We start from the raw sequence: 144,179 nt of genomic DNA, 5'->3' as shown, positions 1-144,179 counted from the left end.
AGGTGCCGCTGCTCGGCTTTGAGTAAATTTGACATAATTAGATGCAGAGCTGGGGTTACTGTAGGGAATTCCTTATAATTTCTTGTTTGCAAAGAACTGTTTTCTTTCCTGTGTCTTCCTTAATTATATAGACCTTATATTTGTTTACAAATTACGACATTTGACAATTCTAATTCTCTCACATATCTCATCATGGAATAAAATTTCAAAATTTAAAAAGTGTCAATCTCGCGAAGTCTCATATAATGACTCGCACGGCTTTCACGAAATTTGTCCGAATTTATCAGAATTTTGAGAGTAATTTTGCCGTGACATAATCGCGCTGAGAGAAAAGTCTGAAACGAGCAAAACCTTCTATGCACGCTTAAATTAAAAAAAGTCAAACTTTATACAGCATCTGTCTAATTTGACATTCCAATACTAAAAGTATAAATAGTATCCCTCGTATGTAATGTACCTACTTGAGAATGCAATGACCTGCGGTCAGAACGAAGCGTTCACTGATAAGCGTTCCGCCACATATCCAATCAGTTACATTAGACGTTGAATTAAAAATACCTATCAAAGCTGCGGATGGAAATTCACCAATTTCAGCCAATTCGCCACCGGCTATAAAGGGCTGTGGACATTTTGCTGGCGCATGCTTTGTGAATTCGTGACAGGCTGAGGGAATTTCCATGATTGTATCAATATTCGCTTTCTAAAACTTATTTATTTACTTACCAACTTCAGCTGGTGATGTTAGGTGACAGTTTTCAGGACAGTTTTCAGGATAGTTTTCAGGGCAGCATACAATACCTTTTTCTCGATTACAAAATGTTATATTTGCATCTGGCAAGTTTTGTAAGATATCACATTTGGACCATACTTGGCAACTGCAGTCTTCCGCCTGACAGGGACCACAAACATCACCTTTATATAATTGAACAAAGCATCACTAAGCATTATTATCCCGTTAACGAATTTATTAAAATCAAACCGGTATTCAATTTTATCCTTTGTGCAGTTATAGTTGATGTAAATATTAGTAAGAACGCAAGCATATTCGAATATTTTACCATCGACGCTTCCATTGCGAAGTCTATTTGCGAAAAGTCTCAAGCTTTGTCTCATTTATAGCTCTCTGTGCTGGCTTTTAATCAAAGCCAGAGTTTAAGAAGGTCATATCGCACATTTGTGATAGCCTCACATGACGTGCACGGTCGTGCTTTAGTTAATACAGGGTGCTTCAAAGCAGGTATATGCTGGTCGAAAAATGTCTAAAAATTATATCTATGGCCTCATTCGGCTATATTCAAAACATATTGGTTATTGGCTATGTACAAAAAAAAAAGAATCTAACAAAATTGGACCACTAGGTTGCACTCCGATCGAAATTGGTTGGAAATGCTAAACTCAGCACTGATATAAAGCTTTGCCTTAAATAAGTGTACACATTGCATAGTGGCTCTATAGCAGAAAATCCTTTCTCTCAAAAAGGCTTGTCAGTACTCTTAAAAGATCAGTGTGTGCCCTCCTTAGTATAAGCGGAACTTTCTCCACCTATATTCCATCAAGAGAGGAGTGGAGTGCTGAGGGAATTTCCATGATTGTATCAATATTCGCTTTCTAAAACTTATTTATTTACTTACCAACTTCAGCTGGTGATGTTAGGTGACAGTTTTCAGGACAGCATACAATAGGGGAGACCGGGGATGGTTGACTAACTTTTGACTTAAGCTCGTATATCTCTGATGTTTAATTTAATATAACAGAAACAACAATTGCTACCGATAAAAGAACTATTCAGGTACCTAAAATACTATAATATGACCTATATATTAACTATTATAATACTTATTTTGCTGATTTTATAAACCGTTGACGCTTAGTCAACCTACCCCATGTCCGGGGCACGTTGACTATATGCATGGGGTAGGTTGACTTAGGCAGTAATTAGTATAAATTAAGAGGATTCGAATAAAATAAAACACAAAAATTTACTAAATGATAGAAACTTTTTAATTAAAATAACAATTTTTAACAATTCCGGAATATCATATATTGTGATCGTTTTTCCGGAGTGACTGGCTAGCCAGTTGTCGCTGGCTTTATTGAAATATTTCTTGAGAGGGCCGTAAACGCTTCTGTCAAGTGGTTGTAGCTTATGGCTACAGTGAGGGGGGAATGACAAAACAGTAACCCCATTGTCTTTGAAAAAATCAAGCACCTCTATAGATAAATGCGAGTCGTGGTTATCCAAGAGAAGAAGAATAGGCTTTTCTTTACTAGGTTTGACGTGTTTCACAAAATGCTTTGCGTATTTTATAAAATTTTCTTCTTTCATCCAGCCAGATGGGTTAGCGTCACCTTCTGAACCTACAGGACTCGCAGTAAGAAAATGGTTCTTGAAGTGAACCCTTGGAAAAACAAAAAAAGGAGGGACCATGTTGCCGAGGGCTGATATAGCTAATGCAATCATTACTAAAGTGCCTCTTTCAGCCGATGTCATTTTCCCCAAGTTTTTAATACCTCGGCGAGCTATGACTCTATTAGGCACGTGAACTGTTGTAAGTCCCGTCTCATCAACATTCCAGATATCACCAGGGGTCAGATTTAATCGTTCGTAAACTTTTTTCAAATTACCAAAAAAATCATTTACGTTTTTCTGGTTGAACGACGTAGCTCTAGACAGGCTCGTAGCTTGAGGTGATCTTATTGATAATGAGGGATGACGTTTTAAAAAATGACCAAGCCAATCTTCGCCAGCCATTAATATTGTTTTCCAAGATTCAGGCATAGTTTTATTATTCTTTTTTGCGTATTCAAATGCAAACTTGCGTGTCTCATACGGTGTCAATCCATAATAAATATCAGCAGTCAAATAAGCTGCCAGTTTGTTTTCTTCGTTATCGCTAAATATCTGCCTATTTCTTATGTACCCGGCCGAGTCCAGGGTCAAATCAGCTCTCGTGAGGTTAGGATTACTTTCTAACTTTTTTTTAGTTTAGTTACATAACAATGCAACGTTTTGTACGGAATTTGGTATTGCTTTGACGTGGCGTTTATGCTTTCATTATCGCAGATAATCGCGGGGCAAGCTCTTTGTATGATATCTTTTGGACAATTACCCCTTTCAGATTTTCTTTTGTAAGTCCTCATTGTGTGTAAAAATACAACAGTAAATTAGAATATGACAGAAGACTATAGAGCAATTCCATGAGAGATGATCATGAAAGTAGGAGCGACTGGGGTTGGTTGACTAATTAGTCAACCTGCCCCGAATAAAATTTGTCAACCAGCCCCTGACGCCATTTTGCATTTTAATTGCACATAATATGCAAACTCTGGCACTAACATAGGAGCAATACTGCGTTATATATAGTAGAACTATTATGTTTTTATTTGGCATAAAAACAAAATTGTTTCTAACAGATACATAGGCACAATAACAAAAAAAGTACGAGCTAAAAAAATTACGGGTCATGGGGAGGCATCGATATTCATGATTGGTTGATGAAAATCACGTCATGATGACGAGTTATTGTTACTTAGTCTATCTGTCCCTATAGCCAACCATCCCCGGTCTCCCCTACCTTTTTCTCGATTACAAAATGTTATATTTGCCTCTGGCAAGTTTTGTAAAATATCACATTTGGACCATACTTGGCAACTGCAGTCTTCCGCCTGACAGGGACCACAAACATCACCTTTATATAATTGAACAAAGCATCAATAAGCATTTTTATCCCGTTAAACGAATTTATTAAAATCAAACCGGCATTCAATTTTATCCTTTGTGCAGTTATAGTTGATGTAAATATTAGTAAGAACGCAAGCATATTCGAATATTTTACCATCGACTCTTCCATTGCGAAGTCTATTTGCGAAAAGTCTCAAGCTTTGTCTCTGTGCTGGCTTTTAATCAAAGCCAGAGTTTAAGAAGGTCATATCGCACATTTGTGATAGCCTCACATGACGTGCACGGTCGTGCTTTAGTTAATACAGGGTGCTTCAAAGCAGGTATATGCTGGTCGAAAAATGTCTAAAAATTATATCTATGGTCTCATTCGGCTATATTCAAAACATATTGGTTATTGGCTATGTACAAAAAAAAAAAAGAATCTAACAAAATTGGACCACTAGGTTGCACTCCGATCGAAATTGGTTGGAAATGCTAAACTCAGCACTGATATAAAGCTTTGCCTTAAATAAGTGTACACATTGCATAGTGGCTCTATAGCAGAAAATCCTTTCTCTCAAAAAGGCTTGTCAGTACTTGTTTAAGCAAAAGACAAAGACTTGATCACTTCGAAGCTGTACAAGTAATGAATTTATTGAGCGTCTCATTTTCTAATAACTGTTTAAAGCTAACTGTGAATTCGAAGAAATAATACCAATAATGCTATAAATTAAGGTGGTGCCAGACTGGATGAATTCTGAACATCTTAAGGTGGTGCCAGATTAGACAAATTCTGAACATCCTGCCCGATTGAGGCGTTGGCCTCAAAATGCTCTGCGTCCAGAAGCCGGCACAATTTCTGTACCGCACGCGTCATCATACCGTTCGCCGTCTGAAGCGTGACATTACGTATTAGACCATTGCTGCCCGGATGAACCGCAGTTACGCGCCCTAAGTGCCAATATGTTGGTGGTAAGTTCTCATGTCGTACGATGACTATGTCTCCGATCTTTACGTCCCTTGATTTCGTCTGCCACTTGTTTCGAGTTTGAAGAGTAGATAAATATTCCTCGCTCCATCGTTGCCAAAATTGTTGATGTATCTGACGCAGCCAGAGCCAGTGCTTAATACGGTTGGACGGAATTGTTCTGATGTCAGCTTCAGGGACTGCAACCAGTGGAGCGCCAACCAGAAAGTCGGCAGGGGTCAACGCTAACTTATCATTGGGATCATCGTATATATGTAGGTGTTAGCGGACGAGAATTTAGACATGCTTCAATGCGTGTCGCCAAAGTCTGAAGTTGGCTATACCATAATGACTGCGCTCCAACGAGGCGCACCAAATGATATTTGGCAGATTTTACCGCGGCCTCCCAGAGACCACCTTGATGAGGAGCGCTGGGAGCGATAAAGTGCCAATGAGTACCGAGATTCGCCAAACTTTGTTGGTTGTTGTCGTCCTGCCAAGCAGCCAAGTCTTCTTTAAGCAAACGGTTAGCACCTGTGAACGTAGTACCGTTGTCACTATAGAGATCTCGACATGGACCTCGTCTACTTGTAAATCGCGTAAATGCATCTAAGAATGCAGGTGATGAAAGATCATCAACAACTTCAATATGCACGGCCTTGGTCGCCATGCAAACGAAAACAGCTAGATATGTTTTGATCGTTGTACGCGACCTTTTTGTGCCGATGCGCACTGTAAAAGGCCCGCAATAGTCGACGCCTGAAGATATAAATGGCCGTGCTGCAGTAATGCGATGCCTGGGTAAGGATGCCATCTGCTGAGATAACGTTACGCCTCGATGTCGTCGGCAAATAACACAAGTCTGAACAAAGCTTCGGACTGCTTGCCTTCCGTTCAATATCCAGTACCGTGCGCGAAGAGTTTGAAGAGTGATTTGCGCCCCACCATGAAGCGTGCTTTCATGTGCGTGTCGAATGAGTAAGTGTACCAAACTCCAATGCTTCGGTAAAATTATCGGAAAACGTCGATCTTCTGGAAGGTCAGCGTGACCAATACGACCTCTGACTCGCAATATGTCGTTACAATCTATGTAAGGGTTCAATGACCTTAGTTTGCTGGAGCTGGATATTTCCGATCCCTTACGAATCAGAGACATATCAGTCGCAAAGGTATATTGCTCGTTTCGGATTAGCACGTTAAGAGCATCGTCCATTTCTGTAGGATTGACGATCAGTCTTCGCAAATGTCGGCGAACTGGTAGCCACCGAAGTACGATTGCCACGGTACGAAGAAGCTTTTGCAATGAACTAAAGCGTTCGCTTAATAGAATTATTTGACCGTCTAGACGTCGAGTTGTAAGAATGCTCGCGTGGGCCGTCGTTGCTACAAATGATGACACTCTCTGTTCACCACGTACAATGTCAAGCTCGTCATCTTTTAATTCGATCCCACAGGAAATTGGTAGCTGTTTGTCCATAAGCCATTTTGGACCTTGCCACCACAGCGGATGTTCAACCAGTTCTGATGCTCGGATACCTCTACTGGCGCAGCCTGCGGGATTTTGTGCAGACCGTACATAATGCCAACGATCTGGTGATGTCAGCTCTTGAATGTGACGAACACGATTGGAAATGTACGGCTTGAGAGTAGTTGGAGCTTTACGTAACCAACATAACACGATTCGCGAGTCGGACCATAAATGATAAGAAGTGTCCGTTAGACGTAAAGCAGTCCGCACACTGTCAAGTGTGGATGCGAGTAAATGTGCCGCACAAAGTTCTAGGCGAGGAATCGTTGCACCCTTGAGTGGCGCCACTTTGGTGCGAGCTGTTAGCAATGATACAGTTGACCGACCTTCACCGTCCGTTGTCCTAGTGTAGAGGACAGCCGCATAGGCAAGTGGACTTGCATCACAAAACCCAAGTAGCATAGTGGTCTTACCCTCAGCCAAACCTAACCATTGTGGTACACGGATACGGTTTATCACGTCAAGTTCTCTGTAAAATAAGACCCACGTATTTTGAAGTGCATCTGGGAGTGGTGCATCCCATTCTAAGCCAGCAGACCACAACTTCTGAATAAATATCTTCCCGGCAATAACAATTGGAGCAAGCATGCCAGTAGGATCAAATAGTTTGGCGACCTCACTTAAAACCAGACGCTTTGTGAGACATCCGATGTTCTGGTTTAGATTCGCTTTGAAAAAAATCTCATCTGTTATTGGGTCCCAACTTAAACCAAGCACAGTTGCCGTCGATGGTTCACTTGCTAACTCTACAATTGAGGAATTGTTACTAATTAAACGCTTTACAACCTCACCACTATTAGAATTCCATTTTCGTAAACGGAACTGTCCGGCCGACAAAATCGCACTCACATTGACAGCGAGTTCGAAGGCTTTATCCTCAGTGTCACAACTGATGAGAAAATCATCTACATAAAATGATGACAGAATCGCATCGCGCGCAACAATCGACTGATGGCCATCTGCGACTACGTTGTAGTTATCATAACTGCATTGATTGAGTGCGCGAACTGCGTTGTACGGGCTACAAGCCATCCCATACGCCACTGTAGTTAAACGGTATACTGCTAGGTCAGTGTCTGGTGCTTCTCTCCAAATAATGCGTTGGAAATCCCTATGTTCGGGAGTTATCAGAATTTGACGGAACATTTTCTCGATGTCTGCTGTTAATGCTACGCGAAAACACCGAAAACGAAAGATGATATTCACAAGTGGTTCTTGAATCGTGGCTCCCACCAACTGGACGTCGTTCAGTGAGAGGCCGCTCGTGGTCCGCGCTGAAGCATTGAACACAACGCGGAACTTTTCCAGAACCGCGTGGTGAGGGATGTAGTAGTTGACCCCCCCATCTCCAATGTGACTAACGGGTTCCATATGGCCGAGGTCCGCGTATTCGCGCATGAAGGCAATGTATTTTTTCTTGAGCTGACAATTCGCTGCTAGTCGTCGTTCAAGAAGGTGAAATTGTCGTAAAGCATGGGCGTATGAGTTGCCCAAAGCCGGTGCGTCAGGATGAAATGGTATATGAACCATGTAGCGCCCTTCCCTTGTGCGGGAGTGTGTGGTCAAAAAGATTTTCTCACATTCATCTTCGCCGTTACAATCTTGTGAAGGCACTTCCTCTAACTTCCAAAAGCTTCTTACGAGCTCCTCCAAGCGTGCGTCCTCTTCGCCTTGCTGGGTGCTGAAGGAAAGAGTTGGTGGCGTTGCTGGCTGCGCTGCTGGCACTGGACCGAAGACAACCCAGCCGAAGCGGGTTCGCTGGGCGTGTGGCTCATTGAGGCCACCGAGTCTTATGTCCCCTTCGACTGCTTTTCCCCATACATCCGCACCAATAAGAATGTCGATATTGCTAGGAATGCCGAACTGCGTATCGGCCAATTCTAGACCATTCAAATGCTGCCACCGTGTCATGTCAATATGCACTGTTGGGATGACCTTAGTAATTGCCTGCATGACAAGTGCAACGATTTCCAAACTGAAACTGGAATAGAGCGATTTTAACGTGAGTGTGACACGTCCACGTGTACTTGCGTAGGAGTAAGCTCCGATTCCTTCCACCGAAACTTCGCATTTGCTCCTATGAAGAGACAAAGAGTTAGTTAATTTATCTGTTATAAAACTGACCTGCGATCCGGGATCACAGAGCACCCGCGCCAGACGTCCATTGGTAGAGTTGCCGCATGCGTATACACGCGCAGTTGCCAATAACACTGTTGAACTCGCGTTGGCAAGGCAACCTACCACAGCAGGGTCTAGTCAGAGATTCGAATTTCTGGATGCAATAGCAGTGACGGCTCCTTCCGGACACGTTGACACTGACTCTGATGGATTCTTAGATAATGATTCGCGGCAAAGTAATGAGTTGTGCTTACGACCACAGTGACGGCAGTTCCCCGATGGGCATTGTTTTGCTGAATGACCTTGTTTTAGGCAGTTAAAACAAAGCTTTGTAGCCTTTGCAGCAGTAATTCTGTCTTCGTATTTCATCCCAAGAAAGCGTGCGCATTTCATAATACGATGTGCACCTTGGCAGTATGTGCATTTACCCTCCTCTGCAGATACGACGTGTGATCTGACAGCTCTTGACGGACCACCAGCGCGTTGATGACTCTTGGACGTAAATTCAACCCCATTGCTCCATGTGACAACTGTTGTGCTGAGGCTATGAGCCCGCTGACCCAAAAACGTAAGCAGCTCATCGAGGCTCGGAATTTCGGTGGGTGAACAGCTCATGTTCCACTCGCGCTGTGTAGTTATCGGAAGTTTCGAAACTATTATCGGTACGACCACAGCATCCCATTCGGCCACTGGTAGACCCATGACATGTAAAGCTCGTAGTGATTCATGTACCGTGTCGACGATGAACAATAACGCAGTTGGTGTGTCCTCAGTTGTCGGCTTGATATTGAGTAAGCGTGACACATGAGTCTCAGCCAGTTGCCTTCTATTGTCAAAACGTTCTTTAAGCGCCTTCCATAAATCAGCGTATCCCCCAGAATATACACTCCCGACGAGCGGTACAGCACTTGCGCTTACTGCCTGCCGCAACTTGCCTAACTTGTAGGCCTCAGAATAGTCTGTATTGTGGACAAGCAATTCAAAAACGTCCTTAAACGCCAGCCAATTCTGCATAGTTCCATCGAACGTTGGAATTGCAAGCGGTTCTAACTTAACCTCACATTCTCGCACAGGCATCACAGCAGACTGACTCGGTTTTGCACCCATGATTGCACGGTTCAAGTGGGTACATGCATTGTTGTAAATACCTTCAACCTCTTCCCATAACTTCTCGTGGGCCTCCAACTCGGCGTTTGCTGCATTGCCCACCAACAGGTCATGGTTGGTCACGAAACGTGCATAATGTGCTGACAATGATTTCAACTCTTGCTGAAGATGAAATTCATCAAATGCACCCTGCTGGAATCCACTCACCCGATCGTGTATGCGTTTAATGGCCTTTATTGCCGAAGCGCGCAAATTTAATTCTGCCATTAGCTGAACAATAATTTAATTAAACGGTTCTATTTCACAATTTAATTATTTGTCCTCACAGGAGGCACCAAAATGTTTAAGCAAAAGACAAAGACTTGGTCACTTCGAAGCTGTACAAGTAATGAATTTATTGAGCGTCTCATTTTCTAATAACTGTTTAAAGCTAACTGTGAATTCGAAGAAATAATACCAATAATGCTATAAATTAAGGTGGTGCCAGACTGGATGAATTCTGAACATCTTAAGGTGGTGCCAGATTAGACAAATTCTGAACAGTACTCTTAAAAGATCAGTGTGTGCCCTCCTTAGTATAAGCGGAACTTTCTCCACCTATATTCCATCAAGAGAGGAGTGGAGTAGGGGCAACACTTGGGGACAGGGCCTGGTTGTACCTTTCCTTGTAAGCTCATCTGCTTTGCAATTACCTTCTATATTTCTATGGCCTCGCACCCAGATCGGGTTTATTTTAAACTATTGCGATACTTCGCATATATAATAATTTGTGGCATTCAACTATAGTTTTTGATGAGTGTTTTCTGACTCTAACGATTTCAGAGCTGCTTCACTATCCGAGTAGACATATACTTCCCTCGTAGTTAGAGGTCACTTTAAGACCAGCAAGCCGTCTCTTATGGCGATGAATTTCGCCTGAAAGACACCACAGGGATTAGGCAAGCGAAAGGATGATGCTGATGTTTAGCCTCTCAGAGTAAACTCCTCTACCTGCCTGTATACTAAGCTTAGATTTGTCAGTAAATACACTGACTCTATTTTATTAACTACCGTACCACTTCTCCGGCCCAGTCTTCTCTTGAAGGGAATATTGTGATAAAGAGATAAAGATGGAATAATATTTGAATGAATTTTTATTTTCGATCAAAGTGCAGTCTTATTATTTAGATCAAATTTGAATGCTTTAATAAGCCCGACACTGGGAGCAATTCATATTGCCCGAGCTAATCTATAAGTACAGTTCATCGGTTATATTCGATCTGCTTACAAAATTTATATATTATTCCACTACGTATGGTGCCATGTTTTTGAAAATATGATCGCATCTCTTGCTAGAGACCGTGTCTACTGCGTTGTAAAATAAAAAAAGAGGTTGTCTTCAGACGCAAGAAACGAGACAGGAGAAGCGTGAGCGTGAGCTGCTAGAGGAGTACAGGGGCAGGAATGATGCTCGAAAATTCTATCAACAAGTCAAGCGTCTGACACAAGGTTTCAAGACCGGAGCATCAGCCTGCAAAGATAAAAACGGAAAGCTGGTTATGGATACACAGTCCACACTGGGCATATGGAGGGAACACTTCTGCAATTTACTTGCTGGCGATGACGCACACAATTCCGACCCAGTAGAAGATGACCCGATACCGCCAATCGACGATAATTTGGACGTTCCACCACCTAGTCATGCCGAAGTCAGAGTTGCCATTCAGCGGCTCAAGAATAACAAAGTGGCTGGCGCTGACGGCTTGCCCGCTGAATTGTTCAAGACTGGCGGCGATGTGCTGATAGGGAGCATGTATCAGCTCATCTGCAAAATATGGCTAGCAGAAAGCATGCCCGACGAATGGAATCTCAGTGTCCTTTGTCCTGTACTGAAGAAGGGTGACCCGACGATCTGCACCAACTACCGGGGCATCAGTCTTCTAACCATCGCCTACAAGTCCTGTCTAGCGTCCTATGTGGAAGACTTAAGCCGTTTTCCAACACACTGATCGGGCCTTATCAGTGCGGCTTCAGAAGTGGTAAGTCCACCCTCGACCAGATTTTCACATTACGCCAAATCCTGGAAAAGACCCATGAAAAGCAAGTCGACACCCATCATCTCTTTGTCGACTATAAAGCTGCGTTCGATAGCCCGATAAGGGATTGCCTGTACGCCACCATGTCTGAGTTCGGTATACCAGCGAAGCTCATACGGCTTTGCAGAATGACGTTGAGCAACACAACCAGCTCCGTCAAGGTAGGAAATAACCTCTCCGAGCCATTCAGTACCGTTCGAGGTTTCAGACAAGGCGATCCACTGTCATGCAACCTCTTCAACTTCATGATGGAAGGGGTGCTCCGAAAAGCAGGTGTTCATCGTAATGGCACTATTTTCTGCAAATGTGTCCAGCTCCTTGCGTACGCCGACGACATTGACATTATCGGCCGCTGTAAGCGAGATGTCACGGCTGCGTTTTCTGCTATCGAGAAGGAATCATCACGAGTGGGTCTGGCGGTGAACGAGGGTAAAACGAAGTATATGTTGTCTACAACGCGGAACACACGGCGTGTAGGAACGCACGTCATTGCGGACAACTATACTTTCGAAGTTGTGCCAGAGTTTGTTTATCTTGGCACCGCCGTTAACAGCAACAACGATATCAGCCTGGGGGTCAAACGGAGAATCACTCTTGCTAATAGGTGTTACTATGGGCTAAGTAAGCAATTGAGTAGTCGAGCCCTCTCTCGCATGACCAAACTGACACTTTACAAGACGCTCATCATACCCGTGTTGCTTTATGGCGCAGAGGCATGGGTAGTGTCACAAAGCGATGCAGCCGCTCTTGGGGTGTTCGAGAGAAAAGTTCTTCGTAAGATCTTCGGTCCTGTGCGCGTTGGCGAAGACTACCGTTCAAGAAAGAACCACGAGCTGTATGAGCTCTACGCCGACATTGACGTAGTTCAACGCATCGCGATCCAACACCTGCGTTGGCTAGGCCATGTCGTGCGTATGGATGAAGAAGCTCCAGCAAAGAAGGTGTTCGAGGGCGAAGTCCAAGGGAGCTGACGAAGAGGAAGACCATTGATCCGGTGGAAAGACCAAGTGGAGGAAACCCTATGCTCGCTTGGTATACAGAATTGGAGAAGGCGCGCGCGGAGCAGAGGCGCCTGGAGAGAGCTAGTGAGGTCGGCCGTAACTCGGTAACGGGTTGTTATGGCCACCTAAGTAAGTAAGTAAGGTTATCTGTAAAGTCGGTTTACTGACGATAGTTTAACGTGACAACGTCATAAGAAAAGACTGATGTAATGGTTGCTTTTTTTTAAATTCTTCAAATAAATCAAATTAATAATCCTCATAGTTCATTACCATGCACACAGGGAGAAGGAATATGCAAATATTTACAAATATGTGAATTTCTATACAAATGCGCATATACATGCATATATAAGTTTTTAATTCGAAAGTCGAATTTTGTTTTTTAAAAAGGGTCGGAGCTAATGCACCGCTTTATTGGACTCCAGATTAAGACTAAAAGTTTATTTTCACAATTCTATTAATTATAATAAGTTTTACAATCTTAATGCAAGTATTGCATTTTTATTCTTTGGATAAATTTACAATCTTAATGCAAGTATTGCATTTTTTATTCTTTGGAAAAATTTACAATCTTAATGCAAGTATTGCATTTTTTATTCTTTGGAAAGAATTGCCCAATTAGTGCCTGCAGGTCATTGTTCTGTTATTTGCATTTCCGGCACGCTTTAGAAATAAATTGCTTACCTAATGTCTACGACTTGTTTGTGTTATTAAATTAACAATTAAGTAAAAGTAGCAAAAGCAAAGGAAAAAGAGAAAATAAATGTAGCGCGTGTTAACTCCTCCGCATTTAAAAACGAACGTCCTCGTGCATCTGAGTAGGATAATCTTCAGGATGTGGTTCGGGTTGTTGGAAATTTTTAACTGTTACCTCTTGTAATGGGGCCCTTTTGAAAAATTCGGAGACGTATTTGGCCCCTCGCTTTGGGCCTTTCGTTGAAGTTAGTTTTAGTACCCCGATTGCCATTAGAGTTAAAGTTATACCAGATATCCCAAAATTAACTATTGATGTTGTTAATCCTTTATTTTTTAAAGTCTCGATATAGTTTATGTTTTTTAGGTGAAGTTCTTTCATCATTTCCAGGCTTAGCAATTCTTCTTCGGCTGTAAGTGTTGCATTTGGTTGTAGAACTGCAGGAAGGGGTTTTCCGCTAGAGATTTCTTTAGACAGAAATGTTTGGTTGTTTATTATAATGGTGGAGTTATGGTACTGGATTGCGAATGATCCAGTTAAGTTAATCTTCTCTTTGTCGATGTGAACGGTGTCGTTAAATCGATTTAAAAGTATTATTCCTGGGAGGACTTCTAGGACAGTGGGAATGTGTTGGTTGTTAATCGTAATGCAGTTAGGCGATCGGCTTTTGAGTAGATGAGGAATGCATGTGGAGTTACTGATGTCTACAATATTTTCCTTTGTACAAATTTTAATTTGATTATGTTCTTTACATTTGCTTTTCTTTCCAAATATTTTATTTTGACATCTTATAATTTTTTCAAATGGTATTTTATATAATCTATTACCTTTCTTTATTGCTTTTATTAATAGGGATTCGCATAAATTGTTGTCAGTTATTGGGATTTCAATTAAGTACACAATCTTAGAATTACTAGAGGCTATCTTAACGTTACTGAATTCAAATGCCTCTTCTATATTAGTGAAGGGAATATTATTTTTCTCAATAATTTCTTTTATTAGTTTCATTTCAACGTTAGAAAATATATATGAATTTACAATGCCAACTTTGGCCCAATGTATTGCATAATTGATATTTATGATTTCATCTTTTATTAACTGTAGCTTAAATTTAATGTTTACAGCCATGTCATGCTGAACATCTTCCTTATCTTTTAATATTTTTATTTGACACTTCCGTTATATTATTTATTCTTCCGCTCATTGCTCTATTTATTATTAATTGGTTATTGTTATTTTCAAGTAAGTTGTTTATATGATTTTCTAACATAACGAGATCTTCGTGATCCGGGTTCCCTGTGAGCCATTTCCAGACGGTACCAATTGCGTTTATGGATCTCTTGTTTACCTTTGGACATTTCATGGTGCAAGAAGGGGAGTAAGGAATTGTCGGAAGTTATTTTGTGTCTTATCGTGGAGTTGAGTTCGTTCAAAGTCCTTTGGTATTCGTCTGTGTCTATTGTATGTATAATTTTGTAGGTCCCATTTTGGATTTTGGTCCATCCTGTATTAAAGGTTGCTAGTTGTGAATTTGTGTAATCTAGGATACGGAACTCGCCTGTGACGAGTGGTATTATTAATCTGAAAGCAATAGATGAGTTAAGTTCTAATATTACTCTTGTGTACGGTTCGGTCTTTTTCTGTTATAACTACACTAGATTTGTCTTCCTTTACTATTTCCTTTTTGTATCTGTTAGTAAGTTTTGAGCCTAGTCTTTTATTTATTCGCACGTAAATAATGTCACCTGGCAAATATGTTTTCATTGGGGTCCTCTTCCGATTGTGCACTTCTAAGTCCTTTGCTTGGACTGTGCAATTGTACTCGTATACCGATCTGTCCAAAATTTCTAGGAATGTTCTATGGATTCGTTCCGCCTTTAAGCAGCGCGCAATTTCTGAGAGGGTTGAGTGGAACCGTTCCACCTGCCCGTTTACTGTACTTGCGTAAGGAGGTGTCTTGTAGATTTCTATCCCAAGTTGATCCTCCAACATAAAACATAAGGAGGCTGAGTTTAATGCTTTTTCGTTGTCTACTACTATCATTTTTGGTACGCCGAATGCAAAAACTATCTGCCTCAGAGGTTCCCTAATATCTTCCGAAGCTCTGCTTTTTATTACTCTAGCTTGGGCATATTTGGAAAATTTGTCGACTGCAGTAAGAACTAGATTTTTCTCTGTGTTATAAATGTCAATATGCACTATTTCACCGGGATATTTCGGAATGGGAGTTTCAAGCAGCTGTGGCTTATTTGGATGCCGGTCATATTTATTCTCCTTGCAAATTTTGCATTGTCTGACTAGAATTTCTATTTTAGCACTCATTTTTGGAAAGTAAAATTTTTGTAATAGTTGGATTTTATTTTCCTGTGCATTCCTATGGGCGCGTCTGTGTTCTTCTAGCATTTCTATTTCCTGTCGGGCTTCGTCTGTAAGGTCCTCGACTTTGGTTTGGGTAAAACGTATTCTGAATTTAGAAAAATGAAGGGGATATAATCGTTGGATTCTTCCCATGATTGGCTCTGAGGTAAAAAGTCCGTTTATTACTGAGGGATTTAAATAACGTTTAAGAATTGAAATTAGATTTTGTTCATCGTAATCTTGTTGATTAAAATTGTGTCTATGGTATGTGGGGAGGGGTATTTTAAATTGATAACTATTTTCGTCGCCATTTAGGAGCCAAATTTGGTTCTTGAAAGCATTTATAGGTCCTTCTACTGCTAGGATAAGATTGTGCGCCGAACTTTCGTCACTATGTTGCGTTCCTGTCAATGAATTGATTTGTGATACTTGTGGCGGTCTTGAGAGTGCGTCGGCTACAATATTGGTTTTCCCTGGTTTATAGATTAGCTCGTAGTCATACTCTTCTATTCTAGCCTTCCACCTTTTCATCTTACTGTTGTGGTTTCTGTTGCTTAGGGCGAAAGTGAGGTGCTGATGGTCCGTAACGATTTTAACCTTCGCGGAACCATAAAGGTAGTTTCTCAAGGAATTCAGCGCCCATACTATCGCTAGCATTTCTCTTTCGTTCGCTGCGTAATGCTCTTCGGCTTTAGAAAGAGTTCTCGAAATGAAAGTTATTGGCTTGTCGTTTTGCGATAGTACGGCTCCAATTGCGTAATTGGAGGCATCTGTTGTTAGCACAAATTCTTTAGAGTAGTCGGGGTATGCAAGCATTATATCTTTACCAATGAGTGATCGTTTAAGTTTCTCGAAGGAATCTAAGGCGTCTTTGTTCAAGGTTACCATGACTTTCTTTGATTGATTCTTGGACACTCGTCCGCCTTCCCCCCTTAAGAGGACTGTAAGGGGTTTCGCGAGCTTCGCGTAGCCTTTGATGAAGCGGCGATAATACCCTGAAAGTCCTAAAAATGATCGGAGTTCTTTTAGAGTTTTAGGTATTGAAAACTTTGCTATTGCGTCAGTTTTTTGTGGATTTGTTTTGAGGCCTTTTTCGGATATTATAAAACCTAAAAATTCCACTTCTGTTTTTAGGAATTGACATTTGTCACGTTGTACTTTTAGATTTGCTTTTTCTAACGTATCGAAGATTTATGGATGTCATAAAAGTGGGTTTCCTGATCTTTACTAAATATTATGATATCGTCGATGTACACGTAGCATCTCTTTCCTATATGGTTCCTTAAGATGTCGTCAAGAGCTCTTTGAAAAATTGAAGGAGCGTTCTTGAGACCGAAAGGTAGCCGGGTAAATTCGTATTTACCGTGATTTACCGAAAAAGCTGTCTTCTCTATATCCGATTCCCTTAGAGGAATCTGGTGGAAGCCGCTCTTTAAATCGAGTACTGAGAAGTATTTATTTCTTCCTAGGTGTGCTAGTACTCCATTTATTTCGGGTATAGGATATCTGTCCGATACAGTTACTAGGTTCAATTTTCGATAGTCAATTACCATGCGAAATTTCTTCTCTCCTGATGTGTCTGGTTTTTTGGTACTATCCATACAGGTGAATTGTATGGAGACCTTGAAGGTCTTATTATACCATTTTGTAGCAAATCTTTGATTTGTTTCTCTACTTCCACTTTCAGTGACATAGGGTACGGATAAAATTTGGTGTATATTGGTGTGTCCGTGGACGTCCTTATGCTTCCTTGTACTTTCGTAGTGTATGTCAGTCTTTCTTCGGGTTCGGTAAAAAGTTTGGGAAAATTCTTCGCAATTGCGTTAAGTGTGGTCTTCTGTCTGTCATTTAGGTGATCAGTCTGTATGTCTATTGTGTTAATCGATTGTATGGTTTGCTGTTTTATTTTAATCCTGACTCTATCTTGTATTGTCATTTAATTGTATTTTGTGTGGATTACTGCCGAAAGTTGCTTGAGGCTGTCATTGCCTAAGATGCCGTGGAATGACTTTAAGGAGGGTAACAAAAAAAATTTAATTTTTAGATCGGGTATTCCGAATAAACTAACGTTGGTGTGGTGCGTAATTTTTATTTTTCCAGCTATAGTGTTAGCAAAAAAGGGTTGGTCATTTGGGAGAGAATTGGGTACAATAGAGGGTTGCATATAATTGTTGTTTGAGCCCGTATCGATCAATATTTTTAAAATTCCTCCTTCCTTCGTTTTACATTCAAAATATGGAAGTGCGGAGTTTGCTAATCTAAAAAATGGATGTCCGAAAAATCCTCTGCAGCATTGTCGTCTGTACCGTACTGTTCGAGAGTTTATCGCACGTTGTAATTGTCTTGTCCAACTTCGTCGTGTTGTTTGCATATTCCAAATCTTGTTGGTAAGCAACACTGTTGCATTGTTCCGCTTCTATGTTAAAGTTTCGTTGTCTTTTTCCCATATCTTGCTGGGGCGGTGGTGGTCTTTTCCCGTGAAATGCCAGGTTTTGTGGTGGCCTATTAATGTAATTGACCCTTCTCGTCTGCATGCTCTGGTCGATGTCCATTGGTTCAGGTCTTGGCATAGGCTTTGGTGCAAAAGGTCTAGGTGGTGGCGGGTGTCGAGGTTGAGAATTGAAGTTTTGTTGTTGTGGGAAAAAATTCTGGGGTCTTTGCCAGTGCCCTTGTTGTTGAGGTGGGATATAGGAGGGTAGGAGTGTTTGTCTCTGCATTGGTTGATTCCAATGAGCAAGGTGTGGGTAAAACGGTTTCGGTACGGCGTGGAGCTGTGGGGGGAAATTCCTTCGTAGATTTACAGGTGGTTTCCTACTGACGATATTTGCTCGGTAGGTTTGATTCTCCAATTTGAGGCATAATTGCAGAGCCTCTGGAAGGTCTGTTGGTTCTGTTATCCCTAGGAGTCTCGGAAGGTCACCATTGAGACCTCTAACGAAGGTATCCAACGCTTTGTTTCTATACGTGTCTACAAGAAGTTTCCGGGGTTCTGATCCGGCTTCTAAACAAGAAATTTTGTTCAGGATCAGAGAAAGGTTTGAATAAACCTTCTGATAATATTCGTGTATGGTTAGATTTCCCTGAGTCAGTGAGGCCATTTGGTACTCTAAAGTACCTAGATCTCGTTTGTCGCCGTAATGCGTTGTGAGACAACGTGAGATCGCGGTCCAATTTAAGGGTGTGCTGTAGGTTTCCAGCACAATGTCTGCTTGGCCTGTAATTTTGTTTCGTATGGTGTTTAAGATACCAAAGTATTTATGTGAGCCTCGCATTGGCTCGTACAGTTGTAGAACTCTATCTACACTTTTCTTCCAGGATCCGAATTCACCTGGGTCCCCTGCAAATTCTCGCAAAGAACGCACAACATCAGGAATTTTGTCGAGTTCACTGATTCCTTGGGGTCCTATGTTAACAGGTTCGTCTACCTCGATAACGTTCCTAACTGCTAACCTGTCGTCTAATATTCTATTGACCACTTCTATTATTTGCCTAACTATGCTCCTATTTTCTTCATTTTGGAGATTTGCATTCGGAGGGATCTGACCTAGAACCGGTGGTCTTATTAGATTACTTGGATTACTCATCTTCTCAATTGGACGCGATTATTTACGCCTTATAATAACGGAAATGTCAAAATTATTTTTCTCAAATTTGTTCAAATTTATTTTTCCTCAAATTATTTCCGATTATTTTCGGTTTAAGATTTGGATTTAAATTTTGTCTTGATCCAGAATTGAATTTCTTTATCTTATTCCTAATTTTAAAATTATTTTTAGTACACTTTATTTTTGCTGATTAAATATTTTCTATTGTTCTTGGTTTGAACCTTATCTAATTTACAAATTACAACACGCTTTTCGTACCTATGCGAAATTCCGTGTTTCAAAAATTAGTTAAAATATATTGGAATACACAATGGATCACTTCTTATTTAATATCTCTAGTTATTAATTTTATTATTTTAATTGAACTTAATGTACTTAGTTAATACGCTGACTTACAGTAAAAGTAGCATTGAACTACTCTTCCCTCGCTGGCTGCACGGATGAATTCCTTTTTGGTCGGCTAAACCTCCTGCGGCTCCTGCTGCAACACTTCAATGCGAGGTGGTCTCCGGACGGACACTAGAGAGCCTGAGTCTTCTGGGAATCCTGTATGACCAGTCGGAAAATAGGATTGGTGCCGTTGGGAAGTCAATTTTAATTTCTTCCTTTCACAGACACTGTTTTATGATAGCGCGAAACACTGACACTATATTGGGGAATTTTTATATTTTTCCCTTTACACTTTTTCACGACTGGTCCCTGCTCGGGCGCCAGTTTTTAATTCGAAAGTCGAATTTTGTTTTTTAAAAAGGGTCGGAGCTAATGCACCGCTTTATTGGACTCCAGATTAAGACTAAAAGTTTATTTTCACAATTCTATTAATTATAATAAGTTTTACAATCTTAATGCAAGTATTGCATTTTTATTCTTTGGATAAATTTACAATCTTAATGCAAGTATTGCATTTTTTATTCTTTGGAAAAATTTACAATCTTAATGCAAGTATTGCATTTTTTATTCTTTGGAAAGAATTGCCCAATTAGTGCCTGCAGGTCATTGTTCTGTTATTTGCATTTCCGGCACGCTTTAGAAATAAATTGCTTACCTAATGTCTACGACTTGTTTGTGTTATTAAATTAACAATTAAGTAAAAGTAGCAAAAGCAAAGGAAAAAGAGAAAATAAATGTAGCGCGTGTTAACTTATATGCTCACTCAAGTAGGACAGAGCCAGATGTCGAACGTTGCCGAACGCGGTGGCCGATTGTGCTCTTTGTCGTTCGTTCCGCACTCTCGCTTGCAGTTCAAGCACATTAGCTTACATTTGTTGCGTACGGAATAGATTCGTATATTTGATATGTCCATATGATTTGTATGCATCTTTACATATAGATTTGTTCGTTTTGAAAATTGCGCGAAATTGTATATGTATATGCATGTTTATATACAAATTAGTATACAACATATCTTATAAGGTATATGGTAAATATTACCATACATTTTTTCCTTCATATATAATAAAAAAATTAGTAATAATAACATAAAAACAACAGGTATTATTAACAAACTTGGTTTTATTTTAAATTCTTCAAGTGAATCAAATTAATAATAATCAATAAGAAGGCATATGCAAATACAAATACGTGAATTTATATATGTATGTACATATGCGCATATACATACATATATACGCTCACTTAAGTAGGAGAGAGCAAGATGTCGAACGTTGCCGTTCGTTTGCTTTGTTTGCTTTGTCGTTCGTTCCGCGCTTTCGCTTGCAGTTCATTCAATGCAATGAGCAAGGTAACGGCAATGAGCAAGGTAACTACATATGAGCAAGGTAACACTAATGAGCAAGGTAACGGCATATGAGCAAGGTAACACTAATGAGCAAGGTAACGACACATTTTTTCGTGCATGCAGCCTGTTAAATCGAATTATAAGACGTTATCACGTCAAAAAATAATTATTTGGAATGAAAAAATAACAACATACAAAATAATCATAATTACAGAGCGAAGAAATTGTTCTAGAAAAAAAAATTAGTTAATTAAAAAAATAAAATAAATAAAATGTTTTGCCAAAAAAATATAACTCCATATGTGATTATTTAAATGATTAATTTATAATATATTTATTAGATATTTTTCTAACATTACAATAAACTCATAAATTGATTATCAATTATCATAATCTCAAAATAATAATAATTACGGTCTCTGCTTTTGTTTATTCACGCTATTAGATGTTCTTAAAATTGAACATAACATAAACAAACAGTACCCGAATGTCTATATAAACAAACAGTACTCGACTGTCTATATTGGCCTCTGGTCACGGTCAAGCATTGTTTGACAAGAACTTTATATGTGTGCGTGTCGGCTGATTGATGCTAATATCTAAAATTTTTGATTTTCATCATTCAAAAGCCGACAACAAGTATGTGTGACACGACGACACCCGACTGCACTAACACACACAAAGCTCAGTCAAGCATGCTGGACCGTCTCCCGAGGCCATATAAACAAACAGTACCCGAATATCTATATTGGCCTCTGGTGACGCTCCAGCATGCTTGTCCAGCAGGCTTATATGTGTGCGTGGCGGGTGACACTCGTACTTGCTTCGTGTCACACATACTTGTTGTCGGCTTTTGAATGATGAAAATCAAAAATTTTAGATATTAGCGTCAAGCACCCGACACGCACACATATAAGCCTGCTGGACAAGCATGCTGGAGTGTTACCAGAGGCCATATAAACAAACAGTACACAACGGTTTATTTCAAATCATAACCTGTACAAATTTTTCATATTTTCATTCATTCATTTCAAAATTAATCTCATCTGAAAGGTTATGTAGTGATTACTGTCCCATTTTCCCTGGGTTAAAGCAAACACATGAGTCTCAGTGAGATTTTCCACTTTTACTCAAGTTTGCATTTGCAGGGCTTTCGATTCAACACCTTCATTATGAACATTTTTATACATTGTATATCTAATCTTTATCGACACAATTAGACTGTGGCAAACAACCGTTATGTGAATAAAGTTATATTACTCTAGTGCACTAAAGCGCACGGGCTTAAAAAACGTTTATAAGATTTCTCTTAAAACTCATCTATAAATTCTTTCCCCGCAGACAATAAAAATTCTGAATCAACGATTAGCGGATTTGAAGAAAACTCTGCACAAAGAATTCCGCAGCGCAAAATCGTTTGAGGTGGAAAAAGAAGGCAACGGTAGTTACATGGCGGTCAAATCGATGAGTGCAACAAATGCACTTGCAGCCAACAACACCATACTTTTGAGCGAATCGCTAGCATGCGAGCACTGTGGCACTAACACAACCACCGCTTCAACCACAAGCACCTCCGGTACCAGTAGCATAGTTATGGACGAAGTCAATTTTAAATATCTAAAGCACGTAATTGTGAAATTTCTAACCAGCCGTGAGGTTAGTGCAATATTTAATACTGCATTTTTCGTTGATTTTTAAGATGATTTTTTTCCTATACACAGGTAGAAGCACGACACTTGACACGCGCTGTTGCAACTTTATTAAGACTCACCAAAGATGAGGAAAAATTGCTGCAAGACACACTGAATTGGAAAATGAGTTGGTTTGGTTCGAAACCAAATCATGGCAGGGGCCAACATTCGTTCTCTATACCGCCGAGTTAATACTAGAACTGCATTTGCAAATCTTTCATAATACAAATATAAAAAAAAAAACAATGTTGCTAGTTAGACTCACCTAACCGGTCGACCGATAGACTTTTACCATTTCAGCAGCTACGTGTGCGACGCTTTACGTGCGCGGCATTTGTTATAAGAATTATTAACTTCAATTATTTTATATGCCACATATTGGAATATAATTCGACACTACCAGCACCTATTTACCTTACCCGGAATGCGACAAGAAGGAGTGACTGTTAGAAACACATACTATTGGGCTGTTAGATTTATTAAAATTTGCCAAATGTTTTTATATCAATTTTTAGTTAACAATTTTTTCATCTGATTAAATTGAAAATTGTAGTAGTTATTTTTGTTAACACAGTTTTCATGCACTATCCGAAGTTGTACAAGCTTAAATGCAAATCCCTGTGGTATTCTAACTATTTTTTATTTTCCTTAGCCTTTTTACATTTTTACATATTAAGTCTCTTTTAGCTTATCATTCCATTATATAGGTATGAGCATGTTTTTGATACATATTTATTTATATTTGTATATTTTGTAAAATTTGTTAATTTATTTTGTTGGAAAATTTTGTATCTTTAATGGAGTTAAGTATTAAAAACAAAAAATGAGTTCATAAACTGCAACGATTTTTATTTAACGAAAAATTAGTGCTAATATAACAGCAAAAAAAATCCCCTTTACTGCTAACGGGATGCTGCTGAAGTGACAGCACTTAGTTGGATTTAATTTTAGGACGTTCCGGTAACGCAGAACCGGCTGCCGTGTGAAGGAACCAAAATATCAAACTACAATGCCTCTGTGTGAATTGTTAGTCACAAGAACTAAATATTTATTTATTTATCTATTTATTATTAAAGTCAAAAATATAACCATGGGTTAATTTTACAATGATTGACCTTAAGAATAGTTTATATAATAAAATCGTAGATAAAAGGATTAACAGTAAAATCAAAATTAAAATTACAAGTAGTGGTAAAGAAGTTGAAGTTGGAGAAGGTATTAAAAAAGCAAAGTAAGATAAAAATAGTAGTAGTAGGAGTAGAGATTATTAATTGGAGTAGTTTGAAATAATGTGGAACCATTTGAGTACATTCAACAATTTTCGGCAAGGTAGCGAAGCAATTTATGTTTGAAGCACGAACTTTCTCTTATACGTTTAATTTTCGAGGTAAGGTATTCCAAAGACGGGCAGAGAACACAAAATATTGACGTTCAGTCGCCAAACAACCGTATTTCATCGGGACTAAGTTTAACGAACGGCAGGACTTTGAGAACATAAGTGGATCTTTGAGGTATCTGGGTTCCTGAGTGTTTATGATCTTCTGGAGCAAAACTAAACATTTAAGCCTAAGCAAATCGTAAAAAGAAGCTATTTTTTCGCACAAACAGGAATGTGGTCTTAAGGTTTTTTTACAGTAAACCTATTTTGCTATGTTGTTATATTATACAAAACATTAAACTATTTGTGTCCAGACGTTCTCAAGAGAATCCCTAGCGAAAAAAAACTCAGCTACCTCTACGTGTCGTCTTATATTTCCTAAGAGAAAAATCGTGAAAAGGGAAGTGCACAATATATTTGATCGAACCATCCCAACCACGACCTGTTGAGCAGAAGAAAATCAACGCACTTTTTTGTCATAAAATTACATTTATTATTTTCAAACATAACGCAACTTCCTCCAAGTGGAAATACAGCAAACCTGCTCTAAAAAATGATACATACATATATATACATATACATTCATAAGAGCCATTTCAATTTTCTGCAATCCCGTTAAAAACCAAATCTTGTATGGGGTATACGCATTGGTTAATTCATCTGGCCACCACATTGACTGATAACCTGCGAAACGGTGTGGCAAGGTGCTTTGCCTTCGCAGCTGTCATTTTATAGAAAAGAATGAGGTTATGTCAAAACCAGCTGAGATTACATCGTTGCTCGATAAAAATTTAGTGAGGGTCATGTCTTTGGGTTCATTTGGGAAAATTGTGGTTTGTTGGTGAGTAAATTGTAATCATTGAATTAAATTTAAATTATATCTGAAGAACACAACTTCTCTTTTTCATAAAACTGATAGGTCAGTCATTACAGTTGCGGGTGTCGCTGGGTTTGTTCTGTCGAAAAATTCTGTAGATAAGCGGCGTTATAAGGACATGCAAATTCGTGAACGCATGCGAAAAGCAAATATTGGTGAATACGAACCCATCGGTGATAGACGCTTCAGTGGTTAAGCTAAAAAAAAAAACAAAAAGAGAGCTTCTCCAAAAATTTATTTGGCCAACAAGCAAGAGCAATTGGACAAACTACCACACGAAACGTGTAACCTAAAACAAACAATTTTATTGAGACGACTTGTGAACATAAAGCACAACATACAAAATGGCCATGCCACAGATAAGTCAAGCCGACCAAGCTAAACTGCAGCTCATGCAAGAAATGGAAATCGAAATGATGTCTGACTTATATAACCGCATGACAAATGCTTGCCACAAAAAATGCATACCACCACGGTACGGCGAAGCTGAATTGGGTAAGTAACGATCAAGTTATGTTTTTAATTATATCCATGCTAAATGTACACTTAGGCGGCCGCCATAGCCGAATGGGTTGGTGCGCGACTACCATTTGGAATTCACAGAGAGAACGTAGGTTCCAATCTCGGTCACACACCAAAATTAAGAAAAAGTTTTTTCTAATAGCGGTCGCCCCTCGGCAGGCAATGGCAAACCTCCGAGTGTATTTCTGCCATGGAAAAGCTCATCATAAAAATATTTGCCGTTCATAGTCGGCTTGAAACTTTAGGTCCCTCCATTTGTAGAACAGCATCAAGACGCACATCACAAATAGGAGGAGGAGCTCGGCCAAACACCCAAAGAAAGCTGTATACGCCAATTATATATATATAAATATACACTTCTATTAAGTTAGAATTATTTATTGCAAGGAGAGGAGTATTATTTTAAATTTTGCCCAATTAGACCGTTTTTAACCAAGTATAGTTCCAGAACGTCTCGAGAAGCACTACCACACCTAAGCTGGTTTTCATAGTTATATGATATTCTGCTCTTCCATAGGAAAATAAATATTTTTCTTTGTTCTCAATCACATTACGGTGGTCATATGCTAAATCGCGAGGGTAAAAGCATTAATTATTGTCGATGTTATATCCAATTTGATGCTTAGGCATATGGCCATACTACGGATAAACTGATCCACACGACTTTAGCACATACATGGCCGAAACAGCTTGAATTTAAAAATATGCGCTAAACTCTGTCTCTCCAAAAGCATGCGCCAAATGTTAAATGTGTTATACTGTCACAAAAACAACAACACAAACAAATCAGATCCCAACGAAAACCGGAAGATGGAAGATGAACTCCGACTACAGAGAGCACTTCAAATTTTTTTTTGTTACCATTGCTCTGAACTGGTAGCAGTGCTTCGAGAATTGGTCTACGGACTCTTCTGTTTTCTGCCAATCAAATCGATCAGGAGACTCCAATGCACCTTCTCCTGGAATGCAGCGCTATAGCTCGAAGAAAGTTGAGACATCTGGGGCAACTGCAGTCAAAAGAAAGGCACAGGCTCCATCCTAAGTTTAATAAGGGAACTGGGTCTGAATGAGGTACTGTGATGAGTAGAGGGCATAAAAGGCCACGAGGTCGAATTCCCAACCTCTTAAAGAATATTATCTACTTGCAGCACTGAAACGTAGCTAGGAGCAGAGGAAAACAACGAAAACGAACTTTGCTCTGCTACTTGTCTGTTCAAGTTCAAGTTAACGAGTGCAGAGAAATATAAGTCGTTGATGTTGTTACTAAGAAGTACATAGATAATTGAAACAATGCGTGAAATAGTACTCAATTTGATGCCATTGTGGTAACCATCCTAAAAATGATCTGCCTCATATCCTAGAGCCACTCCTACACGTGAAAGAATTAAAGGAACAACATGAAGCCTATGCTAAGGACCAGCCTGCTGTATAACATAGCTCTGAGCGACATTCATTCGATAATCCGATCTGTAATAATCTCATGCTCTGAGAGAGCCCATCATAATCCAATTTCGAGCTTCCCAAAACGGAAAACGAAGACGAAGAAACAAGTTTCTGTATTTCAAAAGCTTCCACACACCAGTGGGAGTATCTCTGATTTAGCTTAGGAAGCTGATGATGGCCTGTAGTGTCAGAAAAAAGCATTTTCGAAGATATTTTTGATATGTTTGAGACCATATACTGGGGCACTTAAGCTCTCTATTGCTGTGCTTTACGAAAGGAATCACCGCAGTACTCAAATTGACAACTAATCATATCAGGCCGGTCGCATTTTAAGAGTCCTTAAACGACAATCATCGAGAGCCAATCGGAGCATTCCTAAACTCCCAAATCATGAGTGCCGATATTGGAGATAAAATGTCACCTACAGGCGAAGAGCTCAAGTTAGACCGAAAACAATTAACTTACCCAAATTAATCAAGTCCTTAAACTTAGGATAAAGACCCTTTTTGCCACCGAGCATCACTCTTATAACGAGTTCAATCGCAAGCATCCTTCCATCATTCACGGATTTTGTGAGGATATACCGAAATCAGGCGCCATGTGACTTACGAGTACAGTGAGATTAAGGTAGCCTTAGGCATTATTTCCACCAGCAAACAGTAAATAAAAATGATTTACTTTCATTGGATACCGAAAAATTAAGAAAAAAGGTAAAAAATATGCCTGATTCGATTAGTCCAAAAATTGTTGGATCAATTTAGACGAAATGTTTTGAAAAATCATAACAGACAACAAATTATGGATTTATGCGCATTACATATGTACCTAGACTTACAAGGAAATTAATGGCTCTATAATAATAATTTTTGCGACCTAAAACTTTATGCCGCCTTCGAACGGCAGATGGTTTTTATGAGGGGTTTTTTCATGGCAGAAATACACTCCGAGACTTGCCATCGCCTGCCGAGGAGTGACCACTATTGGAAAACAACTTTTTTATATTTTTTATTCTATTTCTTTTTTTTCACACTCCAACCCAGTCGTTTACGTCGACCACTTTTTTTCACCTTTAGGTACTAAATATATTCACTTTCTTAAAAAACATATCGTTGGTACAATATAGAAAGACTTTAACTCATATTTTTACCAACTCGAATTTTTAACGGATTTTGATGTATGACCTCTAAATACACCTTCACTAAAAAAATATTGATTTAAACGGAAACTAACGACAATACGAGGGGGATTCAATAAGTACCCGTGTTAGAAATGAAAACACCACTTAAAAAATATATATATTTTTTCAATATAGTCCCACTTCTCCCAACGCTCCGGCCATTTTTTTAACTCCTCCAAAAAATAGGATTTGTGGATCCTCGTTTAAACTAAATTTTTTTTCTCGCGGGCCATTTCTTCATGTTAGGGAACAAGAAAAAGTCGCAGGGCGCCAGTTCGGGTGAATACTGGGGTGCGGCAGCAATTCATAAAGAAATGCATGCAGTTTGGCGGCGACAACTCCGGATGAATGTGCTGTTGCGTTATCGTGGTGGCACAGCGTCTTCTTTTTCGCCAAATGCGGCCGTGTCTCCTTTAATTTTTTGTGAAATTGGTCCAATAACTCACTAGTCCAGTGATCATTCTTCCTTTTTCTAAAAAATCCATGGAGATGACGCCGTTCGCATCCCAAAAAATCTTGGCCATGACCTTTCCAGCCGATGGGACTATCTTCGCCTTCTTTGGAGCAGATTCACCGGGAAAAATCCATTGTTTTGATTGTTGCTTAGTTTCTGGTGTGACAACTCGACTCGACTCGGTAACAACTCAACGCAAAAATTCCTTCGGATCTCGCTTAAATTGCTCCAAACACTGCTTTGAAGTTAACAGCCGCATCCGCTTGTTGGTCACCGAGAACAATCGCGCCACAATTTTTTCATCGCCAACTTTTAATGTAAAATATTAATTGCCGTTCGTCGGCACACCTATGGCCTCTGTTACTTCACACACTTTCGTTCGTCGATCAGCGAGAATCGTGTCGTGGACTTTTTGAATGATTTCGTCGGTAGCCACGTCTGCCGGGCGTCCTGGTCGCTCCTCATCTAAAACGGATGTTCGCCCACGTTTAAATTCGTTGAACCAATATCTAACCGTGGTCATAGATGGCGAAGCATCCCCATAGACACCATCCAACTTTACTTTTATCTCCTCGCATTTTTTTCCATCCAAAAACAAAAAGCGAATTACCGAACGGTACTGATCTTTTTCCATCTTAGCGAAAATTGAGAAACACGTCTTACTCGAATAGCTGCCAAATCCAAACTAACCTATCAATCAGTCTGAAATTTGTTTCACCGTCGTTTGATAGATGGCAGCACACGATGCTAATACCAACTTCCCTCAGGAAGGCCCTCTGTCATCAAACACGGGTACTTATTGAAACGCCCACGTACAAGTATTTAAAAGCGCCCAACTAAACTTATCCCTGCTCTGGTTAAATTTGTACTCAGCTTTTTCGTTCTGTAAAGTAAAAAAAATATATTTCTATATTAACACTAACCGTACCGGTGTATCACGTATTCTTCTATTCTTACCGCAACCGGTCATTTGACCGGTTATGAAATAATTGTTTTTCAAAACAAATTTTTAATTTTTTCTAATATAATACATAATTAATATTTTGAAATAACAATAAAATAATAAATCATACATTTAAATTTTTTTGTATTATATAATACAAGGAAACACATATTGGTTAGTGTTAAGGTGGCAATATTTTCAAACGCTTGCCAAATTTTTTTTTTTTAATAAGGACACAAAATTGCTTTAGCACTTTTTCACATTTTGATATTTTTTTTAACCATTTAAATCCAGCGCCCCTAAAATAGCATACAGTGAAACCGCTCTTGAACGCACACTCACAGTGCGTCCGTCCAAGAGAGGTGTCCACTCAAAAGAGCGTAACTTCTTCCGATCCGATATAGAAAAAAATGCCCGCTCAAGGGTGGTGTCCGGCTAATAGAGTCCGTTAGGAGAGGTTACACTGTGTTTTATTGAACATTCAGTCATTTTTCTATACAGATTTTTTCATGGCTTTTATTTTTCCCTTGCAGGTAAAGGCGAAATGGTTTGCATTGACCGCTGCGTGGCCAAATACCTGGATATTCATGAGAAAATTGGCAAAAAACTAACCGCCATGTCCATACAGGATGAGGAGCTAATGAAAAAGATGTCTGGTTAATCCACAAAAAGACCCACAATAACTCAGGCTACACAACCAATTCATAAGAAATAAATAAATATTTTTAAATAAGCTAGTTTTAAGCTTGCTCCTTTCACATGCCGACTACATTTATCATTTTTCCGATTTCCGATTTTCTTTTGTTAGCGTTTTCATTAGAATAGTTTTTGCCTGGGGCAGTTTTGTCAGAACCCGTTGCAACGTTTTGCTGTGCAAAGTGAGAATATGTGAATATATTATAAATGTTGTAAATGCATTTCATACGAGTACTAACCGTACTCTTCTTACTAGTTCAATAAAAAACCATTTTTGTTTTTTTAAAATAAAATAAAACCTCACTTTTTGTATAATTTCATAAAATTGGAAGTTATCACATAATTTCAATACCAACATTAAGTTTGAATAAATATATGTATGTATGTATGTGTATAAGCGCAGAACAAGATGAACCCGCGACAGTCGGTTTATGTTACCGGAAGAATGGCCCGGATTTATAACTGGCCACGGACTGTCACTCCAGCAACATTCCCCAAAAACCTTAATGGGAAATGTTTAACCTGTTGCAACAACAACAACGAAATCTTAGCTTAAGTCAGGAGCGAATCGATTCAATTGAAGTTTGTTATGTAACGTGAAAGTTCAGGTATAAGCACGGAAATATCCTGCAAAAACGGAAAATTAAAAAGTTAATTCATTTACAAATTAGTTTCCACTTATTTCACAAATTTACCTCTAAGTCATTTTCAGGTCCACTCTCATCTGTTGTGTCTAAATCACTAGTCTCTATACTATTCTCCCAATCGGAGTTTGCATCACCCTCGTCATCCTCATCGTCCTCACTCTGCTCGTTGCCGCGCATTGCCAAACGTTGCTGCTCCGCTCCGTCCAGCCGTTCTTCGCACTGCACATGCAAATGTTCCTGTAAAAAGAAATTAAAATAAACAATTTTTAACTTAAACCATTTTCCATTTGTAGTCTTCCCTGCTAAAACTCACCCTCAATTGTCGACGTGCCTCTTCCTCATCGCAAATTGGATTCTCACTGAGATTGAGCAAGCGCACAAAACGTGTGCTGAAGAGATCTTCCGTCGCCGGCATTGTCTCTATGCGATTATTATTCAGAAATACGTATTGCAGCTTACGCATATGTCGCAGACAAGCGGGTACGCTGGTGAGGTGATTATTTTTGAAATTCAAATGTACCAATTTGACGAGTGTGTCCATTGTGGTGGGTACATTAGTCAATTCATTCGATTCAAATGTCAGCCAACGTAGATTCGTTAGCTGGCCCATACTGTCTGGTAAGTGTTTCAGTTTATTGCCACGTGCTCCCATCGTCTCCAGGCGGTAGCAGTTGCCGATCTCTTCGGGAATTTCCAGAAGGCCCGTATTATTGCACCAAAATGTTTCCAATTGTGTAAGATGACCAATTTCTGGTGGCAGTTTAGCTATTTGATTACAACTAAGATTAAGTATACGCAGGTTTGTCAACTGGCAAATAATCATGGGAAAAGCATCGAGTCGATTATAGTCCAAAGTTAATACCTGCAGGCGTGACAAATTGGCAATAATGGGTGGCAACTGTAAGAGAGGAGAAGAAAAAAGATAAATATTAGGGATAATTAAAAATAAAGTAATTCAATAAAGTACAGTAAATAATTCTATATGTAGTAGAACGGCATGGGTTTCATTAGAGCCATAAGCAGAGCCAAGTTCAATCTTAAGGCTGAAGAATATCCCCCTATGGCGAACTCTACTTAAGTTATGCGCAATTTCTGGGATGGATATAGCCATCTTGTTACATTTCGGACCTTGAGACACAGATGGGGTGGATCGAGAGTTGTTTCACACCTAGTGACTTGCGATTAATGACGGCAAAAGCCTGTTGTTGTCGTAGCAGCATAAACATTCCCCATACTTACGGGGAATGCTGCTGGAGTGACAGTCCTTGGCCGGATATAAATCCGGGTCGTTTCGGTAACGTAGAACCGACTATCGTGGAAACGGTAAAAGCCTCTACAGGAGCGGTTAGTAATTGCATAGAAATTGAAAAAAAAAAAAAAATTTTTCTGTATATTCCATTATTTATGGTATCGAGATTTCATTTATGTAGCTCCCTCTGTTAGCTTCGCAGTAGCGCAACCTGTTAACCCAGTTTTTCAATGCCATTGTGGCGCTTTCTGGTTTTAGCTCACGAATGATTTGTTCGATAATTGTAATAAGTGCCTGAATCGTTAATGGATTATTCGTATAAAATCAGTTCCCCATGACACCCCACAAAAAAGTTGAACGGCAGCAAATCACAGCTCCGAGGAGGCCATTTGACATAGCCGAGACAGCTGATAGCAGGATTGTGGCATGCGTTGTGTGGCACGGCGCGCCATCCTGCAACTGTCTTAAATTTTCGGCTACAAAAAATCGTTTGTAGTGCCTCTGTAGCGCTCACCATTGGCCGAAATGGAGTTTTCTACAACATTTTTCAAGGAAAATGGGTCAATGATGACACCGAACCAAACTGTCTGAGGATGCATTGGTTTTGTAATGAACACGGGCATGTTTTCCTATCTCCTGATGCTGCAGTTTTGAATAGACGCCGAGTTGAACACACGTTTCGTCAATATTTTGTATATGAATTAACGTCTTAATGTCGATTTTTTGGCTTGGCTAAAATGTTATATTTCGAACAAGTTAATATTTGTTGAAATCGAAAATTGCAAGTCGTTTTCTTTTACAGCGTCTTTAGGTGTTCCACAAGGTAGTAATCATTTCCAATTTTATTCATTCTTTATATTAATGATATTGGTTGTTATTTCAAAAATTCGAAATTTCTACTTTATGGAGATAATTTGAAGTTCTTTCTTAATATAACCTGTCAGACCGATATTCATCTCTTGCAACAGGGCTTGAATAATCTTGTCGATTGGAGTCGCAGGAATAAACTATCGTTGAGTATTAACAAATGGACTCATATATTTATTTCTAGATCTTTTGAGGTTCGATAATCGTGTTATATTGTCTCTAATCCCGAAGTTATTTCAGTAAGCAATTTGATTGATCTTGGAGTTGTGCTGAATAAACGTCTTACGTTCAAAACTCATGTATGTTATGTCCTTCCAAAGGTTCACAGTTAACTAGAATTTTTGAACCGCTACTGAAAGGATTTCAAAGATCCGCATACCAGAAAGTCTCTCTACAACTCTTTAATTCGTTCAAAATCCCTCTATTATGCGGAATCCGACCTATAATTGCCATGCTACTAGAATAGCAAGTATGCAAGGGAGAAGAGCCACTTCCCTCTTCCCGTACGCTGTATGTTAATTAGTTTAAAGACATTTGAAAACAGAAGAATAATCCAGTCTCTTAAGTTTGTTTAATACGTAATCAGTGGTCCCATTGACTGTTCTAAACATCTCGAGCTGATCAGTTTTAATATACCCAGCAAACCTCTTCGTGTTCAAAATCCATTTTATTTCCATGTGCTAACAGCCATTTAACTTTCTCATGCTCTATCGGCGCTCTGTACTGTTAGTTTCTATAGCTCTTTAATGGGAGATGTTATCAGTGAATGTTAATGAAATTCTCTGATGTTATTAGAATTTACATTTTATTACATTTACATTTTACTGTAAGACATACCAGTCATGTCCTAGACTAAATGAAACGAAATAGAACTGAAATACATATATAAGTACTTTTAAGTCTTACGTTTGAGTATAAGCTTCACTTTGTACATCTGGTTTGTAAGATTTAATAAAATGAAATGAAGATGAAATGAAATTCATGAACTAAACTTAATAATCAAAGGGTGCAACCCTTTTTCATAGCCGGCCTTTGAAACATAAATATTACTTTTTAGTTAAACTTTTATTATTTTTATATAGAGCTGAAATTCTACGCACTGAAGAATGTAATATTTCATTTCAATAAATTTTAAAATTATTTAAGTATGTTATTATAGTTTCGAGTAAAATAATCTTGGGAAATTGCACAAGTGATTAAGCGAACAATTGATTACTCAACTTAGTCAAATAATCTCGTAAAATATTTGTATTATGTAATAAGTCATAGACAAATTTGAATGCCAAATTCTTTAAGCACATGCCACTATTATTCCTCTGTAAATATTTTTAATTGTCTAAAAATATTACTTATCAAGATAATGTCCCAATAAGGCCCGCAAATGAGTGTATGGGGATTTTCAATATGGACAAACGAATTTTGTATTTAAATTAAACTTAAATAATTCAAACATTAAGCTGAAATTTAAGGGTTACATACATCCAAAATTTTCAAAAAATCGATTTTTTTTCGATATTGCGAAAGTATAGTATCTTACGAATATACGGTGAAGTTTTCGTGCGGAAATTCCCCATATTATAGCTTCTACAGCCCATTAACTAGGTAGAGAGCGGTCCGCGCGCTTCTCTACCTCAAATTTTAAACTCGTTTTTCTCGAAACTGCTTTTTCCGGCACGGTCTGCATGATAACTCATAGAGTTTTGAAATTTTTTTGATGCGATTTTTTTTAATATTCGAAAGTGTGTTCTCTAATTTTTGTAAAGAAAAATTAAAATAAATCTTTTTATAAAGTGTAAGTACTAATAAACAATGTATAAAATTGGTTTATATTTATTTCTATTGTTATCTCTTCTAAAAACAGTTTTTTTAGCTCATTTTTGGCGCTGCTGGACGTATGTAACCCCTTAATTCAGGTGTAGCACACATGCCAAATTGAAGTATGGAATTCGATATCGGCGGGAAACAGCAAACCCCCGAGTGTATTTCTGCCACGAAAGAGCCTTTCATAAAAACTATCTGCTGTTTGGAGGTAGCATAAAACTGGAACATTTCTGGAGCAACATCAAGACGCACATCACAAATAGGAACAGAAGCCCAGCCAAATACCCAACAAGTCCTTACATACATATATCAGGTCAGTCCATAACTTCGTGCGTATTTTACCCATAATTTCACTTTTGTACGATTTTTGCATACAAAAAATTATCAGCGGAATATAACGGAACTATTTATATTTTCTCTGATATATTGTGCATTCAACAAGTGGTTTTAATCGCACGTGTTGTTAAAAAATAAAATGGAGTCTTCGAACGCGTGTAAGAGGCATATTTTGTATTTTTTTATAAAAGTGGTAAAAATGCAACAACTGCTGCTGCAGAAATAAACACTGTTCATGGAGAGGATACCGTGAGTGTAAAGACTGCGCAAAAGTAGTTTTCAAAATTCCGAAGTGGTTACTGCGACGTGGAGGATGCCCCGCGCGCTGGTCGTCCTGAAGTCTTTAACTTCGACGCCTTGCGCGAACTCGTGGAAGCTGAGCCAAATTTGACAGTCGATATGATAAATCAGAGGTTAAATTCATCGCATGGAACAGTTCACAGGCACCTGGTTCAGTTGGGAAAGGTTTCAAAGCTGGAAAAATGGATTCCGCATAGAATTTCCGTCGCCAACCTTCAGCAGAGAGTGAATGTGTGTTCTCAGCTGCTGCAACGGCTTGAAAAGGAAAGTTTTTTGAGCCGTTTCATTACTGGTGATGAAAAATAGGTCGTTTACATTAATTATGTTCGCAATTGCCAATGGTTAGATAAAAATGAAACACCAGAACCGACCCCTAGAGATGGCCTTCACCCCAAGAAGCTTCTCCTGTATATTTGGTGGGATATGGCCGGTATTGTTTATTATGAACTTCTGGAACCAAACCAGACGATAACTGCTGATTATTATTCCCGTCAGCTATCAAACCTGAATGAGGCACTTAAAAAAAATCGACCGTCTTTAGTGAATAGACGCAAAGTTTTGTTTCACTACGACAACACAAGACCTCATACCGCAAGGCAAACACTAGGCAAGCTGAACGAGCTCGGATGGGAGCTAATGTCGCATCCACCATACTCTCCGGATATTGCACCTTGTGATTATCACCTTTTCCGTGGACTTCAATCCCATATGAGTAACAAGAACTACTCGTCAAAAGAAGCTATAAAAAGGGATATCGAAGCGTATTTTGGCTCCAAGGACAAACAATTTTTTGAACAGGGAATTAAAAATTTGCCTAAACGTTGGGAAGACATTGTAAATAATGAAGGAAAATATATTATTGATTAATAAATACTTTAAAAATCTTTTTTTATTAATTTTAAAACCACCTTTAAAAAACGCACGAACTTATGGACTGACCTGATATAAGTTGTATCTAATTTGATTCGCTCTGTACTTTCACCACTAGACTTTTGCAGCGTTCGATTCTTTGGCTCTATCTACTGCAAAATTGGATATTAGTAGTGATTATTGGCTTGTGCAGGGCAACGATCCGAAATATTCCACGTAATAATTGAAGAAAGGTTGATATATCACGTCAAAAAGTACGTGAGTGCAGATCTTATTCCCATCGAGCACCTGGAGACCAAGTTACGTGAGCGCCATTTAAATAGTAAAAATGAGGTTAAGGTAGCTCTTCAGGATATATGGGAAAATATACCACTCGAAAAACAAGCGCTACAAAACCCTTAGTACATTCTATGACAAGAAGACTGCCAGCCAAGAGTAGCGACACAAAGTATTCACTAATTATTGTATTATTTTCAATGAATAGATATTGAGCGTGTTTTTTTGTCCTCGAAAAGGAGCTGTTTTTGTATAAATGTATATACATACAGACTATTTATTTCTTTTAACTTTTTAGTTTTGGGTAATAAAATGAATTTTTGCAAATTGTTTCTACTTACTTTCAACTTTAATTTCTAAATAGTTTTAGAGATTTGGTTCTGTTTTTTTTTTTTCTTTGGGTTGGTTAAGTACATAATTATCGTTATCAAATGGCATGCAAATAAGCATTTAGTTATCATGTATGTATGCATAACACGTGGGCTGAAAAGTCCCGCGTCTAACAATGGTAATGATTGTACGGGTTAGGCTAAGGCCTCAGATTGATCTATTGTGCGCTCCTAATTACTTCATTATAATTATTTAGTATACCGAAGAATCGAACTAGCTCCTAGGGGGAAGCAATTTTTTTTTTTTTTTTTTTTTTGTTTAGGAGGTTTAAATTAAAATGTCAGAAACATCATCAAAGGTGCCGTCGCACCAGTGGTATGTGGGGCATGCTCCCACTAACACTATAACATTCCTCCTCCTCGGCTGATTTCCACCCTGGGACTGCTGTAAACATTTCATCAAGGTGGAGCCGCGTAGGGGGAAGCAATTGTAGGTATTCCTCCTATAGTAGGTACGAGCCCAGGATTATGTGTCTCCTGTGTCCTAATGTCTCACAGTTGGTGATTAAGTGTTCCATAGACTCCTCTTCATCACAGCAGAACCTGCATGATCCTATTATGTTAAAGTGTTTATTACAGGCAAAGTGACCTGTAAGTGCTCCACTGAGTAATCTGAGGCCCTTTTTATCTAGGGTTAGAGCAGATTTTGCTTTGTTGGCATTGAAGTTCAAAAACTTTTTCGAGTGATTAAGGTCACTTGTGCCGTTTCAGTGCTCCCTGATTTTAGTTTGGATCCATTTTTTGGTTTCCTGTTTTATATTATTTTTGTTAAAGCCGAAAAATTTGGTTGGTCCAATAAATAGCCCTTCTTCCCTTTTTTGGCGTCTAATAAAGAACACAGTTTCTTTTTTGGTATTCAAAATTAGCTTTATTTATCAACGTAATTTCCATCAAGGTTAACGCAATCATTCAAACATTTTAATACCACTGTTGTAGAACGATTTGTCTTTAGCCTCAAAATAGGCCTCAATTTCAGCGATAACCTCTTCATTCGAGCAACATTTTTTACCGGCGAGCATTTTTTAGGTCTTTTAACAGTCACTGCGAGCCAAATCTAGCGAACGCGGAGGATGTGGGAGCAATTCGAAGTTCAATTCATGTAATTAGTTTTGTCATTGTTTTGATTGACTTGTGCCACGATGCGTTGTCTTGATGAAACAAAACATTGAGCAAACGCGGCACTCACTGCACTCACTTTGAACAGAGCCTTTTCATAGTCAAATGCTCACGCAATACAAAGCCAATGCGTTTTTTGATATCTTTACGATGTCAGCTAACTCACGCAACTTCACTTTTCGTTCATTCAAAACGATTTTGTGGATTTATTTGATGTTTTCTGGTGTTACGGCTTCATTTGGACGTCCACTGCGCTGTGCATCATCGGTGTCTCTACGACCACGTTTGAAGTAAACCATCGTTTTATTGTTGTTTCTGATGGAGCGGAGTTCCCAGAATACTTTTCAAGCCATTGCTTCGCTTGAACGGTATTTTTGCCCATTAAGAAACAAAGAAAAATTAAAACACGAAACTCTTTTTTATCCAAATTAACAGAATAGCGTCACTCTTAGCACAATAACTCACTAACTAATGAATAGAATATCGTAAAATTTTAAAAGCTGTCTTTTTAAGATTAGTAATGACTGAAAAAGAGGTGAATGGAATAAAACTATGTGTTAGGCTCCGGACTTTTCAGCCCATGTGTTATGTATCAAGAGGATTTATGTTTGCACTTAATAATCAATTCATCTCACTTTCAATTTTTTTTATTCGAAAAGCATATCAGCGTTTTCCATTAATCACAAACTGTTTTTTAGTCAAGGGCAATGCAAAAAGTGAAATTTTCGTGTGGTGTTTGAAAGGAATGGGAGTCTAAGGATAGACTTAGTTTCTACTCCACTTTGTGATGTGCGTCGTGATGTTATCCCACAAATAGAGGAACCTTCACTTTTTTTGCCGTCTTAAATGGCAAATAGCTTTTATGAGAATTTTTTCACTCCAGCAACGCATTTCCTATTGCTCGCACTAGGATAGATCACTGAGGACAGAATGGTAATTGGCTGTCATATTATTACAAGGTGGCGCAAAATTATTCACCCAATCGGAAGTTGTGTATTTTTTGCAAATGGCGTCGTGCGTCAATCATATTTAGCAGTTGTGAACTAGACAGCTACAGTATACAAACAGACAAGTATTAGATCGCGTAAAGGTCGAAATAAAGATTTCCATCGCTCAAAAACATTTTGGGTCAACATTCGGCACGTGTTTAGCGCGTACTAGCGCTTTGTCACTGCATTCCTCCTAAGCGGCTGTACGAATTTTGATGAAATTTTGCGAGTGGGTTTGGGTTGATACATGGATGGTTTAGATTTATATTTGAACCCGGCAGGTGGCGTTCAAATTTTAAATCTAGGTATTTCTATGATTCTATTCATGTTTGGAATATGTTTTAGCAATAGAAATGGAAGCAGTCTTGGAAGAAAATTTGCCGTCAGGTGGCGCTGGAGTCGAGTTATAACTAAAATGCGTATTTATGGGCCTATTTTACTCATATTTGGAATACGTATTGCCAGGGCCGTGGAGAGAGTATTCGGGCCCCGGGGGGAACTTGAGATGGGGGCCCGCAAATTTTTTTTATTTATCAAAATGCGTATTATGTTATAGTGATATAACATTTAAACATTGAAAAACTCATTGATAAAATTTTTGATAGAATTAATTATGAAATATTGATTAAAATGAATTTTAGAAAACTCTTCAGCAGATCTGAAATAAAAAACGCAGCTGAAAAAAGTTAAAATTTTTTATTCATTTTGTGAGCCTTACAAATATTTGAAAATGACTGCCACGATGCTTAGAATTTTGCTTTTCTTGCTTTAGCTGAGGCAAAAGCTCTTGTAATATCATCGAAGTCGAGTATCCTTGCTAACTCAGAGTCCAAATACAAAGTTGCCAATCCTGTTACTCGACTCTGAGTTGAACAAGAACGATGGTAGTCTTTGATCCTTGATAAAGCGCTGAACGATCTTTCGGCGACGGCAACCAATACTGGCAGGGTGCAGAATATTCGCAAAGCAATGCAGATGTTCGGGAACAGAGTATCCAAGTTTTTAGCTGTGATGGCATTCAACAAGTCGAACGGAGGTATACAACATTCCGAATTTCCAGTAAAATTCGCCTTGTGACACCAAAAAAAATTTGTAACGGAACTCTGGTAGAAGTTTTATTTACTATATTTTTTTAAGCAGGAAATTTCTTGGAATTACCCTCGAATCCGGGCCCCTCTGAAAACTCCGGGCCCGGGGGAAAAAATACCCGATTGGACCCCCCTCTCGTCGGGCCTGCGTATTGCTAATATTAATAGAAATAATTTAGTTCAAACTTTAATTGCTAGGTGGCGCTGGAGTCGAATCATAAATAAAATGCGTATTTAAATCTCTAAAGGTATTTCTCTTAAAACTATATAACTGACCTTTCATAACGTTCATAAATGACTTTTAAATTCATAGTCAACATAGTGCAACATAGAAAGCTTTGGTTTTAATTTTGTTTTTGTTTTTTTGCAATACTTGGGTGTGCATCGAAACAGGCGCAATTCGCTTGGCTTTTTTTTAACTTGATCACTCGTGTTTTCGCGTTGGAAAATCGTCAAGTTTGTTCATCTATAGACCTCAGGGATTAACGAAAAAAAATGCTCATCAACTTGCATTGATATAAAAACCAAACATACTTTCTTTCAGTGTTAAGATTTAATGACTTAGTCACATATGTAATAGAATTTAAATTATAAAAAAACTCAAATATAAAAACACATCGTCTACCGATTGTTTATAACAATTTCAAATATGTATAAAAACTACTTTTAGTGAACCAGTTAATAAAAGGCGAGCCAACGTTTCGGTAAGACAGCGTCTGCCGGGTCTGCTAGTAAACAATAAATACCGTCAAGTTTGCGTGCTAAATATTGGTCATTTTACTAATTTTTCTTTTATTTGAAAACAAGTGTACTGTATCGAAAAATAACACCCGTTAGCTTGAACGACGGCTAATTCCCATGAATGGTGTGATGTGGGTATTTCTTAATAAATGAGACACGACTGTGATATTTTTAGAAAAATGAGTAAAAATTCGAAAGTTGTAACAACTGGCTGACTGAAATTTTTCAAACAAAAATGGGGTTTTCCGCTGTATAATGGGCCTTAGTGTTAAGGGAGTAATTCTTTACAAGTAAACTGGCATTAAAAGTTACCCAAAACAACCGAAAGAGAGTGTTCGGATTAAAAAATAGACAATTTTCAATGAAAATCCTGTTACGGAATAATAAATTTGCTATAATTAGCTGATCTGCAAGCAAAAAATTGCTAAATGTAATATATCGTTTATCTGTAATGGCTTCGGATATTTGTACTAATTAATAAACGAGAATTGTCATCGAATACCGTTCATTTTTAATTACCCATTAATTATTTATTCTTTTGTGTTTTCTATAACTCCCTTAAGAGAAGCTCTCTTACAGTTCGTATCATTGTGCATACACACCATACATAGGCATATATGCATGTATGTATGTATGATTTCCTATTTCCGTTCAAATTCCATTTCACTACTGTAAGCAGCTGACCGTGACCTTCTCAACAAAATGGCAGCGAAGTGGTAGCCAAATGCAGCCAATATTTCTTTATATGCGTATACACACTCACAGCCTACCCTGTGTGAAAATTTGTAGTAGCTTAAACCTCTTTTATACTTAAACAAATTGGGGAGAAAAAAGGTTTCAGTTCAGTCCAAGGCGCATTTATTAAAGGTGGTGGCACTAGACCAACGACAATGTTTAGTACGCTTGATTGTCATGGCAAAGTATTGGAAAAGTTGAAAACAAAAAATGAATTCGCCCTGCTTTATTCTGTGCTGACAGCCACATGGATATGGAAAGAAAAAAAAACAAATCAGCTGCTTTACCAACACCACCTCTAATAGATTCGCCTTGTTTCAGTCTACAAATCTGAATAACGCAATATTTAGAAGAAAATTTTTCTGGTTAAAAAGTTAAAGTGAAAATTACTCTTTGAATATTGATTATTTGTTAATTTGTTATTTTTTGGGGCCAGCGATCGTAGAAATGCGCATATCTCTCATTTATATTGACCAAAGAAAAATATCACTGTTGTGATAACTATTAAGAAATAATATTAAAGTAAGCCTTTAGCCGGATATAAGCCAGAATCGTTGCGGTAGCACAGAATTGACTATCCCATGAAGACCAAAGATCTGTCATTGGTTGTGGTGACTACAAAAATATAGAGATTTCTCTGCAGATTTGTAGAGTGCGTCTTAAATTATTCATATAAAATGTAGATATCTGTAAATTTTAACCGCTGGCCCATTTATTTCCGACTATTTCTATACCAAAAATACATTCGCTTATTTACAATTCACTGCCAAGAAGTGAAAGTTATTAAAAAAATTAATTATTGTCACTTACGACCTTGAACGAATAGCCGTTATAACAAATTGAACTGAGAGAACAAGTTATCACAGGCCTTTGGAATTACAGAAAATGTGATCAATTGACACCTCTTTACCTCTTGAGAACATAATATTTATATAATATAAATGGTGGAACAAATATTTTTCCACTTTTTGGCTATTCGTCTCCTCCGTCTAATGGGAATATTCAGAGTTTCGAATAGTTCGAATTTTTTTAGTAAAATGATGATTAACATAATCGGATGTTAGGGAGTTCCAACAGTATGGCAGCTTAAGGTTGAAGGTATAAAAAGAAAGAAAAACTTTTAAGGAACTAACTGGGTGAAATGACTATTAGTTAGGATGCAATGAACATATGGAAAGAATATTAGTCTGGCAAAAAATATTAGTCTGGTTAAAAAATATTGCTCACCCAATTTAGAAAAGTTAACTGTCCCAACTTTGTCACGTAACTCTATCACAATATTTAAGTTGAGGAAAACACTCTAGTTGGTTTATTTTCAGTTGCACCAAAGCTTAAGCATTCTGGCACTAGGTGTCCGATATTGTTCATGTCCGATAGAGTTCCTTGAAGTAGACATCGGACTTACGTTGTTCAGACTAACAAATATGTACCTAACATGCCCACAAACAAGTACACTCGTAGATAATAAAAATATTATTTTAATATTTTCAATAGAAAAATAATTTTCTAAAGTGCGGGATAGCCGAGGCGATTTGGGCGAGACTTTCACTTGGTTAGCCGGTGTTCGAAGCCCAACTGGCTTGCATGAAACAGCAAATGGCAAACACGTTTTTCCTAATTGCGGTCGCCTCCGAGTGTATTTCCGCTTTGAAAAAGCATCTCAAAACATAATTTACGGCACCGAGGCGGTATAGAACAGTGTAACAACATCAAGATGTCGGAAATTAACGGGGAAGCTGGCCCAATCACTTACGAAACGATATATGCGCCAATAACACTGTTCGGAGGTGAAAATGGATGGTGGAGGTGTGAATGGATGAAACCAGAAAAAGTGAACATCGCGTAAGTTGGATATGACTTTATAAATTGTTTCATGTATTGCACCCAATTAGTTATTTCAATAGATAATCTTGTGCGTGATAGAGCTTGTTTTCAAATAAGAAATATTTTTCAGATTTTTGAGAAAAAAACCGACAGTTAATTAATTAATAAAAAAACGAAATTTTGAAAAAAATCCTTCGATTAGGCACGAGTTTTCTATGTTTTTCGAGAGCAGTATACATTTTATTGAAATCTACCAAGCCGTTTTTAAGTTACAGTGATCACCAATTCAAAAAACATAGTTTTGAGAAAAACGCATTTAAAGTTGCTATCGATTACCGAGTTACCTGTTGAATAATACGAAGTATTTGTCGGATTCCCTTCAAATTTTCACACAATATTTTTAAGATATAATATTATTATATAAAGGGTGTTTTATTTAGAGGTTAGGTTTTCAAGTTGGCACTACTTTTTTCGTAGATGGTCTTTTTGACAGCTGTCACTTGATTTATGCTCAGTTTGGTTTGCCATTTCATAATGAATAGACTTACACCTAAACAACGTTTGCAAATCGTGCAAATTTATTACGAAAATAATGGTTCGGTTCGCGCGACGCATCGAAGAAAATTTTGTTCAGCGATGAAGCTCACTTTTGGTTGAATGGGTATGTCAATAAGCAAAATAGTCGCATTTGGAGTGAACATAATCCACAAGCCATTGCTGAGACGCCGTTACATCCTCAAAAAGTCACTGTTTGGTGTGCTCTATGGGCAGAGGGAATCATTGGTCCATATTTCTTTAAAAATGAAGCCGGCCATAATGTTACATTCAATGGAGAGCGCTATAGAGCCATGATTAATGACTTTTTCGTGCCTGAATTGGACGATGTTGATGTGGACGACCTTTGGTTCCAACAAGACGGCGCTACATGCCATACAGCCAACGCAACAATCGATTTATTGAAGGAAACTTTTGGTGAGCGCATTATCTCGCGCCGTGGACCTGTGGCGTGGCCTCCAAGATCGTGCGATATAACACCGCTGGACTATTTCTTGTGGGGCTATGTGAAGTCGCTTGTCTACGCAGATAAGCCCGAAACGATTGACGCCTTGGAAGAGAATATTCGGCGCGTTATTGCTGACATATGGCCTCAATTGCAGCAAAAAGTGGTCGAAAATTGGGCCTCTCGGCTGGAATTTATTCCAGCCAGCCGCGGCGGCCACTTGCCCGAAATCATTTTTAAAACATAATGGCAAACCCTTATCTTTATAATAAAGCTAAATTCTTGGCCATAACATTAAATTATATACGTTTTATTTCATCTTGAAAACCTAACCTCTAAAAAAACACCCTTTACTTCAAGAAAATGAAAAATAAATACAATTTTTTTAAAACTCTGACTACCCCTAACCTAATAAACAAATTTCATTCATTAGTCATGTGGAGGGAATTCACAACACCGTCAATGGAAAAAATGTTAAAAAATCGACGAAAATTTTCATTCACTTCAACTTTGTTATACATACTACTAAAATTTGGTGGGCATAAAACTGAGACACAATTTTTTTTTTTTTTTTTTTTTTTCTTAAAAAGTTGTATACTTTGATTAGTGTGATATTTGAATATAGAAAAACGGTTTATGTATAAAAAATAATTAAAATTAAGAAAAAGAAGAAAAGTATTCGAAACTGGTCAAAAATTAATGAACAAATTATTTGAATGAATAAATATTTATTTGACTTACAAAAAATGTATTTAATACATTCTTTTATACTTAAATACATTTTTCCACACAAGTGCTCGCATAACGTCAGAACCCGTTCGAATTCCCCACTGGGAACAGATAGACATGCATATGTACATATAATTCATAAACACACAAAGACACACAAAGACGCTTGCATTTTGGCTGACCTTCACGTTTTCCTATTGTAGCAGTACGCATACGTACCTTGGTCAAATGATTGTGATTCAGGAAGAGTTTCAGCAGAATGGGACACTTTTCCACCAAATCAGGTACATCAGGCATCTCGAAACGCGACAAATTCAACGTAAACGATTTATTGTCAATTGCGTCCTCGCATATGGCCAAGACGTGATTGTGACGGAAAAACTGATATATCATATTCATGTTGATTACTAATACAATTGGAAACAAACGCGATATGCACAATATAAAATCACCAACAAAATTTCGTATGCTTTTCACGTGGATTTCGATTATGTAAATTAGTGGCAACTTTTATTTTAGCGTTTGTTTTTGGCTTTTTTTAAATAAATTTATTTTGTTTTGCTTCGGCTGTTCACTTTCTATGTAGACAATTTTGACGCACTAAAACTTCTTGTTTTCTTTTTGTTTTTGCATACGGATTACGTTCGAAAAATATTCAAATCGCACACGTCTACTTTTTGATGATTTTCATTAATTTTTATTAAAATGTCTCACGACATTCACAGCACACAGTTGTGTAAAAAATACTATGAAAGGAATTCGTATTTTGGATAGGTACGAGTAGATTGCAGGGGCTCGTATTTTTAGCCAACAACGAACTTTGCCGGGTGAAAGCAGTGCAACGGACGACGAAGTAGCTGGTCGATGAAGCACTGACTATGCGAGCATACTAACAACAATTATGCACCGAAATTGGCAAACGAGTATTCAAATATGTATATATCTATGCATGTATGCATGTATATATGATTTTATGTATGCAGCTACGTTTGTGCCTGCATTATTCTCTTGAGATTGTCGCTTTGCTTTTAATGGCCTACATTTTTACTGTAAATACAAAGCTTTCGGGTTTCCACTACAATTTCCATTCGATTCTTTCCACATGCTTTAATTTTACTTAGCAAACACTTAAATTAAATAAATATATGTAGTATGTAATATCAGAGCGTTTAACACACGCGTTCGTTTCAACTGATTACACAGGTGTGGTAGCAAGTATGAAATTTCATGGCCCACGTAGGCAGCACAACACAACTCGGTGTTGTGTTCACGTTGCTGCAGCGCCATACGATAGAAATCACATCGACGAGCTACAGTTGCGATAACGAAATGGTGTACTAGCATGTACGAGAACTCATTTTGTGCATTCTAAGAGTATAAATAAGTGCCCTACTAACTCGTAACGCATTGTTGTCGCTAGAGTTAGAGTTGCGTGTTATCTTGCGGTTAACATTAAACAATTGGCAGTCTGTTGAATCACATAGTACATATGTACATGCCGAGAGATTCTAAATACCGCATGCCTACTCATTTTAGTAACTGAAATTTCGTAGTTTATACTCATAGTGCTCTGGATTCTATAAATTTGTTCATATAACGGTTATTTGTAACATACTATGTAATAGGAACTGAGATAGTTGTAGAAAGTGGGTGAATCAACACAAAGAGACTTCGGTATAACAGCTGAATTGTTTTTGTTTTTTTTTTTTTGTGTGCTCCGTTTCTTTGTAGTTGGCTTGTTCGCTTGTTTACATTCTCATTGAAATTTTGACATTCAAATCACCAAATTCCAAAAGCAAAATGCAAGTAAATGTTGAGGTAGTTCTAATGAAGTCACCTTCTATGAATTCCTCTTGTGTAGACATTTAGGTACATATTTATGTGCATACCTAAGTGCTCTAAAACATACGAGGAATGGATTTAGCAATGATTGTGTGTCAATCTTTGTTTAGGGACAGTGAAACTTTGTCGTGACGTAAATGTAGATGAGATGTGTGAGGGAATTAAAAGTACGTTCTCATATGCAGTAATTAGCAATAAATCCACAAAATTAATCTAACCGTGCACATATGGCAGATTACCTGCAAAATTGACAATCAGCTGGCAATACTGTTTCTTCATAGAAATTGGTTGGTGGTAATTTAATTGCACAATTAGTTGCTAGTGATAAACAGTTGGAGGAAATCCGTAAACGACGTTTATTGAGGTTTCCAAAAATGATGGCAGCAATACACATTCGAAATTCGATATTACATTTTACAATAAGTAATAAGAAGACAAGCAGCTAGTGTGCTCTTTTTTTTAAGTTAGTGTAACATTTTATATTATTCTAATAAATAATAATAAGAAGAAGAAGACAACGCGTTTATGGACACATGCTTTTTTCTGTTATATGAATGCATGGCTAATAATACCTAACAAAAATGTTATTAGAATTATGTCTACAATCCTGTTTTTACTTTGACGTTTCTCTTTACATTCATAAAAATAATTGTATTTAACACAGAAACCACAGACTTGTATGTAAAAAAGTATGATAATAATCTAGGATTATATTATAATCACAGATTTCGGGAGAGAAATTTGTATGGCTAATCTCGCTTTTTAATTACGGATTGGGAGTTAAGCACGAAAGAGTAGATAATCTACTTATATGTGTACGTATAATAAGAACAGACTGTTGAAATAAGAAAGTTTTGTGCAAAAATTAAAAGTTAGGTTATGTTCACTAAAAAAGAGAACTAGCAGAAAAACATGATTATAAACAAAAGAATGCAATTAAACTATACAACTACGTAGACTCAACATCTGTTTCCTTGCAAATTTACTGCGCGTCAAGTATAGGAGCAGCGAAATGTGCAACCTTTTATAGTTTCCCAACCTTGATATTATTTAATCTTTGAAGTTGTACGGCATACTCATAATCCAACTGACCCTTTTCTGTTTTTCTATGAAATAAAAACAGATTACTCACTGAAAACTATTTCATTTAATTAATTTAAAAAAAATGAAAAAGAACAATTCATGACAAATCAGCTGTAGAAAACACAACTATTAAATAACAAAGTTGTTAAAAATGCTTTAAGTTTTAATAAAACAAAATATCAATACATTAATTTTGAATATTTAATGGTTAATAAAATGTTAATTCATTAATTTTGAAAAAATAATGTTAATGCAATTTTTTATTAAACTATTCAAAATTAATTTTAATTGTAAAAAATTCAAATTTATAATTGTTTTGCTCATTTGCAATATTTTTTTTCAAAAATGAATGCATACATTTTTTACATTAACATTAACAGAATTTTCACAACTCTGTTACATACATACATACATATCCATACGTCTCAAAGAGAGCGCAGAGAATCACCTTGGGTAGATTAGGTTGTGGTAATAGTTACCTTACAAGACGTGAGATAGGCGTTATTACTCTGGCATAATTACATACCGCTTATTTACTTCAATAATGTCATAACCTAAAAAAAACCTTGTCTAGTTAAGTATGCAGAAAAGACCACAAACTTTTCTCAAGGCTCTTTTGAATTTAAGCTCTCAAGCTATATTAAAAAACGTGTTGTTTACCTCTCTCTCGTTTTCTCTCTAGCTCTAGTACGCTCTTAACTCAAGTGCAAGTACACGTGAGCAACGGTATATGCATCACAATTCCTGCCAGTTGTATGTACATATTGTAACTTTGGAAGCTCATAATCTACACGATCATATATGTACCTATTTAAAGGGTGGTCCATATGCACACAAGTTTATGTTTCCTGCTCGAAATATTATTAGTTAGTGGTCTGCCGGTACTGGAGCTCGGTGGCATTGGGACAGTAACTTCAGATGCTTTACAACATTAAATATTATATAATGGAACTCTTTGCAGTACTTGAAGTAACAGGCTGGATAATTGGCGAAAAGTGATGAAAACATAAAATCAGGGTCTGCAGTGGTAGCCAAGCTGCTTTAAAAGTATTATAAGCCGCTGGCACCTCTTCGAAAACAGTTCAGGAATGTAAATTTAGGCTGAACTGCGTTGCAAGGTGAAATGAGCTTAAACTTCTGGGGTTGAGGAAACATTGTGTTGCTCAAGGCAACGAACTGACTGATGAATCGGCGAACTTATGCATGCAGCTACGTTTTTACCTGCATTATTCTCTTGAGACTGTCATTTTTCTTTTCATGGCCTTAATTTGTACGATAAAAATAATTGGACCAGATCCAATTTTAGGCCCAAACATAGCAGGAGTAGTTGGATATTTCAAGGTTTTCATTAACAAAGCACATGCGAGTACTGACACCTGCAAAACAACCAAGTGTTTTCTGAATGGCCTGAAAGGGCGATCGCTAAAGCCCTTCTTAGACAGAGAAATGAGCTACGAGCCCTATTATCACTAATTATGGGACACAATTCTTGGAACAACATATGGTCATCATAAGCATCATCGATGATCCACTTTGCACATCTTGTTTGAAGGATGAGGATAATAATTTTGTATTTGTAGTGTGCGCAATAGACGACACTTCGACCTATAAGATCTACAGGCAGACAATCAACGACATTCATCGGGAGACTCTTACCACCTTCTTAAGCTCCCGACCTTCTAATGCCGTCATCGGAGTCTAACCACCCCCATTGCAGACGAAAAGCTCCAATTTCCCCGAGAGTCCCGCGTAACCATGGCACAATTACGTTCTAGATACTGTAGCAGGTTAAACTCCTACCTATCCAGAATCGACCACGACATACCAGACATATCGCACTTGTTACGTTAAAGCGTAACAACTCAAAATCTGAACATTTTCAGTAGAGACGAAAAACTGTTTCCGTAAATATTAATAATATAGGTATTACAAGGGAAAAATATGTAATTGCACGAAAATATCATTAAAAACAATATAACGGTTGTTTCATTCTTATTTGTTTAGTAGTTGCGCTAAAATAACAAATTTTTGAGTGGTTACTCTTTTGCTTTTCTTTTTGAGTTGTTACGCTTTAACGTAACAAGTGCGATATGTCCGGCATGTGAAGACACCTCGCACGACACTAACCACCTTTTCACATGCCCCATCAAACCCACTCATTTAACACCCCCCTCCCTCTGGAACCAAACTGTCGAGACAGCAAATTTCCTGGGCTAACCGTTAGATGAGCTAGACGAAGCCGACCGGTGATTACACTACACTGGCATTCCCATGGCAGCCGGGTCTTACAATTCCCTGGTATGTCACTATGCCCTGGCACCTATATCAAATGAGTGCGGAATATTTCCCCGAGATCTCGGATGGCGGTGGCAAGATGTCCGGCATTTGCGAGCAATGTCGAAATTAGTGACAACCCCACCAAGAGAGTTAATCGTTGCTTGGCTATCGTAATTTGATTCTTAATTTTATATTATTTTATTATTGTATTTGGACCACCCTTTACAGGCCTGCGCTACTATCTCGTGCACGTAGACACGCTTTCTGTTGTTTTCATATACACTCCGCTTTTTGTTGATCTGCTGTATTCGCTTATCACAAACAGGCCCCGACTCTATTGGCCAAAACACGCACACAAATACTCAGCCGCTGACAGCAACATCTGGTATCAACAACATGCACTCAACATCGCACTCGGCTTGTGTATGATGTATGCATGATGTATGTATGTATGTATGTATGTATGTATGTATGGTATGTTTATGGTACAGCGGAAATCGTATGCTGCCAAGCACTTTCAATATTAATGAGTTTGTCATTACGTTCGATATTATAGAAAAGGCTGTTAAAAAGGTGTTCATTTAGGGTTCATTACCGCCATTGACATGAGTGTTAAAAAACTTTCCGATTCCAAACTGATTTTTGTATATATACTGAAAAATTCACTCCCTGTCAATATTGAAGTAGCGCCTGTTACTGAAACCAGGTTTTATGTTACGAGTTCCAAATTTCTTCCGGTTTCAATAGTCATTATCAGTTTCATTGGCACCTTAACTTCATTACGAACATTTTTGTTGATTCCTTGATAGAAAAAGATATTTTGTTACACCCGATCAGTTTTTGTTGTTCTTGTAGCTCCGTAAAAAATGTCTCTTTTTTTCTGAAATGTCGTTGAAGAGAGAATTCTTAGCCGAATATAAATCCGGATCGCGCCTGCAACGTATAACCGACTGTCATAAAATCGTAACTGATGCTTTCCATTTCAATTCAACCGGGCTATTCGGGTCATGTTCTTCGATTTCGATGAAACTTAAATATGTTGCTCTCTGGTCAAAATAATGAGACACGTATTTTTTTGTTCGCCCGAAAACATTTTTTTTCAAGAGTTATCGGCAATTTTGTTTTTCGGCTCAAACTCGATTTTTTTTTAATAATATATGAAATTTTTTTTTTAAATGGTATTGTTGCACAGATATGGTGCATCAAGGATGAGCCTCAAATAGAGAGAGGAGATATACTGTACAATATGATTCCAATTGTTAAGGGGTGTGTACACCACTCTTTCTTAGCCTGGAAAAGAGAAATATGACAAGAACTTGAAAGTCAACGGACCGTTGAACCTTCAAATATTATCGGCATCACATTCGAAAGTTTTCTCTCCATCTCGCCACACAACACAGCAATAGGAAACAAACTCTATAGCCAAAGCTCTCATCGACAAAGCCATGGGCCGGTCTGTAGTAAACTACACCACTCCAGTGGAAACCGTAGATACCAGCGACGCGCAGTTACGAAAACTGTTCTCTGTAATGCCACTAAGTATATATTAATGTCCTCGGACAAAACTTTCACTGCGGGGCGTAAATATACCCCATCAAAGAGCAAACCCTACTTCCGTCTGAACGGTTTTTGGAGATCGATGAATGTAACTACCATTCGGTTGGGCCCGGGCTCGAAACCCACTATAAGCATGATACATGGAATGAAAGAAACAATTTTTTCTAATAGCAGTCACCCCTCAGAAGGCAATGGCAAACCTCCGAGTGTATGTATTTCTGCCATGAAAAAGTTTCTTAAAAAAAACTATCTGTCTTTCGGAGTCGACATAAAGTTGTAGGTCCCTCCATATGTGGAACAACATCAAAACGCACACACCATACGTCAGAGAAGGAGCTCAGTCAAATAATTATATACATATAAATATGTGTATATCGCATATTGGACCATTCCAACTGACTGGCAAATCAATACTTCCGCAAAGCACCTCAACTGGCGGTAAATATTCATGAGTAGCTTCAAAACCTGCGGAACTGGGATGCCTACATGACAGAATTGACGGATGCAACAATATACACCCAGCCAAAATCTGGCTCGTTTAGTGGAATAGGAGTAGATAGACCCCAAATTTGCAAACATCTACGCAGCATACGAAAACGGGCATACTCATAGCTCGCATAGAAACGTTTTGGGCTCACCCAAAGAGCCCGGCTCACATTCAAAGTAGAGGAACCAAATGGGGGAAGACGAATAGGCAGCCAGTTGAAAATAAATGTGTTGCTGGGCTTACCTAGGTTTCAGTGGTGAGACCAAATCTAATTGGATGGTAATCTTGGTGCAATGCTCACCTTAGACGAATGTACTTCTAGTTCAAGAATGATAGATACCAGGTTTGCTCGTTAGATATGGTGGAAAAAATGTGAGGGGAACTGTGGACTCTACGTCATTCGTTTTGTGCTTCACAACATTTAGCTTTAGCTTAGTGAAGCACAAAACGAATGACGTCGGCATATCTGTCAAATTCGCTCAGAGCCGAATAACGGTGTGCTAGGTTGTATACCTCTAAAAATCCGACTCTGGGTTCTGAGATTTTGTGTTCGACCACTAATACGGAAATAAAACGCTAAGACTACTAGAAAAATATTGAAATTATTAAATATAAATTAGGGTGCAAAGACCTTGAAAATTGAACTTGCACATAACTTTAAATAGCACTCGCATGCACATACAAACATTTGCTTATTATATTTATAGAAAACGCGAATGCTAATAAGTAACCGCATGTGCATGGGTGTACATACGCGTGCAAATAATTTTAGAAATAAATAGCACATATGTATATTAAATTAACTATTTCCCATGTTATCAGTAGAATAGTCGAGATGTGCGGCTATTAGGCATGGATTTAATTTAAAGGTAGCTGGACACAATTTTAGCTTAATTTCTATACAGTGGGCACACAATTTATTCGTACACCCTACGTAGAACGTAATAAACTTTAGTTTTACGCAAAATATTTGCTGTGACAAAATATTTCTTTTGGGTCACTGTAAGAATGTTACATTCCTGATGAATTGCCACAAACAGAACTCCCATTATTTCAACTCACACTGAGGGGTTCCATGTAAAGCAGGCAGGGTTTGTACACTTTCAGGTCATGAAAGTAGCAACAAAAATCGTTTGTGTTTTTACTAATATTGCTGAAAATGGAATAAGATTGGTTTTTCTTAGCTTTTCTCGCCGATTCAGTTTCAGTTGCGCGTAATATCTCGATTGAAAGTGACAAAATGGAACGAAGTACGGAATTACCATTAGAAATCTGTAAAATTGAATTAAATTGTGCTTTGAAAACAATTATCTGCATGAAATTGATAAAAAATTGTCAAATCGCGTTATACGGTGCAAAGTGTTATTGCTAATTACGTTATTACTGTTAAATTGGAAGCTAATCACCACCAAGCCGGAAGGCGAAAAATAAAAAAAAAGTAAGCCCACAACAAGTTCGTTTGCCTGCATAATACTGGTTATCATATATACTAAGAGTGCCATGAGTACAACCTCTGGTGATGCCCTAAATGCTATGCTTGATTTGCTCCCCCTGGATCTTAAGATACAACAGGAAGCAATAAAAGCAATGTGTAGACTCCATAAATATGGTTTCTGGCACGAAGATGGAACTTCGGGACACAGAGAAATCTTTAAGTTGCTGTCGGAGCAGTATCCACTGTTTTTGGCACCTAAAGATGACCTGATACCCACAGTTTCATTTGGAAGGAAATTTGATGTCAGATTTCCATTGCGTGAGCAATGGAGCAATCCAGAATGCATGCAGGGAGGGACTGAAATAGGGTCTGGAGCCGGATGGTACTTAAACGATAGTAATAAGTATCACTATGCTATGGGGGGAATGGCAACTGTTTTCCAAACAGAAGTTTTTGCCATCCTAAAAGTAGCCGAATGGATAATCGAGAGGAGATGGAGCGGGAAACAGATTGGAGTCTTCAGTGACAGTCAGGCTGCATTGAAGGCCCTGGAGAACGCGAAGCAAACCTCAAAGATTGTTCAAGAATGTAAGAAGAAGCTTAATTCTGTCGCAAGACAAAACAGGCTTGTACTTATATGGATTCCGGGACACTCTGGTGTTCAAGGAAACGAAATTGCCGACGAATTGGCCAACCGTGGATCAGCGGTGCCCCCACAGAGGCCAGAGCCAATAATCGGAATCAGTCCCGCAGGAACCAAGAATTGGATCAACGATTATGTAGGCAATCTACATAAAGAGCGATGGTCCGGCTAGAACGCTGCAGAACTGCAAAGTGTTTTGTGACAAGTCCGAACAGAAAACTGTGAAACTTTCTACTAAAACTTAGAAGGAAAGATATTCGGTTGATGGTCGGCATCATTACAGGACACAACCCATGGGGTCCGCATATGGCCACCATTGGAATCATCGAGGACCCGGTATGCCTGTCATGCTTGGAGGAGGCGGATAGCACTGAGCACTTTCTCTGTGAGTGTCCTGCCTTTGCTAGAGCGCGACTACGAGTATTGGGTTCCGATGTCATGAGAATGAGTAACATTCGTTCTCTAAAACTGGAGGATATTTACAGATTTGCCAAAGAATCTGGAAAATTCTCACAGGACTAACTATCTCTATCTCTGTCTCTATTCTTTCTTATCTCTTTCTCTGATACTTTTCTCCCTCCCTCCTTGACTATCTACCCCCTTTCCAGAGCTTTAAATACAATGGGCTTTTTAGCCTGAGTGTTTTACGAGCCACCAAATCTCCTGGTGCTCCTTGGCTCAAACTTTTCAAATGCATTCAATTCAAGAGTGGCACGCCACAAACCCTACGTTTCAGATGTTAACAGAAAGAAGAGATTGAAGTTCGCCAAACACTGTATAAATGAGCCAGATTCTTTTTTGGAAAACGTCATATTCAGTGATGCGTCGAAATTTAATGTTTCCGGATCAGATAGCCCTCAAAAAGTTTGGTGAAAAGAAAATACAGAAGAGAATGAAAAAAATCGAATACTAATGTTAAGCATTGAGGAGGAAATGCAGTGGTTTGGGGGGTGCATAGTTGGAAATGGGTAGGAAAAATGATTTTTATTGATGATAACAAACATCTGTATGTATTTAAACATTTTGAAGAATAATTTGTTTCAACAAGACAATGACCCAAAACGCTCATCTTATCTCGTGCAAGAATGGCTTATTTAGCCGCTTAAAACTCCACCTCCATCACCGGATCTGAACTCAATTGAGCATGTCTGGGAGCTCTTAGAAAGGAGAATCAGAAAACATAAAATAACGTCAAAGGCGTCATTAAAGAGTGCGAGAAAAATGCAGCTAATGAAACCAAGGTATTGGTGAAAAGTATGCACTGACGTTTGGAAGCAGTTATTAAAGTTAAATGCAGGCGGCCGAAAAAAGTCCTGAATTTTTTAATAAAATATTCTTTATACCTACATATGTCTATGTACGAACAATATTTTTGCATAAAATTGTGCTTCATTTTGTTAATGCCTTAAGTTCTCTAATTCCAGAAATGAATTTGGAAGTTTTTGTTTCTTAAATATTGAACAAATTCGTTATTTTTTTAAGAATATATCCAAATTTTGTTCTTTTGTGTAAATCGTAGTATCAGATGCATCTGTTTATAAACTGTGAGTGTACGAATAAATTGTGTGACCACTGTATGTATAGAGTAATTTGCAACGTGTTTCAAATAAAAGGTATGTTCGTGAGGCAAATAATTTGTATCAATTGTTATAAATTATCACATTTTGGTGTTCATGCACCCAAAAACCTGCAAAGTAGGGGAAAGTGAGAGAGCGAATGACGTTTCATTTTGAGGGGAAATTGAGATTTTTCATGGATACATTTTTATTTGTAAGAATTTGCAAGTGAGAAAAACAGCTGATCGCAAAGTAAAAATAAACTTAAATTAAAATTTACGAAATGAAAAAGTTCAAAGTTTAAATAAAAATGGTGATTACGAGTAAAAAGGAGAATATAAGGCGATATATTTTAGATAAAACTTATAAAGTGTATATTAATGGCCAATGATATAGAGGGGTGTACTTCTGAACGTCGTTGCTGCAGTTGCCTAACTACAAATCGAAAGAATTGAAAGTTACTTCTGTGTTTAATGCTTCTACTTCTTGGAAGCACGGAAAATATGAAGAAAGCTGTGATTGTCATAATACAATTGCTAATGGAATGTTCTTCATCTGACAGCGATAATGAAATGAAATAAATTATTGGGCACAAAATAAAATCTTGTGTTGTTAAGCACGTTATTTTGCATTTCATTTGCTTTATTTTTTTTTAATTTAATATGAGGTACAACAACTGAAAAATTTTAAATTTTTGCGATTTTTCACGCCCACAATTTAAGGGGCTGGGGTATTCAGAATTTTCAAAAAATTGAATTTTTTGTTTTTTGCAATTTTTTAAAGTATAATATCTTAAAAATATTGTGTGAAAATTTTAAGTGAAACTGACAAATACATTTCGAGTTATAAAACATTTAACAAAAGACGCTCCGGTTCGACAGCAAAACTTTAAATGCGTTTTTCTCAAAACTATGTTTTTTGAACTGGTGATCACTGTAACTTAAAAGCCGCTTGGTAGATTTCAATCAAATTTATACTGCTTTTGAAAATTTCGATTTTTTTTAACAATTAATAGTCGTTTTTTTTTCTCGCAAATCTGAAAAATATTTTCTGAGGCCGCCATATGGTTAACTTTGAAAAAAAGTTCGATCAGGCACAAGATTATATATTAATAAAACTGATTTCTCTTGTCCGATTGATGTTAGATGAATCCCCAAGGACTTGCCATGATCACGGTAAGGGGCTTTTGGCGAAACGGGCTCCACACAAACAGCGATAACTCGTACAATTATTAATTTTTTGACGTGATAACGCCGTATAATTCGATTCAATGGTCGTTATCTTGCTCATTCGTCGTTACCTTGCATGAACTGCAAGCGAGAACGCGGAACGAACGACAAAGAGCACAATCGGCCCCCGCGTTCGGCAACGTTCGACATCTGGCGCTCTCCTACTTGAGTGAGCATACATAAATATGTATGTATATGCGCATATGTATCTATGTATATAAATTCACATATTTGTATTTGCATATGCCTTCTTCCTGTGTGCATGGTAATGAACCATTTCTCTGTTGAGAATAGGACGATGAGAGGAAAAGTAGGAAATATGAAAGGGAGTGTTTCGAGTGTAAAGTGTCTTGAAGTCAAATCGTTGATGTTGCCTCTTAGTGTTGTTGACTTATTAACGTCTGATGCACAATCGAAATTGAACATAGCTTTCATGAATTTGATAAATGTTTCGTCATTTTTCACGTGTGTGTAAATGTAACTTGACCTATTCTATTGCGATTCCATTTACCTCCTCCTCTATATCCATACAAAATATCTATCAAACAAATAAAATTAAAATTTTGTTTTGAAAATTGCAACCATTACATCAATATTTTCTTATGACGTTGTCACGTTAAACTATCGTCATTAAACCAACTTTACAGACAACCTCTTTTTTTTGAAATTTTGCTAAAGTCAAATCGAAACATGATGTATTAATGCTATGTTTTTATTTTTGTAAAATAAAGCAACTGACTGGCAAAAAAAAAAATTATTGAAAATCATAATTTTTTCGGGCCTCTGACTACCCCTAACCCCTTAATCAGCTATTCGTAAAACTTGCAAATTGTTACTAGTTTTGCGTTTATGTACTCTTCTTGATATTTTTCTCTTTGAGAACGAATCCTTACAAATTATTTTACTGGCAAGTAAAATGACACGACCTCTATATAAAACATACATTATAAATGAGTGAACTAAACGGAATTTGAATTGATGAACTATTGGCCTGCCTTGGCATACCCAGCTTTGATAAGCAAATGCCGAATCTGCCGGGGCCCCGAGTACTGGACTGGAAAATAATCGCTGGTACATTGACGCTGTAGATTAGACGAGAAGTAATAAGCATGCGAGCGCAACATTTACGATTTGTATTCACGTTAAAGCTTTTATTTTATTGTAGGTATTGTATTTTATAAATATTTTTATTTATATTAACGAATATTACAAGAGACTTGAAATTTGATTTATTACAAAAATACTATTGTATGCATATACGCAAGTATTGGCATATTTTCTTCTTTAATGCTTCCAATATTTTCTACACTCATCACTGTTGTATCCACTTGCTACAAAAATGATTAAAAAAGCTTTTTGAAATTCACTTTAAAAGATGTAAAGCTGTAGTGTTCAATCAGACGCATTAACAGATAATTGTTGATTAAGAAGAATAAAACACCTTGCGCGCCGATCCAATAAAATGTGTTCCACGTTTTAAATTCCAACAGATATGCTGGCAAGAGCCATAGGCCTTGTGCCAACAACCAGACACCGAAGTAGATAACTGCACGAGTCACAGAAATCGATTGTAGATTATTGAGGCAAAGCGGTAGCAGTGCCAGATACCAGACAAAATATTGGGATGTCACCACCGAATTAAACGTGACGATCACAAACGCCAACGCAAACACACAGAAGGTCAAAGTCTGTCGAAATTGGCCAAAGCTGAAGCTCAAATAGAGCAGTAAGAAGAGTTGTGGCGCCAATATGAGCAACTTCTCACCAAGTGATGTGTCTGTCGTATTACCGCTTAGATATTGCACCGGAAAGTATAGCGAAAAATTATGTCGCATATCGCGCCGCACAAAATGATACAAATACGCTTCGTATATGTACTGCCAACCGTAGAGGAAGTAGAAGAAACCGGTAACTGCAAAGAGTGCAACACACGTGCCCACCACTAGCAATATCTGTCTGTATGAGGGAAACAAAAGTTGACGTAGTAGATCGCGTGCACAGCGGGTGAGACTCGTTGACAAGCAGAGATAGTAGGCGAGACTGAAGAGTAGCGGATAGAGGCGCAGATGTATGGCAAAGCCGTGCGCTAAGCCCGCCGCGAAGATTAGCCAATTGGCACCACGTTCCGTATCCTCCGATTTAACTAATAAATACACAGCGAGTATGACAAAGAAGCTTGAGAAGCTGTCGCCGTTACCCCGTGTCGATATGATTGCTGTTAGTGGATTGTAAAGCCAAAAGCAAGCGGATGCGCGTGCGATATTCTCCGGTCGATTGCGTGCATCGGTTTCACTGTAGTGCTGTGCAGATCTTATTTTCCCAAATTTACTCAGCAATGCATGCACGGCTTTGCGGCATTGCACCTGGAGCTGCAGGCGCACGAGCAGATAAATGAGTATAGCCACAAATATATCGAATACTGCGTAGATGACTTTACCAATGGCTGGGTGCAGTAGTACATTTGGTATTTGCATGTACGCCAAAACGGGACTGTAGCGGTAAGTGTGCCGATTAAAAGGTGTGCCACCGTGGAGCACGTGCCGCGCAGCATCTGTGACCACTTTATAATCTACGTCGGTATAAGGCACCTCGGAGTGCGCATCGTGCCAGTGGCCATAGGCGATAAGCAGCAAGCGCAGTGCAATGGATATAAGCAGGTGTGTGCGAAAGCTGATTTCTAGTAACAGTAGGAGACAGCGACGTAAAAGCGGCGTAGGTGGTTGGACTATGCTTTTTGATGCAGTGTTAGACATGGACATATTAAAGCGACTTTGATAAATTTTAGTATTATTAAGAGTGATGCCAATATTGATTATTTGGTTGATTCAAGTATATATGTAATTAAGTTGTATATTTACTTCAGCCAAGTAATTTGCAGGCTTTCCTGTTAATTGGTAAGCGGCATATATACTAATACACAGATATGCGATTTTAACTTTCTTTAATTAACCCATTCAACTCTCTTCTTTAATCATCATATAGATTATCATTAGCCATTATATGTAGGTATTATGAAAATTTTCCATTTATATCAATCTATCGGTTTACAATTTAGTTTTCATTTCTTTGGCTGCCTTCTGTAAACATTCACTGAACTGTTGAAATTCCTTATCGCAAGTATGATGCTGCACATTTAAATCTCGTGTTACACATGCGGCATAGACTGATGCTTTATCAGCGCATTTTCCCAGTAGCACGGGATAGTTGCGTAGTCTCTGCTTGGCTTTACGCACTGATTCCATTCCTCTAATGATAACGCACTGTCGACGTTGTTTGTTCGTTGATTATTATTGATGTAATTGAGTGCCTTTCTGTTTATTACTTAACGTTTGTAACCCGGCGGTGCTCCACCGCGCGGCATTGGGACGGGTTCCGCAATGAAGGCGTCGTACAAAGGCTTTGAAAATAGTACTAGCAATGAGGTGGTGATAAAGGTTATTTGAAATAGTCGTGGATTACGCTGTATCCAACTGCGTTTGGGCAGCACTGCTGTACGGCGCCGTTGTTCGCCCTGTTGTGCTTGTTGTTGCAGCTGTTCAACTCTTTCTTGTATTTCAGGTGATGGTTTGTAGGGCGGAATAGAAGACTTTTGCATTATTCACTGAAATAGGGGAAAATTTTAATATTTTTATAAAAGAGTTATGCATATGTTGTTGTTATAGCAGTTTGCCCTGTCAGTGTAGTGTAATCACCGGTCGTATTCGTCTAGCTCATCTAACGGTAGGCCCAAGAAACTAGCTGTTTCGACAGGTTGGGTCCAGAGGGAGAGGGGGGTTAGATGAGTGGGTTTTATGGGGCATGTGAAAAGGTGGTTAGTGTTGTTGTTGTTGTAGCAGCATAAACATTCCCCGTGCATATACGAGAAATGCTACTGAAGTGACAGTCCTTGGCCGGATATAACTCCGGGTCGTTCCGGTTACGTAGAACCGACTGTCGAAGGAACGGTTAGTGGTTTTAGTGTCGTGCGGGGTGCCTTCACATGCCGGACATATGTTTAGTATGTCGGCGTCGATTCTGGATAAGTAGGAGTTTAACCTGCTACAATATCCAGAACGTAATTGTGCTACCCGGGTCGTGGATTTGTTGTTGTTGTTGTTTGCCCTGATTATTTCGGATATATTTTAGTTAACTGTAACTTTTTAGAGCCCACGGCAGTTGAGTCCACGCTTGGATAAAATTTCGAGTTTATTTTCAGCAAAGAACTGTCATTTCATTAGAATTGCCCCAAAACTACATATTGAATTTTTTTGGCTGTCACTGGAAGAAGAGTAGCACAGTGCGTCAGTTGAACCCAGTGCCTGCGTTAGTCTGCGGAGTGACTAGTACGTCTTTAAGGGCCTATGATGGTTTTATTTCATAAAAGAATTAAGCATTGAGTACGAGAAAACTCGCTTAAGCTGGAAGTATACCTAAGCCGTGGTAATCTCTCTAAAGAGGGACCCTGGTTCAGTATTGAGGTTTGCAGTGTGTAGTGATTAATGATAGATTGCTTATGTCATCTATACGATACGAATTCGAAGGAGAGGATACTGTGCTTTTAGTAATTCTCTATTCCAGAATGATATCACTTTTACTTTTCCAATACTTTCCTCACACTATATTTTGCACGTTACTAGTCGAATTACATGGGCATGAATGCATTATTCCTAAATAGTTTGTTCTCTGGCGATAGTTGCTTACTCACCATTAATGTTTTTGTGCTTAAACACAAAACGACACATATTTGCATTCCCATACTTACATTTTATTACAGCAAACTGAGTTTGGTGGCTTCTTTTGGTTTGCCCGTAACAATTCTCTCTTCTTGCTCTTCTCTGTCCACAAGATAACTCCTTTCTAGATTTATTCCTGAACAACAAGTTGATTCTTTATGCCACTTTAAGCAGCAAAGACGCATTTGTTCCAATACCTCCAAGCACTTACTTTCCTGATAGTTATTTTCTATTAAAGCATATTGGACTTATATAATTTCGTGCTGCTATTAGAAGAGCTCGCTAGTGCTCCTTATATTTTCTTACCACTTAAACAGGCTTGTATTTTACATGCGTTTTTTTTACACGGATCTTTCCGCGTATTGGACATTAGTACAAGCAAATATTATTTGTTTCTAAAGCGCATTTATATATTTTATTTACAAATTTTTATTCAGTAGTCGGCTTTCTGCGGTGCGCCCTAAAGAGTGCTACCATATTAACAAAAAATCATTTTTCTTAAGTCGGTGGAATTGAGAGATAATAAGGCTGTGTTTCTTTTTTAGATCCGGTTAAAAAATAATATATGTGAATAGTAAAATAAGTTCTATTCAGACTGAAAGAAGTAACAGAAAATGGGACACGTGGTATTAACAGCAGCATCTTTTTATAGTTGTAGCAAAACACTCACCTGTTATATGCGAAATATTACGCATATTCCATGTAAAACAGATATTAATTTTAAATGGTTCAAGCGATTCTCATACATAATTGCTGCAAAAGAGGTGGGCAGACCAAATGTTTCCCACCTTTTCAAAGCACATGATGAGAATTTGGTTATTTGTATAGCGGTTTTGAGTCCCTTACAAAGACTCCACTTATGTAAGACCGATTATTGTGAGCATGAATAACCGGATCCACCATTAATTCTTTATCGTAGTATCATATATATGCGGTGGCGCACTATGCTACCTGTAAATAATTAAAAATGTACTGATGCCTAATTGTCAATTTAATCCAATCCGTTGAGTATAGTTATATGCCTTCTAGCGCATAAAGGCTTAAATTTCCTGGCTACACCAGCTATAGAAAATTTTTGGTGCTATCTGCTTACAGAAATAGATTTTAGTAAGATTTTTTTTTTAATATATGCTGCATGAATGAAAACTGTAATCCCACTTTGGTGATGTAGTAACCTTTACCGAAAACATTGCTTTACTTTAAGTTTGTACTAAATATTCCGTAAATACAACTCTGTAATTGACAGCTCCGCTCGTCATATCAAATAGAAGAAAATCTAAGCCGTGTCAATTTTTCGTGTCTATAGAATTTTCTGCTTCTGAGAAAAACAGTGTCTATGTTATCATTTTTCGTAGAATATAATAAATAAATTGAAATTCGTGTGAAAGAAATTGATAATTTTGTTATTGCTCAACGCATGCTAATTTTGCATTAGCCTCAAAGCAAACAGCAACCCCTTCAATTAGAATTAGAACAACAAAAGCAATAAGTATACAAGCGTTACATGCGGCTGCGACGTCAACGCTAACGTTGGCGTTGTCATCGGTAACGACTGCATCGAGGAAGTAGTTAACGAAGATATAGTGATATTGACGAAAACAGTGCTTGTGCGAGGGCAGTAAAGATAAAGCATACCAAGAAACGAGTTAGTTAAACGTTTGTAATATTATTGAATATTTGCGATTTTCCACGCATAGATTGATAAAAAAATTAAGTGCATTGCAGCAACATGCCCTCAAAGAAGAAAAAATACAATGCGCGTTTCCCGGCAGTGAGTGTTCATGCTTAATAAAAAAGTGAATGGGAGTGTGAGCGATGAAAATGTTTTAAACTAAAAAAAAAAAATAATTATTTTAGAAGATAAATTCAATGAATTCTATTGTTACTAATGATGTCGCATAGTGGCTGGCGGTGGCAATTATCAAAACCGCTGTCGTTTTTGTCTCGAACTATAATTGCGCGCACAAAACTCATACGCACACACACTCATTCTGTTTCATATTCCACAGCAGAAATATTTGATAAGATTTGTTTTTTTTTTTTTGCAGGGCCGCATCAAGAAAATAATGCAGAGCGACGAGGAAATTGGAAAGGTCGCGCAAGCTGTTCCTGTTATAATCTATATCCTTTTTAAATCAAAACAAAAACAAAATGAAATCCCAATCCTTAAAGTTACTGAATATTTTATAAAGTTTAGTGGGTTAAATTTTAATTTGTAGAGTTAAGAGAGACGTATACCTAAAAAAGTGAATTTATTGAGTTATCGAAAATGAATGAATCTATAACGGTTTACTAAATGCACATGTAAGTGTTGGTCACTTGCATTTTTTCTTCACTTCTTACGGAACTCGGAATACGTTATATGCAAGAATGATAGAATGTAGTATTTTCACCGTGCGTTATATATACGTATATGATGTATGGCATACACATGCACAAACATAATATAAATAATGCTGTATTTTTAACTTATCATTTTTGTGGAACAACTTACATTTTTGAAGTCTCTTAAAATCGATGCTTGCAATATAATGTCGTTTGTTTGACCTTCTACTTCCATCGCTGGAAACTATGATAACCGAATAATGTCTATTAAAATGTAGGAATGCACGTGTTAGACTCATCTAATATAACAATTTGAAATCTTCGCTAAATCATATGAGGTAGTTTTGTAATATTGCGTGAGTTACCATTTATTAAGCATTTCTGAAATAGGATTTCTTGCAACATCTTCATTCTTCATTTAGTGAATTATATCTATTAAAATATGTTTATTTATCCTAAAAAATACGGGCTTCCCTAACTGGCATCATAAACTCTGATGTCATGAAATGTTATTTTTTCTTTATATTTGTCGTATTTACCTAGAACGTTGGAGCTCTTTGTGGAATCGCTTTTAACGAAGACGCTGCGAATTACAAATTCACGGAATGCAAAAACTTTATCTACATCCCACATGAGGCAGTGTATTATGTCGGAGCAGCGTTTCGATTTCTTACGTGAACTGGTGAAGAATGTGCCGGACATAAGTGTGGCGGAAGAAGCAGCCAACTACAATGAAGAGGACTGTCAAAGTTCACCCGAAGATGTCTATCCCGATTCGGACACACCGTACGATTTGAGCATGCCCTCCACATCAGGCGGACGCAACAACAATCGTAACGTTTCAACAACTAAGGTCAACGGTGGTCAAACACATTACCAGTACAAACAACAATATCAACCACCACCACAAAACGGCAGCAATGACGCCGGAATGACTGAAAAAGATTTAAGACAGCATATTCGTCAACGTATTAGTGGAACACAAAGTGTGATTATGCATACAGCATCTGTTACACAGTCGCAATTAGCAGCGGCGACAGCACCACCAGCTACAACAAGTCTAACAACGCTGCCCCCTGCTCAACGAAGTGCTTATGACAACTATGTACAACCTCTGAAACTAATGCGTTCCGAATCGACGCCTGCCAGTGCGGCCCAGCACATGTGGCATGTCGCACCAAATGCTGGAGCCCAACAACAACAAGGGCAAAAACGACTTCGACATCAGGCGCAATCGGTACCGTGTAGCAATAATAATGATAATTGTTGCGGTTCATCGCCGCCAAAGCAGCAAAAGTCCGAGCAAGCAACAAAACAAACACATTCACAAACTGCCATACCTGCGCCCGTTTTCAGCTACGATCTCTGCAACAAACCCGTAGTAAAGATCGACTACAGTAATCTGCCGCTAGCACCTGCCGTTACGGGTACCAGTGAACAGTTCAACACCTCACCAGCCCTAGGTAGTTTGTCATTGAGCGCACCCGTAACGAATGCGAGCTTCAATTTTACTGCTGCCGCACCCTTTATCAATATTGATTTGTCAAATATGGTGACAAATAGCGGTGACAGAAAAACAACAACAGGCAATAAAGCGTCAGCCGCTGCCGTTGCAACAATAAGCATTGGTGCCTTGCCAGTTGAATTGGCAACTGGGGGCACTACTCCATCTACCAACATTGGCAACACGTGGAGCAAAATCGGAGCTATTAAAGCGCCACCTACATCTACTACTCCGCCCTCAAATCAAAGTACTGATTCAAAAACGGACTCTAATGCCACAACAGTGGATAGCACATCATCGTCGACCTCGTCATCCAGCTGCTCGCCATCATCATCATTGGCATCGACGTCAGCTAACAGTCAACAGGGTGGAAGCAAAGCCATGTTAAAAGTATCTACTGATATAATGGCAAAAATGACTGCTCCAAGAACAAATATACCTTCAGCAAAGTGTAAAAGTTCGAATTCATTATTCGAATTAGATGAAGACTATGACAATATTTGAATTTAATGTTTTTAATTTTTAAAACTTAACATTTCCGTTAAGAATTTTTCCTTTTTTTAAATAAATCCAGACTACCAAAAAAAAAAAGATAATAATTGTTTTAAGGGAAAACCCCTTATGATTGACGCCTAGAACACCTTCATTAAATTATTGGAAGACTTTTACGATGTGATATATACACCTTGCCCCAATATAAATCCGGATGGTTTCGGTATTGTAGCATACGATTAAGAGACATTTGAGGATTAGAAATTCTTATGCCCGCCATTTTATTATTTTTTTGGATGTCTAAGCGACAAGTGTACTTAAAGAAACTGTTTTGTTTTGTTTCAAACCCTCCAAACTTGAGATCATTACAACCATGTTTTAATGAGGGTAACTTCGGCCACCGTAGCTGAATGGGTTGGTGTGTGTGTGACCGAAAATATCAAGACGCACGCCACAAATGGGAGGAGGCGCTTCGTACTCTCTGTACTAACCGGATTTATCATTGGAAAAAAGGAAAACCTTTGGTTGTTGGTGTTGCAGTTCTTGGCCGAACATAAATCCGGGTCGCTCCGGTAACGTAGAACCGACTATCGAGTAGTAGTATTTGATGTCAATATTAGGACCGCACCGTAACGTTAATTTTATCAAGAAACGAAAAAAATTCCGTTCTAAGTTTTTGTATCAAAAATGATATCGTTTTATGTTAATCAATATCGAAGTTCGTTTTGCTATAAAAAAAAATCGTTTTGTTAGTTATAAAAAAAAATTCGTCAACAAAATTTTGTTATAAAAAATGTCGGTGCTCTAGTTTGGTTTTTAATATTTGTTACAATTACAATTACAGCAATGAGTCGCAGAAGAGAAGGTTAAGAGGTTTTTTTTTAAAGGTAGTTAAACTAGCACTGAAAAACCAACCCTATCGGATATTTTCATATCGAGTTTTGCTCTCGTTTCTTGCCACTACTATTCAGGTAGCAGCTTGATGTACCATATGCGATAGGGTGTGATAAAAAAGTTTCATGATGAATGGCGTCGAATGTTTAATTTTTCAAGTTTTTTTATATCAGCAGTTGGAAACATTTTATCAGGTAAGGGCATCCTCCGAGTGTATTTATGCCATGAAAAAAAAAAATTAAATAAATAAATAAAAGCCATTTGCGCGTGAAGTGAATTTAAAAACGTTTCGTTAAAAACCGTTACCTTAATGTAGAAAGGCCCTAATTCACATTTTTACCACATCGATGTTCTAACGGTTTTTGATAAACAACTACTAAAGAATTATTAAACAAAAAACTTAGATTATTTTATTTTGCATTCAGTTTTTTCTTACTCCAGTAAATCAACAAATATTGGGTGTTTTTTAAGAGCTTGATAACTTAAAATGATAATAAAAAAATATGTTGTTGGAATGATTTTTTTTTGTATAGTCTGGTAGATAATCTCATGGCATTTATTTTCTTAATATGATATCATGGGCTATTCCATCAGTCCAATTTTTGATTACTTTTTCCAACAAACCTGGCCGTATGGCGTCAATGGTGGCCCGAACATTGCAATAAATCGATTATTACCCAAAAATCGATTGGTATCAAAGGTCGACGATGTTTAGATGATTACTTTTGGATACAGAAATTCAATCAACATAGCTGTATAGCGCACGTCACGCACCGTAACGACAGCTCCTTCCTCATTTCGGAAGAAATAAGAACCGTCAGTGCTCTATGAACTTCGGGAACAGAGTTATTTTTTTTTTTAAGTAAATTTCTACAATTTGGAAGCGTTGTTCTGCCGTAAAACGGTTCATGATAACTTGCCTAGTTTGCCGTTCTCAGTTGTTAAATCATAGTTATCTATATCGATAGTTCTCATGCAGCTAACAAAGACACCCGTTACAATGAAAAAGTGTATCTTTAAATATCCTTGAGAGCTAAAAAAACACGCGATGTATGAGTTAGGGATTTCTATATTAAAGTAACGTTCCCGTGTAAGAGTTTGACAGGTAAACTGAAAAAGTAGCCAAACGATTCTGTTCACAGGATAAGTTTGTCTTCCCGATAGTAACGCTGTGTTCGAGATTTCTCTAAAAATCGTATTTATGATTCAATTTGGTCCCAAACTTAAGGGGTTATATACAGTTAGAAGGCCGAAAAAAGCGAAATTTCCAGATTTTTTTCGGAGAAAACTTTTAAATTTATTTATCTTATTTTAAATGTATTTTAAGACTTAGTATTAGTAAAAATATTTATTTGGTAAGGAGCTACAGCTGGCCTTCGGGAGCTCCTCTCAAAAAAGACATTTTGCGGTGACCACTATATCTCTGAGCTGGATCCTCTGAAATTAAAAAACCAAACAGATTTCGTTAAAGTAATTTTTAATTTAGTAATTAATCGAAGGAATATACAAAATACATTTTTTTGACAAAATGGCGGGTTCTCAAAAAAAAAAACAAAAAAAAATCGAGCTTTGACCAAAATTTCGCCTTTAAATTGTTTATAAAAAATATATATATTAATCGCCGAGAAAATATCTTCAATTACTAAAAAGTATATTTAAGAATCCCGAGTTAAAATTTGAGACTAATCGTTTTAGCCGTTTTCGAGTAATGTTGGTCACCGAATTTGGAAACATCATTTTGAGAAAAACGCGTTTAAAGTACGGCCTTGTACTTTCAAGCACTCTGAAACGTCTTTTCAAATTGGCGTGTAACTTCGAAAATATTCACCGGAACTATATTAAATTTTCTGTGTTGTTCTTAAATCGTATATATACATTAAGAAAATAAAATTAAAAAAAAAAATCGATTTTTTGAAAATTCTAACTGTATATAACCCATTAAAGTACATATTAGCTACACGAAAATAATTATTTTATCCCAAAATTGGTGACTGCTGATGTTTTAATCAAATTCAAAAGCAATTGTTGCAATATATATATAAAAAGATTTTATTTAACTTTTCAAAAATATAATTTGATTTTTTTCCTTTCGATATCTTCTTATTTTCTCTCTTTTTTTATAATAAAAATAAATATTGATGGAAATTTTAAAAATAAGTGTTGTTGTCTGCTTTTGTGGTCGTCGATGTCATAATAATCTGATTGTTTTGAGTGTACAATTGAAGACATTTCTATGTATGTTGAGTTTGAAAATGGACAAAGGTATGATTGTTATGCTTCTAGTTTTCTTTTTTTACTGTAATTTTGGGCTGTACAATCGAATATTAGAAGAGAAAACAAAAAGTTTTAAAATTGTTTTACAATATTTTCCATTTGGATTTTCCTTGTAGTGTATATAGTTTTGTTTAAAAGCAAACATATGTAAGTATGTATGACAAAATAGTGTTGCTCATCATTTAAAATTCTTCCTTTCACGTTAATTGTTTGCATTTTGTTTTGCTTTCTTTTTGTAAGATCATTTCTTTTAGTTTAAAAAATGGAATAACAAAGTAGTGTTTTTTTTTTTTGTTTTTTGTTTTAATTTTTTTCTTTTGCATTTGTTGTTTCTCACGGTTCGGTGTCGTTTTTGTACTTTTTTCCGCTATAATCTTAATGCATGGGTGATTTCTTTGTATGTTTAAATATTGCGGCGTGTGTGTACGTTTCTAGTTAAGGTTTGTGTGTTTGTGCATTTCACTTGCAACTAGTGTTGGGAGGAATCTAGTGTTCTACACTTCTGCATTATAATCAAAATTCCCCACATGTCACACACTACTTCTATGAAGCTTTCTCATTACATTATTATCATTACAGTCAGTTCATCCACGCATTCATCCATTTCATCAGACGCGCCAAGAACGCACGCTCTTCCGCTTATATTCAATCTGTCTCAGGCACTTTCCATTGCAGCTGCTTACCACGATCGTACAGATTTTTGAGCGCGCTGGTGAATTTCTTCTCCGCCGTTAATTTCAGGTAATACTTATACAGTAGCAATGTGGTGCGCGCATCTTCCACGGAGTCGTGTGTTTCCGATTGGATCTTTGTACCTAAAAAAAAAACGCAAAGCGGAAATTTATTATTATTTCAATAAAAATTATGTATCGCAGATTTACCCAGAAAGTGCCAAGCAAGAAATCTCAGCGATACCATGCGATGATGCGGTAGATGGAATAAATGTACAGTATCGATTATCTGCTCCGACGGCACATAGATATTTATTACCCTGGAAAATATTGAATTCGATTATTTAAGTTGAGTTTAGACTAACTTCATATATATATGTATAAGTATATATTTTCCCATCTACTCCTATCGGAGCATAGGGCGTATTAGACTAACTTTGGCTAGGATTAATTACTTCGCAAGATTCATTGTGATCTGCTCACGAGTGGTGGAATTCCTACAGTGAAGCTGGCTTAATATTTAAATTTCACAATTATGGTTTTTACTAGTCTCAACCTGAACTGAATAATCCTACCCAGTAATATTACATTTTACAGATTTTCATTTTTAACTTAAATGTGAGCCTCTAATAACCGCTATGAATTAACCAATTCTCCAGTGTGCGCTCAACATGGTGAATTTTTAAAGTAAAAGAATAATTTTTTTCTACATTTCATTTTATACATTTGATTTGCGCTGTGGTGAATTTTTTTTAACTGCTTTCGAAACTAGCCTATTTTTCTGCGCGTTTCGAATATTGTTTTTGCATCAAATTTGATTGCGACATGTTGTTACCGCTTATAGTGGCTACAGCCTGAAACTTACCAGAAGGTATGGTGAAAATGTGTTTTCATTGTATTAAATTTTATTGTCAAAACCTAGGCCCAAATAGAGCTGTGATAAATAAATTAATAAGTACATCGAGTCGATATTACCGCTTTCAAGAATTTATTTTTGTTTTCATCTTTTTTTGGGAGTGTGAATTATTTGTGGTGAATTATAAACCAAGTGGACGCTTAAACAAAATTTAGTTGCTAAGCAAAATGATCCTTCACAAAAAAATAAAATAAAATAATAAAATGGTGTACAAAATTCCATGTTAAAAATTAATTTAACTGTAAACAGTTTAAATTTCTAAGTTGAAGTCTGGTGAATTAAAAAAAAAAAATATTTTGTAACTACTTAAAATTTTTAACTTGGCATAGCTATCACCCAAAATTGAAATTGCCCTGTAAAACTGGCCTTTAAACTTCCAACAAAATATAATATTACACCATAAGACAAAAATTCATTATTTTATTATCCAGTAAGATTTTCATATGCACGAAAAACTATAGATTTTTTATAGCAATAATGGATACTCAGTTTTTCGTTTTCTAATCTATTTAGTATTTTAAAAGGCTTCAGAGTTTCAAAGGGAAAGCTTACACAGAGGTATCCATGGCGTATACTTTATTTCATAGGAGGAAAGTTGAACTAATTTTGTCACTTTTTTATTAAACAGCAGGAAGAATGAAGTTGAGGTATGTATCACTACATATATATACGTTTAATATACATTTTTATAATTCACTAGGAAGTTATTGTAGTATATTTTTACAATTTGGGGCCCTTTGTTCCTCCCTGAAACTATAGGAAATAGGAAATAATATGTTAATATTTGCCTGGTGTACAGTAAACAAATGTTTTTATAGCTGGTTATAGCCTTTTTCGTTTGATGTACAAGTACATATTAATATCATAGAGAGAATGTAAGTATTTAAAACCGTTTTCGAGTATTTAGTGCTTTGAAACTTTCAAGTCCTTGAAACAATCAAATTGACGGGGAAATGGGGTACTGAGTATGTAGCTTTATTATATAAAATCAACATCTTTCCGTGCATCTGAAATTTTATCTTTATAACTTTTACTTTTACACGAAGTTATTATAACCCTAAAGCCGAGTTTTCAGTGCTGGTTTAGCTGAGGCGGATTTTTTAAACTGAGTCCTGCAAAATTGGTCTCTGATCTTGGTTTAACTGGAAAGCATAGTATAGAAAGGAATACACCTAAAATTATGCTAAGTTCATGGGAATCCAATTTGTAATCTTTAGACGAACTGAACTTCTGTAGCTGTTGCTCAAATCTTTGGTTCATTGGTTAAATCACATGGGAAAGTAGAGGTACCGGATTGGATCTCGCTCAAGCGAGCATCTCAGAACATAGGCAATGCATAATGCAGTTTTTTTGTTCAAATATGTAAGAAAACGCGAACTAAACGAAAAGTTAAGAAAATATTGGAAATTAAAAAAAATGCATTGAAATTTTCTGAAAAATTCAAAGTATTGCCACAGCTTAACAGAAAAATATTACTCATAGTATTAAGAAGCAAAAAAAACTAATATAAAACAATTTTTGGCTTGATATCTACTAGAATTTTTGACACATTGAATTCGAATTCGGACCAAAAAAAATGTTTCAATTGTTGTTTGGTTGATTTTTTTTCTATTTGTAATTTTAAGTACAAATTTGTTTAGCATAAAAAATCTGTTAAATTTCTGTTAAGGTAATAAATAAGAAAATTCTTATAAATGTAATTATTTATTTTGTTTTTTGTATAAATCCACATTTTGAGAAAAATTGAGGCTTAGGCTTTTAGGTTATTTCTCAAAAATATTTAGAATTTTTTTTTGACACCTAAAAAGCTGTAGTCGGATTTATGTATAGAATCAGCATTTTGAGAAAAGAGGCATGCCACTTTTAGGTTGCTTCTCAAAAATTGATTTGTCTAAATATTTTAAATTGTTTTTGAAACCTAAAGTGCTGTAGCCGGATTTATAGGAATTACGCGTACTGATATTTTTTGTATAAATCAGCATTTTGACAGTAAGTGAGGGTTGGGGCTAACACTATACATGCCATTTTTAGGTTATTTCCCAAAAATAAATCTACATATGTATATATTAATTTTTTTACATGTAAAATGCTATAGTCGGATCTAACGGAATTAGTCTTTCACTCGCCACAAATCACAATTAAGGCACCTTTCTGGTCTAGAATTTCGAAAAAATCGATTTTTTTTCATGTTATGATAGTTTATACTTTCAAAAATATACTTGCAAATTTTTATATTGGAGTACAACGCCCAGTACCATGAAATTTTAACCGTGTTTTTCTCTAAACTATTTTTTCCGAGTTGGCGTTGGTAATTTCCCAAAAAGTACTGAACCGATTGATTTGAATTTTTAATATGTTATTGAGTAGACTTGAGCCACAAGGGTAGCAGAATTATAATTTTATAATCAATTTTTCTATTTTTTTTAAGAGAGAGAACGTGAAAAAAAATCTTTTTTTTTTGTTTTTCCAATAAACAGATATAATATTTAGAAACAATTTTTTTTTGTCTGCTACTAACCATAGCGACATATCTCCTGATGAATAATCGACCGATTTTTTTTTTTCAGACGTACCTGAGCAGCCCAATCAGTTACGCCACTGGCATGTGTTACATCAGGGGAAGCAATTCTTTTTATTAATATCATTGGAAAAAAAAAATTTTTTTTTTGTAAATAAAAAATTGATCTAATGAATAAAAACGATTTTCAATTGATACAGTTTGTTTTTCTTCACTTTTCAACGCCTTCAATTTTCACGTCTCTAGACCAGAAAGGTGCTTTAAACTAACCAATATCTAATCGAAAAAGGTGCACTACACTACCTCAATATTTGGAAAATATTTGGTCACGGGTTAAAAGGTCTCAGGTCAAGGACAAAAGGATAGATAACATAATTAGCAACATAAAACCACATTTTCGGGCCTGTTCTGCATTTTTCTCGCCATCTAATTGAAGAATACTTAGTAATCTCCATCGTATCAAAAGATTGATTCTGAACAAAATCGGTTTCGTCTTACTCGACATTGAAAAATGTGGAATAACTGCATGGTGCAAATATTTTGACAAGTGAGGCCAATATCAGACCGTCAACCAGCTATCAGTCAATTTGGCAGAATCAGCTGATGGGCTGACGTAACAAGAGTTATGAATCGGTTTGTTTATGAAAAAACAGGCATGCTGTTAGTGATACACGAAAATAAAATCAACGCAACCACCGACCATGTTGCTTTGTTGTTGAACAACGACTGATTGGACCAATGTGCGAATACGTGTGAAATGAGCGGGCACAATTTGGCTGCCATACACCCGGTGACGTGGCAGTCGAAGTTGCTTGCACAGTTTTGTTTAGCACCATAATTAATGGCCGAACCTGGTGAATCTATCATCCTGAGAATAATCGTATTAATTTACTTTTTAAACTGAGTAGGTGAAGCGGTATGCAAAACAGGCCTGATTATGTTTGGTTAGACTTTGTTTTTCATTATACCTGAAATCGTTCTTCAATCCATGTCCAACAAAAATAACCCCAATATCCACTAAATACTTTAACTTTTGATATGAATTTTTGAGCGCTGTCAGTCGTTTACTGCTAAAGTTCGCATCCAAATCGCCCGGTTTTATGCCAGAAAATTGTGTCAGATAATCGACAACTTTCTCCTGCGTTGATATGTAATCATCCATGAAGGGTACACCCTCATCAGGACCTTGACTGAAGGGAATAGAAATATAAACACATGAAATATGTACCAGAAATATGCAAACATTAAAAAGAGAGTTTCAATGGATAAAACTTAAAAAAGGTTGATTAAACCAACTAACACCATTAATAACAATAAAAGAAAGTGGAAAAGAAAAAGTTTTTAAGCAATATTTGAAGTTGCTGCCGCTTCTGATAGTTGGTGTATATTTGGGTTACATTTTGACCAATTCAAAGCTTTCGGCATTTTTACTTTAAACACGCCCGCATACACCAACTACTAGCAACTTCACAATTTGTATTCTACATACATACATACATATATAATATACATATATGTAATTGTGTGCGTATTTTGTGACGACAGCGCTGCTTAACCGCTTACCCGCGTATGCATGAAATACGCGCCACACTCATGTGACATGGTTTTATGGTTGCTGTTTTGCCATCCGGACGTATTTCGTTCTCTTCGGGATTTAATGTGACAAATTCAGCATCCATAGCGACCAAATCACCTGCCTGTGGCATTTCATTCGATTGCAATGGCTTAAATAATACATCGCCCATGTTGCTTGGCGCTGGCGCTGGCGCTAGCTGAACAGGATTTGTTATATCCTGTAATAAGGGGGTAATGAAAAATAAATTTAATTCGTTTTAGCATTTCTAACAAAACACCAACAACAAAAAAAGGTCGTTATAATTTGTTTTCTTTTTGTTTCGTTTGAAAATAAAAGAAATAAAGGAAAATACACGCAGTTTACTTGTATGAATGGATTATGATGGGGTAATTCCATTTCCGTACTGATATTTTGAATATCATCTATCGCAGCTGTGCCTGCAGCAGACGCACTCGGTTCCGCTGGACTAGCCATACCAATGCTGCTATAGAAAAGTACACACGGCACTTTCCAATCTAGCGTAAACCAGACAGACTCTTGTATTGAGACCGGTGAAATGCTATTGTAGAGAAAAAGGGTGTCAATGGTAGCCAAGTTTTCATAAAATGCATAATAATTCACGAACTTACCTGAAATCATTAAAAATGTACCATTGTTGTTGTTCTTCACCATTGCTGCCACTAGTCGCTATTTTCTGTGTATGATATTTTTTACTTACATTAATTAGCGAAACCAAGTTCTTTTGGGTGCCATCGTCGATCTGGCAGACTACAGCATGCAGTGCATATTCACGATATGAATCGTTGTTGGAAGCCACTATAGGAGGTAAAATAAACACAAGTATTTAAAATGAAGCTGGTTAGAGTGCATATTTCAAGGAAATTTCATAGTTTTCTATTATTACACCGTGCGGTGAAAATCAAATTTTTTCTTATCCAACTTTTTGAGGTGCACGAGAAACCGTGTATCTTATTTATAGTAGTAATGCTACATACTCAATTTAGCATTTCGTGATCAATTGAATTTTTTAAGTTTTACGTATTTTTTAATGTTTAATTTTTTAAAGTATGTACTTCAAAGTATCAAAGAGAAAAACGTGAACAGAGGTAGCCGTTGCGTATACGTTACTTCTTATTAAGGGGCAACACCACTGTACACGCGTAAAATAAACACGATTTTTAAAGAATTTTTTTGTATAGAAGGAAAGGGGAAACAATCACTCTGATTTGGGAAGTTATTACTTATATACTAAAATACAAAACTACAAAGTTTGATCGAAAAATTTTACAAAATGGCGGCATTGGAGACATTTTTGTAATGTGGTTTCTCTTGAAGGAACTCCGCGGCACGCAGCACAGAGGGTGCAAATTTTAATCTGGAACAAAGAAACATTTTTTTTCTTAATCTAGATAAGAATAGCTAGAGAAACACGTAGGGGATTTAAAAAATATTTAGTTTTGTGGAATTAGCAAGCATTTGAAGGAAAAAACTCTATTTTGGACTAAAAAAACGGCCCTTAAATAATTATAACAATCGTTTAAATTAATCTATCGAAAATCCCCTACGCTCTTCTCTTAAGAAGGTTATTATACAGACGTAGTGAAAAACCTGATTAAAAATATTTAAAATTGTTTGAGTTATGCTGCGTGCCAATTTCAGAAAACGTGTTTTGAGAAAAACGCGTTTAAAGTTTGGAAATTTGGAGAAGTCGTTAGGTAGCAGTCACTAACGCTTGGTTAAAAGCACAAAATATTTATGAAATAGACTTCGGCAACGTATAATACTTTTTGTTCTGTATTTTAAAAGGTTCAAAGAATTTTTTAAGCTTATAAAAAAAAAATCAATTTTTTGAAATTTCTACAGTGGTGTTACCCCTTAAGAAAGTGCATTTCTTTTTTACAGTTTTATTTAAACAACAGAATGAACGAAGCTGTGGTATGTACGTATTACTACAAAAAAAAAAAACCTTTAATATATATTTTTACAAATCTCAAGGATATTTAAAGATGAATTTTTCAAAGGATTTCATTGTACCGGGTGTTTATTTTAGCTGCATGAGAACTATCGATATCGATAACTATGGCTTGACAGTTGAGAATGACATTGTATTGACATTTGGGTTCAGTAAGGTTTGGCAAATCATCTCATGAATCGTTTAACGCCAGAAAAACGCTTCCTAATTGTGGAAATTTACTTAAACGAAAAATAAAACAAATCTGTCCGCGAAGTTCTTCATCCAATTTACTTGAGGTTTGCTTGCTGGCGGTTTACATGTGGCCACCGTAGCCGAATGAGTTGGTGCGTGACTACCAAACACCAAATGAAGAAAAAGTTTTTCCTAATAGCGGTCGAGCCTCGGCAGGCAATGCCAAACCTCCGAGTGTATTTTATGCCACGAAAAAGGTCTTCATAAAAATACCTGCCATTCGGAGTCGGCTTAAAACTGTAGGTCCCTCCATTTGTCGAACAACATCAAGACACACATCACAAATAGGAGGAAGAGCTCGGTCAAACACCCAAAAAGGGTGTAAGCGCCAATTATATATATAATATTTATATATATGTTTAGATGCTGGCGACAGCATGAGTTCTTTTTCCTTTAGAAATGAGGAACGAGCTGTCGTTACGGTGAATCGCGAGCGCAATCGAGCCATGCTGACTGAATTTTTGCCTCCAAAAATTAATCAGCTAAACATCGACAACCTTTGCTTCCACAACAAGATGGAGTAACTTGCCATACAGCGCGGCTAATAATCGATTTATTGAAATATTCGAGCCATCATTGACGCCATACGGCCAGATTTATTGGGAAAGTATTCAAAAATTGGACTGATCGAATGGACCATGCAACTTATATTCAAAAAATAAATGTCTACCTAAATGGAACCTAGTAAATAGATTATAATTAAAAAAAAATATTCCAACAATATTTCAGTTCTGTATTATCATTTTAAGTGCTGAAGCTTTTAAAAAACACGCGATACAAGATGGCGCAAAATTAATCACCTCATCGGAAGATATGATTTTTGCAACTGGTGTCGTGCGTCAATCAAATTTGGCACTTGTGAATTAGACAGCTGCAGTATACAAACAGACAGGCAGTGGAGCGCGTAAAGATCAAAATAAAACCAAAATAATAGTAAAAAAAAAAATTAAAAACAAAATTGGATTATTAATTTTGCGCCACCTTGCACTAATTCATACTGCCGAAAAGCAAATAATTCTTTTTATTAATACCATAGAGTGATTATATTTGAAACCATTTTTTTCAAAATTGAGGCCTTTGCAATTTTAAAGTTCCTTAAGAAGTTAAGTGATGAAAAAATTAAAAACTGAAAAAATAAAAAATTATTTTTTTTTTGCATAACTTTTACTGTCGCACGGTGTTAATTATTATTATTACTATGTGAATAATAAAAAAATAATAATAAATAAATACAAAAAAAAATAACATTAAGGCAGAAACTTAAGGGAGTATTCGAGTGTAGAATTTTGAAAAACTCAAAATTTTTCTTTGCATATTTTCAAAGTTTAGACATTTTATCTTATTAAGATGATTGTTTTAAGTTCCTATTATTTCATGAGCTATAGCCTTTTTGGTGGCATGGCATCGATTCTGATCAGTCTTGTCTCAAAACTTTGCACACGTTTTCCTCAAAACTACTTTTTTCGAGCTGGCGGTAAGGATATCTCGAGTTCTAATGGACTGATTAACTTCAAATTTTGTTCTTTATACAGTCCTTCATCGGATAATCCTAGCTCGAAACTATGTATAACGTTTCATTTAGTATTTAAAAAACAAATCGGAATAGTTGAAAAAAATGCAAAAAAAAAATAGTTTTTCAAACAGCCGCCATATTGTGAAAAAAAAAATTTTTAACTTGTCCAAGGCTCATTCAATAGCGGCATCTATAATAATTAAGAATCCGTTTGATTTTTATTTTTCAGATCACCAGGAGGGTTGGAATGATGTACGCCAGGACACCCTCTTTTTTTTGGACCCTACTTTGACTGCGCATAATTTTGTAAATTTTTTTTTTTTTTTTTGGGTTAGTTTTTAATGTAATAATTAATAATCAGTAAACAAATGATAAAAAAGTGGATAGTAAATTTTTTTTTGTTTCCTAGCGCTCCAAAAACCGGCGAAATTCATGCCTCTACAATAGAATACCCCCGTAATTATTGTAAAAGAATTCCAACGTAAGCTATTTAGAAAATTAAGCCAGTGGGCAATCATTGCGATAAATTCCATTTCCTTAGTATTTCTGCATTTTGGAAACAACTTTTGAATGCGCTATAGAATAACTATGGACTATGCAAACGCTATTAGGTCATCGCTTTCTGAGAAACCCAGGCCTTCATGAACAGGACACACCACAACGTTAATGAAGCTAAATTTAATTCAGAGGAATTTTTCGGTTGCACAGTAGAATTGATGTCTTTTTGTGCGAGCTTAAGGTTCTACGACCAAAATGAAGACGTTCTCACGCCAGTCGGTTACCGGAAAGACTGTCACTCCAGCAGCATTCCCGTACAATACCACCAACAACAACTAAAATGAAAGCTGCCCCTAGATTAGATTGTTTAGTTTAAAGTAAGCGCAATCGAGGCTCAGCCCTTGTCTGCATATAAATTCGAGATTTTCTGGGACCTAGTAATTCACTGTAGCGGAAATTGCCGCTAATCTAGGTAATTTTCATTAACTTGGCTGTTTAAGAAACGATTCGAAACACATTTGAAGTTGAACGCAAATCAATCAGACACAACACACAAGGTTGTTCAATGAGTCTTGCTGCGGTTCGATAAGAGAGAGCGTTGCTACTAGCCAAAGTTTTTTATGTTGGTAAACTCTTCATATGCACGTATGTGAAGTTTCATTTCAATCTGTCAATTCATTCTTTATTTAAAAGCCATTTAGTACCGACTTGTCAGGGGTTTTTCTACAATGGAAAAAATCAAGTATCGCGCAGATTGAATTTTTATTTTTGGAAGGTTTAAAAGCAACAGAAATTTGTGAACGAATGTTGAGAGTATAAAAGGACTTTTCGCCATCTATTAGTACAGTAGAAAGATGGGTTAGAAGTGTTATGGCTCTCAATCATCGCTTAAACATACTCATCTTATACCCCTCTCCCTCTGGCCCTAACCCGGCGGGGCAGTTCGCTTTCTGGGCTTACGGTTAGATAATATTGACGATGATGACTGATGCTTTTACAGATCTAAAGGGGCTTAGTAAGCTGCTACAACAACAATATATCCAATATATAAAAATTATGCTACTCAAGTTGTCTCGAAATGGCTTCGAGGTGAGCATAGTAAAAGTTTGAAAGTACATATTTGCAATCATGTCAGAAGCTAACACGAGCCCTTCGGCAAGAAGGCCGTGGTGCACAGGCAGGCATCAGGTCCTAAAAAATTTTAAATAATTTTATATTTTAATCAATTTGTAACTTTTTGTGCACCTTGCAGTGGCGCTTGAAAAAAATTTAGTAAACAGCGATCTACTTCGCCAAAGTGCTGGATACATTTTTTTTTTAATCTATAATATTTCACGAATATTGTGTCAAGCCGCTTGGAGCAAATATCAGTAGCTAAAACACTTACAGTTAGCACTTTGTTTCTTATCGTGTGCTGCACTTTCACCATTGCCCGCATCGCTGGTCTCATTAACGCTTTTTCGATTTTCCTTATTATCCATTGAATTGTGCTGCAAATGAATTAAAAATTGATAAAAATCTACAAAATGGTAGTACCGTTTATTGAAACAACCTCTTCAGTTTTTGTGTCACTAAGCTCGGTTTGTACACTCAGCTCGCCAAGTTCACTAATCGACATTGAAAACCCCAGAGGAAACCAGGAACTCTGACGTCCATTTGGTGAGGAGTTAGTTTGGGTGGTTGTGGAGTTGGAAGTAGGAGATTTCCTAAAACAAAATTGGAGTAGTAATAATTATAATAGTAAAGAAATAAAAAATAAATAAAAAAAAACGTTTTCTATCTGTTTGTAAAATTATCTATTAAAAAAACTCTCTTGCCCGATTGATTTTAGATGAATCTCCAAGGACTTGTGATGATTACCGCAAGGGACTTCTGGAGAAAGCAGCTCCACACAAACAGCGATAACTTTTACAATTAATAGCTCTCTTTTTTGAAATTTTGCTAAACTCAAACCGAAACATGATGTATTAAGGGGGGAGCCTGGTTTATGAGGTCTAAAAATTGCATCTCTTTGCGATTTTTTTTTTTAAGGAAAATATTAATTTAGCACTGCAAAGTTTTTTCTACCTTTTAATGAACATTTAAAACGTATAAAAAATTTTTGTACTGGTTAAAATAAGTTGAAAAAAATGTTTAACATAGAAATTAGTGGAGCGCTGCAACGCTGGAGTTTCCAACTGGCGTACAAGATACAGCTCGTAATTATTATCTAAAGCAAAAGATTCAAATGGATTTCTAATTATCATGATTTTTTATTTTAGATGAACTAAGAAAACTGAGAGAAATTCCAAAATTTCAACTTTCTGGAGGTTTTAAAGAAAAAAATGCCTTTCTATAAAAAAAAATTCACTTCAACTTGGTATAAAAATCTTGAAAATTTTTTTTTTATCGATTTTGTTAGTTCAAATAGAAGAGAATTTAATACTGAAGGGAACAAGCTATGATACATTTCAAAAGGTTCATTAGTTTTTTTTCATTCATGTACGCCAATTCAAAGAAATCATAAAAATGAAAAATCGAGAAAAGAAGATAAAGTTTGTACTATAGCTGTCCGGTCACAGCGTAACTACCTAACGCTCGCCTACCTTTGGCTTTGTATCTACAGAAATATTGAGAATTAGGCTCTGTAACTTTGTGTGAATATTCTGAAATATATTAAAACGAAAAAAAAAAAAAAAATACCAGTCTAACGGTTAGACGCGATAGAAGTGAAACTTTCCGTAAAACAAACTGAGAGAGAAGGAGACGAAAGCAGCATTAGGAGCGGGATAATTATAGGTTCATTATAATATTGCTATAAAGTTCATATTTTATTTTCTTCATTTTATTATTATTCATCCTCAATGTTTTCAATTTTAACAAATGATACAAGTGGCTTATGATACCTAAAATATGATACAAATGCTTTGGTTTCGATGTTGTCAACATAGCTTTGAAATACCGCGTCAATTGCTGTTTTTGATCGTGTTGTCGATTCAGTGCGATTGTTACACAATTTTAAATTGAATGTTGTATTAAGAAAGTCAATTAAAGGAACCGCCCTGTCCAATGCAAAATTTACGTTAAAATCGCCACTTAAAATCATTGGAACTTATAGGAACTTTTCTAAGTATCCGCGATACTTCTGGTGTATACTTTATTAAATTTTCGTGAATGAATTCCGTGATGCTATTTATTGATTGATTCGGTGAAATATAAATTGCCACAATTAAAACTGTTTTTCCATTGCTCAATCTGGTTTCGCATACACATATTTCTCCCACTTTAGAGAGCTGAACATACAGCGATTCTAGTTGCTGTGCATTCAGATCTATCTGTGGAGTTACAATACGAGCACCGTCATTTTAATTGTGGTATATTGCAACACCGCCTGCAATTGCGGTAAATATTTAAAAATGAAAATATTTACGAATATAAAAATACGAACGCAATACAGCACACGCGGTTGCTATTATGAGCGTCGTAACGCGTATATTACACAGACATACTAACATACACACAAACATTCGTAGGACGCTTGGTCTAAGCAAGTATTAGGTAGTGTAGTATGGGTATACATAATGCCTTCTCGCTCACCGTGGCTCCGTAATACGCAGGCGCGCACACATACGTACTAGCATACATACAAACATACATACATACGTATGACGCTTGAACTAAACACCAAAGCAAGTAATAGGTAGTGTAGTATACATACTACAATACTCACTATACTAGCGTGGCTCAGCAGTACGCAGCCACACACATATACATATATCAACATATAACGCTTCGTAGTGTCGCTTTTTCGTTTCATCGAGTCTCAAATCACTCTCAACGATTCTAAAGAAGTTTTCACTTCAAAATTGATTTTTTGACCTTATAAACCAGGCTCCCCCCTTAATGCTATGTTTTTATTTTTGTAAAATAAAGCAACTGACTGGCAAAAAAAATTATTGAAAACCATCATTTTTTCGGGTTTCTAACTACCCCTAACCCCTTAAGAACAGCATATCGCAAAATCATCTTTAGTGATGAAGCTCATTTCACACTGGATGTATTTGTTAACAAACCAAATTTCCGCATCTGGGGAGAAGAACACCCTTGAGTAATTTCAGAAAAATAATTACATGCACTAAATTGCACTGTTTGGTGTGGTTTTTTGGCTAGTGAATAATTGGCCCGTTTTCTTCGAAGATGAATGTTAATGCCAATGGACATCACTGAGTAAAGATTTTTTGTGGCATGAGCCTGAAGGAATAGACGATTTTTATTTTTAAATAATGGAGCCACAAATCACACAAAACGGAAAAACGTTGCATTATTGCGATCTTAGTTCTCGGCCGATTAATTTCACGAAATGGTGGCATAAACTGGCCACCTCAAACATGCGATCGAACTCAACTGGACTACTTTTTACGGGATTTTTGATAAGCCAAAAACGATTCCAGAGCTGTAACATAACATGCGGATCACAATTGCTGAACTCAATGCGATAATATGCGAATGAGTGCTTGAAAATTTTAATTCTTCTATGACAGCCTGAAGACGTGTACATTTAAGTAATGCTATTTTTCAAATATAATAGTTAAAAGCCGTATTTTTAATAAGAATAGTGGAACCTGAAGAAATCTAAATTTCTTTTTATTTGGAAACAACATCTATGCGCGCCTTTTCATAGCCCCTTTTTTACCTGTTTCGACTAATCTTACCTATCGGGATGCACAAAATGACAATCGCTGCGGGAGCAATTCATGCCATAACGACAGGGCTTGTTTGTATTCAATATTGCTGGACTCTCGGATGGTGTGTGTAAATTGCGATTCAATTGTCTTCGAAGGAATGCCAAATCTTTTTCATTGCTTAAACCGCAGTTGATTGCCAGTATTTGTGGAAGACAAGTAACCTGAAATCAAGGAATATTTTATTTAGCCACTTATTCAAACAAATTTGACTGCGTGCACCACCTTAACACTTTGCTTGGTAGGTGAGAATTTTTTACAACTTTCACAAAATGCCTGTATGTGCTTTTCCGTACTTAGTGAGCCTTTGAGGATGGAACCGAAGTTAAATTGTTCAACTTCTTTGACTTGCAATGGATAAGTCAGATTACAGGCCAATAATATGCTTTGTTTAGTTTTCTAAAAAAACATAAAGCGCTTTATTAATAAAAAAAAAATTATTTGTTGATTGATTCGAGTTACCTTATCGTGGCATTTCAAACAACGATTAATGCAATCTTGTTTAGTACCAAATAGTCGACTAATTTCCGTTTCTTCGTTGATTTTACTCCGCTCGCGATCATCGTCTGTAAAACATTTTAAACACAAAATCGATTCAACTCAAAGAACTCACTATGCATCATTTGGTAGAGCCAACTTACTACTTTTCATATCTATTGTTTGGAATATTTCGCCCGCTTTGCTGCTAAGGTCCACAGTAGTAGGTTTATCATTGTTAGCCGAGTTTTCTTCTGCAAATTTGTTTATGAATATAGGATATTAAAAATTACTTTTTGTTTAATAATAATAACAATAATTGTTATTACACCTTTACACCCTTTGTCGAGTGTTTGACCGAGCTCCTCCTATTTGTGGTGTGTGTCATGATGTTTTTCCACAAATGGAGGGACCTATAGTTTTATGCCGCCTCCGAACAGCGAATGGTTTTTTTATGAAGAGCTTCTTGATGGCAGAAATACACTCGTAGAAAATATTAGAAAACATTTTATCATTTCTATCATTTGGAGGTTCATGCCCAGGGTTTCGAAACGGGCCACTACCGAATAGTAGCCACGCACCAACCCTTTCGGCTACAGCGGGCAATACTTTTTTTATAAAGTTAAAATAAAAATGTAAGTACAGGTTTGTGGCCGTTGCATTACAGTCCTATTCATGCCCAATGATGTCACAAATGAAACACAATTTTATAATTTTTTTTTTTTTTGAAAACTTTTCGTGAAAAGTATTGGGTGTTGGTTAGAAAATAATTTGCATTTAATAGCATTTCATTTTAAATTTCCCATTGTGTGACAAAGAATACAATGAAAAAACATCAACAGTGACAAAAACTTTAATTGGGGCTGTGGTGAGTTTTACGAAATCGTAAGAATACGTCGGTTAGCAAGGATGATAGCTTACCAGGTTTGCCTTTAGCTATGGTGAAAAACGAAACTGAGCGATTAACTTCGACTGGCACGTCACCGGGCACGCGGGAGCCGAATTCTGCCCGCTCATTTCACAGGTATTCACACCAAGTATGATTGAATATAAAACTGCGCTTTCCAAATTCGCTGTGTTGTCAGGCTCCATGAATAAAAAAACAAAAGGAAGGGGAATTACTTGTTTGTGAAGTGGAAGAGTAGGCGAAACCAATAGAAACTATCAAACACAAGAATTCCCATGCCAGCCGGTTCTACGTTACCGGAATGACTCGGGTTTTTCCCGACCAAGGGCTGCCGCCCCAGTAAACTAGCCCTGTCTAGTGTACCGTATCCCACCCCCAATCTATCATCACTGGAGCAATCCCTCACAGCATGTTTGCTGCAAATACTTCTCTTCAGGGCTGCTATTGAACCCAACCTTGGACCAGAAGTATTCTACTGCTGCATATGCCACAAACGGCTCCACCCGAACTCCACCTCGGTTAGGTGCAACAAGTGCAAAGGGTGGTGCCATCTTAAGACCTGTTCAGGCCTTAAGACACATAGGGAGTGGTCCACAAGGTATGTGGCCACGTGTTGCTTCCGCCACCAGCCGGCCCCTGCCTCAACGGCTATACCGTCCAATGTGCTGGCACGTCAAACTGCCGCCACAAACCAAACCTTAACGGTAAGGAGCCCACAGGTGCAACACAACTCCCCCATCGACCCACAATCCTCCTGCTGCAGAGCTCTGCACCCGCAACCGCCCCCCGTGGCGTGGCCGCCCGTCAACATCAGGCCGCAAGAACTATTGCGGAACGCACAGCAGGATCAACGCAGACAACATCATGCGTCCCTCACCCCCATGCTACGACCATACTCCCGAGGAGTTTCAAGCTCCTCCAACTATAAAGGACTCATGAGCAAGATAGTTGACTTCATGAGCCGTCATGGAATCAAGATAGCTGCGGTCCAAGGGGCAAAACTGCACTCTAGCTCCTCCCTGATCACCAGGGACGGCTACAAAAACGTGCACCTGATGCCCGGTAGGATATCACCCTGACATAGGTGCGCTCATCAGGGGTGAAAACCGATTGGTACTAGGTGACTTTAATGCGCATCACGATCTTTGGCACTCAAGCCTACCAAATGATCGTAGGGGACATCAATTGGCAGAGCAGATAGACGAATCGACCACTTGCCACGCCGTCATCCGCATAAACACGCATAAAAACTGCATTTGGAGATATTTTTTTAATGAGTGCTTTCACAATTTAATGCACAACACTCCGTTTTCATTAGTTTGTTCAGTTTAAATGTCATAATTAAAAATATAACCAAGCCATTCACTGAATTTTTACAAACATACAAGTTCTAGTCCTTTTGTTTGTTTTGTATTGTAAGGAGCCTGACGTCAGACTTCTCAAAATTGCGAAAAATAAAGTAACGATGTTGGGAAGACGCCACCTTCAGACGCCAATCAGTCTTTGATCAGACTCACCGAAGCAACATGAGGTGTGATTGTGTTGATTTTTTTTTTTGTATAACGCCAACATAATTTCAATTTTTTCGAAAACAATCCGCAGCCACGACCCCAGTTACGTCAGCCAATCAGCTGATTCCTTCAAAACAGCTCAGAGCGGGTTAATGGTCTGATATTCCTCACACCTTCTGAATGTTTTTCACCATGGGCTGTTAGCATAAATTTTGCGACAATTTGGTACAATTGCAGAACAGGCTCAACTTAAGGTATGTGACATGCTTTATTTGGACATCTCAAACGATTTGTTGACATAATCAATATTTCAGCGCCATTTTTTACATTTAAGGAACAGGAAATGTAGAAAACTGTACGAAGTGTGACCCAGTGAATGCTTAAAATTTTAAACTTTTTCCTGCGTGGGCACAGTGACAGCTGAAATCTATTAATTGTTCCAATGTGAACTCGTTGCGCTTTAAATTGGAATGAAGTGCCAAAAATCAATTATCATTATTTAACAATTTTGCAAAGTATAGACGCTCAAGTACTGATCGGACCCGATATGTTAAATATGGATCCAAACGACTTAATATATACATTTCATATATGAAAATATATGAATGGAAGAATATTAAAGATTAAAGCTTCTTTAATAAGTTTATAACGGGTGTTTTTTTAGCTGCTTGAGAAGTATTTTATTATTAGTTTTCGAATTAACTTGGGATCTCGGCTCTATGTGAAAAAAATATGCTAGCTCTCTATACTAATGTTGCTTTTCAGTTGGTAGATGTCACTGCAAGAATGTACAAAAAACAACAACAAAAATGATACACCATAACGACTTATTCGTGACAAAAAATGCGCAACCCTCAAGGGTTAATTAGAAATATATGAAATATTTGTAAACTTTTTTGTTATAAAGTAAAGTTTTTTCCTGATTTGTAAATAGGCTTCCCAAAATTTCTTTTGCCTATTTCCAATAATATATAAAATAAGGACTAACAACCATAAAAAAATAATAGAAATAACATTGTAAATACCAGAACTGCTTGTGCTTGTTGCGCTATTCAAGCGACTTTTCTTATCTGAGTCCACCATTTCGTAATGCATCTGATGTAAAATAAAACGATTCCAATTCTGCAGAAAAATTATTAATATTATCATAAGCAATCTCTTAGTATTATTTACGCTTTGCTAACCTGTATAAGACTTATTAAATTAACATTGGACGAACGATCCGACAGTATTAGACCCAGTGCCGAAGCTTCAGGCACTGTACGAAATGAACGTAGAAAATTGCTCGCTTGACAGGGAGTAGCAGCTGCGTATAAACGGATGAAAACAATATTTAAAGGAAATATTAATCACACACTTCAATTTGTTTTATGCTCACCTGAGCTTTTGTCCAACATATTGAAGAGAAATCCGAGTTCACAAGACAAACAAAATTCCTTTTTACAAGAGTGTTCAATTAACTTCTGACGCAATGGCTCAATAAAATATAAAATCTGAAATATAAAAGTTGGAAAGTATGAAGAATTTACACAAAACGAGTGCCCCATTTCCACTGGAACCGCATGCTTTCGTGACTTAATGTAAGGAACATTTGATGAAGTCGGTTAGCTGTAAGCAAATGTCTTTGCACGACCCAAATAAAGGTTTTAACAATAAAAAAGATATTTATTGAAAATATGAATCATTATAATAGAAAATTTGTAACGAAATAAAATTATGAAATTAGTTATTTGTCTTCTTATATATTATTGCTGCCTTCTATTAGGATTTGAATGCCATGTAAAAAATGGGCAAGCCACGCTTTATGTTGACTTGCGACGCAGCCAAGATTATGTTTAATTAGTGGCCTAGTTTTTCTCTAAACGGTCCATTTAAAACACTTATCTGTCCACAATATTTCTAAATTTCACCACTTTGGAGACTATAAAAGTTGGCATACACAAGATTTATGTATATTAGTAACGACTTTTACCTGTAACATGGAATTGCAATATGAGTTGGGCAATGTAGCTTCCAAACCAGCGAAACATGTCTGATTGTGTTGCTCGAAGTCGAAGTCCTGCGTACCCAATTTCGAATATTTCAGTTCAACCTTACGATAGCGCCGTGGTATGATTTTTACACCACTTTCAGTCGTCTTCACCGTATTGGCCATACCATTGCTGTTCGAAGCCATGTTATTTGGCGAATCCAATACGTAGGGTATTTGATTGCGACGAGCTGCACGAGGATTTGGCGAATAGCCAATTGGGCCTTGCATTTTCATATTGTTAAGCACATCTGACTCAATGGGTTTGGGGCGTCGATATTGGTAGCGCTGCAGTTCGGGTGGCCAATCGGAGAACCAGCGCGGCCCCGTCACCAAATGTGGTAAGATAATGGAGGAGAGCGGAAATGAGGTGTCTGTGATAGGCACGAAAGGCAACTGCGGCACTGGATCAGCAAACTCCGTATTTCTCGAGAAGGCATTAAATTGTGGTTGTGGTGTATTGAGAGTAGCAATAACGCTAATATGACCGGATTGAGCACCAAAAGCCATTGCCTGTGACGAGGAGCACACATCGAAACTCAAACACTGGCTACCTGTCGTATTGATTTGGTACATTGATACGCGTGGTTCGCTCAACTCAACTGTGTCGACTAATTGTACTTGTCCATAGCTGGATACCACAGCCAAACGTGAAGTTTGCGATGGTAAAAATTTTAAAAGCTGCGGATCGATTAGCACTTGTATAGGTGATATCGATCGCAACATACGTAGATCATACACCATGAGGAAACGATCGGCGGCTAATGTGCCTTGTCTGCCACTATAGCCACATGAGATGAGATAGTTGCCTTGTACATCGAAATCGGATAAGCTGCCAGTGTGAGTCTTGATAGTGTGCTCTACATGAAGTGAATTTAGATCTCGCAATGTCACCATACCAAATGGATCACCGGCGAAAAGAAAACGTGAATTTTTGCGCAGCACTGTACAACCTGTGGAGCCGACATGCTCCTGCAAGGCACAAAATAAAATAAATTTACTAAACTAAAAAATCCCTGTTTCATTTGGCAATTGGTGCTTACCACTTTCATTTCTTTTAGTGTGCGCAAATCAAACTCAATCATTTCATCTTGCAGGCCTGCCATTATTAAACGATGTGGTGCCAGTTGTTGCATGCACACCATTTCCGTCATACTCTTCGAGCGATGCGTAAACTTCGGTATGCCTCGACGTATCTGATGTCTTAATGATGTTTGCGTCAGTACCAAAATGCCAGAATCGATGGTGATGATTTGACGAACTATATCGCTGGCATGCACTTGAAAAGAGGTGTACTTTTGCAGTGTGCTGCTGTAGTACGAGGTGACGTGGCCCTATACCAGACCATAAACCAGTTAATAAAGCTTCGATTAAGTTATTGTTAGAAAAGTATTTCTGCTTACTCCCTGATTGCCCATCCAGAGCAACTCCTCGTAATCATCAAATGCTAGTGCCGAAACACCGAAATTCTCGCCGCCATCTGCCAAAATGGGAACCAGTTCCATGTAGCCTGGATCCCCGGAACTAATATTGAAACCGTTAAAATTTGGCGAAAAGTGCCCCGTGGTGCGTTGGCCGCCGCCATCGTAGACATCTATGTGGCAACAAGACGTCAAATTGTATTAAACAACAATTGTAATTTTTATATCATTCAACGAATGCTGTGCAATTTTCACAACTACACTTGCGATTGTATATTTTTCTTCACTTACTTAAAATGTCCTCTGGCGGTTCGGCGCCACAATAAACATAATCCATAAAATTCCCAACTCGCACACAAACACTGTTGAAACCTAGCTTTACGCCAAACCGAAACGTTTTTTTGTGAGAGAGTTACGGTATTATTTATTAAAATATCTTAAATTTAAAAAGAATTCGTAAAAATACAAAATTGCCTTTCTTTTGTTGCATCCGTGAACCCGAAACTTTCTTTCTCAACAAATTTTCTTTGATTTCTCTTCTCTCCTGTTTTCTTATCAAATTGGTTTCGTTGTTGTGTTTTCGCTGTTTCTCTAATGCTGCCAGGAGGTAAAAAAGTATTTATTATTTTGTATAATCAAAATAAATAAATTATATGGAAATAAATAAATAAATTATATGGAAATAAATAAATAAATTATATGGAAATAAATAAATAAATTATATGGAAATAAATAAATAAATTATATGGAGGCACTAAAACACATATCTGAGAAAACCTTTCTTACAGAGTTAAGTTCTTTGTTGTAAGCAGCATAAACATTTTCCATACATCTTTAGAGAATGCTACTAGAGTGGCACTCCTTTGCCGCATATAAATCCGAGTCGCCCCGGTAACGTACGTAGAATCGACTGTAATTAAGACATAGCTTCTTCGAGTTCAGAAAAGCGTATTTTAATAGCAAAAAAAATTTAATTAATAAATATTTTAAGTTTCCGAACGCTTTCATTTCATAAATTCATGATTCCCTTTCGGTTCCTAAATTCATGAGAGATGGCAAGGTAGTGACTCACGATCAAAAGAAATTAAAACAAAATTAATATGAAAATTTGTAACTTCGCTGTCAGAAGTCAAAGATTTTTATTCGGTGATAATAATTATTCTTTTCGGAAAAAAATCTGCACATAAATTAGGAGTATAATATACTATATATTGTTTGGGTTTGACCGAACGCATACAGTTTATATATTACTCATGCCAGTCAAGGTATTGCAAAAGATGTCGTCGAACGAAGAAGTTGGTCCAATAAATGGTGAACAAAATCCTATTATTACTGCTAGTTCGTCTGAGGAAAATGAAATGAACGAAGATGTGCGTGATGCTTTGCAAGTACCACAAGCAACCAGAGAGTTGACACAGACAGACCGGATAAACAAGCATTTGTTGAAATCATTTCTTGATCGGATAAATGCTACAGGCCAAATAATGGAGCATTTTTCAACACAAACGCCACATACACCGTTTTCTGGAAACGAAATTGACGACTTCGAAGAACAATTGTTTATTGGCACACAAATTATGTAGTTTCACATACAATTATTTAGATTTAAGTTTGTTTCCGGTGATATATAAATAACCTCCCTCTTTCATATGTATGGACTTTTGATAAATAAATTTTCACATGTGGTTTATTATCTTATGCTTATGTATATATTTTGTTTTCACATTACATATTGGTTTTTAAATGGAGACATCAATCTGTGATAAAATTAAATTAACATTATGTATGTATGGGTGAACTTAGGAACTATACACAGAGAAAACTTAGTTACATATATATTTAAACATATGTATGTGCATATGCGTGTAAATATAATTATAAATTCTAACGATGACACTGGTTTTGTCCAGTGGTATTCTAATGGGTATTGTGAATCAACGACACAGCTTTTGATTAACGATGCTTACAAGTTATTTATAATTTTTTGTTTTGGTATTTAAATACGCCGCCTCTTATTGCTTTGCACTGGGGGCGGTGTTGTGGATGGACTACTATTTGATTCTAATGACATCGAACCACGCGTACGCTTTGGTGTACGTTTCGGAATATCGGCTAGTTTTGTTGCTATCTTTTTATCCATCTCCTTAGAATGGTGGCTGCTTGAACTAGCTTTATGTGCAGACAATTTTTCTGTTTCAAAAATTAAGTTTTTATTAACCCCTTCATGCCATATGTATACATCCATAAAATACACGAAATCTTACCTCCACTAACGCTCTTTGTGGTATTATCAGTAGCAACGGCGATAATAGATGGCGGACCACCAGTAGAATCTACGCTGCTAAGCCGTTGTTTCTCTTCGCTCTCAGCACGTTTTTTTGACAGCAGTGCGGAGAACTCAGTCTCCGGCAGTGAGAATTCTTTTTCCTCATTGGGAAACGGCAGCGGTTCCAATTCATCCAAAACATCTAAATTGTACATTGTGCGCAAATGTGCCCATATTGCCTCTGCTGGCACATCACGTTGCAAATTCTTTGAAAGCCGATCAGCAATGCAAGCCATGTAAAAATGCTTATTTATGCCTACAGGTTTTAAACCTTCCAAAGCGAAAAATAATTGAATTTCTTCCTCGGCCGACCATTCGATTTGTTCACTTTCGCTGGGAGGCACCACCGAAATTGATGCCTTTTCCCGCGAAACAGTCATGTCGAAAAATCTATAAAGATTTCACAATTTTTCACAATAACACGTTTTTAATGCAAATGATCAATGTTCTTGAAGCAGATAAATGAATGCCGGGGGAATATGCAAAAAGTTGAGAAACTCACACAAACTCGTGTTTTTATTTTCCTTTGTGCACTTAAGCACAGCACTGCCAGGTCGCTCTGATTAAGCACAGTTTTAGAGGCAATGGGATTTTCAATATTAACTTAAAGCCACTGTATTATTTTGTGCTATTTGGGGGCGTCCATAAATTACGTGAGGTGTTTTTTTTAATTTTCTATGGCAAACGTCCATCAATCTGAGTGATAGGGTATAGAGGTGGCAGAAAACGGTCGTGAAGAATCATATGCAGATCACTCCGGCGTGCGCTGCAGCACTTAGGTCAAGCTCCATATGCAGCTTAGCAATCTGTTTCTTCATAGTATCTTGTGCTGGAGTGGGACGTACGTTAGATGGTGTAGTGTTCGACATAGCTTCATCCTCATCATCGCTGATCACAAGAAGCTGATTTTGAATTATGTGAAAACAGTGAAGGATTTATCTAATATTTTGTAGTTATGATTTTAGCATATTTTATCAAGAATTTCACTGTTTCAGTTTTTTTTATGCTATTAATTGTAACAATAAACTTTATATAAAAAAAAGTATTTTCTTAAAAAAATATATATTTAACCTACCTTTTGAAGGAATGCTAAAGTAGACCGAACTTTTCTCTCAGTGGATTCCCTGAGAAGCCGTTCAATCTCATGTTTAATATGATGTATTAACTCTTCTTTTTTCGGGAATTTTTGCTTCGCAGTATTTCATAATTTTATCACATCGTCGTGGCAAGACTTCTTCGCCTTATAGACGTATCTTTTGACGTATGCGTTATAAAAATCTTGATAACTCCTTTTAAATTAGTAAGAGCATGAACTGAGTCGGGTAAAACATTTACAAGAATAAACAAAGAAGGTTGGAACCTGCCCGTGTGTGGCTGCCAGTCAGCTCGTACGCTCTTGTTCATTAAGTCGCGAGTTCGGCTGATAGTGGCGCGAAAACAAACGACGGGCTACACTGTACCGTAAATTCAGATTAAATTGAGCCAAGGTGGATAATAAATTCGCCTTGAATTGAGCTATTTGGTATAAAACAAATATGGTGGTTTGACAGTAGTAATGTACATATATATAACGTCGAAGTATGAATGAAATTATTTTCTTTCGAACGAATTAGTGAATGATCTTAACCATACTACGATTACGCTTAAGATTAAATCTTAAGCATGTACAATCTGGATAATGGACCAAAATAGTATAATTGTTTTTGTTTCAATCAGAAAAAAATTTGCGTGATATTTGCCGAGGGGGGTTTAGAAGATTGTTGTTGTTGTAGCAGTATACTTATCCCTGAGAGTGTTATGTAGATCACCGATCATCTAGCTCATCTAACGGTAGGGACAGGATGGGCCAAGGTTACGCGGGTCTCTCGGGGTAGTTGGAGCTCTTCGTCTGCTATGGGTCGTGGTTGAACTCTGATAACAGTATTCGGGGGTCGGGAGCTTAAGAAGGTGGTAATTGTCTCCCGATGAATGTCCTTTACAGTCTGTCTGTACACTGTCCGGTCCAGTGATTGTCGATCTGTTTTGTCCTGCGTCTCGTTGGGGAAATTGAAGAAGTGCTTCCTGACGAGCGTGGGGGGCGGGTCAGGCTCAAACAGGTGTCTGTATGTGTGCGACCTGCGGTGGCACCCTATCAGAAATGGCTTGCTGAAGGGTCGGGCGCCTTTGCCTGATTTCGAAATACGATTTTGAGTGTAGAAAAGTTCATCAAACTATGTCCAGCTTCTCTGAACGAAAAACCGGACGCACATTTATAATATTATGATGGACAGAGGCCACGTTTACAGTCTCTTCGACATTTGAACGAGCATCAGGCCTGTGAAATCAGACTTATAAGAATTTGCATCAATTGGCAGGGAAGTAGTCGGGGTGGTTATGAAGAAAGTGTAAGTTGATGCTCATGTTACATCCAAGACTTTGAAAGTGACTCATTCGTTTTTCGACGCTTTGGGAATAATCAGAACGTTTTCATTGACAAAAAAATGTTGAACAAGCCAAACAAACTCATTCTATGCGTTTTTATCGAGATCTGTTAAAACTACCGTAAAATATGAGTGTTTTATTAAAGATCTTATCTGTGGACCATCGAAAATTTCCGCTTTTATGTTTTCTGCACTTAGTTATGCAAACTTTTTTGATAGAAAAATTAAACAATTTACGTTTTTGTCAAGACCTTTTACAAATTGTTTTAAAAGCCCGAGTAGGCCAATCTTTTTTATCTCTACTGTCCCACAAGTAAAGAAAACAGGGATATTTTGTATAACCACTTTGTTGGCCTAGAAGGAAGCTAACTATTTTTAAATCGACACATATGAGCCAATTGTGTTTTACATATTTAGTTTTCAAATTTTTTTCGATTTTTTTGTGGCGATATGTTGGTACTCATGTCTCTCCCTCATGCTGACGAGTGCGGCCATTTTGAATGTTCAGTTAATTGCTTGCACTTGTTTCGGCTCGTCTTCGTCTTCGTTTTACCTATTCAAAAAGATGGATCAAAGAACCTGTATCAAATTTTGTGTGAAAACCAAAATTAAGTGCGCGGATGCATTCCGAATGTTGACTGTATCATACGGAGAAGCTACTTTGGATCAAAGCAACGTTTATCGGTGGTACAAAATGTCCTCAGAAGGCCGAGAAGATGTGAACGACGAAACGCGTGCCGGACCCCCGGACCCCCGGGCACTTCGACAACAGACAAACAGAAAAAATTGATGAAGTGAAGAAAATGGTATTGGCTAATTGTCGAATCACCGTTAGAGAAGTTGCTGAGGATCTAGACATATCGATTTGCTTGTGCCATTCGATTATTTTCAATGATTTGGGCGTGAGACGGGTCGCCGCAAAATTCGTACCAAAACTGCTTAATTTCGACCAAAAGCATGAACATTGCTAATGAGTGACTTTTTCTTGTTCCACGCTACGCTACGATTGACGAGATAAAGACGGCATCGAAGGAGGAGCTGAACAAGATAAAAAAAATTGATTTTTTGAAGTGCTTCGAAGATTGGAAAAAAGTGCATAATATCTCATGGGGATTACTTTGAAGGGGACAAAAAGATATTAACGAATAAATAAATAATTATATTATATATAATATTACAATTATATATAATTCGATTTAACAGGCTGCACGCACGAAAAAATGTGTCGTTACCTTGCTCATTTGTCGTTATCTTGCTCATTTAGCGTTACCTTGCTCATTTATCGTTACCTTGCTCATTTATCGTTACCTTACTCATTTGTCGTTACCTTGCCTATTTGTCGTTACCTTGCTTATTGCCGTCACCTTGAATGAACTGCAAGCGAAAGCGCGGAACGAACGACAAAGCAAACAAAGCAAACGAAAGGCAACGTTCGACATCTTGCTCTCTCCTATTTAAGTGAGCGTATATGTGTATGTATATGCGCAACTGTACATATATAAATTCACGTATTTGTATTTGCATATGCCTTCTTATTGATTATTATTAATTTGATTTACTTGAAGAATTTAAAATAAAACCAAGTTTGTTAATAATACCTGTTGTTTCAATGTTATTATTATTAATTTTTTTATTATATATGAAGGAAAAAATGTATGGTAATATTTACCATATACCTTATAAGATATGTTGTATACTAATATATGCATATAAACATGCATTTACATATACAATTTCACGCAATTTTCAAAAAGAACAAATCTATATGTAAAGATGCATACAAATCATATGGACATATCAAATATGCAAGCAAATGTAAGCTAATGTGCTTGAACTGCAAGCGAGAGCGCGGAACGAACGACAAAGAGCACAATCGGCCCCCGCGTTCGGCAACGTTCGACATCTGGCTCTGTCCTACTTGAGTGAGCATATATATGTATGTATATGCGCATATGTAGGTATATAAATTCACATACTTGTATTTGCATATGCCTTCTTCCTGTGTGCATGGTAATGAACCATTTCTCTGTTGAGAATAGGACGATGATAGGAAAAGTAGGAAATAAAAGGGAGTGTTTCGAGTGTAAAGTGTCTTGAAAAAGGCAAATCGATGATGGTGCCTCTAAGTGTTGTTGACTTATTAACGTCTGATGCACAATCGAAATTGAAGATATCTTTCATGAATTTGATTAATGTTTCGTCATTTTTCACGTTTGTGTAAATGTAACTTGACCTATTCCATTGCAATTCCATTTACCTCCTCCTCTATATCCATACAAAATATCTATCAAACAAATAAATATAAAATTTTGTTTTGAAAAATGCAACCATTACATCAGTATTTTCTAATGACGTTGTCACGTTAAACTATCGTCAGTAAACCAACTTTACAGACAACACCTTTTTTCTTCTTCTTTTTGGTGTCGCTTTTTCGTTTCATCGAGTCTCAAATCACTCCCAACGATTCTAATAGTAAGTTTCCACCGCAGCCGCTAGCGTGTTCTCTGCCGCTATCGTGTTCTTAGCGCAAACACGAAACAAAACTCCTGTCAAATCCCATACAAAATTAAAACACAACTCCATACCTAAACTCACTTTCAAAGCGTGTTTTGTGGGTTTGCGTCTAATTTAAAGCGTGTTTTGTTGGGTTTGCGTCTAATTTAATTATTAAGTGGTGGCAATGTTGCTCATTTTCCTCATTTATTATTGCATTCTTATCGAAACATGGCAACAATGATTGCAATTTGTCAATATGACATTTGATTGACGGCCGCCGTAGCCGAGTGGGTTGGTGCGTGATCACCATTCGGAATTCACAGAGAGGTCGTTGGTTCGAATCTCGGTGAAAGCAAAATTAATAAAAACATTTTTCTAATAGCGGTCGCCCCTCGGCAGGCAATGGCAAACCTCCGAGTGTATTTCTGCCATGAAAAAAATCTGCTCATAAACATATCATAAAACAAAATGAAATAAATGTATAAAAAAAAAAAATTTTTTTTGTGATTCGAACCAAGGATTTCGGATCGGAAGCCCACATTGCTAGCCGCTGGGCTATCGCGCTGTGCTGTCGCCGCAAAATAATGTATCATAAATCTGCTTACCATACCAAAGACCATACACTTTGCAAACACATTTCGGTGGAAACAGTTGACAGTTCTCCTAAACACAACTCCTGCAAACACGGTGTTTACTTTTGGTGGAAACGCCGTATAAAGAAGTTTTCACTTCAAAAATTGATTTTTTGAAGTGCTTCGAAGATTGGAAAAAAGTGCATAATATCTCATGGGGACTACTTTGAAGGGGACAAAAAGACATTAACGAATAAATAAATAATTTTTGAAAAAACACAAACATTTTTTTACATATACTATAGAATGTGCAAAAGGCAACGACCCAAATTTATTCCCATTGTGCAAGAGAACGCATTTTAGACTCAGTTTTGATGAGTCTATGAATAAACGCCACTCATTAGAAACGTAATTTTGTAATCCCATTGTAGCCATTAAACCAGATATATCTTTACAAAATTCAAAGCCATCTTTTTCAGCAAAATATTTCAGAAGATTTTGTTCTCTTGTGCGTTAATAAGAAATTTTAGTTTCCTTTGTAACTAAGTTTGTTTCTTTTAGCCTAGAAGCCAAGTGTTCAGAAGCAGACTTTGATAGACCTAAATATCTGATAAGTTCCTTTAAATCATCTTGGTTGAATGGTCTTGACGTTTCCAGGTTCACTATCCCTACAGTTACTATTCGCCTTTAAACGCATAGGCTCCTCCTGTGATGCACCAGCTTGAGGTTCAGGTGATACCTTAGGGCTTAAAACTCGTCTATATGCCGACCGTATGCAAGGATATTCCCACTTGGCTCGATTTTTTCCGGTTAATGTCCGTTATGTCGTCGTGGTCGTTCACTATTTGACCTTATTTGTCCTCCTTTTGAGGAATCCAAGATTTATTTTTCATTTCCATCGGGTGACCATCGGTAATTTTTGCAAGCCTCAATTACGAACGGTGTCACATTTAATTGGTACGAGTATTCTTTAAACATATACTCTCCGCAAATGAAACAAAATTGATTCGGATCATTTATACAAGCTCGCCTTGATGATCCCATGTCAAATTATAATAATAAAACCTTTTTTTATAATTTTATTTAAATTTTTAATTGAGGGTATATTTAGAATCAACAACATCAAATGGTAAACCTCAATCATCAGACAAAAGTTGTAATTTTGTTGGCCAGTAATATTAACGTATATTTGGATGGACATCAACGTTTCATCTAAGTAAATAGGAGGGGATCCCGGCTTTTATCGGATTTTAGGAATTATCCAAATTTTGCTTGATAAAATCAAAGTAAGGTGACTCGTTGGCGGCCGCCGTAGCCGAATGGGTTGGTGCGCGACTACCATTCGGAATTCACAGAGAAAACGTCGGTTCGAATCTCGGTGAAAACACCAAAATTAAGAAAAACATTTTTCTAATAGCGGTCGGCCCTCGGCAGGCAATGGCAAACCTCCGAGTGTATCTGCCGTTCGGAGTCGGCTTGAAACTGTAGGTCCCTCCATTTGTGGAACAACATCAAGGCGCACACCACAAATACAAGGAGGAGCTCGGCCAAACACCCAAAAAGGGTGTACGCGCCAATTACACGGTGCAACACTGAAAATACACCTAATAAATTACACACTGTAGGTTGTTTATATGGTCGAATAATGCATACAAATATTTTTGTTATATTTTTTGTACCCTCCAATTTTTATTTATTTATAAAAAAACCGTTTTTTCAGACTTTGCGCGATAATCTACGGATATCTCAGTCATTTTTCCACCGATTTTCAATATTTTATATGTTTATTATGTTTGAAAAGGATATTGACAGACCTTTCAAATTATGTACAACAAGTAATTATTCAAACTAGTTAGTTGTGATTTTTATTTGATTAAACCTGGAGAAAGTGCTTTTTTATCATTTTTTTAATTTTAACAATTTTTTATTGCATAATTTTACAACAAAATTAAAGATGTTTGTTAATATTCTTTGAGTACATTTATTAACGAAGAAATTAATGTATTACTTTCAATAATCTGATAAAAATTGCGTAAACTACGCTAGTTTTCCGTAAATAGAAAAAAAATGGCTTGAATATCTATCCATTTGTGGAACCATAGTTTTTGTCTTTAATGATTATTTACTTGGAAAAATCACTGCATTCTTTATGTATTGATAATAAATGTTTGACAATGACAATTTATCATAAATTACTAATGAAAGGTTTACGTGTTTCTATATAATTTTGCGACATAATTTTCGCGCGATTTCTGAGGCGCAGAGACCCTCCTCCTCCCACGCAGTAATTTTAACTCTCTCTAATTCGGTAAGTTTTGAACCGCGTGGCATATTGATATTTATTTACTTAAAAAACGATTTAAATTAAAAGTTGTACTCAGCGAACACATAAATGCACTTTAAAGCTTCAATTCCTAATGCGTTCTATAGTTATGAAACGCCAAAGTAGTAACGAATTGCTCTGACTCGTGCTCAAAGTAACGCAAAATCGCAAAATCATGAAGGATGGAAATTTCACTGAGAAACTGAATCCGGTGGAAAGAAGAGCATGGATGAGTTTCATTTCTCTTTGTGAAAACTTTTTGGGAAAAAAAAGAAGTGACAACTACGTTGCCGTCGTGGATGAATTTTTACGGGCCTACGGAGACATGGGATGTAGAATGTCCATCAAAATTCACTTTTTGCATACACATTTAGACTTCTTTCCGGAGAACCTTGGAAAATTCAGCGATGAACAAGGGGAAAGGTTCCATCAAGAAATTGCGTCAATTGAAAAACGTTTCCTCGGAAAAAACAAAATATGTACATATGTTGGCGGATTACTGTTGGTCGCTCAAACGCGAGACGAGCGATTCTTCTTTAAAACGACGAAGGTCGGGTAAACATTTTTAGAAAAAGTTAGGTATGTAAAATCAACAAAAAAATTTATTTAAAAAAACAGTATGATTGTTCTTTTTACTCCAAGTCAGAACAACTTCATCCCAATTTTCAAAGTTGACAAAAAATGTATGGCCAATACATTGTACACACTGCAATACACATGATGGCCCATATTTTCTATTTACGGAAAACTAGCGTAGTTTACGCAATTTTTATCAGATTATTGAAAGTAATACATTAATTTCTTCGTTAATAAATGCACTCAAAGAATATTAACAAACATTTTTAATTTTGTTGTAAAATTATGCAATAAAAAATTGTTAAAATTAAAAAAATGATAAAAAAGCACTTTCTCCAGGTTTAATCAAATAAAAATCACAACTAACTAGTTTGAATAATTACTTGTTGTACATCATTTGAAAGGTCTGACAATATCCTTTTCAAACATAATAAACATATGAAATATTGAAAATCGGTGGAAAAATGACTGAGATATCCGTAGATTACCGTGCAAAGTCTGAAAAAACGGTTTTTTATAAATAAATAAAAATTGGAGGGTACAAAAAATATAACAAAAATATTTGTATGCATTATTCGACCATACAAACAACCTACAGTGTGTAATTTGTCAGGTGTATTTCGTTTTTTTTTTGTAGCACAGTGTTATGTATGTATGTAAGGTGACTCGTGATTTCCGCTGGGGGCATTCTCTACATTGAATATACATTTATCGCGAATTTGAAAGTCGATTTCAGGATTGTACATATATTTGCTGGTCAAAGTTTTCATCCGAATGCCCTGTGTTATGGAGAATTGGCATAGGAAATTGTATGAGCCTTACATTTTACATAAATGTTGAACACAGCAGTTCTAACTAATGGAAAAAAACTTCAAGATTGTTTGTTTCTTTTATGGAAAATGACAAAAGGTTATCATAACAGAAAGATATAACTGGTCAAAATAGGCCAAAATGTACTACACAAATTTGTGTCATGAAAATCTAAAGGATAGTCCATTACTAGGTACTCTTTAAAAACAAAAATACAGTAGAAGCCCGATAAGTACAATTGAAAAATTTCAGCAATGATTGCACTTAGCGAAAAATTGCACTTTTGCAAATTTCTCCTGTGGATCGAGGAATACCTAGGGAAAAATATTTTAACTCTATTCAATGCAATTAATGAGCTCAAAAGGCCGATATTCAAGAAAAATGAACACATATTTATTGAAATTAATACAAAGAGATCAATGCGGAAGGACATATGAGTGTGTGCTCCAAAATTCAATTATTTTTTTTTGGAAAAACTTTGTTATTTTCGATTACGTTTTCTCGTAACACTTTTCAAGTGCTTTTGATCGAATATCATGCAAACAAGCGATCTGATTGAATGACAGTACATCGTTCTGTTCACCCCATTTCAAAATTGTATTGACACAGCCAAAAATCGATTCATGCTGGACTTTTTCGGTTGTTTCTTCTTGAGTAGTATCTTCGGCTTCATTGGCTTAACTATCACCTTCATCTATTCCTAATTCCAAAACCCAATTGTGGATTTCATCTGTGTCTGCTTCACCCACATAGTTTTTGACCATCTCATTTAACCGTTGTAATCCTCCAACAAGAAGGAGGTCGTCAATTTCGATATCCAATGGCATATCGTCTGGATTAGATTCAATAATCGCGTCAACTGTTGGGCTTGCACCCAATACGCTTTTCCAGCATTTAGCGATCGTTTCAGGGAGCAATTTCCCCCATGCTTGGCTCAACATGATCACGGCGGTTTTCAAATCAATTTTCTTCAATAGTTCATCTAATGAAGAATCTTTTTCACTAATTATGGTTTCCATTAGCAATGTTTTGTATTGAATTTTTGTCAAGTTAATAACACCTTGATCCATTGGCTGTAAAATCGCTGTGCAATTGGCCGGAAAATACATCACTTAGATCTCACCACAAACTAATTCTTCTTCGGGCGGATGAGATGGGGCTTGATCCAGCAAAAGTAATGCTTTGGGTGGAACATCATTTTCTTTGGCGAATTTTTTCACTTCTTCGACAAAATTATCAAAGAACCACTTTTTGAAAATATCCCGCGTCATCCAAGCAGTCTTGTTGCTAGCATAATTCACCGGTAGCCGAAAATTTTTAAAACAACGCGGATTCATAGATTTGCCGATCGTTAATGGTTTTATTTTGTGGCTGCCATCACCATTTGCACACAAAAGAACACTGATTCGATCTTTTGAAACTTTGTTGCCTGGAGCACTCTTTTCATCTTTCGAAACGTAGGTTTTATTTGGCAAAAGTTTCCAAAAGAGCCCCGTTTCATCAGCTTTATATATTTGTGATGTTACATATCCTTTTTCAGCGATTTTCGCCGTCAATTTTTCCTTAAATGGCTCAATGGCTTCTGGATCACAAGATAATGATTCACCAGTCACAGTCAAATAGCGAAGTCCGAAGTGTTTCTTGAATCGCGAAAACCATCCATCACTTGCATTGAATTGTTCTCCATCCTTTTTTATTTCATCAAATATTTTTAATGCTTTGCTTTTCAATATCAAGCTAGAAACAGGAGCATTTCGTCGCCGCTGATTCATGAAAAACTGGTATAAACGCTTCTCGAGCTCTGGATGATTGCCAAACCGCAAAGTTTTTCGTTTATTTCCAAGTGAAAATGAATTGTATGCATTTTCTTTTAATGAACGGGATTGTTTTTTTATACGGCAAATCGTTCCGCAATCAACTTTGTATTCGAATGCAAGATCTCGTTGTGCAATTGCAATTTTTTATTGCTCTTTTCGAGTTTTCTATGGACTCAAAATCAAATTGTACTTTCCGCGAAATTGCAGTTATCGGTATTGCACTTATCGGGCTTCTACTGTATTAACAAAAACCAACTTCGTTCTGTATAGTATTGGTTTATTCGAAAGAGTAAATCTTTCTAATATTTACGAAACACGATTTAGCTGTGGCGCATTCTATTAAATCAAAACCTTGGTGACGGTTTCTGGCTCTACCTTACGAATGGCATTGATATTCGCCACAAGTGTATGCGTTAATGGATTGTTCATATCATATCGGCCCTTCCCAACAACCCACAAAAAAGACGTATGGTGTCAAATCGCAGCTACGAGGTGACCAATTGACAGCCTGATAACACTTTTACCGAACTTGACGCGCAAAAGATCGATTGTGGCGAGAACTGTGTAATACTTCGTGGAATCCTATTGGAGCCAAAGATCATCCCAGTGCATGTCTTCAATTTCCGGCTACTAAAAATAGTTATCATGTCTCTGTTGACCGAAACGGGACTTCCAGCAGCATTTTTAAAGGAAAATGCACCAATGATAACACCGTTCCAAATTCTGTACCAAACTGTCACTCTTGGAGTCATGCATTGGCTTCTCGATGATCAGTGGCGGTATTTCGATCCTCAGATGAGGCAATATGGCTTGTCAGTCGTTGAGATGAAAATACGCTTTGTCAGAAAAGATAATTTTGACTTATTTCCAATAGACGCACTATTCGACTTACAGAACATTAAACTTGGAAATAAGTGTGCGATATTCAAACGTAATGTGATTAATTCTACCAGCTTGTACTACAAGTCTCCTCATACTAGGTTGATCAAAACGTTTCCGGAGCAACCACCACGTGACGCTCTATGTAAGTAAACTTATTTGAGCTCTATTTTTTTGTTAGGTACCACATCTGTGACTAACATTCCTACCAAAATTTTATCGCCATTGCTTGACATTTGTTAAAGTTACGCCATCTGGAGTAAATCTACGCCTGCCTGTGTTTTCGATTTTTTATAGTTCTAAAAATAGATTTTAATTTGGAACAACGAGTTGGTATTAAATTTTGCGTTAAAAATTGATGTAATGGTGCAAAAACCTTAGAAATTTGTGAATGTTGTATCGGTAATGATAATTTAAAGAAAACAGAGCCTTACGAGTGGCATGAACGCTTCAGAAGACGTCGTGAGCGCATCGAGGATGACGAACGCAGTGACAGACCGTCGACATCGAAAACTGATGAACACATCAATAAAGTGAAAGAGAGTTGATCAATAATCGCAAATCAATTAATATCTAACTATCAGAGAGCTGAATATAACCCGTTTTGGGTATTTCGCCGATCTCCTCCTCCGATTTGTGGTGTGCGTCTTGGTGTTGGAACCTACAGTTTTAAGCCGACTCCGAATGGCAGATATTTTTTATGAGGAGCTTTTTCATGGCAGAAATACACTCGGAGGTTTGCCACTGCCTGCCGAGGGGCGACCGCAATTAAAAAAAACTGTTTCTCTATTTTGATCTTCCAACGAGATTCAAACCTACGTTCTTTCTGAATTCCGAATGCTAGTCACGCATCAGCCCATTCGGCTACGGCGGCTGAATAAGGACTTAAATATTTGAACATTTTTTATGGATCCTTCTCAGACATTGCAGCTAATGATTTGGGTCTCAAAAGACAAAAAAGGCATGATTTCCAAGACTGAATCCGAACCAACATTCAGCAAATACATAATTATGGAGACGATACGTGGATTTATGAGTACGACGCACAATCCAGACAACAGGCTAGTGAACGGAGAGTTCCAAATGAACCAAGACCAAAAAACCACGTCGTTTTCAGTCAAAAAAGATAGCGATGCTCAGGGTTTTTATGGGTTTTTGTATTACAACGGCATTGGACACCACGAATTTTTGTCAGACAGCTAATAATAAAAAAAGAAGTTGTCTGTAAAGTCGGTTTACTGACGATAGTTTAACGTGACAACGTCATAAGAAAATACCGATGTAATGGTTGCAATTTTCAAAACAAAATTTTAATTTTATTTGTTTGATAGATATTTTGTATGGATATAGAGGAGGAGGTAAATGGAATTGCAATGGAATTGATCAAGTTACATTTACACAAACGTGAAAAATGACGAAACATTGATCAAATTCATGAAAGGTATGTTCAATTTCGATTGTGCGTCAGACGTTAATAAGTCAACAACACTAAGAGGCAACATCATCGATTTGCCTTTTTCAAGACAAGACACTCGAAACACCCCCTTTCATTTTCTACTTTTCCTATCATCGTCCTATTCTCAACAGAGAAATGGTTCATTACCATGCACACAGGAAGAAGGCATATGCAAATACAAGTATGTGAATTTATATACAAATGCGCATATACATACATATGTAGGTATGCTCACTCAAGTAGGAGAGAGCCAGATGTCGAACGGGAGTACTTTGAAGGCGATAATATTACTTTTGAGGAATAAACTTGTATTTTTTTTTTAATTTTCTGAATATAATCCGTGAACTTTTTGAACATTTTGGTATTTATTGTTTTTGGTGTTATTGTTAAATGAAATATTCCGGAAACTTTTTGATCAATGTTAATAGATATACCATAGTGTATGGGAATAAGTTTCTGCCCTCATAAAAGAGGTGTCACTCCTGATACTATTTTTGTGTTCGCTCTAGTAATATACTGGTGATTTTAAGGTGTATATGTGAGGTCTCGATCACAGTAGTTGCCATTCGTTTAAAGCGTAAATATCCTTTTTTATCTGACAACAAAAATGTCTACGTTCATCCCGAAAAAACAGCATTTGCAAGAAGTCGGCTTTATTATTACCTTTCAAAGAAAAGTTCAGCTGAAACGTGTCGTATATTGATCAATATTTACGGTAATCGCGCCCCAATAAATACAAATTGTAGTTTCGATGCTTCCAAAGTGGCAATTTCGACGTGAGTGATAAAGATCGCGAAGGGGCACCGAAAAAATTCGAAGATACTCAACTGCATCACTTATTGCATGAAGACGCATGTCGAACCCTTGATGATATATCTAAGGAGTTGGATGTTGACAGATTAGCCATCGGTAAAAGTTTGCACGTGATGGGAATGGTCCAGAAAGAAGGTAACTGGGTGCCACATGAAGGAGAGTGATATCGAGAGATGTTTGGTGACGTGTGAGATGATTCTTGAACGGCAGAAAAGAAAAGGTCTTTCACATCGCATCGACACTGCGATGAAAAATGGATCTATTATGATAACCCTGATCGTCGAAACTGTTGGAGCTTGCCAGGTGAACTAGGTCCATCGATAGCAAAAAAATATTCATGCTTCAAAGGTTATGTTGTGCATCTGGTAGGATTATAAGGGTGTTATTTGAACTCACTATGAATTCCTCAAACCATCTGAAACCATCACTGGCGATCGTTACCGACTGCAGCTAATGCGTTTGAATCGAGCGCTCAAAGAAAAGCGGTCGGAATGGGACGGTAGACATGACAAACTGATTTTGCTGCATGATAATGCCAGGCCACACGTTGCTGAATCGGTCCAGAAATATTTACAGGGACTGAATTGGGAAATCTCGCCCCACCCGACATATTTTCCACACATTGCACCTTCAGTCAGCCCTTATGGGAGAGCGGTTCACTCTTACGAGAGCATCGCAAACTGGCTCAGAGGAATCCGTATGCTGCCTGAAAGATGGAGTAAAGTTGTTGCTTCTAATGGTACATACTGCAGGTAATATCATGGATTATTTAATTGTTTAAATAATTCGTAACTTTGGCTAAGGAAGGACGGAAACTTAAACGCGAGAAATAATTCAAAATGAGTAACGGTTAATTCCATTAATGTATATTAAAGAAATTGTTTTGGTAAAATTTCAATATCTGTAAGATACGGTGCACAGTACAACTTTTTGTCTTCCCAGTTAGGTTTACACGGCAGTGTTTCAGGCCATGAAAACGACCCAATTTAGCGCTTTAGCGGTTCTCTTATTTTCTTTGATGCTGTAGTTGAATTTGGGTAAGACTACATTTGCGCATGCATACATATACACATACATATTTACATATAATATATATAATATATCATATGCACAAGTGCGTATGCAGCCAAGCTCAATGGAGTGTATTATTTGGAATATGCGAACAAAAATAAGTTAAGCTAAAAGTAGGGAGCAAAACAAAAACAAGAAAAGCACGAAAATATGTAACAGATTGTATGTAAGAACAGATCTCCCCACTGCGCAACTGCCACAACCGACAAATGTCTCTCACTTGTTCATGGAATGCATAAATATTTAAAAGTACATACATATGTATGTACTATATGTATGTATATTTGTGTATGCTTCCATTGCGGCACAAATGCTCGCCTGAGACATCCATATATATGTAGAGAAAGGACACGATGAACATATGATATCAATTCGTTGCATTTTGGCCATTTGCCGAATGCGCTGACGTGCAGTTGAGTATTGACTTTTTCCCGTAACGGACGCAGCAGTAGTGAAGCGCATCACACAACGTTGAAAAAACCAAATAGCAATTACACAAGAGTCCTCCTGGGTGGATAAAAGAAAAAATTTGCAAATATTGTTTTTTTATACTGAAAATCTCAACGTTCGAGTAGAATAATAAGATAAAATAAAGAAATAAAAAAGGAAACTATAGCAGAAAATAGGTATTTAAAGGCTTTAATGCCGTTTGAGGCAAATATTTGAGGCAATTTGAAGAGGAATTGCAGTATACGTTTCTTCAAACAAGCCTATGAAAGAAAGGAGCTTAAATACATATATATGTATGTAAAAGAAAATAATTTTTCGAATCAAACTAACGAATACCCACAGAAAAAATTTTAAGAAAATAAATGAGTTTATGCTAATTACCACGGTGGAAATATATTCGAACCGTACTGTGGCACTGTGAGGCGTAAGTGCGACAGAAGGGGAAAATATTGATTTGTAACATAAATTAAAATCGTTGGCAGCAAATATTTGCAAAGCAATAACAAAGCAAAGAGCATCGACAGCTAGAAGACATCGGGGCGACTAGCGAACCCTTTACCGAATTGCGCCGAAAAGCCTAATGTAAAAGCTGAACTGTGAAGTGAACTGAAACGACGTCGGACGTCAGTTGGCAGACAGTTAAGATAAAAAATAATAATTTAATGAAGGTAACAACAACTTGTTCAAGCACAAGTCACAGCTGGTAAATCAAGGAAGTCATATGTGGAGAGAACCCCAATACTTCCTAGGAAAAACGGTGACAAGGAACGAATGAGCGTAAAATACCAAATCCAAAAAGGACAACGAAAGAGATAAAGAGCGAAAGAACGAAAATATATTGAAAAAGAGCGAGTGAGCGCAGGAGAGGCTGCGTGTAATTGTGTGAGAGCAGCGAAAATACACACAGACGTGTATAATCCTAGCAAAGCACCAAGTAACAAAGACATTTTTTTGATTAATAAGCAGTGCAACTAAACAAGAGCATCAACGAACAGCCAATAGGTTACTACTTGCCGTGCACCACCACTAATGTACGTACATATACAAGTGCATGCCGTCGTATACGTAACAAATTTTGTAAAACGCTCACCTTGACTCACATTCATTGAGTGCATAGTACTCATGCTCGGCTTGTAAACACAACACAGCAAATATTGTACGCAAAAAGCCTGAAAAATGTCGCCATAAAGAAGTAAAGCGCACAACGGTTTTAACTTGGCCAAGAACAAGTTGAACTTCCTGGTGAAATTCTTAAATTTTTTTAATTGTTTGTAATTTACATACGTTAACCAAATAACTAAACACAACAACAAGAAACACTATAATAAAGCAGCTAAAGACTAATAACAATAAAAAGTTTGTGCCAAAGGCAGAGCCTACAAAAGTAAATATATTTTACTTAGTATATTCAAACATTTTTTTGTAATAGGGTAATTTACATACATACGTTGTTTTTTTATATATAAAATTTAACAATTTTTGCGTCAATTATTGTTAACCGCATTTTAACCGACTGTTTGTTGGCCAGCGAAACGCAGCAGCAGCAACTCCAACACAGTCTTGCCGTTGTTGTCGTCGTCGTCGTCGTCGTCGTCGTCGGTGACATTCGCTGCTCGGTGCCGTCGCTAGCTTCGTAACTCAAAATAAAAATTCCGCCGACGTTGGTATTGCCGCAACTATTCGCTTGCATCAAAAAAAGCCGATTTAAACCAATGCATTTAGGTTTCAAACGTGCAAAACGCCAAAACCAAAAACGTTTTTCGATTAGTAAAAAATGTCTTTGCCCCGAGAATGGAATTTTCCGGTGAGTATGCTATTAATAATAGTTTTTTTTACATAATTAATTTTTTTTATAATATTTTTTATTTATTTTTTGTTTATTAAAGAAATAAAGAAAACTATGTTTGATGACTAATGCGCTTTTGGGTTAAATTTATGACGAAACTAAATACAATTATGACATATTCGATTTCTAGAAAAAAACGTGTGTGATTATGGGAACTCATTTCAACCTTGACCAGTTAAAAACTTCTCAGAGAAAAGAAATTATTATTATTAACTAATTTTTATTCGTATTAATTTTTTTTCATAAAAACGGTTATTCATCGACAGTTAAAGGTGTACGTTTTTCCAATGAGAAAGTTGTCATAAAAATAATCTGTAGTCTTAAAATATAGAATACTAGCGTACCCTCGCCCGCTTCGCTAGACGATAAATTCAATGATTTGCTGAAAGAGAATAAAATTAATACGAAACAAAGCAAATTCTTTGATACAATTTCATTCGAACTTTATTGTAACACTTTTTGGTAGACAACGTTTTTGGTTTTTTCATCTTTCGCGTGAATAATGACGATGGTTTGCCAACTCGTGAGCAAGCTACATACAATTGTCCATGAGAAAAAATTGGGTATTCTAAATTAATACCTCACATTTGTAGAGACTGTCCTTGCGCCTTATTAATTCTCATAGCGAAGGCAAGGCGAATAGGGAACTGCAAACGTTTGAAATCGAATGGTAAATCCGCCGGAATCAGTGGAATTCAGGGTATCAAAATGTCTTCTCCTTTGTACTTCCCTTTCAAAATTGTTGCTTCGATAACGTTACCCATTAGCTTCTTCACAGCGAGTCTGGTACCGTTGCAAAGTCGGGGCACATTACTATTGCGCAGCATAATAATCGGTGCTCCAATTTTTAATCGTAAATTATGAGGTGGTAAGCCTGGAAAATCGAGTGAGTTTAAGAATTCAGTTGGATAATTTACGACCTCATCTTGATCAGTAATAGTGTCCATTGACTTATACGCAACTATGTCACCAGGTATTTGATCTAAAATAGCTGAATTTATATCATTGACGTCCTTATTTTTCCCAGCTAAAATTGCTCTTTCGCTGAGTCAATCATGGTTTTTGTAATGTTGAACTATGTTTGGAAATACACTCTGTATCAATGCCTCTTTAGACTGTGCAAAAGTGCATAAATTGTTAGGCAATGTTATCATTCCTGTTGTTTTTGAAAAAAGGTTTATTTTTTTTGGTTAAAAAGTGTTTTTTGAAGTTTTGGAAAACACTTCGCTCTAACAAATTTCTTCTCAGTTAATTGCTGAAAATTAAATATTTTGAAAAAACTATTTTTTTTAATTTAACGTTTTTGAGAAAATTTTGTTCTTGAAAAAATTTCATACTTTTTAAAAGTTTAAATTGATTTGTTAAAAAAGATTTTTTTCCGCTTTGAAAAACACCCCCTCGAAAAAATGTATTCTCTATTAATAGTGGAATATGAAATGCTTTGAAAACACCATTTTTTTTTTTAAATTTTGTTTGGTTTTCAGAAAATTTTGTTTTGAAAAAATTTCATACCCTTGAAAAAGTTTTATTTTATTTTATTTGTTTAAAATGTTTGAAATTTTTTTTTTTGTAATTTTAGAAAAACACCTCTTCGAAGAAATTTCTTTTATCTTTTTGAGGAAAATTTGGTTTTGAAAAAATTTCATGCTTTCGAAATTTTTTTATTTTACTTTATTTCTTCAAGATTTTTGAAAACAATTTTTTTTATAATTTTCGAAAAACACCCCTTTGAAAAAATGTTTTCTATGTGTCATAGTGGTATTCCATTAACTTTTAGGATTATAGTCAAATACTTACAAATATCTACGCTTTCACAAATAGCAACAATAAACAAATTTCCTCAAAACCAAAAAATTTACTTTTTTTCTAAAAAAATTCTAAACAAACAACGTAATAAATTTAGAATTTTGTGTTCACGAAAAAACAATATTGTTTTTATTGTATTACTGAAAACCAAAATGTTGCAAAAAATCAAAACAAAACTAAATTATTTTTTTGTGTTCATTTGGTCCATATGTTCCATAAAAAGTTGATATGGTAAATAATATGCAGGGTCTGATACACGCAAATTTCCATTGACCATTATAGTGACAAAATTATCGATCTCCAATTCCCACAGGATTTCAAAATCAGAGTTGGAATGAGTTGTTGTGTGGTGTACTTTTGAAAAAATGAGAAATAAACAAAATAAATCTAAAAATTCGAATTCTAACTTTATCTTGTGTATGTTCTTATTACCTTTGAATTTTTCCAATGAAGCACCATTCATTTTAAATTTTCCAAGAAGTTTTTTTATCATTTCGCGTTTCTTTCCTTTTTCATTCGATTCCAACATTTGTTCATAGCCGAAAACATCGTTTGCAAACGCATTCATTTCCATATAGAATTGGTCAAAGAAAGCATTGCTCAATTGAATTGAAACATTATTTTCATAAATACTTAGGACCTTAACTAATGCACCTTGGTACATACCTAACGCAGATATTCATCGCGACCTTGACATCGATACTATTGATGAAACAATACAAAGCGCTAGCAGAAGACACATAAATAGACTATTAAGGCATACAAATCCTATGATGAGAAGACTACCAAATAAAGAAAAATCTACCCAAAGTCGGCTTAACCGTCAAACACCAACAGATCTTGCAAAATCCTTGTAATCAATTGTCAACTAATCGTATATATCATTGTTTGTTAACCACTTGTTTTTAAATAATATGTATATATTTCTTCTAAATGAGCTTGGGGGCATTGGCCCTTCAATATCACCCTCATTCCATCTTTTTGTAAATCAAATTACTTATTGTCTAACGACAGGTGTAATATTTTATGGAAGAAATAAAAAAAAAAAAAAAATTTTCATTCGAATCATTTGAAATTTCTGTATACAATACATTTTTGTATCACAATACAAATACAAAAAATTCAAAAAAAGTTGTACACATAAAATGAATGTCGATTCGAAACTTACTTTAATCTAAGAATCGAGCAAGTTTTGTTTTGTACAATATTTTGATTTTTTCTTTTTTTTATATGAAGAAAATATTTAAAAGAAATTTTTTTTTGCTAAAAACCTTCCCCTAGTGGATCCCTATAATATGAAAAAAGAACGAATAAAATTGGCCTCGTATCGGTCCAAAAAAATGCGGACGAACGAACATCATTTCATTTTTATATATATAGATTATTAAAAAAAATTGAAATCTAAATTATAAAAAAATGAAAAAAGAAATGTTCAAATTTAAAAGGTTGATTTTTCATACTTAATATTATTATAAGTACAAGGTGGAGTAAATAAGACCTACCTGCCTATGGCTGCCCGAATGATTCGGGTGCTAGTAAACCTGCTCTGTCTAATGCATGTAGCCTCACCAATATTAAGCACGTACAACTTTTATAATAATCACTTTTTTAATTAACATTTTTATATATTAAATACATTTCCACAAGTAGGGGAACCTACAGTTTAAAGCCGACTTCGAACGGCAAATGTTTTTTATGAGGTGCTTTTTCAGGTTAGAAACACAGTCAGAGGTAAGCGCTTGCCTGTCTTTCTTCCCAAAAAAAGGTGTAAGCGCAAATTATTTATTTATTTTTTTAAATACATTTCATGTAAATTAGGTGTCAATACCGCATCAATTCAACTATGGATTGACGACTTCATGAGGTCTACCCATAGAGAACGTTGGTCTGGGTTGAACTCGTGCAGAGTAGCCAAGTGCTTTGTGAAAGAACCAAACAGGAAAAAAGCGACCTTTCTCCTAAAGCTTAGCAGAATGGACCTGAGAGTACTGGTGGGTGTAATCACAAGGCACAACGTCTGTGGTCAGCATATGGCTACCATGGGGGTCATAGACAGCCCTGCAGAGCATTTTCTCTGTAGCTGTCCTGCATTTTCCAGAATCAGACTTAGGATATTGAGTTGCGATATACTGAGTATGGATAAAGTTCATACTCTTCCTCTTCCGGATCTCTTAAAATTAATCAATTAATCCAAAAGATTTGTAGAAGAGTGACCTCAAACTAATTTATCCGTCTTAACACCCACTTTTTATCTTTCCTCTCTCTATTCTTTTTACTGGAATCTATCCGGGTGGAGTACAATGGTCTACTGACTGAGTGCTTGGACTCAACTCCAACGCCCCACAAATCTAATCTAATCTAACGTAAATTAAGCAACTAACTATGAAAAGTGACATAAGTTAAATGCCCACCACTTTACTCGGCATGGGCTCTTTTCAGCAAATTCTCTATCCCACGTAATGGTTCTGGTTACAGGCTCCGTATTTTGCCTCTGCCACCGCAGTCGAATGGGTTAAGGCATGACTACCATTCCGTTGTGCTCAGATTTGAAAGCTCACTGTTGGTATGAAACACTGAAATAACAGAAACATTTTTTTATAATAGCGGCCGCCCTTTGGCAGGCAATGGGAAACCTCAGCGTGTATTTTTGCTATGAAAAAGCTCTTCATAAAAAACCATCTACCATTCGGGGGTGCCATAAAACGGTCCAGTAACTTTGATAAATGAGTAAATGAGGTGCCTTCATTTGTACGATAACATTAAAGCCCAAATCATAAATTGAAGGTTAAGATCCGCTAAACACCCATAAAAGGATATACGTGCCATTCTTTCATCTCGAATATTCTGGTTCAAATTTCTAATAGTTAGTCCCTGGTTTATTAGTTTACAATTTGTTTTTTAAATATCCCCATTACAAAAGAATCGAGCGTAGTTACATAGATCTGGTGAACGAGTTTGCCAAGGGAAATCAAATTTTTCTCACAATTTGAATTTCGTATGGGGATTGTTTTAAAATCCAGCTTAAAAGTTCTCCACAATGCTGTACTGAAATGCCCAATTGGCCAGAACAACGTTAAATTAACACTGATGGATAATCGGCCACACAGCTTCCACATCGTCTTCATTGAGAATATTTTGACGAGCACCTCACCGAGGACCATTGGCCACGGAACTTCTTCTTCTTAACTGGCGCGATAACTGCTTAAGCATTTTTTGCCGAGTTTAACAAAGCGCGCCAGTCGTTTCTTTCTCGTGCTAACCGGCGCCAATTAGACACAACAAGTGAAGCGAAGTCCTTCTCGACCTGATCTTTCCAACGCAGAGGAGGCCCTCCTCTTCCTCTGCTACTACCAGCTGGCACCGCATCGAATACTTTCAGAGCCGGAGCGTTTGTATCCATTCGGACGATATGACTCAGCCAGCGTAGCCACTGGATATTTATTCGCTGCGCTATATCTATGTATACCACCGACACGGAACTTCAAGCTCTGTGTAAAGACCGCTAAAATTTTCATCGACTTAATTGTAGGCACTCAAATCATTGAGTGCTGGTTTTATTTCTTCCAAATATTTTGTCTGCACGAGCCCCTTGAGGAAAGAATGGCAAGATGAACTAATTGTTCTACTCCAACCTTCAGTGAGGACCAAAACTAGTTAATTGTCATTATTATTTTTAACTTTTGATTCATATTTGATTTGATACTTACTCAGCTTCAGTCTTTCAAATGATGTTTCATTAAAGTCGAACTTATGGCAATAAGAAAGATTGTGCCCTGCTTCATAGCCTTGTGACATCTGAGGTGTGGAAAGTGTAGCAGATGACCCAGCCAGGGAAGAAATCACCTTGGTATAAATGCTTCAAATAATGTACCGCACACTAACTCCAACAATAATAATAATATTCCTATTATAAGCTTTGGTGCAGACCATACCTTCGGAACAGGCCGGTCGAGGATGGAATGAGCTAGACAGAGGATGATCTATGTAGGTTTAACTCAGATGTACAATCCTATATCTTAATTAACATAGTGTAGAGAACAGTGGCTAAAGCCTATCAAAAGCTCTAGACTTTGAGATAATGCTTATGTTGGTACTAAGAGTGACAATATTCGTAATACTATTTTAGTTTGAAGATGAAGCAAATCGAAAAAAATGAATCTGTGAAGACGACCTCCTTGATGGAATGGTCAAAAAACTTGCTCTGAAGACTCACTCTAGAAAAAGCAACGCATTGCAAATATTGCTTAAAATTTTATTCACGACTGATTTGTACATTTTCCATGATTTTCTCTGGTATCTCTCAGGCCAGCTTAAAATGTGTACCGAAAGTGTTTAAACCAATTTAGAAATAACAAGACGTCGAGTGGAGTGACAGGAATAGCCGCAATTGTTGCCCGAATGGATTGTTTTAGTTCATCCAAATTTGTTGGCTTTGTTTTATAAACTTCTTGTTTACATAAACCCCACAAGAAAAAGTCAGGTGCAGTAAGGTCAGGGGGCCAACGAAATACGGAGTTTCTTGAAATCAGTTTATTGGGAATTTTTCGTCGCAACTCTGTCATAACAGTCTGGGCTATGTGAGACGTTGCCCCATCTTGTTGAAACCACACAGAGTTGAAAGGAGTTCTCTTTCGGCGTAGTTCTGGATAGAAAAATTCTTTCAGCATTTTCAAATAACGGTCTCCAGTAACCGTAACGGTGTGACCATTTTCTTCAAAAAAATAAGGCCCGACAATACAGCGTGAAGAAACCGCACACCACACTGTCACGCGAAGAGGATGCAATTCCGTCTCGTGGAGTATCTGTGGGTTAGAAGTACTCCATATTCGACAATTTTGTTTGTTCACATTGCCGTTTAAATCGAAATGGGCCTCATCAGACATGAAAAGGCAGTTTAACATGTTTTGGTTTTCTTCCACCATTTGCAGGATCTTCTGGCAAAATTCCAAGCGAATCGGCAAGTCTGCTGCATTCAGTTTGTTAACCATTTGAATTTTGTAGGGAAATAAGTCTAAATCTTTGTGCATTATTGTTTGCAAAGACTGTCGGCTGACACCAAGTTGAGCAGATTAAGCTTCTTGTTGAAACCCTTGGATTGCTTTGTATAGCTGCAGCTACAGCAGCGATCGTTTCCTCCGTCCGAACTGGTGGGTTTCGATGATAAGGCCTTCTTGCGACTGTTCCTTGCTCAGCAAAATTATTCACCAGTCTCATTATGGTCCATCTGCTCGGGGGATCGCCGCCAAACATCCGCCCGTACTCTCTCTGTACCAAAATTACGGACTCCAGTGCGTGATAGCGGCGAACTATCCAAATTCTTGTTTGCGTGTCCCAGTTATCCGTTTTAATAAATTTTAAAGATCAATCTGCAAATTAAAACAAAAATGGAACAGATAACTTAAAAAGAAAAAAAGTTATTCAATTTTTTTTTGGTAGCGGCTTTCATCAGCCACCCTGTATATTAGGCCTACCCTAGTTTTGGAATCGTACGTTTTTGCTCTATGTAAAGCAGATAAATTACGTTTTAGTAAAAAACAAGATAGAAAAAAAGAAATTGAAGTTTGATACATTCGCTATCCGCTACTCCTTCAAAATGTCTCAAAATTAACTCGCGCCAACAAAAAAATTGAATTATTAGCTATGTGGACTGACTTTAATAAATAACGAAAGATGCCAATGAATCATTTGTCCAAGAGTATTCGAATTATCGATTAATTGAGTATCGAAAAGTTAGAGATAGAGGATAATGAAGAATCTGCAAAACATAATATAAAAGAAATTTTAAGCAAGGCAAAGTTGGTTTGTACCGACCGTAACGTGGCCACAGAGTATCCCACATTTTGGAAAATATTATTCGCAGAGGCAGATATCCAAAAGCGCAAGTTTTTAATACATTAAATTAATCTATTGAATGCGACCTAAAAAGAACTGTCATTTAAAATACTGAAAAATCTGCGTTTGAATATATGTATGGTAACTAATGAACTAATTAATCTGCTTTTTGGTGAAAAGCTGTAGGGGGTTTGAAGCTAAAATCAAAATTGGGTGAATATTTTACGTCCAATCAATCTAGAACAAGAGAAACTGATGACAACAAAATACAGGGTCCGCCATATAACTTTACGGAATTAAAAATGCTATAAAAAAGAAACTACTCAATATTTTTCCAAACTGTTTTTTTTATTTTAAAGTACAACGCTTCCGGTTAATGATGGAACACAACCTCATTCATATGGCTGCCGCGGCTAGACATGCACCATCCCATACGAGCGGTCCAATTTTTCAACACATTTTCGATTGTATGCGGCTGTATTTCAGCTATGACATCGTGTATGTTGGTCTTCAGTGCATCAATTGTTGCTGGTTTGTTGGCATAACACTGGTCTTTGACGGCACCCCATCGGCTGATAATGCGATCTTCGAAGACAGTGCGCAAAAGATTGATCGTAGCATTTGTAATTTTCGTACACATTCTGCAACATTACCATGGTTTTCAAAGTAATGTCGCAATTTTTTCCAGCGTTCTTTGAGCGTATACACAACCATTTTCGTTCAGCGGAAGAATAAAACTAATTTTCTGTCAAATCAGATGACAGCTAAGTGTTACCATTCTTCAAATAATACCTAGTTCAAATCCGTAACGATAGATGGCGGGCCCTGTATAATCCCATTAAAGCAGCTCCCAAGCATTTTATAATTTTTGTAATTATTATTTTGTTGTCAACCTTGAAATGAGTTAATTTTTTGTATTCTTTTTGTGTTCTTTTATGCAAACATGTTCATATGTTCTTTTTTTAAGTAAGCATTCTTATAGAAAATAAAAGAATTAAGCGCCTCATGAGCTTAATAGCTTATATACACATTGTTTCTTTTTTTCAATTGGAACCGATTTTATTTAATTTGTTTGCATTGGTATGAAGCACCGCATTATATAAGGAAAAGTGGCCTTCATCGTGATCTTGGCATATCAAATATGACTGACGCAATGAATTTGCCATAGCTCACAAACAGCAACTAAAAAATCATGTCAACGATCGTCAAGACGATTAAAACGCCCAACTGTAGCGAACCTTATGAGAGCGAATAGCGATTATATATAATAGTAAACTGCTTCTTAAAACAAGCTAAATTATCAAATGGAAATTGCTTATTAGTATTCTTTTATACATATATACTAGGTAAATTTCCAATACGCTGCTAAAAAAAAGAGGTTGTCTGTAAAGTCGGTTTACTGACGATAGTTTGACGTGATAAGGTCATAAGAAAATACTAATTGAATGGATGCATTTTTCAAAAGAAAATTTTAATTTTATTTGTTTGAAAGATATTTTGTATGGATATAGAGAATGAGTTAACATTAACATAACATAACATAACATAACATAACATAACATAACATAACATAACATAACATAACATAACATAACATAACATAACATAACATAACATAACATAACATAACATAACATAACATAACATAACATAACATAACATAACATAACATAACATAACATAACATAACATAACATAACATAACATAACATAACATAACATAACATAACATAACATAACATAACATAACATAACATAACATAACATAACATAACATAACATAACATAACATAACATAACATAACATAACATAACATAACATAACATAACATAACATAACATAACATAACATAACATAACATAACATAACATAACATAACATAACATAACATAACATAACATAACATAACATAACATAACATAACATAACATAACATAACATAACATAACATAACATAACATAACATAACATAACATAACATAACATAACATAACATAACATAACATAACATAACATAACATAACATAACATAACATAACATAACATAACATAACATAACATAACATAACATAACATAACATAACATAACATAACATAACATAACATAACATAACATAACATAACATAACAACAATTAAACAACAGGTATTATTAACAAACTTGGTTTTATTTTAAATTCTTCAAGTAAATCAAATTAATAATAATCAATAAGAAGGCATATGCAAATACAAATACGTGAATTTATATATGTACATATGCGCATATACATACATATATACGCTCACTTAAGTAGGGGAGAGCAAGATGTCGAACGTTGCCGTTCGTTTGCTTTGTTTGCTTTGTCGTTCGTTCCGCGCTTTCGCTTGCAGTTCATTCAAGGTAACGGCAATGAGCAAGGTAACGACACATGAGCAAGGTAACGGCAATGAGCAAGGTAACACTAATGAGCAAGGTAACGACACATTTTTTCGTGCGTGCAGCCTGTTAAATCGAATTATAAGACGTTATCACGTCAAAATGAATAAGACTCGATAATACAAAAAAAAGTGTAAGAACTTCGCTATAAGTTTTTTCGCAATATAGCCAAGTTTTCCGGATCCTTTCCAGGCAGTTAAGCGAACTATTGGTGCTGGTTAAAACGCATAGCAAAACTAGGCTTACATAAGAAAAATATTCCAAGTAAAATACATGTGGTTGCTCAGTTTTTTCAGATTCTGCATTTGGAAAGTTACTCATACGACGCGTACTACAAAGCATGACGTGAATGGTAACCCGAATTACAAAATTTCACCAAACACATGATTTCAAGTTTATACTTGTATATTGCTGCATCATCGACTACGAATGTAGGCAATATGCGTATGTATGTAGGTATACATTGTTGTTTCGTCCCTTCAGGGAAAATTTGTAGTAGAGAAACAATTTTTTGCTTCAGTGTGAGACATAGAATAGATTTCAAATAATAGAAGCAAATTAAAACTTGAAACGGACTAGAGAATTAGAAGTGATTTTTTAGTATAAGGATACTTAAAATCTCTCGCATGACACCTGAAAAAAGCTAGACAGGAGTAAGCCTTAGGAATAAGACAATTTATGTGGCTAACAAAAGTGAGACCTGAGGCAAAAAGATCCCTGAGATCCAAGTATGTTTCAACAGTAGAAAATTGAAAGTTTATGATCGCATAATTTGTGGTGATACGATTTTGAGCTTTCGACATCTTTACGTATTTGGATTTAATAGATTGTGTGGAAACAGAAGTGACTCATAAAAACCTCTTTTGTTCTGTAGTATTTGTAGAGTACTTTGGTTGGAAAAAATTATATGCACTTAAAACCCTTGTTTGGTAAATTCGTTGAAAAGAGGTGACGTGACGTGCAGTGTGCATGTAAATATACGCATAAGTTTGTGAACCTTACGAGATTTTCTTTTCTCAAACTTTTTTAAATCAAGCCAATTTATGGACCATTACAACCTATTCACACTTAATGAGAACTAATTTGTGGTTGATTTCATTTTGAATTAAAATATGATATCGGGCGCAACAGATTTTTCCCTAAAAAAATATTTTAGAAATAATATATATGTACACAAGTATTATTTTATAACTTTTTTTTAATTGGGAAACCAAAGAAAATTATATATTTTTATTCAGAAAATGTGATGAATACTAAAACCAAAACAAAAATAAAGTCTTATTCATTTTATAATAAATTTAAACTAAATATGCATTTTCTGTCCTAGTTCTGTACTTGAAAAATCATCCTTCTCTTCTGCAGCCAAATACAATAAATTGACAAGCTCTCTTCGCCATATGGGTACAAAATTTGAATTTATTAAATCGTTTGAATACATTTACTTATATTAATAGCGCTCACAATGTCGGACGTGACAAACTTTAAAAGCTTATAAAAAGACTAATAAAACGAGTTGAAGCTAAATTTTTTATAAAGCCTATTTCAAAAGACGCGCCTAGATGTTAATTTAAAATAAAACTTGGAAAAATTTGTATATTTGAAATTTTCAGGTTTCACTATTTCTATTCGAAATACGGCTCTTAACAATTGTATGTGAAAAATGATATAATTTAAATGTCTATCCTGAGCACGTCTACAGATAAACTTCGCCAAACAGTCGATTCATGAATGCCTAATTGTGGAGAACGTCGAGATATCGACGTTGAAGATTGTTCTGCAACAACACGTGATACAGTAGCAATATTCCCAGCAGAACGTCCAGTTGTTGGCCTGCCACTTTATCTGCCTTTTTCTATCCTCAACAGAATCAGTTTCTAGAGATTTTTTCACCCACCTTTGAATTGTCTACTCATTCAGATGATTACAAGGGCGCTTTCAAATGTTCGTGCAAAAATAAAAACTTCTTAATTGTTTGGGGTACACGTTTTTTTTATTTTTCAATAGGATTTGTCCAGAACTCAAAAATAGTCATTCGTTTCTTCAATCACCTCCTCGTTTGAATAAAATCTTTTTCCCGGTAGCCATTTCTTTAAATTGGGAAGCAAATAGTAGTCCGTCGGATAGCAAATAGTAGTCTGGGGAATAAGGAGGATGTGAAATGATTTGGAACCCGATTTCCATAAATTTTGCGACCACAAATGTTGAGGTGTGAGCTGGTGCATTGTCGTGATGGAAAAGGAAAGTCACTCGACTTCCTCGTCTTCAAGCGAATGCCAATCACAAGGTTAAAGCCAGATCTGGTTGAAATTTGGTGTGTGTTCTTCCAAGAGATGTTACTAACTAAACATAGGCTCGATATGCACCAGTAGTGCTATCCACCTGCCACTCGATTCAATGTCCCATCGGCCTTGCCACCACAGCTTGGTTTGGCATCTCCGTTCTGCGACGCTAATGATGTCCTGTTTCTTCTTGTAGTCCCAGGAGAATTAAGTTTGTGGCCACCGTGATTAGCCTTATTTTGCTCTGTGTTGGCTCACCGATGTTTGCCATTAGCTTGCTTAGCTTTCCCGTGACCTTTGCTGCTTTGGTATCTGGGCCCGCATGCCGTACCTGGGCCCAGAAAGGAAGCCTGCAATCAACTTGAATACCTAGGTATTTCAGTACTTTTTGGGTCACTAGGGACGTGTCGTCTATTTGCATTCTGACCTCGAGTGGCATGTGATCTCGTGTCATCAGGATGGCTTCGGTCTTATGTTTGATGAGTGTCAGGTCATGGTCCTCAAGTCATATTTGTGTCTTTGTAATAACTTAGTTCAATTTCCTCCTAGCGTCCTCAGTTCCCTAATTTAATTGGTTTTAGGGATAATGTTGGTTCCTTCAAGCGATTATCAGCTTTCTTCGTGCTGAAAAATCTACAAATCTGGTGATACAAAACTGGTCTCAAAAGAGGATTTTGAAGCATTAATTCAGTTTTTTTATTATTTATTTTATTTAATTAATATGACCAGGACTTTTTATTCGCGCAGTGCAAAATTGCCTACAAAATAGGAAAAATTTATCGAACAAAATGGTGCATTTTTGATCAGCAAATTGAATATTCCAGGAAATTGAATATTCGCAGTATAGATGCGAAGTAATCATGACTCTAAGTTCACTAGAAGCAAATCGGATTGATGCAAGCGAACTTCCCGGCAGGGGTGTGTTTGCATTGAGTGAATCATAGCATAAATGACCACATCTACAAATGTGTGCAAGTGTGTGTATAAATCTGTGTTAAGGTCCTTGCATTCATGCAGTCCCATTTTGCGATGACTAAGCAGCATTTTTTCTGGGCCGTTTTAAATAACAAAGTGAATGCAAATACATGCAAGTTTTTTAAATGATTTCAAATAATTAGTGGTAGCAAAGGTTTTTTATGTTACGTGTTTTTTTTTTGATCTTTCTCGAAAGCAATAAAGCAGCAATCTTTCTCTAGTGTCTAGTACATGGAAAAATTATGCTAATGAGACAAGTGTGGAATACTAAAAATTTATTATTTGATTGTTTTGTTATTTATTTCGAAAATATGTGTAACCGGAAGACATTTTTAATTTTTTAAATAAGTTTTTATTTGATTTTTTTATTTTATTTTTGACTCTTAACTCAATATATAAAAAATGATGCTTCTTTCACCTTAACAAATAAAAGTATTGTGGTTGCGTTTTTTACTAGTCCACTTATGGGGACCCGGTGGTTTAGAAATTTAAAAAAATCGTAAGTAGTATCGTAAATAGTATCTTAAAAATATACTGTGAAATTTTCATGCGGAAATTCCCAATATTATACCTTCTACAGCCCATTTTTGTACCTCAAACTTGAAATTCATTTATCTCGGAACGACTTTTTTGGGCCTGGTGATGTAAAAAAAACTATTTAACCGAATCGTTTGAAATTTCAATATGTTGTTCGAAACATCAATGGCTATCGCCCGTACTACAATCATATTATGATTTCAATTATTTCGTACTTTGTTGATTAAAGAACAGAAAACAAACTCGATTTTTAGAGTGTCAACTTCAAAACCGCGCCGTTTTGTCAAATATTTTTTTTTATTCTAGTACGGGACATAGCTACAGTCATACTGATTAATAATTGTTTTGGTTTCTGTGTTTCAAATAGAAGAGCCAATTTGGGAGGGTCAACTTCAGCACCATTTTGAAAATTATTAAACTTGAAATAAAAAACTTTTTTTTAATTTTTGTGTTAACTTCCCTAAAAAGCGTACAAAAATTAGATATCGTTTTTCATTGTTTTATTGTAAAAACAATCCTGAAAATACCCTCACTTTTCGAGCTCTAGACCACCGGACTCCTTACGGCTCTCTTAATAATTATTGAATAAGAACAAGAAAAGTGTGGAAAGTTAGATTTGTGGTGAAATTGCTTTTTGAAACTTAAAGGAGAAATAAGAACGCTAAAAGAAGAAAAAACATCTTTGCCTTTCTTTGCCAGAAAGAAACGAAGATTTGGTGATTTTTATCGGACAACAAAAATTGAGTTTCAAAAAATCAAGAAACTATTTATGTTGAAAAAATAAGTTAACCAGAGCGATTATGCTTGCTAATCTTCGATGCATAATATAAAAGGACTTACAGTGGCGAGCGGAATTGGCTAAATGTTTGTCACTTCAAAGAACATCGGCGAACTATGGTCAAGAGCTCAGAAGAAATGGCGTGATCTTCCACACTCCACTATTGGAAGACTGGTTGAGAACATGCCAAGACGTATAAATAGCGTCACTAAGGTTAAAGGTCTGTGGACAAAATATTATGTTTTATGTAATAAAAGTTATCGGTGAGCAAAATTGGCGAAACAGAATTTTTTATAATATTATTTTTGTAAAATTTTGTAATTTTTAGATATTTTGTAAATTTGAATTAAAACGTTTTATTTCTTAATAAATGAACCATTTAACCTGAAAATTTGATGGCACTATTTTGAAAAATTACTCTACAGCTATCAAAAATGCATGAATGTGGCAAAAATTTCGAAAGTTCTGTTATTTCAGTTATTTCATAAAAATTTAGTAAATTCTATAACAAAGCCCATTATTATAATTATTATTATGAGAAGATTAAGCACTGCGACCTGAAAGATCTATTTTACCCCATTCATGGATTTCCAGTATTTCTCTGAGCACAACTTCCTCAATAAATGTTAGTATTTGTTCTATTTTATTGGGGTTTATTTTCTCCGCTGGTGGAAGCATAAACTTTGTCATGAAACATAGAATACAATTTCATTGAAATGACTTCAACGGCTGGCTTTATAGCGGCCCATTATGGAAGTCCATTGTGTTAACTGAATTTTTCCGCTCAGACTATTTCACATTGTTGCTAGCTCGCTCCACTTTTTGGCATATTCGAACTTACCGTGGAGCTTCTGGCAGGATGCCAGTCCCTGAATTTCTATTGAGAAGTCTACGAAGTTATTATGTTGTTCGGCATGTAGATGCCATCCTAAATCAATATACAAAAAATATTAAGTTTTTTTCTATTTTATTAATGCATACCAAGATTACGATGGAGGTCGAGATTTCTCACACAGTATGGAGCATTGACGATGTTGCGCAACATTTTACTTTGGAATCGTTGAATAATAGTCATCCAAGATTCGCTTGAGCATCCCCATAGCTGAATGCCATACGTCCAGACCGGTTTAAGAATTTGATTATATAGCAGCAGTTTGTTGTTCGTTGACAGAATAGAGTGTCTGCCAATAAGATAAAGAAGGTTTTTTGTTTTTAATATTAAATATTAAGTGAACATCAATTTCAAATCAATAGTTACTTTATTTTACTTAAAAAAAAATAATAATAAATAATTGGCGCGTACACTTCTGTTAGGTGTTTGGCCGACCTCCTCCTCCTATTTGTGGTGTGCGTCTTCATGTTGTTCCACAAATGGAGGGACCTACAGTTTCAAGCCGACTCCGGACGGCAGATATTTTTATGAGGAGCTTTTTCATGGCAGAAATACACTCGGAGGTTTGCCATTGCCTGCCGAGGGGCGACCGCTATTAGAAAAATGTTTTTATTAATTTTGCTTTCACCGAGATTCGAACCAACGACCTCTCAGTGAATTCCGAATGGGGATCACGCACCAACCCATTCGGCTACGGCGGCCGCCAACTTTATTTTACTTACTTTCCGCAAATATCATATAATAAAACACACACACATATACAATTGCAAAATAGCTTGCTATGATGTCAACATTAGTCTTTTTCTACTTCTTTACGGTGTTTAGTGTTCGCTAATGTAAATTTGTGAATTGCACAATCGTTGCTGCAAACAGCAAATATTGTAGACAAAAATAAAAATTGTCGGATCGTTTAAAATTAGCAAATTGTACTATAGGTTTCGGTACTCATCAATAGCAGCTTCGATCTCATATTTCAACTCTCAAATCGTCTCCGAATAGTTGTGTAATATATATTCTTAACGGTGCTTTTCAACAACTAGTCTAATTGAGTCAAATCGTAGTTTCTTGGCGACCAATTGACAGCGCCGTTTCGCCGGATTATTTGTTATGTATGTATATTGATATTCCATATAACAGGTGGCGCAAAATTAATCAATTATGGAAAGATTTATAATATTTGCTAATATCGTCCTACGGCAATCATATTTGTCACTTGTGAACTAGACAGCTGCAGCATACAAACAGACAAGCAATGGAGCAAGTAAGGGTCAATATAAAGATTTGCGTCATTCAAAATAATTTTTTGTTTTTGTAAAAAGTTGAATGGTTAATTTTGCGCCACCCGTTATATGTGTATATAAGTTTGCTAACTTTATCCAAGCAAAAAGTAGCATATTCTGTATATTATATGTTTCACCATACTCTAAATTTCTGACGCATCACAGATGTTAATCCGACGTTCTTCACCACTGGGTAAAAAAATACCACAAAGGTAAAAATACCACTTCTAACTTTTTTTCTGCAAAATATCGTGACCTTCCGCTTCAAGTACATTTCTGCATAGAAACAAAAGACGCGCTCCCTACGTAAACTAAATATTTCATTAATTGTACACCTATATATTATGTGGTAATTTTTACCCCGTTGCGACCGTTTGTGTTTGTATTTGCCTAGCGACAAACCCCGGGTTAAAAAAAAATCGGTACTTCTATTATAGATGGCCCACCCCGTACTTAGGCACAATAAAAAATAATCTATATTAGTTAAAGAAGTAAAACCTCTATCCATGAACTTTAGTAAGCAATAGTGATAAACTGTTGGCTCCGTTGATGGGAATAGTTCGTTTGCTGAATAGTTTTAAATCTCAACACAGCAGTGGAATTTTTCGGCATTACGTATACGCACTGTAGTCTCAAACAAATGATTTGTGTATATGAATATGCAATTCTTTATTAAAATGCACACTTTATGAAATTCAGAGCTTGCATGCATACATTCATACACATATTTATTTATACACACCAGTTTTACTTTCCGTGAGAAGCCATTGTGTCCTGCGAAACCAACAATATAATATTTAGAGCATAGAACAGATGTTCTTGAACTTCTACAGCTTCCTGCGCAATGTAAATATATATATATATATATATATATATTATATATATATTATGTACATACTTAACCATACAAATACGCATTTACATATGCACATAAATATAGTACATAGTATGAACTAAAAATATACAAATTTTTCTTGCATTTATTCTCTCTCCTAACTGCCGGCTAATTACCTCACACAACTGCTATGCAGTTGTCCGAGTTCATTTTGTAACTGTTGCTATTTTACTACTCTGCATTTCACTCCCGATAGTCTTTAGACGCTCTTTGCATTTTCTAGCTACGCATGCTCCACACCTTTTTCTCTGCTCTTTCATTTACATTATTTCGTTTTCTTTTACATCTTTACTTGTTTTCTTCTTTGGCACCTTTCTTTACATTCACGTCCATTGACATCGCGGTATTCTGCTACGTACGAAAAGTATTGAAAATACCGCAACTATTTGACTATCTGCGAGTACAAACGATTGCGTCTTGACCTTAAAGTGTCATGAGGCCATGTGAACTGGTTTAGGCCAACTATTTGTAATCTATATGTATGAGTATATATATATATAATGTAGATGACATTTGTAGTACAGATTTGTATGGTGTACTTGTAAATATATATATATAATATTGTGCGTACAAACAAAATGTTCATAGCAGCTCTATACTGTGGGTGCTGTGCAAAGTTCAGGGCTAATGAGTTCGATGTGGTGAGTGGAAATGTAGCTCAAATCAAATTAATGTCATTAAATTTTGTAATTTCAAGGTTTCTACTAAGTGAGGGAGTTTTAAATAGAGATTTAACCCCTTACCTTACCTTTAAATCTCGAAGAATAGTACGCGTGCAGACAATTAAAGAACTGAAATAAACTCGTAAAATATGTCAATTAGCCAACCTAACGGTTTATTAAAAAAAACTCCTAAAACCGTGATCTATATTAAGGTCAATTTAGCTAGAATATAAAAAAGACTATGTGAAACAATAATAATATTTTTATTTTTACAAGTTTAAAGAAATTCATATGACTTTCAACATTAAAATATACTGCGGGCGACGCCCGTCAAATTCGAATTTAGTACAGAAAATATAGATGGGCGAGGCCCACTCAAAGGGTCAAAGGGCCACGCCGTGGCCAAATGGGTTGGTGCGTGGCTACCAGTCGGAATTCATAGAGAGAACGTCGGTTCGAATCTCGGTGAAAGATCAAAAAATTAAGAAAAAGTTTTTTCTAATAGTGGTCGCCCCTCGGTAGGCAATGGCAATTCCCCGAGTGTATTTCTACCATGAAAAAGCTTCTCATAAAAATATCCGCCGTTTGGAGTTCCGAAACTGAAGGTCCCTCCATTTGTTGGAACAACACACACTGGGCCAGAAGACCCGAGTGAGTGGCCAAAACTCTTTTTTCTTAGGAAAAGGTCATAAAACCGATTAAAACCAGGTTTATTATAGTTTTTTAACTCTATGAATGCGAATCTGAAGTCAAAATTAAAAAAATTCAAAATGGCGGATCCAAAATGGCGGACATGAATTTTAAAAAATCCGTATTTTTGCTTCAAACTCAGAATCTAGGGGTTTAGAACAATGCACATTTCGAATATAATGTCAACTTTGAGAAATTCAAAATGGCGGATCCAAAATGGCGGACATAAAATTTAAAAAATCAGTATTTTTGTTTCAAACTCAGAATCTAGGGGTTTAGAACAAAGAAATTACGTCTAGAATTAGCTGTACTCATACACCCAGGATACACCGCGAGGAGGATTCTAGTACGATTTAGTATCCCAATTTTTTTTTTGTAATTTTTAATTTTTTTTTGTAATTTTTGTAATTTTTAATTTTTTTTTGTAATTTTTGTAATTTTTAATTTTTTTTTGTAATTTTTGTAATTTTTAATTTTTTTTCATTTGACTTAATTTTTGAATCTGCATTTAAGCTCAATTTATTCAGAATCAGAAGTTTCTTCTTCTGATAGTTCAAGTTCATCTAGAAGTTTGTGAACGTCATTAGACGCAATCATTTCATGATCGCGTTCGGCCTATGTTTCATCTTCCGATTCATATTCGTCTTCATTTGCACTGGCACTGCTATGATCATTTTCCATATTTTGAGTATCTAACAAAAGTAACTGTTTAACTTCTGCTGAAAGTGGTAAACGTCTTCTGTTATTAGCTCTAGACAACCTGTTCATACTAGACAGTAATGGATCAGAAGTATCTAGTAATCGATTAAAGAGATCCTCTAAGTTTGTTTTCCTATCACATTGTCTACTGTGCCTGAGTCTGAAATTTCTGTAATCTTTGTTTCTGGCCCAGTGTGCAACATCAAGACGCACTCCACAAATACAAGGAGGAGCTCGGCCAAACACCCAAAAAGGGTGTACGCGCCAATTATATATATATATATATAAACGTGAAAACGTCTTTCAAACCAACGGCTTACAATTTTATTATAGAGAAAGTCCTGAACAAGCAATGTTTGAAAAAATTACTTCCGAAATTCTAAATAAGTGATCGCTACTTTTGGCAATTTTTATAATTTGTTTTATAAAATTTTCGGTTTCAATAATCGTTCCACAAACAGATTATGCAAGCTATAGTGGATAAGTTCGATTCTACATTGTCGCTATTAAATGTTTTGCGCCAATGAGATAAGACACTGGCGGAAGTATCGCAAATATCTCGGACGTAAATGGTGCAGTTCAAAATGAGCCACTCACAAGAATTGAGAATATTTAATCCAAATTTTGGAGCAGTTGGTGCAAATATCTTTGCCTACATCCTTTCAAGATTAAATTGATTCAGGTACTGAATTATTTTAATCATTTTAATGGAGAAAACTTCTCCAATTAAGCTCTGTGAAGGTTATTTTATGTTTCTATTGAGAAACCCTTTAGATAATCTAGGTATATAGTATATACAAGGTGGCACAAAATTAATCATCCAATTTGTTTTGAATAACTTTTTTACTAAATAAAAAAACATATTTGGAATGGTGGAAATCTTTACTTTGCCCTCTGTTCATAAGTGTCAAATATGATTGCAACCCTTACGGTCACTAGAAGGTAAGCGATCATGCAGTCTGACTTAACCTTTCTTTCAACGCCTTCTTTCAGGTAGAGGGGGTGAAAGAATTTTTTTTGCACTATGTATTTGAATGTCCAGGTCTAGCTAGAGCAAGATATCAATCTTTCGGTAGGCCCTTCTTACAGCAAATTAATGAAATCCCAGACATAGATATAAAAAGTTTGCTGCTATACTTCGATCTCAAGAAATGGATCTGACTACAAAAAAAAAAGAAAAGAAAAAACAAACACACACAGATATCACACGAGAACAGTGGTAGTAAAACGGTGCAAGATCAATTAGATCAATTTAAATCTCAACCTCTTCAATAAAAACAACTACAAATATGATCGATGTACGATGCAAAAGCAAGGTGAATTCATTTGTCAAACTTCGCGGGATTAAAATTTCGCTCTAGTTATTTTTTTCATGACTTGGCAGCACTGTTAATAACATCTGGGCCAACTTTCATGTGAATGTCATTATCAGTAATATATTTACGCTTGTGTTTACCAAACGACCAAGAGTGCATTTTTCGATTTTTACAATGTCTGATTTGATTGAGCAGAGAAGTGCCATCAAATTTTGTTTGCGGAATGAAATTTCGGCTGCGGAAACGTTTAGCATGTGCAGAAGGCATTTGGTGATTCGATCATGTCGCAGAAAAATTTTTATAAGTGGTACAAAGACTTCAAAGAAGGTCGAGAACGTGTTGATGACTTGGAGCGCTCCGGACGACCATCGACGTCAACAAATGACCAACACGTCAATAAAGTGAAGGAGTTAGTGCTCAAAAATCGTCGGTTGACTGTTAAAGACCTTACCGATATGATCGGAATATCAGAAGGATCTGTGAAAACCATTTTGAAAGACCATTTGGGCCTACGAAAAGTCAAATCTCGTTTGGTACCGAAAACTCTCAATTTCTTGGAAAAAAGTCGTCGCATTGATGTGTGTGAAACAATGCTTTCAGACTATCCGGACAAGCTCAAATGCATCATTATAGGAGATGAGATGGATTTATGCTTACGACTCTGAAACAACCGACCAATCAAGCGAATATCGTGCTAAAGGCGTGGCCAGACCGAAAAGAGCACGTCAAAGTCGTTCAAAAATAAATGTGGATTTTCGCGGTGTGGTGCACTATGAATTCCTTCCACCTGACCAAATTGTTAATAAGGAATATTATTTGAGCGTTATGCTTCGTTTATGTGAAGCAATTCGTCTAAAAAGACCAGAATTATGGGCCAACAACTCTTGGTTTTTGCATCACGATAATGCACCGTCTCACACTGCACTCGTTCTTCGTGACCATTTCGCCAAAACTTCCACGCATATCGTTCCGCAGCCACCGTATTCGCCTGATTTGGCTCCGAGTGACTTCTGGCTATTCCCAAAACTCAAGAGACCACTCCGGGGAACGCGTTTAGAGTCGATTGAGGAGATAAAAGTTGAATCGAAGAAGGTGCTGACGGCTATACCGGAAATGGACTATTTGGCATGTTTCGGGGATTGGAAAAATCGTTGGCATAAGTATATTTCATCGAGAGGGGATTATTTTGAAGAGGATGGAATTAATTTACAAAAATAAATAAAGATTTTTCATTTTACAACCAAATTCACCTTACTTTTTGCCCACAGTAGGATAAGTTATAATTTTTCCAACAGGGTGACTAATTTTTAATTATAAACGAGTTTTAAGAAAAGAGGAACAGAAAGAAAAAATAAACAGAGCTCAATTTCTTCGCATGTAACTAAAGCCTAAACAAACTATGTAATATCTTCGGCCACACTACTCGTCAAACGCTTATGGATAAAAAATTTGATAATTTTTTCTTTAAATTTTACAAACAATTTCCAAGTAACAAAAAGCACTAGTCGCAACTATCGAGAAGCAGAGCAACTAAGCATAATTTTTCATATTGAGCCAGTAAAAACTTAAAAAATATGAACCAGTAAATTAACTTGTCACTTAAGTAAATGCACGTTTATACTTGTATATGTATGTATGCACGATTATGCATTTTGTACATACATATATATGCTCTCCATTTCCTATTAAACAACGTGAGTTTATGTAGTTTTTGCTTCAACTCTTTACTTATGCGCCGCCTCCTGGTTTCATTTCCTTTCTTGTCTAGTCGAACAGAGCTTTGACCTTGACTGCTGTGTGTCGTGTTGGGCTCATGCAAAGAGGTTATATTTCAGTTTATGGAATCTTTCTGAATGCCGTCAGTTGCTCGTATTTGTTTACTCCTACTGATGAGTTCATTTATTTATTTGTTGATTCGCCAAGCTGCGCCGGCGGTGATGGTTATTAAATCGATTAAACAAATATAGTAAATTATAGAGCTTAAGTAATTGATAGAGTGCAGAAGCCCATTTACGTATGAGACGAAGCTTTGTATATATGTAGGTACATATGTGTGTGTGTGTATCAGCAGCATGCTTCTAAAGCGGAAAATTGCTATACTGACTGTACAATGCAAAATAACTCACTCGTGCAGGACTCAACAATTTAACTTTATCACTCTTGCATCCAGCTCACTTACAGTGCATATAACGGTAAAATTACTATGAAAGCATCAGTTCGCGTGTCTTCACGCTTTTCAATTTATTTATGCCATATAAATTGCAAAGTACTTCAATTAATTAAAAAACTAACTTATCTGCGTATTTGTTTTGGTGCCATATGGGCTTATTGTTTTATTTTTTTCTTCTCTAAAAAATTGCAATTTAAACTTGAAAGGCTAGAGTTTTTTTCCAGATGCGCATTTTTCAATTTTTCAAATTTCAATATTTTTCATTTAGTTTAACCAAACGGTGATCCAATACGTGATCTTTGGTAAGCCCCCAAAAGGGAGGCAGTGCTCAAAAGGCTGCCTGGCTGTTTAACAAAACACAGATGCGCTTCGAAGTAGTATTTCTTCGTAGGCATTTTCTGTTACAAATTTCTCTGCCATAGATCTCCGGTTGAAAGACAATTCAATAACCACTCTTTCGGACCAAAGACAATCGCATCAGTCTTGCCATCCGCAAACTTCTACCCATCCGTGTACCATATTTCCGAGACAGGTTGAGTGCATGGATTTTCTGTCTCCCCAAGTGACTCTGAATATCTTTGAATATGGACACCATGAATTATTATCTTGAAATTTCTAGACTCTGTAATTCTTATGCCGCTTATCTATTCGCAAACGAATTCCCAGTGTATCCATGAAGCTCTTTTGCCCCTGCATAGGAAAAAGGTTTTCTAGATTATGTTTTTAGATCTATGCCGAGCTGATTATTTTGAAACTGATTTCTTCGTTATTATAAAACTCTGCATTGCAAATTTAAATTATATTTGCAAATTTTTTATTTCGAATTTTTTAATTTCTTTTTCAGAATTCACGGGGACCGTTACACTGCACGAGTGAATCGTACCCAACTGGTGGAGTCCAGCACCAGTCGGGAGGGTTCATTCGCTCATCCACGGACAGCGTTGGTGAATGTGGCGTTTACATTACCGACCAACACAATCATCACGCCGCCACCAATATACCACCATCGCCGCCACCATCTCTCGTCGGCGATTCGTGTGAACTACCGACAACTGTTGCTTGCTCTCAACCCGCCCCACCATCACTGCTCACCGAGTGTCAACAGTCGACTGGTTCGCTCTTCTCCGTTGTCTCGGCGCCACCGGTACCGCTCGCAGAGCTCGATGTCAAGCAAGTGGACACACTCAATAGCGGCGGTTTCGCCAAAGTTATGGGTATTGGCACAGGACTTGGTCTGCAAGCGGGCATCGGGTTGGGTTTGCCAACGATGGGTGGCAGTGCGCAAAATGCATATTCCACCACGTCGATGGATGCAGCCACAGCGGCCACAGTTTTGGCTGCGGGCGCTGCCATCGGCTGCACAATGGACGGCACGGCCACCATCGCTGGCACCACAACGCATGGCATACTACGTCGTCCGGCCACGTTGCCCATTAACGCACCTTATTGTCCGGCGCCGACCAGCCGCACCTTGCACTCCAGCCTCTTGGAACATCAAATTACCGAAATTGAAGAGGAGGACAATGAAAATCTGTTGACTGTCTCCAGTATTACAGCGCGTCCTTTAATCGCCAAATCGCGGGAGATACGTTCGAATCGACAGCTGCAGCTGATCGAACAACAAGCCGCGAAACGTGGAGGTAAACAGCCAAGACGTGCTAATGCGCCCTCACGCACCGCCGACGGCAATGCCGCCGATACGGATCAGTGTGTTGTGGGCAAGCGCACAACCTCAGCTTCATCACGTTCCTCCGTTAATGCAGATCCACCAGACGGTGGCTACGGCTGGTTAATTGTATTTGGCGCTTTTTCTGTGCAATTTTGGGTTGCGGGTCTGGTCAAATCCTACGGTGTACTTTATGTTGAAATAATGGAAACATTTCCGAGCTCCACAGCAACCGTGGCGTCTTGGATACCAGCTATACTATCAGCGTTATGCTTGGTTCTAGCGCCAGTCTCGAGCGCGCTCTGTCAGCGATTTTCATGCCGCTCGGTTGTTTTTGTTGGGGGACTCTTCTGTGCGCTGGGACTGACATTGAGCTATTTTGCGACCAGTCTGCTACATTTGTTAATAACCTTCGGAGTTTTGACAGGTAAGTTTGTGTGAAGTGAAATTTTGCTAGGTGTGGAGGGAAAGTACTGACTATTCTTTCAAAATTTACCAATAGGTATAGGTGGAGGTCTCTCTACAACGCCAGGTATAGTCATTGTATCGCAATATTTTGACAAACATCGTGCGCTGGCCAACGGTATCTGTGTGTCGGGCACCGCGGCCGGTAGTTTTATATTGCCGGTGCTTATCAAACATCTGGCGGAAAATTTCGGCTTCCATGGAACGATTTTGGTTTTGGGCGGCTGCATGTTTCATGTTTGCATCTCAGCTACACTTTATAGGCCGATTGAAGATTACAACAGCGAGAGCAACAAACTCAACGAAGAGGAAGAAGAATCGGCCAAACCGCTGAACGACATTAACCCCAGTACAACGGGCATGCTTACCGGCTCTACATACCTGGACACATGTGATGGAACGCTCAATAATAAGTTCATCGAACACCTTTTCTTAGAAGAATCGAAGAATCGTCTCAATGATCTATATTCCGGCAAGCAAAATAGTAAGTAATTACAATTATAAGAATTTTCAAAATAGAAATATTTATATAAAACTACTTGAAAATCTGATTCTCCCAGCAAATGAAAAGCAAAATGTTGCCGCGCAAGAAAGTGACGATGAGATCAAAGATGTTATTGGCGAGACCACATTTATCAAACCAATGAAGAAAGTACGCAGTTCGGGTATTATGCATTCCGTAGAAGATCTTAGCACCGACTCCACTTGGGTATATCGTAAGAATTCGGGTACCGATTCAAATCGCGGTAGCCGACGGCGACGCAACGTTTTCGCCAATGACGAGATCATCTCCAAAATACAAGCACATCTGGAGAAACCGTTATCACCACCCAACGTTGTAACACGCGGACTTAGCAAAAGCATGGAGATACCAACGCCAGTTAGCAATTTCACTGACTTGAACAAACGTGGAGAGTTGCATGACCTTAGCGGCGCTATAGTGGCTCAACAACCGATTGGCGCTGGCGCAAGTGATGGCGAGGACGATGATGACGACGATGAGCCACGCACCTGCTGTGAGCGCATCGAAATGTATTTGGACATTAGCTTGTTGAAAGACACCACTTTCATATTGATGTGCTTGTCGGTGACATTGATGTCCGTCGGTTGTCCCTACATGCTTTACTATTTACCAGCGCACGTAATTTCCATCGGTAATTGAAGTCTACATTCCTTACTTATTTAATTATTTAGGTTATGTTATAGAGACTGCGTAAGAGAGAAACATACTGTATTGTAAGATAGACAACCACTGTGTCCTGAAATAGTGTGGTTCTGAGTCTACCGGAAATTTCCTAGTTACTTAATCGTCCTGGTAGCTTTTGCAGTAGAGCTTAGTGCTAATCAGTCTGTGTACTGTGGATCATAACTCAATGCTTGGTTAGTCTCGAATGGCTCTATCTACTTCTTTTTTCTTCTGCTTGGATTTGCGCGGCTTTGAGCTCGACTCCTAGACTGACTAACAGTCTGCCGGGGGCGGCCCTTCTAAACAAATTTTTTTTTTTTTTTCTTCCATAAAATATTACACCTGTCGTTAGACAATAAGTAATTTGATTTACAAAAAGATGGAATGAGAGTGATATTGAAGGGCCAATGCCCCCAAGCTCATTTAGAAGAAATATATACATATTATTTAAAAACAAGTGGTTAACAAACAATGACATATACGATTAGTTGACAATTGATTACATCGATTTTGCAAGATCTGTTGGTGTTTGACGGTTAAGCCGACTTTGGGTAGATTTTTCTTTATTTGGTAGTCTTCTCATCATAGGATTTGTGTGCGTTAATAATCTATTTATGTGTCTTCTGCTAGCGCTTTGTATTGTTTCATCAATAGTATCGATGTCAAGGTCGCGATGAATATCTGCGTTAGGTATGTACCAAGGTGCATTAGTTACGGCCCTAAGTATTTTAGACTGGACTCGTTGAAGTATACTTAGATTACTTTTTGCAGCAGTGCCCCAAATCTCAATTCCATATTTCCAGATTGGAGCAATTATCGTTCGATAAATAAGTACTTTATTTTGCAATGATAGATTGGACTGAGGTCCAAGTAGCCAGTACAATTTCTTAAAACGATTTTTAACTTCATTTCGCTTTTTCTTTATATGCTCCTGCCAGTTTAATTTCGAGTCGATCGTAATACCCAGGTATTTCGCTTTGGTGTCAATATTCACGTCAGAATTACCAACGCTAACTGGTTCAATGGTTGTCCTTCGGTTTGTGTAGTTTACTTGTATTGTTTTGTCAGCGTTAATTTCGATGTTCCATTTTTTGAACCAGTTTAATGTCACATTTAATTCGTTTTGTAAATTTTGTTTTGCGACTTTTGTATCTTTATGAGATACCATGAGGACTGTGTCATCTGCAAATGTTGCAATCATGCTGTTTTCTGACTTCGGTTCCGGTAGATCAGCCGTGTACAATAGATACAATGTTGGTCCTAAGACATTGCCTTGGGGAATGCCTGCGTTCATAGGTTGAATGTCTGAACATGCGTCGTTATATTTAACATAGAATTTCCTGCCTTGGATGTAACTCTTAAGCATAAGGTAAAAGTCATTAGGTAGTTGTGTTTTTAATTTATGGAGTAACCCAGGGTGCCACACTTTGTCAAAAGCTTTAGCTACGTCGATGTATATGGACATGCACACTCTTTTTTTATTCAGGTCGTCATTAATTTTGTGAACTACTCTATGAATCTGTTGGATTGTTGAATGGTTTTTCCTAAACCCAAATTGGTGTTGGGGTATCAGATTCATGCTTGTTATAATAGGATTTATCTGGTAAAATAATATTTTCTCGAAAATTTTTGATATTGTCGGTAGTAGGCTGATTGGTCGATATGATGTCGCTAGTGTAGCGTTTTTGTTAGGTTTCGGGATTGCTATAATTTCAGCTACTTTCCAGGTACTAGGGAAATATTTGAGACTTATAGCAGCGTTGAAAATATTTCTTAGATAAATTATTGCCTTGTCAGGCATATGCTTCATAATTATTCCCGAAATTTGATCGTATCCAGGCGATTTATTGTTCTTTAGAGTTTTTATTAATTGTTTTATCTCTGTAAGTGTGATTTTTTTAATTTGCTGCTTATTCTCGTTTGCTGCATAAGTAAGATTTATGTCGTTATTATTATTTTCAAAAGTATCTTTAAAATGTTGAGCTAAGACCGTTGCTTTTTCTGAAGAGGTTCGGACCCATTTCTCTTTAGTTGTTTTTATTGGTGGTAAATGTATTGTGGCGCCCACCACTTTTTTCGTCGCCAAGTCAAGTAAGTCAGGTACTTTCTTAATGTCAGAGGGCCAATAAGTGGGTTCTCCGGTACTTATATAATTACAATTACGCGCTCTGATGGCGTCAAGTAATGCTTTTCCTTTCGTGTTTGTTAATCTTGAACCCCACATCATATTTTTTGCGTTATAATCTCCTCCGGCAATAAATCTACTTCCAAGTGTTTCAAGGTAGTTAGCGTATTGTGTTGTTTTGTTGTTGTGTTTCGGAGGGCAGTAAGCAACTGATAAGGTAAGCTGGCCTAGAGTGTCATTATTTGTATCGTCGTTGCTTGCAGATGGTCCATTTGATATTCTTCCATTTTGTTAAACATAATATTTTGTCTCAGTATAATAGCTGTTCCGCCGTGTGGTCTGTTGTCAGGGTGGTTGGTGCATATTATTTTGTAGCCGGGAATACTAACGTAGCTTTTGTCATTAAAATGAGTTTCTGACACCAATAGTATGTCAATGTTGTATTGGTCTATAAAAGTTTTAGTTTCAAGAATATGTTGATTTAGTCCGTTTGCATTCCATAAGGCTATTGTCAAACAAAATTTAATAACCGAAAACTGTGAAATGAGTATCGTCGGATTACATACACGAGCACATACTGAATGATTTGCCCGCTGAAACTGGAGCACAAGATGTGTAGGCTTTAAAGATGTAGAAATGCGACTATCAATGGAGAAGTTGGCAATAATAAGCATATTTTCTGATAATGCAAAACTATCTTTGTGCATTTCTCAAGAAGTCATTTCAGTAGCAGAGAAATCACTGATGTATCGATCTACCCATTACTAGAAGAATTGATTGGACCTTTACAAATTGCACGTGAGAAATATACAACTGATCAACAAATGAAAGATCTTCTGTCATTTGAGAAGAAAGTACAAAAGTAAATTATTTTTATTATTTTTTATTAATCAGCAAACAGGATGCTTACAGACTATAAGATAGGTAGATATAAACAAATCCCTTATGAGAAGGAGTGTTACTATATGTATAAGTAACCCCTAAAAGAGTAGACTTAGGCTAAATCAAAGTCTAATTAATTTTATTGAGCAGATACGGACAATCTATTATGTTAAGCCCGCACAAATATCATCGACAAAACAAACACATCGACAACAGAACACGCCGAGACTCTAAGGTTATGAGATTATTAGTAAGCCATGAGAACGATAGGATCAACGAATTTCATCGAACACGATGGAAAGCGCACAAAAGCTCTCTGAGCAGAATCGAATCTATTAATATAGACTGCATGAAACTGTCTTCAAACGAATGCCGTTAGAGTAGATATTCATGACGTGTAAATTAATTGCAGGGAAGTGTTGAGCACCAATGATTTCCTACTGGGAAGTAGTTTGTGAGAATTACAAGACGTAAGAAATGTAATAACAAATAAGTTTGGCCTGTCCAAGATGCCGACAGCCGAAACTGGCTGGACATCTCTTACTTTATTTATAGTCCAAAATCGTTACGCAAGCTCTAATACATAAATATGAATCGCGCGTGTCAGGGTAGGTATAGTCTACCACGAAAGCTGTAGGAATGCATATAAGAAAGGTACTCTTACAGTTGAACACCTTCTGTGTAGATGCTCAGCTTTAATAAAGAAGTAGAAAACCACCTCGGAAGCATTTGGTTACTAAATTTTGCAGGATCTACCTGGCCACAACACACGACTGCTCAATAATACGCGCTAACTGGCTTTAATATAATAATCAGAAGTCTATAATATGAGAATGCCGCTCAGATGCGTCACTATTTGAGCTTGTAGTTATTCGTCGCCATTAGGACATAGCAAAACATAGGATAACATAACACAACATAACATAATATAACATAGCACAAATTAACATAACTTAACATAGCAAAACAGAACAACAGAAAAAAACCTAAGATAACATTACATAACATAATAAAGCATAACATGCCATAGCATAACATAACATAACAACAAAACGTGGCATTAGGCAAATCAATATTTTAGATCCATCTCCACGGAACCCTCTACAAAGCGATGGAACTAACCACTTTTTTGTTAAGACTCAAATTCTTACGCTCATTGTTAGCTGTAATACTCGTACAATTATTGGTGCATGACTTGCTATATAGTATAGGTATATAGTATTTTGGATAGCTATGCGGGCGGGAAGCTTTTCAAAAATATTCTATTATATTTTACTATGGAGTGCGTAATTCCATTCCATTCGTTCTTTATTCCTTTAATTTATTTGATATTATAATTATTTATTTTATTTAATTATTTGTTTTTATACTTTTCACATAGGAAACAACAAAAGTCAAGCTGGTTATCTTGTCGCAGTGAGTGCTGTGTTGGATTTGTGTGGCCGTTTGGGACTTGGCTGGTTATCAGATTTGCAACTTTTTGATCGTAAAAAGACCTACATATTTTGGTAAACACTCAGTCATATTGAATTATCTATTCGTTAACATATTTCAACTGAACACACAAATATTTCTATTTCAGTATACTTGGCGCTGGAATTGCTGTACTCACCATCCCATCAGAGCACAACCTCTATATGTTGGGCTTGTCCGCTGCTGTTTATGGCTTTTGTTTGGGCAGCTGGTATGTACTGATGCCCGTACTGTTGGCCGATATCTTCGGCACGGATCGCATTAGCTCCAGCTATGGTTTGGTGCGCATGTTTCAGAGTATCGGCGCTATTTCGGTGCCACCATTGGCCGGGTTTTTGCGCGACCTTTCGGGTAGCTACGATATTTGCTTCTATTGCATGGGCGCTTGCATGGTGTTGGGCAGCATACCGTTGCTTGTTTCGGCGCTGCTTGAGAGTAGGGAACGTGATCCGTTCGAACAACCCGATGAAAGTGACGAAAATTCTACAGTATCTTAAAGAATAAAAAGTGTTTCGAGGAATTAGTATGGAACAAGGAGAAAAATGTTTGAAAACGTTTTTGCTAAGAAACTACTATCCGAATTACGGGTAGATACATACATACATGTGAAGAAGGGTATATTGTGAATAACGCTTAGAATATGCGATTAACTGTACCCGTGCGCTATTCACCAGTAGTTATTTAGCACAATTTTGATGTTGATTTAGTAATTTAAAGAGCTTCTAAATTCGTGTTAATACCATATTTATGTGTAGTCAACCATTTACGTAGCCAAGTAGAATATCAAGCAACAGTAATACGCTAACACATACATACATATGTCTTACGCTATACGAGTAGTAGTACATACATACGTATGGTATATCATACATATATGTTTAGGCAGTGTAGCTTAAAACTCTATACCGAAGACCATTTGGATAAGGTAATAGAATTTTGCATACTTTACTTGTTCCTGACTCAACTGCAGTAAAACGAATTTATTTTGGAGAATTAAAATTTAAGTACCAATAATTATACCAAATGGTACACACAGATTTCTGAACTGTAGACTGTCCTACCGGGTCATTTATGCGTTGATTGCTAACCATATTCAGAGTTATATTGATTTTAACTGGTTAATAAGAAATGAAATGCATATAAGCAGCGTCAGCTAAAACGATGGCTGAACCATTATAAATCTGCATTGTTAGAAAATGTTAATTAAATACATCCATCCTGGTCATCAGATATTCTCTCTACCTTTCTAATGGTCTTTCGACTGAATATAGTGAATTGCAGTGTTTTTGTGTAGTTCCAAAAGAATAAAACTATAGCCAGACTAACTGGAAACCAGCTTTAATGCATTTTTTACAACATACAAATACATTTTTTGGTATTTTTTTAGGCGGTAGTTCTACTATTTGGACCAAAAACCGTGTTAAAAATGACAAATGCTAGAACTTTGATTATAAAAATTTTCAAAAAAAAAAAAAAACATTAGGCCGATTTTTATTTTAATTAGGATTTTTTGTTTGTTTTTTTTTTTTAATTTTTGTTCCGTGAGATAAGAAAAATAATATTTTTTTTGTTTTAGTTTTTGGCCCGTGAGATAAAGTCGCGTGAGCGGGTATCGCGCGAATGAAGAGATAAAAAAAATATATATGTATTTTTCGAAGCTTTAAAGTACTATCTAGGGGTCGCTACCATTGAAAAATGTATGATTTTGGCGGTTTTTATTAATTAAGAAAAGTATAATTTTTTTCTTAATTTTAATTTAACTTTTTTTATTAAATCTATGTTTACAGAACCTTACAGACCAGAGGTCCAAAATGAAAATAATATTTAAACACAATACTTAAAAATAGTTATACGTTTAATTTTAATTTAGATTCGAAAATAATATTAGGACGATTTTTATAATATTTTTTTACCTATTTTTTTTTTTTTTAATTTATGTCCCGTGACATAAAAAACGACAAGTATTTTTTTCGAATTTTTAAAGTTAGCTTAGGGTAGCTACTAGTGACATTTCATTTTCATTAGTCTATGACATGACCGGTATGTCTTACATACTAATGTTCATGTAATAAAATGCAAATGTTAATAACATCTCCCATAAAAAGGCATTAAAAATTAACAGTAGAGAGCGTCAATAGAGCATGAGAAAGTTAACAGCACATGCAGATAAAATGAATTTTGAACACGAAGGGCTTTGTTGGGCATACTCAAAACCCGAGAAGTTCAGAACAGTTAACAGAACCACTGATTACTTAGTAAACAAACAAAAGGCACCGGATTATTCTTCTGCTTCCAAGTGTCTTTAAACTAATTAACATACAGCGTGAACTGTGGTAAAAGAGAGAATTCGCACTTCAAATTTGATCGGTTGGAGTGTAAAACGAATGAATTTATGTTGCGTCCTTTCAAGTCTAGTAGCAATTATAGCTCGGTTTCCATAAAATAGAGGCATACTCGGGTTTCGAGCCAACTAAAGAGTTGTAGAGAAGCTATACTACGATCCTGCAATCTTTTGAGTAGTGGTGCAACAATGCTAGGTTACTGTGTACCTTTGGAGGGGGATAACATAACATATATGATTTCTGAACGTAATACGTTTATCCAACCAAGATCAAGAAAATAATTAACTTAAATAAGTTGGGGATTAGAGATAATATAACACGATTGTCGAGCCTCAGTAGATCTGGAAATAGATGTATGGAAAAGTATTTTAATGCTTAACCATAGTTTATTTCTGCGACGGCAATCGACAAGATTATTTAAATCCTGAATGTAAAGTATGTAAGTTTGCCCAAATGTATTTCCAGTGTATAAAACTGAAACTGGTGAATACGTAGTAAATCATTGTTTAATTTTTGTTTATTATGAAGAAAGAAAAATGTAAAAACATTTTTTTTTTAAATTATACTATTTTGTGACAAATTTTTCTTAAAAAATGTAATTTAAAAAAAGTTTGATTTTTTATTTATTTACTTTTTGCAATTAAATTATGCTATATTAAACTAAATTTTCTTAA

At 36.8% G+C, this 144,179-nt stretch overlaps 14 protein-coding genes across 15 annotated transcripts in view; 6 read left to right on the top strand and 8 right to left on the bottom strand.

Annotated features, from left to right (window-relative positions):
- Positions 1-1,125, bottom strand: part of LOC129243824 (serine protease snake-like) — a 2,983-nt gene extending 1,858 nt beyond the window's left edge. Inside the window, exons 1-3 of the mRNA XM_054881153.1 lie at positions 980-1,125; positions 724-912; positions 462-663 (exon numbers count right to left, since the gene is read on the bottom strand). Coding sequence (XP_054737128.1) covers positions 462-663; positions 724-912; positions 980-1,073 — 485 coding nt within the window. The 5' untranslated portion in view covers positions 1,074-1,125. The remainder of the gene's footprint in view (positions 1-461; positions 664-723; positions 913-979) is intronic.
- LOC129243822 (golgin subfamily A member 1) overlaps positions 1-22,822 on the top strand; it is a 37,940-nt gene extending 15,118 nt beyond the window's left edge. For both annotated transcript variants that reach the window (XM_054881152.1, XM_054881151.1), the window contains 2 exons: positions 22,194-22,508; positions 22,574-22,822. In XM_054881152.1, coding sequence (XP_054737127.1) covers positions 22,194-22,508; positions 22,574-22,735 — 477 coding nt within the window. In that variant the 3' untranslated portion in view covers positions 22,736-22,822. The remainder of the gene's footprint in view (positions 1-22,193; positions 22,509-22,573) is intronic.
- A 1,848-nt stretch (positions 22,823-24,670) lies between these two features.
- LOC129243513 (uncharacterized) lies at positions 24,671-25,014 on the top strand. The gene is made up of 2 exons (XM_054880576.1): positions 24,671-24,762; positions 24,841-25,014. The coding sequence occupies exons 1-2, from the start codon at positions 24,671-24,673 to the stop codon at positions 24,992-24,994; spliced, it is 246 nt and encodes an 81-aa protein (XP_054736551.1). The 3' UTR covers positions 24,995-25,014.
- A 124-nt stretch (positions 25,015-25,138) lies between these two features.
- Positions 25,139-30,700, top strand: LOC129243512 (mitochondrial import inner membrane translocase subunit Tim10). The gene is made up of 2 exons (XM_054880575.1): positions 25,139-25,293; positions 29,871-30,700. The coding sequence occupies exons 1-2, from the start codon at positions 25,143-25,145 to the stop codon at positions 29,996-29,998; spliced, it is 279 nt and encodes a 92-aa protein (XP_054736550.1). The 5' UTR covers positions 25,139-25,142; the 3' UTR covers positions 29,999-30,700.
- Positions 30,548-46,308, bottom strand: LOC129243511 (leucine-rich repeat-containing protein 10). The gene is made up of 4 exons (XM_054880574.1): positions 45,230-46,308; positions 30,994-31,578; positions 30,729-30,917; positions 30,548-30,660 (listed from the first exon to the last, which is right to left on the bottom strand). Exons 1-4 carry the CDS (start codon positions 45,407-45,409, stop codon positions 30,607-30,609), a joined length of 1,008 nt encoding a protein of 335 aa, XP_054736549.1. The 5' UTR covers positions 45,410-46,308; the 3' UTR covers positions 30,548-30,606.
- An 11,934-nt stretch (positions 46,309-58,242) lies between these two features.
- On the bottom strand, positions 58,243-59,928 carry LOC129243507 (GPI mannosyltransferase 1). Its single transcript, XM_054880569.1, has one exon. The coding sequence runs from the start codon at positions 59,876-59,878 to the stop codon at positions 58,463-58,465; it is 1,416 nt and encodes a 471-aa protein (XP_054736544.1). The 5' UTR covers positions 59,879-59,928; the 3' UTR covers positions 58,243-58,462.
- A 115-nt stretch (positions 59,929-60,043) lies between these two features.
- LOC129243510 (uncharacterized) lies at positions 60,044-60,361 on the bottom strand. Its single transcript, XM_054880573.1, has one exon. It carries the CDS (start codon positions 60,359-60,361, stop codon positions 60,164-60,166), a length of 198 nt encoding a protein of 65 aa, XP_054736548.1. The 3' UTR covers positions 60,044-60,163.
- Positions 60,362-60,441: 80 nt separating this feature from the next.
- Positions 60,442-60,714, bottom strand: LOC129243508 (uncharacterized). The gene has a single exon (XM_054880571.1). It carries the CDS (start codon positions 60,712-60,714, stop codon positions 60,442-60,444), a length of 273 nt encoding a protein of 90 aa, XP_054736546.1.
- On the bottom strand, positions 60,628-62,295 carry LOC129243509 (cx9C motif-containing protein 4). Its single transcript, XM_054880572.1, has 3 exons — positions 62,138-62,295; positions 61,861-62,060; positions 60,628-60,720 (listed from the first exon to the last, which is right to left on the bottom strand). The coding sequence occupies exons 1-2, from the start codon at positions 62,199-62,201 to the stop codon at positions 61,867-61,869; spliced, it is 258 nt and encodes an 85-aa protein (XP_054736547.1). The 5' UTR covers positions 62,202-62,295; the 3' UTR covers positions 60,628-60,720; positions 61,861-61,866.
- Positions 62,296-63,087: 792 nt separating this feature from the next.
- Positions 63,088-66,242, top strand: LOC129245527 (mucin-2). The gene is made up of 3 exons (XM_054883731.1): positions 63,088-63,602; positions 63,880-63,952; positions 64,696-66,242. The coding sequence occupies exons 1-3, from the start codon at positions 63,561-63,563 to the stop codon at positions 66,162-66,164; spliced, it is 1,584 nt and encodes a 527-aa protein (XP_054739706.1). The 5' UTR covers positions 63,088-63,560; the 3' UTR covers positions 66,165-66,242.
- Positions 66,243-69,068: 2,826 nt separating this feature from the next.
- LOC129243873 (PAN2-PAN3 deadenylation complex catalytic subunit PAN2) lies at positions 69,069-90,809 on the bottom strand. The gene is made up of 19 exons (XM_054881277.1): positions 90,576-90,809; positions 90,267-90,457; positions 89,907-90,197; positions 88,807-89,835; positions 88,213-88,327; positions 88,019-88,140; positions 87,860-87,956; positions 84,581-84,670; positions 84,402-84,505; positions 84,165-84,338; positions 83,910-84,103; positions 80,771-80,924; positions 80,606-80,708; positions 75,631-75,817; positions 75,365-75,560; positions 74,989-75,218; positions 74,394-74,615; positions 70,202-70,311; positions 69,069-70,135 (listed from the first exon to the last, which is right to left on the bottom strand). Exons 1-19 carry the CDS (start codon positions 90,619-90,621, stop codon positions 69,966-69,968), a joined length of 3,825 nt encoding a protein of 1,274 aa, XP_054737252.1. The 5' UTR covers positions 90,622-90,809; the 3' UTR covers positions 69,069-69,965.
- A 536-nt stretch (positions 90,810-91,345) lies between these two features.
- LOC129245741 (uncharacterized) lies at positions 91,346-91,988 on the top strand. Its single transcript, XM_054884088.1, has one exon. The coding sequence runs from the start codon at positions 91,538-91,540 to the stop codon at positions 91,865-91,867; it is 330 nt and encodes a 109-aa protein (XP_054740063.1). The 5' UTR covers positions 91,346-91,537; the 3' UTR covers positions 91,868-91,988.
- On the bottom strand, positions 91,954-93,128 carry LOC129245740 (MRG/MORF4L-binding protein). The gene is made up of 2 exons (XM_054884087.1): positions 92,549-93,128; positions 91,954-92,474 (listed from the first exon to the last, which is right to left on the bottom strand). Exons 1-2 carry the CDS (start codon positions 92,988-92,990, stop codon positions 92,281-92,283), a joined length of 636 nt encoding a protein of 211 aa, XP_054740062.1. The 5' UTR covers positions 92,991-93,128; the 3' UTR covers positions 91,954-92,280.
- Positions 93,129-109,876: 16,748 nt separating this feature from the next.
- LOC129246169 (uncharacterized) lies at positions 109,877-142,624 on the top strand. Its single transcript, XM_054884746.1, has 6 exons — positions 109,877-110,097; positions 134,211-135,459; positions 135,535-135,981; positions 136,058-136,651; positions 141,072-141,198; positions 141,273-142,624. Exons 1-6 carry the CDS (start codon positions 110,068-110,070, stop codon positions 141,658-141,660), a joined length of 2,835 nt encoding a protein of 944 aa, XP_054740721.1. The 5' UTR covers positions 109,877-110,067; the 3' UTR covers positions 141,661-142,624.
- The last annotated feature ends 1,555 nt before the right edge of the window (positions 142,625-144,179 follow it).

The sequence above is a fragment of the Anastrepha obliqua genome, chromosome 4 (assembly GCF_027943255.1).
Source record: "Anastrepha obliqua isolate idAnaObli1 chromosome 4, idAnaObli1_1.0, whole genome shotgun sequence".
Lineage (NCBI taxonomy): Eukaryota > Metazoa > Arthropoda > Insecta > Diptera > Tephritidae > Anastrepha > Anastrepha obliqua.
Note: the sequence above shows the minus strand (reverse complement) of the source record. Positions and strands in the feature narration are given on the sequence as shown.

What these genes read in the sequence shown, in the direction of transcription:
- LOC129243513 (XM_054880576.1), top strand. Translation starts at nt 24,671, where the DNA reads ATGTCAAAACCAGCTGAGATTACATCGTTGCTCGATAAAAATTTAGTG. An exon ending in GGGAAAATTGTGGTTTGTTG is followed by an intron (nt 24,763 to 24,840) that starts GTGAGTAAATTG and finishes TAAAACTGATAG; the next exon opens with GTCAGTCATTACAGTTGCGG.
- LOC129243512 (XM_054880575.1), top strand. Translation starts at nt 25,143, where the DNA reads ATGGCCATGCCACAGATAAGTCAAGCCGACCAAGCTAAACTGCAGCTC. An exon ending in GTACGGCGAAGCTGAATTGG is followed by an intron (nt 25,294 to 29,870) that starts GTAAGTAACGAT and finishes TTTCCCTTGCAG; the next exon opens with GTAAAGGCGAAATGGTTTGC.
- LOC129243511 (XM_054880574.1), bottom strand. Translation starts at nt 45,409, where the DNA reads ATGAATATGATATATCAGTTTTTCCGTCACAATCACGTCTTGGCCATA. An exon ending in AGGCACGTCGACAATTGAGG is followed by an intron (nt 30,918 to 30,993) that starts GTGAGTTTTAGC and finishes TTCTTTTTACAG; the next exon opens with GAACATTTGCATGTGCAGTG. An exon ending in GACCTGAAAATGACTTAGAG is followed by an intron (nt 30,661 to 30,728) that starts GTAAATTTGTGA and finishes CCGTTTTTGCAG; the next exon opens with GATATTTCCGTGCTTATACC.
- LOC129243507 (XM_054880569.1), bottom strand. Translation starts at nt 59,878, where the DNA reads ATGTCCATGTCTAACACTGCATCAAAAAGCATAGTCCAACCACCTACG.
- LOC129243510 (XM_054880573.1), bottom strand. Translation starts at nt 60,361, where the DNA reads ATGGAATCAGTGCGTAAAGCCAAGCAGAGACTACGCAACTATCCCGTG.
- LOC129243508 (XM_054880571.1), bottom strand. Translation starts at nt 60,714, where the DNA reads ATGCAAAAGTCTTCTATTCCGCCCTACAAACCATCACCTGAAATACAA.
- LOC129243509 (XM_054880572.1), bottom strand. Translation starts at nt 62,201, where the DNA reads ATGTCCAATACGCGGAAAGATCCGTGTAAAAAAAACGCATGTAAAATA. An exon ending in AATACAAGCCTGTTTAAGTG is followed by an intron (nt 62,061 to 62,137) that starts GTAAGAAAATAT and finishes ATGCTTTAATAG; the next exon opens with AAAATAACTATCAGGAAAGT.
- LOC129245527 (XM_054883731.1), top strand. Translation starts at nt 63,561, where the DNA reads ATGCCCTCAAAGAAGAAAAAATACAATGCGCGTTTCCCGGCA. An exon ending in ACAATGCGCGTTTCCCGGCA is followed by an intron (nt 63,603 to 63,879) that starts GTGAGTGTTCAT and finishes TTTTTTTTGCAG; the next exon opens with GGCCGCATCAAGAAAATAAT. An exon ending in AGCTGTTCCTGTTATAATCT is followed by an intron (nt 63,953 to 64,695) that starts ATATCCTTTTTA and finishes TGTCGTATTTAC; the next exon opens with CTAGAACGTTGGAGCTCTTT.
- LOC129243873 (XM_054881277.1), bottom strand. Translation starts at nt 90,621, where the DNA reads ATGGATTATGTTTATTGTGGCGCCGAACCGCCAGAGGACATTTTAA. An exon ending in AACAAGCACAAGCAGTTCTG is followed by an intron (nt 84,671 to 87,859) that starts GTATTTACAATG and finishes ACAAATTTGCAG; the next exon opens with AAGAAAACTCGGCTAACAAT. An exon ending in AACAATAGATATGAAAAGTA is followed by an intron (nt 84,506 to 84,580) that starts GTAAGTTGGCTC and finishes AATGTTTTACAG; the next exon opens with ACGATGATCGCGAGCGGAGT.
- LOC129245741 (XM_054884088.1), top strand. Translation starts at nt 91,538, where the DNA reads ATGCCAGTCAAGGTATTGCAAAAGATGTCGTCGAACGAAGAAGTTGGT.
- LOC129245740 (XM_054884087.1), bottom strand. Translation starts at nt 92,990, where the DNA reads ATGACTGTTTCGCGGGAAAAGGCATCAATTTCGGTGGTGCCTCCCAGC. An exon ending in CACAAAGAGCGTTAGTGGAG is followed by an intron (nt 92,475 to 92,548) that starts GTAAGATTTCGT and finishes TTTTTGAAACAG; the next exon opens with AAAAATTGTCTGCACATAAA.
- LOC129246169 (XM_054884746.1), top strand. Translation starts at nt 110,068, where the DNA reads ATGTCTTTGCCCCGAGAATGGAATTTTCCG. An exon ending in AACCTTCGGAGTTTTGACAG is followed by an intron (nt 135,460 to 135,534) that starts GTAAGTTTGTGT and finishes ATTTACCAATAG; the next exon opens with GTATAGGTGGAGGTCTCTCT. An exon ending in ATATTCCGGCAAGCAAAATA is followed by an intron (nt 135,982 to 136,057) that starts GTAAGTAATTAC and finishes TGATTCTCCCAG; the next exon opens with CAAATGAAAAGCAAAATGTT.